General features: G+C 38.5%; 5 protein-coding genes across 5 annotated transcripts; 4 read left to right on the forward strand and 1 right to left on the reverse strand.

The window, feature by feature from the left end:
• Positions 1 to 16,792: 16,792 nt before the first annotated feature.
• LOC139143925 (trace amine-associated receptor 9-like) lies at positions 16,793 to 17,812 on the reverse strand. Its single transcript, XM_070714539.1, has one exon. The coding sequence runs from the start codon at positions 17,810 to 17,812 to the stop codon at positions 16,793 to 16,795; it is 1,020 nt and encodes a 339-aa protein (XP_070570640.1).
• A 12,319-nt stretch (positions 17,813 to 30,131) lies between these two features.
• On the forward strand, positions 30,132 to 65,073 carry LOC139143382 (DBH-like monooxygenase protein 1 homolog). The gene is made up of 12 exons (XM_070713657.1): positions 30,132 to 30,548; positions 40,731 to 40,877; positions 42,030 to 42,212; positions 51,407 to 51,493; positions 51,949 to 52,128; positions 53,157 to 53,265; positions 54,931 to 55,097; positions 55,680 to 55,862; positions 57,102 to 57,161; positions 58,709 to 58,854; positions 59,423 to 59,588; positions 62,613 to 65,073. The coding sequence occupies exons 1-12, from the start codon at positions 30,165 to 30,167 to the stop codon at positions 62,760 to 62,762; spliced, it is 1,962 nt and encodes a 653-aa protein (XP_070569758.1). The 5' UTR covers positions 30,132 to 30,164; the 3' UTR covers positions 62,763 to 65,073.
• Positions 65,074 to 83,865: 18,792 nt separating this feature from the next.
• LOC139143934 (melanopsin-like) lies at positions 83,866 to 84,885 on the forward strand. Its single transcript, XM_070714553.1, has one exon. It carries the CDS (start codon positions 83,866 to 83,868, stop codon positions 84,883 to 84,885), a length of 1,020 nt encoding a protein of 339 aa, XP_070570654.1.
• Positions 84,886 to 95,977: 11,092 nt separating this feature from the next.
• Positions 95,978 to 96,637, forward strand: LOC139143948 (melanopsin-B-like). Its single transcript, XM_070714569.1, has one exon. The coding sequence runs from the start codon at positions 95,978 to 95,980 to the stop codon at positions 96,635 to 96,637; it is 660 nt and encodes a 219-aa protein (XP_070570670.1).
• An 8,220-nt stretch (positions 96,638 to 104,857) lies between these two features.
• On the forward strand, positions 104,858 to 105,871 carry LOC139143966 (rhodopsin, GQ-coupled-like). The gene has a single exon (XM_070714594.1). The coding sequence runs from the start codon at positions 104,858 to 104,860 to the stop codon at positions 105,869 to 105,871; it is 1,014 nt and encodes a 337-aa protein (XP_070570695.1).
• The last annotated feature ends 5,480 nt before the right edge of the window (positions 105,872 to 111,351 follow it).

The raw sequence follows: 111,351 nt of genomic DNA on the forward strand, positions 1-111,351 counted from the left end.
CAGTTTCTTTACAATTGCGTATTTTACATCAGTAATTACACTATTGATATAAAATACGCAATTATAAAAAAAAATTACTACATATTTCATTTTGCATAGTCACCTACCTTAAATTAGTTTACTTTCTGTCTGGAGTAAATCGATTTACCCTAGGCAACGAATGACTCTTTGATCTGTTGACCTGTTCAGGTTATTCTGAATATGTTATCCGGCTACTGACACCATGTTGACGCAAAAGAAACTTCTGAAGAGGGAGCATACAGGAGCTGCCCCTGGGAAATATTATACAGACTATGATTGAATTTGAGCCAGAATATTCTAAACTCCCGCTCATATAGTTTTTGTTCTGGACATTTACTTAAGTCATTTATCATTAAAAGTTCGATTGAAAAAGCTAATAAATATATCACAACGTTTTAAGGGCTTATGTACTAAAGCAAGCGAATTTTGAGAAATCAACAAAAAGTGAATGAGCAAAATCCAAATTAGATAAAAGAGTGAGTTTAATGCATTTGCTTTACTTTTCAATACTGATCATAAAGGGGGACATCATCCTGGCAATCGAACCGAACCATGGAATTGCGAACCATTGATGGTTGAAATGTGTACAATAAATTTCTGAAATATGTTTGTTTGTTAGTTTAAAGGTTGTCAGAGGTTAAAAGTGCCGGTGACTGTATGCATGTAAAGTTTGATGATTGTTTCTCCACTAAAAAGTATTTGTTTTAATAATGTCAACTACAGCCTTTCGTTCTACTCCCCAGCATATCCAGCATGTTGAGATACACAGCATTCGGCTTGTAAACTCAGCCTGTACATATGCACAGACTGCATTGTTATTGTTGACAAGTGAATTCTGGTCCGGACTAGATTTCAAATGTAAACCGTCAGAATGTATTTAGACATACATGTCAGACGCCGTGTTGCCTAACGAAATAGTTTGTGTTTCAACACGCTTTGGTGACTAGAACAAGAACTTGCAAATTACATACAAACACGATTGGAACCAGTTTGGGATAATTGGATGATGAAGTAATTTCGATTTTATCTACAAAAGTTGTCTCATCTGCTTTTCTTTTTTTATTACTCACTTGTTTATATAATAAGTAATTTGCGATATTGCAACATTCGGCTATATGGAACCTAGCACTTTTGAGAAATTTGCAAAATATGAAAATCCAATTATCCCAAATTAGTTCCAATCGTGTTTACAAAAACAATAATAGTGAAGAAATCAAAATTACACCTATTAACCTGTAAACTGTCCACACTTTCTCGGAAGAAATAAAACACTTTCGGAATAAATTCAGAACGGTGATTGGGTTATCACGCATGCACAAGGTATTCTCGGCGTAGTTATGGCGTATAGCGCTCACAAGAACTAAACCACTTTCCCTGTAAATATAAAGATGATTTTCCTTTGTATGATTGTATTGTACGTATCCAATGCTCCTTAAAATCATTTGTTCTGTGTAAAAGGAGGATTTTGTTCTCTTTCGATGCATATTGTTTTTTTTACAAGTCATGAATTATTTGAAACGTCCAGAAAATTGTTGGAAAGCGAGGTTGATCATACCAACTTTCGTCCTCGCTCATCGATAGACCAGAGAAATCTGTGACATAATTTCTGGTGGCTATTTGTAAGGACTAATTAAGTCAAAATTAATCACATTATGTGTGATAGATTTTAAAGGAACAACCTATGTAACTTTTGATGGACATTTTCAGAGTTTTCGTTGAAGAAAACGAAAACATTCGCTTCTCATCCCCCTGAATCATACCGTGAGAAGAACCATTAGCCTTGCAATCAGAGCGCATCGTGTACAAAAATGCAAATGATTTGTTTTTTAATGAATTCTGGTCCGGACCAAAATTCAGCCGCCTATAATAATTGACATTACACACATAAGTGACTTCGTGAGAAAACATTTCGACAAGATCTTGAGAGTTGAACAAAAAAATGTAAGTTGCAAACAGTACCCAATGATAAAATACGTCGAATGTCATATCTGACAGAACTCTAAGATGGCGTTTCCATTTTATGATTATGAAAGGCTGGAATACAGCAGTATAAGATTCAGTCACAATCCCTGACACACCGTCAGCATATGAAACTTTATCGTAAGATTATGGCCCTCCTATAGGAACGCCTATTTTCTGATTTCTATGCGGGTTAAGGTGGAATGTGCCTGAAGAAAGATATTCGGAAATTCAAACTTTTACAATCTGGTCTACCCCTTTTAGGAGCTCATTCTGAGCACATGGGGAAAGTACTCATCGCCTTATTTGTGCAAGTATCGAAAATCTAATTGTTCCTATAGAGTTAGCACAGGTACGGCGGCCATTTTGAATTTCAAGTGTCGATAAATATTGGAAATTTGTTTCCCTGGTACCAAATTTTGCGAGCTGATCCCTGATTTTTATTACTGATATTCACAGGGAAGGGCTCGTTTCCTCATATAAGTTTGAGCAAAACTGTAGAGTGCACGCTACCTTAATCACTTATCCCTTACCTGGAGTGGAGTGATTGTGATGAGAAAGACGACCGTGATTGCCACCATCAGGCGAGAAAACTCGGCATGTATTCCCTTTATCATGTCCACCTGTTTGAGGTACTCTTCCTTACTCCTGGGGCACATGACGGTCATTCGCTTCCTCATCTTCTCCATGGAGCCCAGCACCGCGATGTTGCAAAAAATAAGGATCGAGACGAGAAGGCACTCCTCGGTGAAAGTCCAGTAGACGAACACTTCTATGAGAGCCTGTCTGTGCGTCGTATCGATGCTGCAGAAGAGTCCGGTGCCGTCGTTGAAAACGACTAGACTTTCCCGCACGCTGAATAACATCAGCGTAGAATGTATCAAGGAGTACACCACCAAGATCAGTATAGCTGTGACCGTCGACCGACACGTAACGTGCTTTTCGTAGTAGAATGGCCTCCTGATGGCGAGAAAGCGTTCGATGCCCATCAGCACTACGAGTGTCTGAGACAAAGTTGTCAGCGATGTCAAGACGAAAAACGAGTAGAGGCACGATCCCATCCGTCCGACCCAGGCTCCGATGAAATGGGAGAGAAGCCAGAGAGCATCTCCAAGGAGAGCGATGAGCAAGTCGGTAGTAGACAGAGCCAACACCAGCAGGACCGGAATGTTTGTCATTCGAGATTTCGTATTCATTGCCCGGCTCATGAGAACAAGCGTGCAGAGGTTGGTGAAAAATGTCACGAAAAACATGATTGGAGTCACTATGGCGTCGATACTTCCAAGGCACGGGTGTAGACAGTCACCTCGAACGGGAACAGATGAAAAATTCGAGGCATTGTTCATCTCCATTATTATTGAAACACTGGTTGCTCCTTCTCCAGCTTTGCTCTATCCAGGAACTGCGACCATTCACTATGGTTGTATGGTTCTCCCCTTGTTGTACTGAATTCACAGCTCTGGAATGACGGTTTACGGATAATCGTCGGCTTGTTGTCTGTCAGTGGAATCCGACGGCAGCGAGGCATGCGATTGGGATGCGGGCGCCGTTGCAATAGCAGCAAAAGAAACAGGGAAGAGATGTAATGGAATGTTTTGACGTCAAAGAAAATGCGCGGGTACGACGAATGAGGGCGCCCGTGCCACGCCATCAACCAGTTCGAAAGGTAATGGCAAAAATTCTCATCGAAAATGACAACTCCCTCTAATTTTTTAGATGTCCTTGGGTTGTAGTATGACATCAAATCAATCCCCGCAATCGTTATCATTCAAGGCAAGTAAATTACCAGGCCAAAGAAACAAACAAACAAAAAAACAACAACAAAACACTGACAAAATTGATAGTGCAATCTCGAACCACTAGTTAAGTGGTGATACCAGGTGTCCGGTCTTGGTAAGCATACCCTGCTAGCATGCTACACTCGTCCAGATTGAACTAAAGTGACAAAGTAGTTGTACTGTAATTCAGATAGTTGCCAAATTAGTGTTCTGAGTCAAAGCCAGGAACACTGTCTCTCATCATCTGAGTAACAGATTTTGTCATACTTTGATATAATATCTTCATATCTACCATAGAACTTCTTCTTGAACAAATTATTGAATGCAAAAGTGAGCGAATGACATTTTAACAAAGGGAGAAATAGCTTGCATCATTTTAAAGTTTAACCGTTTAATTTGTTGTTTTCCGTGTCGTATCCGGATTGATAAAACGACAGTCAACGTCTACACAAGGCTTACTCACAGCATTGAGATCAAATTACGCCTGGAAACTATATTAGTCTTTGATCAAGATAGAGAATTCTAAATCTGATTGAGGATCAATGACTGGTGACATATTATTTACAAGATCCATAAATTACAATCACTCGGTGAAACGAAAGTTAACAACTTATTGTCACAAGATGGCGTCTTGCTCGCACAATGTTATGTGATATGAATCTTCCCGAGGGCGTGAACATTACAAGCATGGAAATCATTCTATTTACGCAGCAATATGCTAAGTAAGACGAATCTCAGAAGCCATATATTCCATGTTATATGATATTCATCTTCCGCAGAAGTATATTCAGTGCGGCATTTATGGGTTTCTCTGGAACATTTGATCTTCATATAATCATCAAGCCGCACTGATTAAATTCTTTGTTTTGCCCCCCTCCCCCAGTAGGTTTTTGGTTTTGGAAGTTTTCATTAAAAAAACCAAAGTGTATTTGAATAGACCTTTACCCATTTACGTTTCTGTCAACAAATTTCTGTTTACAAATTGTACTCAGAGCGCCTGCATGCTTGCAGAATGCCACATATAGAGTGTGAATTATGAAGTGAAAAATATATTTCAGCTGTGATCCTTGATTGAGTACTTGGAAACGATCAAGTATATCTATAAACCACACATGTGTGAAATTTCCTGTGTTTAAATTTTTCAACCGCTAACCCTTCAAAAGGTTGAGTGGACGCACAACAAAGAATTTATTTATTCTGGCCTTGTATATTTTGGTGGAATTTTTCATCATGACTGGCAATCATACGACTAGAGAGCTCAGTAAGTCCTGTTTACCGAATCAAAACGAAAATCCTGCATAAAAATAATAAAATACAGGTAGCTTAACAAAACAACAGGTATAACAAAAGAAGTCAACCACGTACACAAAATGTTATAAGCAAAGTCAACAACGACAATAAAAACAACCAACAAACAATCAAACAAACAATCACAACAACAAAGACGTTAACCGAATACAGACCAGATATATCCACTCTGGAAAAATCATTCAGTTGTACTTCTGTCGGAATTGGAACTCGCAATGGTTAACACAGTTTCATAGGTATGGGGCTGAATCCAAAGGCTTGCGCCAACCTATTTGAACTGAATGCCAACAACCTATTTGAACTGAATGCAGCTTTGTTAATTCTCCACTCACATACCGTGTTCTTCTTCAGTTTTGCCCACTGTTTAATTTGTGATGTATATGGATTACCATTGGTCACTGGGTCTCTGGTTGTACAACGACATGTAGGTTGTTCAATGTAGAAGTGATTGTAACTTTTCACGGAACTTTCTCCTAATTTTTGGTGTTAATCTATTCGAATTGCATGATTACTACTGTTAGATGAACCTTGGTAACCTTGGTAACTGTAACTTTTGATAATTTTTTAAAAACAATTTTCTTTCATGTTCTACACCCCGTTGCATGTTGAAACATCAAATGATTTGCGTGTCGATACAGCGTCCACATGTGTTAACTGCACCAGTTTGCTATTGTTTATATTTTAATTCTGCTCCGGACCGGAATTCACTTGTAAAGCTGAGTATTGCGTATCTCAGCAGTCTTTGGGTAGTAGAACAAGAGAATGTAGTTGACATTAAAAACAAAAATAGTGAAAAAATAAAACGTTACAACCACTGGCCCTTGAATAGCACTGAACAACAGCAGTGGGAAGCATTAATACATTTTATTCTGATGTTGACCAATGTAGATGTAGAGGTAAGGGTGACGTCAACATAATTTCAGCTTGTTCCCCCTGAGTGACACCTGCACTTTTTTAATGCAGTTGAAGGAAGCACCGAGAACACTGCTTGGGTTGGTTTCAATTCAGGTGAATTTGCAACGTTATGTACCTAGCAATTGTAATGTTCTTTCTATTACATATCGTTTTTTAGTTTGGCAATAGACGATAGACAGACTCGATGATGAATATCATCACAGAGACACAGACACAGCCACGCAGACAGACACAGACAGACAGTCACGACCACAGACAGACATAAATAATATATAAGACATCAAATTTAGGAATGAAAAATGAACCTCGTCACTGTTGTTTTGCGTCTTGAGACAGAGTAAGAGGCCCATTAATATTGCATATATATGTATATAATTATATATATATATATATATATAATATATATATATATATATATATATATATATATATATAATATATATATATATATTATATATATAAGCCATTATGGTGATAACGGGAGGGCACATTGTATACATTTTGTATATATATATATATATATATAATATATATATATATATATATATATATATATATATATATATATATATATATATATATATATATATATATATATATATATATATATATATATATATATATCAAAGTGGAAATGATTTGTGATCCACATCTCTCTTGCTGTATGTTTCTCTCTTACCCTACCACTCTCTCATACGTGAAATTCGTGATCAGGGAGTTACTCTGTGTAGAGTATGTAAGACCACTTCAATGACGAGCTATACTTATCATATTGTTCTTGGTAGTCTGTGAAAGATTACATATTGTCCTTGACGAATAGTTTATCCAGATTATCCGCACAATGCCATCGTATTAACACACAGGCATCTGTTTGAGATATAACGTCGGAAAAGGCGGTTCCTTTTTAACTAAGCAGCTTTACTTGTTATGTAAGCCCCAGACCGACCTTGAGTGGTTATCTTTGAATCAGCTGAGAGGACCGCTTTCTTTTGTCAGTCTTTAGAGATCGGGGGAATTAAGCTTATCAAGGTTGAAATGCTATGAAATCATTTGTCCAATCGTAAGCATACTTGCTCTTAATGTCGAAAGGTTCAGTTGTATTGTTGTTGCTTTTCTTTTGATGGTACAATTGGGTTTGTTATCAACCACTGTAATTACGGTTTAGAGATGCTGTAGTCTTTTGAAGATATATATATATATATATATATATATATATATATATATATATATACATATATATATATATATATATATTATATATATATATATATATATATATATAATATATATATATATATATATATATATATATATATATATATATATATATATATATATCAGTCATTAAGGCCGGGGTCGGCAAAATCCAGGGGAGAGGAAGGATGACTACTTAAATTTTAAAACTACAAAGGGGATAATTTATTTTTCAAACAGCACAAAAAGGAAAGGGGGTCACTTGATTTTCATAAGTATCTATCCTGTCAGTAACAAAAACAAAAGCAAAAAAAAAATAACATGGAAATTCAGAGAAAGATCATAATCATTTGGATATTGTTCAAAATAGTGACAGTGACATGTCAGACTCAGAGCTTTTTGTACAGGAAGAGGATGATAATGTTGTAATCCACGAAATCGGCAGCAGCACAAGTGATGAAGAACTCTTTTAACCTTTCGAGACACTATACAGTGTATACAAGTCCTTGAAGAAGAGCAAGATCTTGGAAAAAAACCTCCTTCACACTGATGTTATATTGTATTTATGCACAGGTAATAGCTAGTGTTATCATTTAACAGTGAATCAATACTTAAGCAATATTGAGAGGTCATGAGATTTTTGTCATCTTAAAAAGGGGGCTGGGTGGGATGGTCATCAATTTTGGTGGCAATGGGTGGGAGCGGAGTTCACTTATTTTAACTTATGCACAAGAAGAATTTGCCGGCCCGTTCCCGGCTATAATAACTGAACTCTCACTAAAATGTCACGAATAGAACAGCGGTAGAGTTAAATAAAAGACATGAATAGGTAGGCAGCGATAATACTCGGGTTAAGTCAGGTTGTGATAATAATATTAATACATATTCAAGGATGTGGACAGCAGCAAGGTAGCACTTTACACACTGGGCTATTTTAGACAGCATTGATGTTACAATAACAGGTAATGATCCACGCCATGGTTCTAAATGCTTTCTGTCATATGATATGACACCCTTCAGCAGCGTCCATTAAAACAGCGTAAGCGTAGACGAATTTGTCCCGTGGATAAATATGCCATATCATTTGCAACTCGAATTGTACAATTCTTCTGCATAGCTTTGCACATGAGTATGATAAACACTGACTAGCGAAGGCACTTTCTGACGAAAGCAAGCAAAATATGCTTTATAGTCATCGTTTGGAGTTTCCGTGATTTGACCGCTGGACGAACCTACAAATTTCTCTTTTTTTCACAAACAGCACGGCATTAAGGGAGAACCTGGCAAATATTAGTAAATTTTTCAGAATTATCGAAAAAACGTCATTGGATCGGTTACATCGATATACCTAAATAAGAAAAATGTTCAAGAGTTTTATGGAAAATGATCTTTACTATAATCAGAACGAATGCATGTGGTAAGCTAACGTCACAGTTCCTCCATCGAGTCAAACGCGCACGCCATTTAAATGACGATTTGCGTATTCAGTTTTGAGTGACAGAGATTAAATCATCACAGACTGACTTACATAATTTATTTATTGATCTGCCAGTATACTTCCTTTCGTACACAATGTTTTGTTCTGTGATTTCCTCTAATTAACAGTACTCTTTATGAAAAATGACATTAAATTAAATTGCTGAAACTTCATGCCGATTATACAAAGACGAACTACTTTTCTTAAAATGAACATCCCCATAAGCGAGAGAAGTAAAATATGGTTTTATAATAAATAAATTCATCACAACGGCACTGTGTTACATGTATTGACGGAAACGTGCCCAATGAAATGTAAACAATTTTCTCTGGTACCTTGTGAAGCTAGTCTTCTACAAATATTTCTACCTTCGCATTGTTTGCGAAGAAACAATACATTTATATTGAATGGCCATGAGGGTAACAACATACGTTTGTTGCCCGCGGGCGTTAGAGCCACCAAAACACCCAGGGCTGTCTCACGAGGCCGTAGGCCGAGATGAATATGGCAAGTCAATACTTATTTATTGACACACGTCCAATTTTCTCATTGAACATATGATGTTGTCTGCAATCGCTCGTCTCGGTCGCAGACGACTCCGCCATCTTCTTTACGCCCTCTAAAATATGCGCAGAAGGCGCTTTCAAACTTACCGAGTCAAAAGTTGTTCGAAACTTTGGACCGATAAAGTTTTGCAAAGTGTCCACTTTTCAACCGGTAACTGACTCTTAGCATGTATCAGCACCAAAATGCTGCATGGCACCTGACCGTAGATTAACGAATCAAGATAAAGAGTTTGTACGAGGGGTGTTAGGCCTACAACGTAAAGCCAGAAGGGTCCACGGTTGCAAAAACAGGGTATTGCAGGCAATATTCGTCTAGAAAGTATGATCAATAAATGTCATGTACTAAACTTTTTTATTATACAAGCCTTACCTAACCTGTGTCGCGTATGTGCCTATTTCTTTACCTTCGCTATCTCTGTATAGTATTTCCAAGAAAACAGTCCATGTCTGTTAATAGTTAGCGGTTAAAAGCCTAAAAGCAATATAGCCTAAAAGCTGAAATACGGGGCCTTCTTTTACCTTGTGCCAGTTAGTAAAGAGGTATTTGATCAGGGCGATAATTCCCCCCCCCCGCGCTGGTGATCGTCAGAACAAATTAATGAAGGGGATTAGGGAGGGCAATTAACAGATATGGACTGTTTTCTTGAAATCCTATACAGATATAGCTAGGGTAAAGTAATAGGCACACACTAGAAACAGTTAAGGCGTGTATAAGAAAAAAAAATCGTAAAAACGTTAAATATATGACATTTATTGATCATAACTCCTCGACGAATATTGCCTGCAATAACCTGTTGTGCAAGAGGATTGGCAAACTTATGTTGCTTTATACTTGTCCGCCAATTATGTCAGAAATATTTGTTGACAAGCACCTCACGTCATTCAAAATGTTATTTTTACGTTTTTCTCGGTTTGAAAGTGTGAATGGTGTCCTGTTTTACACCCATGCTAGGGAACAGCGGAGATTGGTATAACAGATTTTGATCACACATATTGCGACCGGGCAATTAATGCAGCCTTTGTACTGGGAAGGGAAAACTCTCGATTGTCTAGGGTCTACGTTGTAGGCAGTGGTTTGATGAACAGCGAAGATAGCAAGATTTCCATAACAGCTTTTGATCACGCACATTTGAACAGGAAACACTGTTGTAATTGGAAGGGAAAAATTCCCATTATTTATTTAAGGTTAGGCCAAAGTAAGTAAATTCTTTGTTTTGCGTCCACTCAAAATCCGGAAAGGTACGCGGGTAAGCGGTTAAAAAACACACACAGAAAATTTAACACAAAATCTTTTTGCCTTTATTGGACAATTTTTCTCAAACAACATGAATACTCCTGTCACAGTGTGACACACTTTATGATCGCTGTATTCATTTTCATGACAAATGAATCAAAATAAACAGTCATTCTAAGACGTTTGCTTTTCTCTTAATAGTCGCGCCAGCGGCTTACTGACTACGCATGCGCTTATTCATAATATACTATGCGAGTAACCGGAAGTGTACCCTTCTTTCATGGGCGCCGCCATGTTTTTTTTTTTGAGTACTCGTAAATAAACAAATACGAAACAAATTACAATGATATAACATGCCTTTTATAAAACATACCTCTTTTATTAGCCAGTAAATGTTATTATACACCTTGTCGCTGATACAAAGTATCGTTGATATAGATAAACGGAGAAAACTGTCGTGCATATGAACGGGGGCATACGCAAAGAATGCTGGGATTGAATTATAGAAGAGCGCCCCTGTGTCAATAATTAGATTCAAAAATTGCAAGTTTTTAGACGGAACGCTATAGTTTTCAGCTTGCAAGTGGAAGGTGGGCAGTGCGGTTACCATTGCAATGACAATTATTGCATAATACGTCCCTTGTTTAACGCAATAGGCTGTTATCATTGTAAAATTGCCAATTTTGTCCAAAATTTTTACACGCTACAGAAAATCTATACCTGCTTGTTGCAGGGTTTGACGTCGTGTAAGTACGTGAACTGCTTTCATCAGAGGGAAACTGGGCATAGTGTCATATAAACGTTTATGAAGTAACATGCCCTATCATGAATCAATACAAATAGCATTGCCAATCTTAACCCCTGGCGCGACCACAAGGGCTGAGCCCTATATCTTATTAGTTTTAGATTGATTTCTTGTGCATTCAAAATGTCATTCTTTGACGTTTGCTTTTCTCTTTAATTTCTTTCTTGTGCGTTCAAAGTGTCCATATGTCAGGACCATTGCACAGCAACTTGACAGCCTCATCAAATTACTTAAATCTGGATAGTTTGAGAAATGGGTACACTCTAATAGTAGTAGTTTTTGTCCTCAAGTTCTTGTACGTTTCTTTCAAGTTTCTTGTAATGTTTATGCTCTGATGGAATGTCATAGTTTTGCTGAAAGGTGTCTGTTTTGAAAGAAAACACCAAACAGAAATGGTAACTTGTAGCCTCTGCATTCAATTTTAGAAAGGTGGGGCATCAGACAGAAGAAGACATTTGTGATATAATTGACAAAAGTATTCCCTGTAGCTTCCTCGGGACCATCCGTAAAACCAGCATCTTTCCTTTCCGTCAAATAAAAGAAATCATTTCGCAATTGTCAGTCTCCACACACAGACTCATCAGACCCAAATTTAGAAGGACGCTTCACATCTAGATTCCTTACACTTTCAAAGTACCACACCCCAGATTGATTGAAAAGATGAAGTATCATGGCATAAATGGAAATTTCTTCAGTAGGTCAAAGCTTGATTGACAAATACAAAACAGCAAGTAGTCATAAATGGAGCATCATCTGAATGGAGAATACGTCACAAGTGGGTCCCATAGGGTTCAGTTCTTGGACCAGTACTCTTTCTAATCTACATCAATCATACTGGCGGTGAAATTAGTTCTGAACTAAAAACATTTACTGACAATACCAAAACATATCACCCCTTGTGAAATTGTAGTGATCCTGAAATTCTACAAGCTGGTTTGGACAAGCTACAAAAATGAGTGAACACTGGCCGACGCATATTGGCTACAACAAGCCCTTCACAACTGAAGACCAGATATGAACTGAATATGCTCACGTGTTTTACAACAGGTTCATTAATAGTAGTGCGCTTCACAGAACAATGATCACAATATGTAGCAGGTTTTTTTCAACATCGCACAGTACTCTCAGAGTTTAATCACTAATTACAAAACTTTATTAATATGCAAATGAGCTGTTCATTGACTGGACACTGCTCAATGCTTTATTGGACAATTAGATATCCATCAGATCAACATTTGTAGCACGTTTTATTTAATTTAATGCAGTAATTTTAGAGTAATGTCACTAATTACAAAGTTCATTAAATATGCAAATAAACCCTAAATTAACTTGACACTGTTCAATGATTCATAGCACAATTAAATAGTTATCAAATCAATATCTGTAGAACGTTTTACAAAATTTTGGTGCCGAAATTTCAGAGTTATATACCTAATTACAAAGTTTATTAAATATGCAAATGAACCCTTAATTAACTTTACGCTACTAAATGCTTTACAACACAGTTAGATATCTGTCGTATCAGTATGTGCAGCAGTTTTCATCACATTTGATGCAGTTATTTCGGAGTTATATGACTAATTATAATACTTCATGAAATATGCAAATGAGCTAATTATTAACTTGACACTGCTCAATGCTTCTCAGTACAATTGGATATTTATGAGATCAACATCTGTAGCAAGTTTCATCAAATTTAACGCTGTAATTTTGGAGTAATATCACTAATTACAAAGTTCATTAAATATGCAAATGAACCCTTAATTAACTTCACACAACTAAATGCTCTACACCACAATTAGATATCTGTAGGATCAGCATCTGCAGCAGATTTCATCACATTTGGTGCAGTTATTTTAAAGATATATCACTAATTACAAAACTTCATAAAATATGCAAATGACCTATTTGTTAACTTGACACTGCCAAATGCTTCTCGGTACAAGTAGATATTTATCAAAACAATATCTGTACCCAATTTCACTAACTTGGGTGCCGCAATTTAAGAGTTATATACCTAATTACAAAGTTCATTAAATATGCAAATGAACTCTTCATTAATTTCACACTACTAAATGCTTTACACTACAGTTAGATATCAGTCGGATCAGTATCTGCAGCAGATTTCATCACATTTGGCGAAGTTATATCAGAGTTATATGACCAATGACAAACCTTCATAAAATATGCAAATGAGCTATTAATTAACTTGAAACTGTCTAATGCTTCTAAGTATAATTAGATATACATGCGATCAATATTTGTTGCAAGTATCATCAAGTTTGGTGCAGGAATTTCAGAGTTATCTCACTAATAACAAAAGTTCATTAAATATGCAAATGAGAAGATAATTGACATGACACTCACAGTATCATCATAATGTTCTTAGATTGTCATCTGTGAAAAGTTTCATGAAATTTGGTGCAGTATTTCTTGATATATGTCTACACTGTCATTACCGTCTCCATAGGGAAACCATTGTACGGAAAAAAACGATATTGCATAACTTCATTAATATGCAAGCCACACTAACCAAAATCTAATCAGTTCTTGCAAGTAGCATATGGTACCTGTGTACCAAATCTGACTTGAATCCGTTTAGGCATTTTCGAGTTATCGTGTAAACAGACAGACAGACAGACAGACAGACAGACACACACTAACACACATACATACACACACACGGGCAGACAGACAGACATCGCTATGACATTAGCCCACGTGTTTACACACGTGAGCTAAAAACGACTGGGGCATCCTACTTCATTCTACCTTAAAACCTTCAAGCAAATGTGATAAGTTTACAATAAAGCTAACAGAATGCTTGATCTCATCAAGCGATCATTGTCGATCAAATAAAAAAAATGTCATTCTTCGTCTTTACAAGCAACTTGTGAGACCACAGCTCGAACATGCAGTACAAGCCTGGTCACCATGGCTACAAAAGTACATAAAAATCTTAGCACGGCAAATAATACCTAAACTCAAACACTACAATTATCAAAATAGCTTGGTTTAATAATACTTTAACAAAAAAGAATTCGCGGCGACATGATTGAACTCTAGAAAGTTATCAAAGGCCATGACCACTGTAACCTTTTACTTGAGTTAGCAGCCTACTTGAGAACTCGCGGACATCGTGCCAAACTTCATAAACTAACCATTCGACTTAACACAAGGAAGTACTTTTTTCAGCAAGAGTTGTGGACACCTGAAATAATTCAAATAAATTACCAGCCGATGTCATTAATGCAGAAAGTGTGACCTCCTTCAAGAGCACACAGTACAAAAATTACCCACAATTCTCTTTGATTTGTATCCTTGAAGGTTACTTTTCTAAAAACTTTTTCAGTTCTGCAAGTAAGCACTAATGTGCACCATCAGAATAATTTTTAAATAATTTCTAATAAAAGTACGTTTATATATTTCAGTGAAAGTTTCAAAATAATCACTGAACAACCATCAAAGTCACATTCTTTAGGTACTACAAATGCCTTGCTTTATGGGCAGCAAGTTATGACGAACTGAAGGGGTCATTCTCTGACAAAAGTTAGCATGAAAATTTCTTTTGTCATTTCCATTGCAAAAAATCAATATCGTTTGTTTCATAAAACAGGTGCAACGAGTCTACTTACTTTCCATCACATTATTCTGTACGGCTGAGGACACAATCTGTGGCAAATTTTACAAAAATGCTATCTCCTCTCTCAATTATGCATGATTTCCCAAATTATTTAAAATGAGAATTGAGAAGAATAGTGCGCATAAAAGTACGTTTCCAAAATTTTGATAAATAGTCTGTGAATTTGTGTACACATGGGAGGCATGGTAGACCACTTAGGAATTTAAGAGGATACAAATCATAACGAATTATGGGAAATCTACTGTACTGTGGAGCAGCTACGACCGCCCCCTACAAGTTTGAACTTACACAGAGGGATTCTAATATACTTCCCCTTAACCAAACTGAACAAAAAAGTACATGGAGGCCTTTCGTTTATAGGACTGATCACTGGCTTGTTTTTGTTTCAAGTTAAAATCGACGAATGAACCGAATTTTTGGCAAATCTGAAAGACCGATAAACTTGGATAGGCTTCAACACTTTCCGATTTTTCCCTCTGCCATACTCTCTGAGTCGTGGTACCCAAGTCCAATCGGCCGACTGAATCTCTCTCTGTTCAAATCCCGATTGCTCGCAATGACCATGCCTTCAAGTTGCCGTGCAAAGGTTTCCTGTTTTGTAACTTCGATTATTTCCCTTTTTCATCCATTTTTTATCGTGAAGGCAAAGCCACAACAGGCAAAGCCACAACAGACAGCGAGAACGTGAGGCCCCGGCGTGAGGCAGAGAGTATCGACAGGGGTAATGTGTAGAGAGTACTGTTTTACGTCACCGCATGGTCCATTAGTGAAATCTGATTGTCGTAAAGGAGTGTTTCATCGCAAAGTTAAAAGCTACGACTTGCTTTTGCGACAAAATAGCGCAACCAACGGCGAAATTTTGAAAGGAAAGTTTGTATTTTTTTCCGAAAAATCTCCAAAAACCTAGGCGCGCGAGGACGCAAAACAAAGAATTTACTTACTTTGGCCTTATTCAAATTGACAACCACGTAAACAATAATTACAACTATGCCCTACAGGAATATATACACATGTCTATGGAGCAGGTAGACGTAGAGCGGAATTTTAGAAAACAGGCGACTGTGGTTAAAATAGCCAGTGGCAGTCATAATAGCCTTAAAACGCGTACGAAAAGCATGAACAGTATGCAAACACATGGAGTTATCCAAGCTCACCATTTTGAACTTTGAAAGGTCAGAGGTCATGTTCATCTCAGACATATATACACACGTCTATGGAGCACGTAGGCGCAGAGCGGAATTTTAGAAAAATAGAAAACAGGCGACTATGATTTTAACTATTGGAGACAACTTAATCATATTTTTACTGAGTGTACGGGCCGGAATCGGAACATTTGCGGTTCTCCATTGTATCATGGATGTACAACAAACTGTGTGTGAATCGGGCGACATGGTCTCGCTTGCGGAGCTAAACTAGGTGGGAAAATGTCATCTGACAGTACAATTGATGATAAGTACTGGATCGAAACTTCCAGTAAATGTAAACTTGACGGCCAAGCCATGACCTTAGTCCCTTAAAAGGTATATGATCAAACTTGGCGATCACTTGGGACCAAGGCCAGAGTGAACATCATTTCGGAAACCCTACTTGTTGATTCAAAATTAACGAAAAAAGTGTACTAAGTGATAAAGTTGTTTACTTTTCAGAGTAAGCCTATTTCGATGTCATGGCTTTTTTCAAACGCTTAAAGGCAAGCTCTCAGAGTCGTGCTTCAGTCAAATTTTGTAAGTGCCATTAATATTAACTGTAAAGAAGATATTTCTTGAATGTGCAAAAAGATATGATCTACTTGTGCAGAAATCACGTCATCAGAATTACAATGACAAATGGATCACTTGCTTTTAAACTTCCTATTCCTGAGGAATGTTCGTGGATGAAAACACAGTGACAGTCTAGGAGGAGTCTTCGTTCCGGAACAGCACCTTCCGGGCCTGTTTTGAAAAAACACGGGACCTGAACGCGTAGATTGCGGGATCGACAGCGCTGCCAGCCAGCCACACGCTGAGAAAAAGATGAGACTGAAAGGGCCGTCTGAACTCCAGCTTCAGTATGCCAGCCATGTTGAGGATGAAAAATAATATGTGGGGAATGTACATCAGGAGAAAGACGAGAACAATTGTCAAACAAATAGTAGTTGTTGCCATGTTGTTTTGATCCTTGTGCTGGCCGCTGGCGACGTTGCCGTGGCCGTGTGCGTGTACTGCGGCGGCAGCGAACTTAGCCTTAACATATATGCTACAGTAACAGAAGCCCACAACCACGAAGGCGACCAATACGCTGATCGGCAGAAATGACCGCTCGCTTTCGTCGCTGTTTCCTGCAGACACGGCATAATGCAAACACGAGCGATCGATCTGTCGGGTCCAGAAGACGTACAGGCCGCGAGCGACGCCGCAGATGAAACTGAGCGCGACGAATATGCCGATCATTGTCCGTTGTCGCCGCTTTGTCATTGTACTGCAAACGATGACAGCACGTGAAATGCTGACACTGGTGACTGACATCAGAGAGGTGAAGAATGAAGTGTGAAATGTCAGCAAATATGCGGAACAACTTGCTTTGCTCACTGCCGAACAGACGTCGTAGGATCCGTTCAAAACTCTTAAACTTCCATGCAAGTGAACCGGGGCTGTAATACCACAGACCATCAGATCAGCCACAGCTAAACTAGCCAGCTGGAAGTTTGTGGGCATCCACAGCGGCTTGGTAAACGCTATGAGACCGATGACAAATACGTTGCCAACAATGCCTACGACGATGGTCACAAACAGAATGGCTGAACTGAGACTCAGATAAATCTTCTCAGCAGCACTTGCACTGACCAGAATCATCTGGCCTCCGTCGTGAACTAGGAGGCTTGAGTTTTCGACAATAGTAAGGCCGTTGCAGTCGATTGGTGAGGAGTCGTTCATCGTATCGTTCATGATGAGTTCAGCATTCGAGTACACGACAGTATTACTCACAGAAATGAGCTCAACAAGCACTGTTACGGGATGTAACTTCCCTCCCCATCCTTCTCAGCACATGCGCAGTCAGCCAGCTTTGGTGCAATGAGGGTTAGACTATATGCAAGGCGTGGAGGGACTGTTGACCAGTAGAACTTTGGGCCTTTTAAGGAGGAAAATTGTCGACAGAATCACATCTCGCAATATTGCCCTCTCAAATATTTGACGTGTTTTGTCAAAGCCAGCAAGATATGCACGTTTTTCCGAGAATTCTACTCAGTTTCTTCAGTCGTAAATATTTCCCCACAAAAGCACAGTAAGGCGAGGTGTTTTAATAATTGTCGATTTTCACCATTTTCCCAGTTATAATCACACCATACCAAAATCAAACGGTCCAACCTTAAAAAGGGAAAATGGAATCCTTAAAAAGACGTAGTTCCAGTTGGGATGGGTTGACTTTCAGTGGTATGGGACAGTTTCCCGCCAGTTTTCACTATTAAAGACGTTGACTATCAGTAGGAACGCTTCGAAACAGCTGAGGGTTAGTTTCTATTACTCTAAAGTGTAATCTGTCTAATGGAGATGGCTTCAGAAAATAGCAGTATGTAGCGAAAGTCTGCCAGGAATGATAAAAAGGCGCTGCAGCCGAATAAAATATTTAGATATTATTCCCTAATATTTTTCTTCGTTTAGCGAATGAAAATACGTGTGACATAATGACCGTGTCACCACGAGTCGAAGACGAGTGGTGACTCGCGTGCGGTCATTACGTCACGAGTATTTTCTGAGCTGAACGAAGAAATATTAGAGAATAATAATACTTATAACATGTACAAGCCAAGAATTCATATTTTTGTGTAAAATAAATAATTTTTACTCAACAATTCTACTTTTTAACTTCTGGACTACTTTTTGATTAATATCAATACGCAGAGGGCGAGTTGTCAATCATTTCTGGTCGTCGGTCGCGTGAGCGAGGAACGCGGTGCTAACGTCTGTGCACGCAGCAAATGCCGTGAGCTCACAGAAACGTATCTTCAGCGAAGTTATACCCGATTTCAAAGATATAGGGCTAAACATTTAACTCAGACAAAGTAACGTTATTTTTCGGGAACAAACATCGACTGAATCACGCGACAATACGAACCGAGCTTCGAGTTCGTAGTTTCCGAAAATTATTCATATAGTTCCTGAGGAAAATACAAGCTCTTGTTTCCGTAGTTACGATGATTGTCTCGTCTATGAAAATATTGATTTCATTACACGACTTTTTGAGGTTCAGCGTGGGGTGTGGATAGCACCTGACTCTCCTTCATCCTTGTTGCAGTATTCTGTATGTGCATCGAAAGTTCAGACGGCATTGGAGTATATACGGAGAAAGACCCCCGCATTGACGACAGAACTGAAACAGAAGGACTCAAATTTTTCAAAGCGGATGTATTTTGTCAGATTCTAAAAATTATGACCGATTTTTATAAATCTCCACATCAGACACTTTTTGATCGCGGGAGAAATACGGGCCGCCATGTTGTTCGTTTACATTGATGACGAGCACATCGAAGATCGACGCAAAAAAGTTCCGAAGCACCAAAATTGATGACATAGGAAGCAGGTTGTCGTGACGTAGAACGACCAGAGCATAAATCTCGGTATTTTCTGCTCAGAGACGATAAACTTGGCTTGTGCATGATAAATACTAATACTCAACATACTCAAGCTATTTTATGATGTAACTTGTTTTCACGTATTTTAATGTACGCACTACTGCAACACACAGCTGTGAAAAGTTTATCGGACGAAATCTACACAGCGGTCATAGAAGTGACAGTTTCTTTACAAGAAAAGCAAGCAATGTTCTCAATTAGCATACACAATGGAGGCCTTGGATCTTTGCTTGCAATGAGTTCTTTGAGTTTTAAGTTTTTGTGCTGTTTTTAATAACTAATATTGCGGATGGGTTTTTTGTTAGAAGCTCATCGCAGCCACCCAACACAACATGATACACACAACATTTGATGCATACAGTAAATTGCCTCATGACATATCAATGAAAATATCTTTCCCAGAGCAGGCTGTCTTGCTAATTACTCTTGGATAACACGAAACATTGGCCTAATCTATCCTCATTTGGTATCATATATTCGAGCACGTTCCCTGAAATTCATTTGTAGAAAATAGACGTTAATCTCTGAGAAGAGGTAATTGTCTGTAATTGCAACATAAAGCACTTCTTACTCTCAGAACTTCAATCAAGGAAGGGCTGTGACTCACTGATTTCGACTCGGGCGATAATGTAACAACAAATCACATCTAGCGATTGGTACACTTCGAGAGAGCACAAAAAATTGTAAAGATTAAAACCCTTAAGTTCAGATCGTCGTTGGCGGATGTTCAGAGTAATTAGAAAAAGATAATGATATCCCCATAGTCATATCATTTTAAAATTAGTACTGCTAATTTTAGAAAAAAATTAGCTGGTTTATATGCCTTAATGATATGAAATATGAAAAAACAAACTTCGAAAATTCATGCGCGGAAGATAACAAGTTTTATTGAACCTTTCATCTTACTTACTTCATCCATTAGATAGTAATTTGAACACTAATAAATGTTTGTGAAATTTACGAAATAAAATCAACGCAACGTGTTTCTTGTTCAGAAAATGAATACAAAAGGAATACAAAGCCATACTCGAACCAAGTACGAATACAGTATGTATTTCATTCTGGAGACTCTAGGAAAAGTTATTTTGTCAATATTCCAAGGTCATGGGTGTTGTTTTAATGTGACCTGCTGTAATTTGGATAGTGTACTCTCGTCGTGCAAGATCATTCTGGACAATTGCACTCCACACAAACATTATCGTATACTTAGAACACTAGCGTCAAACATGCATCCTGTTTACGCCATCTGTGTTGGCGCTAACGAGTCATTAGGATGACAAGGAATATCACAACAAAGGGGTTGGATCACATTTCTATTTAACGAGTCATATCAATTTTTGATATATCCATCCAGACATGATTGCACAACAGGGCAGCCTTTCAACCGATTTCAAGATGCCATAATCAAGTGTGGTTTCACATAAAGATGAAACATTTTAGGGTATAAGTGATGAAGCCAAACTTCGGAGGGGAAGTTCAAGTTGTCGCTTCATTTGTAAATTTTGCCCCCGAACCCACTATTTTCCCTTTTCCCAGCTACCAGCCTCTGAACCTTGACCTGCCTCCCTCTCTATTTGCATAAGTTCCCCACTGTCTTCTCCCTGCTGTACTCCCTGGCGAGACGATTTGCCCCTGCTCCTTAGAAAAATCACCACACACGGCCTAAACTAATCCTTTGTCCGCATCCTCCGAAAAAAAATACAATTTTCCAACCTCTTTAATTATATAAAAATCGCCCGCTCACCCTTTCCCTGCCTGTCGGTACAAGAAAATCCCCTTGGGATCGATGGAGGAAACTCCATTTGTCGACTAACCGTGACGCAAGAATAGTCGAAACATCGAGGCTTCAATTCATATGACTGTTTATGTGACTATCCAGGTTTGACTGTTTAGCTCTAGCTCCCGTGTACACACCGGCGCATGTCATATACTAGTACCTGCACCTGTCTGCTGTACCAGTCTGATACGATTCTCAAGATACAAAAATGGAAATGCATTCAGCCTGTTTTTGTTGCAGTTTGTAGCAGTCTCTCGTACTTTCGTGTTATCAATACGAATGCGATGCAGAATGATCAATGAGTGCAAGAGAAATCGCAACTTGAGTTTGCTCTTTATTCATACTTTCTTACCTAACTCTAGGTTTCAATGCCGTCATCCTTATCGCCAAGCTTGAAGAAACTTATAACTTTTGTTGTTTGTTTGCTTTTTTGCAAAACTTGGGAACATCTGCTCAGGATTGCTAACTCACGACATTCTAGGCAATTGTTTACATGAAATTAATCTTATCTTATGATGGCTTGTATTGATATACAAAGTGATTTACTGATTGAGGCCTTTCCTACATACAACAACTGTTTAAGACTTGCTTCTTGCTAAACAGATGGTTTACAGAAAAAAAATTATTATAAGCTTACAGCAAGCTGTTAGTTACTGTGCTTGCTTGTACTTTAATTTCGTTCCGGTGATTGAACTGGCTGTTCCATGTTTTAGGGATGTGCTCATTCTTTTCGAAATTCGAAATATCTGACATTACTATTCTTTGTATGATTGGAATATATCTGTATATATCTTTCTATTTTGTCTTGTGTCTTGCACTTTGTCGTTGTTATGTTTCTGTGCGAATATGCAAATTGTGTTGTCGATTTAATTTTTTAAAAGGTCAGGTGGCAGGTCAGTATGTTTCTCATCTTGTTTTTTCAGTACTGTGTAGATTTCATATATCTAAAGCTCATATTCATATCCACAGGTGCCCGTAGCGTTGCCTGGATATACGATCAAAGGCCGGGGTCCTGGAGTGTGAGACCGAAGACCAAACCTCAGTAGTGGCTAAAAGAATGGAAGGCTTGTAAATATCGGCGAGATGTCAAAAACCAACAAAATGAAACATCCATCCTCAAATTTTACTCTGGTAACTACATTTGACTGATATAAGCCAAATATAGGTGAAAATTCACCTTTATGTAATTCTCCTCATTCACGTTGCAAGTCCGCCGTTGGAAATTAGTGGGTCAATCGTTTAAGTACAAAACATTATTACCATTTCAATAGGCCAGTCAACCGTTTCATACGAGGCCAAATTGCAGATGGTTTAACTCGGGTGACATGTAGACCTAAAAAGATAGGGTTTTCCAAATACTTTAGGCTATTTTACTATGACGAGCCTGGCCACTCATTATGCTTGACTGACACGAGAATAGCTTCCAGGAGACGTCAGCAAATGCAACTATCATCTGGTTTTGCCACGCAAATGCATACGCTGACGCATTGTATCGTCTGCCAGCTCCTCAACTGGCACTTATATTAATCTTGCAGTTGAAGGCCCTCGAATTTATTCACCTGCCACCTTTGAACTTTCACGAGATACATTCACCTTGACGAATACAGGCTGTAAAAATTGCACTATTATTGGCACTTCATTCAAATTTCATGATAGTCCTGATTCCTCATCCAAATGAACCAGCCCTTCTTTTAGTTTCGGCGGGTTTGTAAATACCCATTGCAAGGGTAGGTAGGTCGATCTGCCTTGATATTGCGGACAAGGGATTATTTAAGCACGCATGTGTCTATTTTGTATTCCTTTTTCACCCTTTTAGGTAAATATCTGATTGATATTTCCCGGCTCAAAAACACAAATTTACGAGCTAGGTAGTTGGCAAACAAACAAACAAACCAACAAATTAACAAACTAATTAATTAACATTCTACAAGCAAAATTATTATCTGACTGAGTAAGTCTCATTAAGGGAATAACCAACTGATTTACTGACCGAAAGTACGACTGACTGGCTGAGTTAGTGAGAAATTAAGTAAGCGGCTAACTAATTTACTAACTAACAATCTAAAAACTAAATTAAACCGACTGAGTAAGTGAATAAGTAAGTAAGCAAGTAAGTAAACGTCTGAATCATAAACCAACTCACTATCTAGCTTACTAAACTCGTCCACCAACTTAAGTCGTCGTCAAGCGGCGTATTGTACAAGGAACTAGTCAATTCTCAAAACATTATCAACATCATAGAAAGCTACGGTTAGGCCTAACAAGAAAATTTGTATTAGGGGGCAATTGATTTCAATGACATCATCACTTGATTGTCATCCGATACATAGACACTTCTGTGGCATTGCATGTGTTATCATCCTTAAGGGCACTTGTATAGTTTCGCCATCTGATCAAGAGCTGTTGAGACTATTTGGAGGAAAGCTTCGACGAGTTGGTGAGCTAGACGCACGGTGATGACTACTTCAACAATACGGCGGAGTCATCGACAGATATTCCTCGTCGGGAGGAGTTACCTGCGACAGTTTGATCTTACACGTTTTAAATCAAGAACAACACACTGAAACCAAGGCTAAGAGAATGAACTAGAAAAAATGCACGTTCTCTCTCAATACATTAAATAGACAATTTTTTCAAGCTGTTCTGTGAACCTACGGTCTACTTTCGTGATGATGTAACTCTCAATGCAAAATGCAATATATGGAAATGATTTGTCACATTTCACGATAAAGTTCGAGCGAAACATTATGTTATGTATGCAACATTTAAATTATCTCAATTCTATTTTTCCGAGTTGCGATTGAAGATTTTAAAAAAACCTTTGCAGTTAGCAAATCTGTTTTTCACATCGAACGAAACAAGTATACCCTGGAGAAAACCTGACAAATCTAATCTGATGTTTGATAGATTGAATTGAAGATAGACTTCAAGTTTTTTCATGCCTATATGTTAGCCAAATTACGTGAAAAGTCACGTTCTTCGGGATCTTTGTCGAAGAATTGTCATGGTCAAACTCAGACTACATAACGAGGGTCAACGCCATAGGCAAAAATTGAATGCATAGAACTTGTAGCTTACTGATTCGTGTTCTTTCACTCATTTTTTAAGGCGGTGAATAATCGACTCAATGTATATTGACGGTGCTTCTGATCAAAACTACTTCATGTATTAAAGTCATGAAATTATCGATCATATTCGAACTCTCAACGTACTGTATCGGCTTACCTACGTGTAGTGAAGGCATCACAGTCAAACACGCTCGGCTAAATCCCCACCCTACTGGTGCAACAGACTGTTCTGGATTACAATAAAGTTATTGTCTTCTAAATAAGTTTGACGTTGCGCTCGTTGATGCCTGGTTGGAACAAAATTTGTGGGCATGCTTTAGGCAATAAAAAGTGGTGTGAAGCCGCTCAACTGTCCGTGTTTAACAAAATAATGTATACGAACGTGCCGTAAAATGTTCCAAATGAGTCAAGCCGGCATCCCTGAATTTTAGCTAAAAACCTTGGTTCGGCGTTTTGCAAGTAGAGCTTTAAACGCTTGAGTGAAGTTGAGTATTTTCCATTTACCTGAGTCTGATGACCCTAGAAAAAAATATTTTTATTTTCTTGTTCCGACTTCATGCAAACTAAACACAATACATAATCTCACTATTTAGGCTAAAACATTGAAAAAATTAGCTCTAAACTTAAAGCTTCACGTACACACATTTGGTGTTTCCCCATCTCGTCCATTTTTCTCCGTTATAAGTTAACTATGTCTTTCCAGTGACTGAAATATATTAAGCTGTCAACTTCCAAACATAGCTTAGCTGAGATATCTGCATGGTATCTCGGAGATGGAGGAGTGTTGCTGAGTGTGCATTTGACATTGGGGGGGGGGGCCAGATATTCGGGCTTTCAAATTTTATCAATTCTCTTCTGATCTACCCTTTATGGGGGTTCATTTTAAAGCTCTTCTGAAAGAAAACTTTTCACTGTCTTGTTTTTTCGAAAATAGAAAATTTTATTTTTTTCCATAGAGTTAACACAACGATGGCGACCATTTTCAATTTCAAAAATTCGGAAATCTTTGTCCCTCTAGTACCAAATGTTGCACGTTGAACCCTGGGTTTTATTCTTGCTTTGGTAAGAGAATGGTCGAAAATTTCATTGAGTAAAGTTTGAGCAAAAGTTGAAGTCTTTCACTTTCAAGGCGCATACTACCTCAAGTAGAGTTAGTGGACATTTTCGACAGATGTGATCGAGTACAGCCCTGATCTTATTCTTCTCGCCGGGCGGGTGAATCTTCATTCTCCCAAAGCTTCATATGAAATCGATCTGGGCTATAACTCTGACAGTGACATGTGTGTTTTTTGTTGAAATAAACGAAAGTGTATTGTTGATGTGTTGAGCTTAATGTGGAGCTTATGAAGTAAATAAAGTTTTTATCGGCTAATTTAGCAAAAATTGTTGAATTTTATTTAGCCCCATAGAAGTAACACAGGTTTGGCGGCCATCTTAAATTTCAACTCTATGTAAATATTCAGTCATCCGTTTCTCTAGTATCAAAATTTGCACGGTGACTCCCTCTAGTTTATTCTTGATGTTGAAATAGATTTTTTGAAAAGTTTGCTTGAGAAATGTTGGCGCAAAAGTGTATTTCATTTTCAAAGCGCATACTATCTTACATATAAAAATATGACTTTCTTATCATCCTGGTTTTCTACGCAGCCTCTTATATGCATTGATGGGTCAAGAAGCAAGGTCCGAGCTCCAAAGCCTATGCGTTGTGAAACAAGGCGACGCCAGCGGGCCAAATCGTACAACCCTCTGAGATCGAAGCGTTGAGGGTAGGAAGGCACTACGAAAGTGTGACCATCGAAGGGTTGTTAGAGAGTAACATTCTGTTGTTCTCACATCCCCACAGCTGGGGTATGGTGCATATGGTGAAATCACACCTCTTAAGTCTATTGAGTAAAATAAGAAAAACAAAACGTAGTCAAATATAAAATTGAAATTACGGGAATCTGCAGTACATTGCCTAAAATCATAATGACTTATTTCGCATATTTTCAGAAGAGGAAAATCGAAAGTTCAAGAATATTGCATTTTTAGTTGTTTCGTCGTCTCTCAATCTGTTTATTCGTAAAATGCACTCTCTGAGTCGAAATCTGAGATTAACGGTTAATAACCTATAAAGACTATGGCCCTTCGTAACTTCTTTGGCATCATCACGTCATACGACAAACGCAATCGATGACGTCACTATACGCGTGGGTGTCTCTCTCCCGTATCTTGGGGAAGGCGGATCTCAACGTTGTACAGTTTCTTCGTAGACTGGAAAAAATTTTGTCTTGATGTAGATACATTTAAAGAGAGGAAAAAATAATTCTTTGCTTGTTCGAGCGAATTTTTATGCCTTTTCTAACAAGCGTTGCGAAGATAAAAAAGCATAAACCATTTTTGTTTTAATTTTGCAGATGATCCAGTAAAATATCAACCCGCTTAAAAGAAGGCAGACGACTACAATTTGATCTTAAAGTATGGACTTCGATCGAGTAAAACCTTTAAAAGGAAAATTACATGATAATTCTGATAGTAGGGAATAGAGACAAAATAGTGTGCGCGTCTACACCAAATAACGCGCTAAAGAAAACACGATAAGCAATATTTGATTCTCGTCTCAGAGAATATGTTGTCTGTCAAAGAACTTTGTACAAGTGTGTTTAACAAGCTAAAATATTTATGGTTGCAAAGTGTCGTTGCAACATTAGCATCGTCTGTCCGGTCAAGGCAATCAGAATATGACTACAATACCTTGCTGTGGTGTCTACTCAATACTGGTGCGCTGTAAATTCGCGTATGCAAGAGTTAAAAATCATCGGTGCTTTCTTGTCCATATATGTAACGATTGGACACTTTTGTGGATTTAAACCGAGCTTTCAATTACTGCAGCAAATGCCTTACTGTTAAAATCAGTTGTACCTATAAGCAATATGCGACGTTAGCGATTGATTAAAACGACTTATGTACCTCTGGGGTACACCAGCTCATAGCAACCCTGTATGAACAGTAGGCCCTATGTAGAGGGGTTACGACAATAAAAATTAGTAGAACATGAGAAATTGTTTTTTGTAGTAATGCTTGCTTTCTTCCATTATTGAAATGACTCTAGGAGATTACATGGCGATTTGTATGACTTCAGCGATAGAAAATTAAACGTATCATTGACGTTTAATTTTAATTACCCATCGTCGGACAAAAAGACGGACTTGCTCTCTCAGGCTATTTTCAATATCCGTATTCGAAAAAATTTGTTAATATATAATGAATCGTTGGAGTAAGAGCAGACTGTCTGCCTACAGAACGACGTAAGTGGGGCATGGCACACGGCGAGTTCTACGTGAGGTGATATACTTAGACCTATATATTTTTCAAGGCCAATAGTTTGAAAGCATACATATGAAGTTCTAGTAAGACAGCACACAATTCAACAAAGCCCTTTTAACAGAGCATACTAATATAATAGTAGTATTAAAGTACATTTATTAGTTAAAAATCAATATTAAATTATTATTTTGATGATTTATTTACACTTTTTGTTTCTAATGTTAAGTTAAGTTTCTTGTTCTATCCCCAAAGCATGTTGAGATACTCAGTAATCAGTTTGTCCACTCAACCTGTACATGCGTAAACTGCATTATCGTAATTGTTGACGAGTGAATTGTGGTCCGTTCTAGTATCCAGTGTAAACAGTAACATTGCATTCTATACGTATGGACGCTGTGTTGGCAAGATAAACAGTGTTTAACATACTTCGGGAGTACCCCAAGAACTCGAAATTGACATACTGAACAAAATATAATGAAAATATCCATTAAAAATCACAGCTAGTTATAGCCATTTGATCCATAATTACTCCGTAAAGATCATAAAGTCAGGAAAGATTATGTATGTTAAATATAAGAAGACATATATAGCGTAAACAAACTTTATGGCATATACGTGCAGCTGTGAAGCGAAGCTACGACACCCCTCTGCATGGGTTTACACATACAGAGAAAGTTTGTGCCTCAGGAGAAAAACATCATGATCGTGATGTCGACCGGAAGCGGATTTGATTGAGGAGGGAGTGGAGGGGGAGGTCTACTGTGTATACTGGCAGTCAAACGTTCTTACATTCATTGTGTTGCCGTTGATAACTACTATTTTTAACATGGCAATTAGCATGGACAACGGAACTATGCATTTCTCAAGACACCGCAATGTTTTTGCCATTTGTTGTTTGTCACAAATGTGGGCTATAGGGAATAGTAGTCTTAGAGATCTCCATCGGATCATCGTTTATTGATGTGTTTGTACGTTTCTGTATGTTTAATGCAATTTCGAAAAAAATCCTGTGCTCTGTTGAGGTTATTGGTTGAAGAATAAAAAGAATTGAGAAGAAAAAAAAATCCCATTTTTGCAGTATGTTTAGGACGAGAAACAATCTCCTTATCTTTCTTTGCCTCAAGCCAATACATCTTACCCAAAAACGAATGGTACGCGCTCTTACAAACAAATTTGAGCACACATAAATTCAGCGATTGTGAATGGTAGTAGCCTAAACTCGATTAATACGATGCTATTTTCCACTCCCCACCCAATTTACAAATTCGTCTGTATTTTTCTATTTTTTCCTGTTCATTATTGGGAAATAAATATCCTTGATATCATGGTTCTTTTCCCTTCTCCACCATCTAGAAAACTGTATTTGCGCCATCAGTCTGGTATGATACAATACCCAATATCGCCTGTCCTTGCATTGTATCAGCATTTCTGTCATTTGTGCTGCGTCAGGAATTCGATTTTTGCCTCGTGTCCGACGCAGCACAAATGACACTAATGCCGATGTGACAGAGCAACAGGCGATATTGGGTAATAACCTCCAAGTATCACACATGTACACGGTTTCGAGGGAGTAAACGTGGCATTTAGGTCAAGACGCAGTGCGAATCTATCCCACATAAATACTGCAGTGTTTGTTTGCATAGGGCTTACGTCACTGTAGCACGTGACTTAAATAACAAAGACGCATCAATATTTCCGAGTCATGTCATAATAAGATGCTTTGGTGTTAAAAATATCAAATCGATTTTGGGGTCAAAGGTTTCCCTGTTGTACCCAGTGTGATGACGCTGCAAATTACACATTTGAACTTTCCAGTAGCAATGTGTTTTGACCAAACTAAGGTGTGCAAGGTTCAAAGCGATTGTGATATCTGTTCTTAACACCCGGACTTTACTTTTCGTCAATTTGATAACGGCGATGGTTTTAAGACAAGCAATGCCGAGGTCAGCAGCCGAGGCTTTGTGACCCGGTTGTTTATTGGCCATGTTGAAAAATAGGTTAATCATTGCGACAACAGACAAATTATTTCAGGAAGAGAGTGAAATAAAATATCGACTAAAGTTACTGGTAACATTACTTGTTACTGAAAGTAAGTTATGTATTAAATGCTTTGCTTTAGCTTCGAGCGCTTTAATTTCTTGCGAAGACATCTGTCCACCTTTAGATCTAGCCATCTATCCGTCTTTGTATCTCTTCATAAGCTAAGGTATATGGACTCTCAGTCCAAAGATATGTTTCAAGTACTGGTGTGTTAACGGTTAGCGTAAATTTCTACACACACTGCCATAAAGGAACTTCAGTTGACCATTTAGTTGTAAAAATGCGTAATTGTAAAACAAATATGTGAGTGGACAGCAATCTGCATAACACTGAAAAAATTTCAATCTCAACGATACACTCTATCTTTTACTTGTCGATATTGACCTTTTCTGATATCATTTATGTGTAAGCTTATTTGTAAAGTTAAAAAATGCGAGTATTGTCCTTGTTACGTAAGCGACATAATGGTCCGACGTACAGTGCATTCTCTTGGCATTGTACTGTGGGTGGCCGGGGCAATCCAGCACAGCTCCCGTATTCCGGTTGTTAACAAGGGTGACAAAATGTCAGTCCGCGTCAAACTTTGCTGTAGTTTGCTCTGCATGGCCGCCGTAGTTTCTGTCTGTTTGGGTTCTCCACCAACACCTACCGACACGTACACCCACGACGCTCTGTTGGACGACGGGGGCAAGTATCACTTGTACTGGAAGCTGGCCAACGACTCGATAATCTTTGAGGTGCACGTAGAAACGCTCGGATACGTTGGTTTCGGCATCTCGCCCAACGGGGGCATGACGAATGCCGACATCGTCATCGGTTGGGTCAAAGACGGGGAGGCACAGATAACGGTAAGTCCGTAAGTTCGTAATAGCCGCCGACAACATCGATCGCGCGGTATGAATTTGTACGTTGACATTTACAGAACCTTTGTTTGCAAACTCGAGCGAAAGTTTCTAAAACATGAGTAAGCTTATCAGTAGGAGGCCGAAATGTGTCGGAAAAAAGCAGCAACTTTGGAAACATCGTGAAGAAATGTTGCTGTGACGTTATGATGAATCGTGTTGATTTCCTAGGGCGATCATTGAATGAAAACAACCGAATTTGAACAAAGGACGACCTCACTGTGCACGCATTTCTGTACGTGACAGTCCATTATCTGTGTTACGTGACATGACGTCATTCATTTAGATTGGCGATGTTACAACGTGATACGGCTTCATTAGATACGTTTGCTTTTACTTTGGCGGTAATATTATGTTCAACCACTGAGATACCCCTAGAGTCATAAAGCCAATAAAACTCTCTGTGTGCCACCATAGACCCTCGAGAAAAACGAGAGAGTCTATGGTGCCACCCGACTGATCATACTATGTTCGCTGGGGAGCATTTTTAACAGCTGACCGACTTCAGTCTCTCGAACACTTATTGGTAAAACCTCTTCCGTGAGTCCAGTCTGAATGCAGGTGTACACCACAGCTTAATTAATAAGACTGTTGAGACACGGGGCGATGCACTGTAATATCAAATGCGTATTTGCCGCTGAGAACAAAATTTGCTCACGGACAGTACGCAGGGGCCGCTTTTCCAAACCAGGAATCTTTTCCGATTGGCTGTATGCACAACTTATACAGATCATGAACCGCAAGGAACACAAAACAATACAAATCAAGCGTTCAGTGTGAGCATCATTTTCGCGCCTGCCAGGCCTGAAATATTTTGTCAGGTGGCCCTTACAACGAACCACCGCTCGAGAAATAGCGTCATAAGTGTCAAAATGATTCAAGTGTCAGAGAGAGAGAGAGAGAGAGAGAGAGAGAGAGAGAGAGAGAGAGAGAGAGAGAGAGAGAGAGAGAGAGAGAGAGAGAGAGAGAGAGAGGCAAACTGTTGTAAGGGATGGACCATTAGACCTTTGGCGGGGTGGTCACAATGAAATTGTGAAAATGTTTTTTGTACTCTTGTAAATTTCTAAAATTTTTTTTTCCAATTGAGATTAGCTGTGCAATTTTTTTTCAGAGTAAATTTTCAGATTTATAAATTTTTTTTAGTTCGTCGCTGTCTGAAGATAAAGAGGGCAAAGATGTGGTGCGAAACACCACAAGCGGCCGCGCAAGCGGTCATGGGGGAGGGGAGGTCAGGAGGGGGTGTCCCCCCTCCCGCTTTTGGAGCTTTTGAAAATAGATTAAAATGGTGTTATTTGGTGGTACTTGGGGAGTATTTTTGCGGGGGGAGGTCTGGAGGGTCAGGTCAGGAGGGAGGTGTCCCCCTCCTGCTGTTGGAACTTTTGAAAAATAGAGATTAAAATGGTGTTATTTGGTGGTGGCACTTGGGGAGCATTTTTTTCATATTACACATCTTCCTCTCAAACATGGTCTTCTTGCTCCTCAGTAGCTTCCTATAGTTTTGAAAATTGACTATTTTGGTTTCCTGGCTTCCCTTTCTACTGCGTGGTGAAATGCCTACATTCACCCCACCAAACATCATGCATATCTCATGATTTAGAGCAATTGTTGCCCTTTTTTGATCAAAACATCTATTTCTCTGGTAGCAGCATGTCCAAATTGATTGGATATGTATAGATGTGGTGAAATTTCAATATTTGTCTTTTTAGGGCAAATTTATGCCATTCATGGTCAAAAAATCTGTATTCTCTGAAAAGGCTTGTCCAATTTCTTTGAAATTTGCTACATAAGTCCCTTAAGATTTGTTTAAATCATGCTCTTTTTTGTGGTGGAAAAATTCTTCAGATAATTGTCATTCAGCATTTGCTACACACAAACGATTATTCATGCAGATTTATTCAGTATTTGCTATCGAGAAACTTTCAAAGTTCAACCCTTTTGTGTGTTTTTGTGTTGGGATTTGTTGGATAGATGGCATTCTACGTAGTGTATTGTTGAATGTTAAAAAATGTGTTGCTGTTGTTTTTTGAGGCTGTTTTTTGAGAAAAAAGAATTGAAAATGCCTTTTAAAAGCAAAATAATACATAATGACTTGATATGCTGTTTTATCATTATTGACGTGTTTCTACTTGTTCACCCATTCTTGCATTCATAATTGCAATAAAATGCTGTGAAAAGAATGAACCTGATGTGGCCTGCATCTGTTTACCTTGATCTTAAAAGGCAAATACAACTTTCTGTCTTGACAACTATACCATAGTTTCAATGTTTTACCCAGTGTACCTGCTTGGTTTGTACGCAGGAAACAAGTTGAAAACAGGCTCTATAATTTTATAATTTTCAAGTGATCAGAATACAAAAGTCCTGAAAAGATAAGATAATCACAACTTCCAGTATAAGGGATACAGTCACTCTAAATGTATAAATTAAAATTAAAAATGTGCCTGGAGGATGTACTAAAAATACAGAAAGTTGCTTCCTGTCGGTAAAATTTAAAAAAAATTCAAGATTTTACAGACTTTTGCATTTTTTTTCGCATTTGTCTTCTTATTTATTTTTTTTATTTTGCAAACTAGTTGGAAGATTTTTTTCCTAACTTTCTGCTCTGAAATTTTTTTTTTCTGTTTTTGACCACCCCCTCCCAAGATCTAATGGTCCGTCCCTAAGTATGAAAAGAATGTGAAAAAGGACAAAAAGAATGTCGACTAGAAAACGAATGTCCACAACCTAAGGCGACCACTCCTTTTTATGGTAATGCCGACGAAGTGTAAGTGAATACGACACGAGTTCAAAATATTTCAATTGCCTACGGGAAGCAAAATTTACAAAAGAATATTTAATGACGTTCGGGTAGCTCTAATTATCGACTATAATATACATTAAATGCAGCATTTCAAGCGTCTTGCAACACTGGCATGCGCATTTATTTCGACTTAAACTCAATCCTGCTAGACAGTACCACTTCTTAATCAGCCAAGTCAGTAAAAAGCGTACCGAGCCAAAAACATACGAGTTTTAAACCACTTAGTTTGATCTGCTTGCGGATGTAGTTCGTAAAAACCATGTTTTTCACATAGTTTGTATTTTCAGAGGCCTTCAAATGTTCGACATTTTGTTAATATGCACCATATGGGACATGTTGTGGTTCATTAGTTTTAAACAACTTGGCAGGATAATTGTGGCCGTTTCAGAGAGCTTCAGGTGTCATTTTTATGAAATGTTTGGTTATTATTAAAAGCTCGTTTGCGATGAATGGTAGCAGTGAGGTGTGGCACACGTTTCTAAAGAACAGTTTTAGCATTTTAAATTTTTCGGTAACGTATATACGTGACAGTGGAGTATTTAACACCCGCAGTGGAGTATGGTTTGGTGAATAACGGACAAAATGCACTCCTCTTTTCAGCTGCTGTTGCTGCAGTATGCTTTGTAGAGAAAGAAAGCCTTTGAAGAATGAAAAAAGTTTTTGATAGGCGAGTGCTATATGGAGCGAACTGTACCAAAATCGAGTGTATACGACTGCGGCGGGGGTTATTGCTATTATATTATATCAAGTTGTGTGTGTGTCGTCTAATTAGGGTATTCTGGTCACTCTAAGACTCAAATGCAGAAAAGGGGCGCTTGCAAGATCGCCGAATGTCGGAAATTCAGTGTCCGAGACTGAGCAATTTTATCAGTTTGGACTTACGTTGACATCTCAGACACACAGTGAGCAGACAATAAATGTGAGTGCAAGTATGGCAAAGTGCCAAAAGCACAGTGAGGCATTTTTGTAACGAGGATGAGAAAGCCTGCACATGTGTTTGCAAAACACTATATTTATTTTATCAATTTACCCCCAAATTTCCCTGCAAGGAAAATAACATTAACTTTATTGGTCTCCGCATTAACCTTTATACTGGTTTAGGGGCCCGTTCTTAGCATTGCTAAAACAGTAATTTAGCATCGATGGGGTGAGCTATCGTCCCATTAGAATTGCGCATGGTAACATGATAAAAATATAATTACGTATATAGATGTATATGTGTGTAACGTATGTCTTTGTATATAGAACATATCGATACGATGATATACGTAACTTATATATATATATATATATATATATATATATATATGTACTACAGTAGAACGAAATTATTTTGCAGACCAAGTGTACACTGTACTCGTGCTCTTTATTTGTATGTATTCAATGCGATTGGAACTAATTTGGGACAATTGGATGGTGAAGTAATGTCTGTTTAATCTACAAATCTAAGCTTATCTGCTTTTCTTTTTAAGTTATACACTTTTTAATGAGTAATTTGTAATATTGCAACACTCAGCTATATGGCACCTAACATTTTTGAGAAATTTGAAAAATATGAAGATCCAATCGTGTCATTTGTGTATTACTTAGTAACTATTTGACACAGGTACAAATTCTGTATATGTGTGTGTATTGTCGTATATCCAGCATTTTTAGTCTACCACTTGTAGGGGCTCATTTTAAAGGCAGGGACTCGATCTCAGGGATCGAGTTTGTTCTAGTTTGTTCTAAAGGATTATGAAGGTGTCATAGCCTTTTGTTTTCCATTGAAATTGTAATCTAGTAACTAAATTTTCTGGCAAGCCAATCTGACGCCTGATCCATGCCTTTAAGCTCATGGAGTATCTAGAGTTTCACCGGTGTCAGTGTAAAGCGACAGCTGTTCCCAACTGCCCGAGCCCAACTGTTTGAAATTTACCTCTTTCGTGCACGAGTTTCTTTCTTCCTATTACCCTCAGGACAAGTTCCCGATGACCCTGCCACCATTTCAAAAATCTGCTCTCCTACAAAGTTTTCCCACAATGTCCCCCTTGTCACATCCAATCAAACCGTCGGCTATAGATCTCTACACCATCCTTCAGAATTAGGGTTACTGTCTCGAAATTGAAAGACTTACACTTTTGCTGATTATTTCCATTAAATCGTTCATTTTGAACACCAGGAATAAAAATGGCGGTTACCAAGCAAAATCTAGTACTAGAGAAACAAATTGCCCAATAATTACTTACTCTTTATATTCAAAATGGCCGGCATCCCCGTGTTAACTCTCTTGGCAAAATTGTCTCTTTTCACAAAACTATGCCGATTCGCGGTCACTGCATCAGCTTCAAAATGAGCACCCATTTGTGGTATACCAAAATAATGCCCCTGGTGCATTTTATCTTTAAAAAGTCCCAATGACGCATTCTGTCTCACAGTATGGGGTCGTCGGAGCTGCGTCTGCGCATAGACAGTAGAGGGTGAAGACCCTGTAGTGTACTGTCTATGATCTTTGAGATTTTCTTGCTTACATGTCATGTATTTCACGCACTGTACTTGACACATCGTGTCAACATAGCTGCAATATTCAAATATTGAGAGTATTTCAACATATGCTATAACAGTCTGGTTTGGAAATATCACTATTGCAGAGTTTTATTCTCTAGTAAAAGTCGTCAGCACTGCAAAGAAGATCAATGGTTCAGATCTACCTTCATTGCCATCAATTTATCGATCCAGGACCATTCGGAAAACCACATCTATCATTAATGATGAATATCATCCAGCCCATAAATATTTTGAATTTTACCTTCTGAGCGACGCTATCGTTGCATCAGAACAAAATCTGAACGCTTTCGCAAGAGTATTTATCCATCAGCAGTTCGAATTTTAAATCAAATGAAATATATTTGTTTCACATTTCGTATTTTTAGTCTTTGTATTTTAACGTGTGTTCATTTTTAGTATTTTTATTCCAGTTTATGATATTTTTAATTCTTTCACTGATGCGCACGTGAAAAATCAATTTCCATTGTATTTTAATGCATATGGCAATAAATTATTATTATTATTATTAAATGTTACGATGTACATTATGAGAAACACGTTTTAATTTTTTTCGATGCCAACGTACCTTGTATACCATTTTTACGCGACCTCCTCTCTTTCATAAGGCCTCGTCTCGTTGACACGATGCTTCAATTAAGCCTGTACCTAATGATGCCATAATAGCTTTAACCATGTCACATTTCAATTAGATTCACTTTCGCTCATATAAATACTGCAATTACAAAAAGGCGCGTCGAAGGACATCGTAAAATAGCCAATTGCTTTTTCGAACTTTATCCCAGCCTGTGAGCACGCATTCGAGTTCGTGCCTGCTAGCCATTCGGGTCTTAAGTCACGTGCGAAAAGAGTCGCGTAATTGTAAATCTGGAAATATAAAGCCGATCCTATGGCTTGACGTTTATAAGCATAATATGAACTACACTTTAGCATTTAGGCACTCACGAGATGTTAAAATTTTCTTCTTTAAAATTTCAGTGGCCGTGACAGATCTTCAGCCACGATTTACACACAGGAAAGTCGGTTACTTACACCTTGGGATTACCTCACGTGATGTCGCATTAGCGCCAAAGTAGTCATAGAAATTTTCTCAATATTAATAATGCTTATACAACGACGTTAACATTAATAATTTTTTACCATGTCCTGTCCATTGCGTTTTAATTGGTCGAACTGAAACACGTGACTGCCCACAAATACACAGTAATGGTTTGTTTTCATGTCCGTGACTTTGAATAATATCGTAAAACACAGTAACTTTACGGCTAATACGAAAATTATGATTTGTAAAAAGATCATAATCAACCACAAATTAATAAAATGGAGCATTTGTGGGCCAAGTTTAGACGCTGTTTTTCAAAAAATCTCCGGATTTGCAAAATTTTTGCAGCGCGCGCACTACTCACTGACAGGTTCTGGGGCCCCGTTGTCGTTCGCACGGGAAATTTTTGTAAATTTTGACGGTTTTTTGAGGTTCGTTGATAATATAATTGAAAGAACAGACTCCACACTGACCATTAACGTTTATTTATGGGCGCGGGCGAGAGGAAAGCCAAGTTAACGGGCTCGGCTTAAATTTTGGCTTTCCTCTCGCCCTTGCCCATAAAGAAACATTAATGGTCAGCGCGTCGTCGGTTATTTCCATAATATAATATATGTCACGAAGACGACGATAATGGTAAGATAATGATGGTATTAATACTGCGTAATCACGATACGAATGTAACCGCGTGAGGGCGTAATCACGGAAACGGTAGCAGCAGTAAAGTAGTCTGGTCCCCCGACCCATTTCTACCGCTGGTTGCGCTGCTAAAGAAAATAGGATGAGGTATTGGCTATTGTAAGCATGGCTGTCATTGGTCAATAGTACAAGTGCAGTGATTGCATTGAACTTATTACCAACTTGGAGCTACTTTCAAATTTAGATTTCGTTTGCCCATGGAGCAATTTTACCTCCATCGGAGACATAAAAGTGAAGCCATCACTTCAACGTTCGATGTTACGTAGTCTAATTTCCAAGCTTGTCACTTTTATACTTTACTTTACTTTATTGCCAATTTAAATTGTTTACAAAACATGCAATAAATCCAATTACCGTAACACTGGCAATATTGGAAGCCAGAAGTAATAGCTTACAGCTAATCGAGTCTGGCCCCATCTCTCATTACATTGCATTATATAATCAGATGTGCTGATCACATGATTTTGTCAGATGACTGTGCTCATTTGCAGTCAAAATTCTGACTAAAACCAGGTGCAGCCAACGGAGCTATTCATCGAAAAGCTATTCCAGGAGCAATTTTAAGGGCAGGGGAAATTTTAATTTTGCTCGGGCAGGGGACATGTTTTTAGGTGGCAGGGGAGCAAATTTTAGTTTTTTTGTAGGGCAGGGCAGATACCGGTTGATTGTCCTGGGGAGAGGGCTTGGTGAAAAACTTTTTGAGGGGAATTGTTTCCAGGGCAGGAGAAATTTGCAAAAATTTTTGTGCCACAGGGCAGGGGAACTTCAAAAATTAGCAATGGGGAGGGGAAACAGGCAAATATAAGTAGGGAGTAGGTAAAAATGAAGTTTTAGTTGGGGAGCGTAGGTCGAAAAATTTTCTGTGGGAGGGCAAATTATGAACAGCTAATTTTTTACCCTCTTGACTTAAAATTAGTCTGTTCACAAAACTTGTCATGCACAATATATCTTATCATAGTGAGGAACTTTTTAAAAGTGCATCTTTCGTTGGCTGCACCTGTGAAACGGCTTCCCAAACCTGACCCTATTTTCGTTAGCAGCGCAGCCAGCGGCAGAAATGGGGCAGGGGACCAAACTAACGTTAACAGTAAAGCAGACGGCAATGGAAACAATTAGGATAATAGGTCGATATGGCGTCAAAACAACACGCACATCACCTTGCCTGTTTAAGCTCCGCAAAGACGCTAATCCCTGAACTTGGTTGTTACCCGTAGTTTTACGTCACCACTCGTCAAATTTTGGCTTCTTTGTCGAAAATGTGGTTTATAAATAGTTGTTTATTTAACCCTTCGTCCCTGTTACAAATGAAACAATCTCATTGGAGCTTTGTTTATTTTTTTCTATGAAATTATATTGATCTCTTCAGACTTAAACCATCTAATATAATCTTGATTCTTGATATGTTTCCGGAAAGTTAGACATGAAAGGTTTGATATGATTTTTTGTCAGACTAATTCATGCTGCTTTTGTTCTTAAAAATCGCTCGTCGGATAGCTCGTTTGTTCGCCTGTTGGCTCGTATGTTAATACTTGCGATTTTTCAAATTATTATGTGGGTGTCCGTTTTAGTCATATTCCCATAATGCCACCAACCGGATGAGCAGAGAGCTTTTTATGACTAGGCAATTAGGTTTTTGATCCTTGTGTCATTCACTGATATATGTTAAAAATCGTCATGTTACGGTCATAATTGCTTTTAGCCATAGGCTGCGTCTCTGCATATCCCTACCTGGCCGGTGTATGTCAAACACTATTAGCAACACTAGTCACTAGATTAACATTGTCATTGCATCAAATATGGAAGTGGGACTGCCACGGCCATTTATCAAAGAACTTAAACACATGTGACCTCAGTTGCCCATTTACATGGCCACAACCACATATATTCCGGATTCTGATGGTTTTAGTATTTGAAGTTCAATGCGTTGCTTTAGGAAAAAAAACGCCAAAGTTTTGCCTTAAACTCAGTTACAGTTGCAATTAATTCAGTTGAAAATTCACTTAACATAGTTTCAATTCACATGCAAAGGTGCGGCCATATAGGACCTGGTGTCTAAACATTGAAAATTTGACCAGAATCAATCCGTCCGGCGCGCCAGCAATTCAGGACAGTTTACAGTAACATCCTCGGTTGGGAAATAGGGCAAGTGAAAGAGACAATCCTCAGAGTTCACCACAGTCTCCAGGGAGTAATGGTCGCTCATTAGAATTCACAATCTTACTCATTAATATTCATTATCTTCTTCATACGTTACAGACCTGCTATATTTATACATCACATATGAAGCATATTTCATTCAGTAAGAAGGAAATACTAGGTTTAATACAAACAATGGCCATAGACTCAGATAAAATATTTTACGTCACAGGCTTTATTTCAAAAATAAAAGTACGTTTAGAAACTAATTTGATGGAATGTTGTGTTTTTTCTTCTGTAAAATATATTTTTAACACTTCCTAATGTAGTAAATAAGGTATGTATTGTACTCCCCTACAGTATCACTGACGTAAAATAAAGTAAATGCTGTGTCAATCAAAGTAGAAATAAGCAACATACTGATCATTGATTGTACTGACTCGAGGTTGAGAATGTGTACAGTACATATGTACATTTCAGAGTCAACACCGACGATAAAGAAATTGACATTTCGGAATGGATGTGCAATAATCACGTCGACATTGTTAAGGTAGAACGCGCCTAAGGGACAGATAGTCGGACTCTCGCATTTCTACAATTCTTTTCTGATCTACCACTTGTGGGGCTCATTTTAAAGCTGTCGGAGAAAGAATTACTTTTAATTTCTCCCCATAGAGTTAATACAGGAATGGCGGCCATCTTGAATTTCAAATATCGCCAAATGTTGGGTAATTTCTAAACTTTGCATGTTGACCGCCGATTTTTATTGTTGATTTGGTAAGAGAGTAGTTGAAGGTTTCATTGAGGAAAGTTTGAGTAAAAGTTTAAGTCTTTCACTTTCGAGGCGCACACTGCCTTAACTCTTCTCGAAATGCTCACATGTTATATCATTGTGCTTTCTGTACAGGATCGTTTCGCCACTGGAAACCGGGAACCCTACATTGATGCGAGCCAAGACATCGAGCTCATTGGAGGAATGGAAACAGACACACACACAGTGCTGACATTCTCAAGAAATCTGCAGACTTGTGACTCGGATGATATCGAAATCACAGTGAGTATACCATAGCAAGCACATGTGACAGACTTTCTCTACTTGATCTGTGTAATACTCATGACTAGCTTCCTGTAATTCAGTAATAAAATTGCCTCATCAAAATATTTCAGAAGTTTTCTAGGCAAAGAGTTTCATGGTGAACGTGGAAAATATATTTCATGTCACACGATATATCTAAGCCAAATCAGTAAGTGTATTCGAATAGAGAATAAGGAAATTTAAAACTTTTTAAAAACGAACACTAGTCGTGACGATATCTCCTTAAACAATCTCGATCTACTGTTTCCCCGACGATGAACAAAACTATAGCTGTGAGAAGCAGTACGTTTTCCTTTGTAAGGAGATGAAAAATATAACGCCTATAAGGACGTACGGCTGAAGGTAATTATCATGATACTTGCACGCGCTAGACTAATCCTTTGTGATCAGCAATCCGTCAAAATTATATGCGATTTATTTATAACACTACATCTTATATTTCCTAAAGCAACACTTTTTTAAAGAGTGACATATTACTTGAAATATCAATACTTATATTATAGCCATGTCGATACAAGTAGTTAATGGTGATAAGGGTTTTAAAGTTTAAAAAAATAAGATAAGAATGGTTTATGGGCTCAAAGTGACATTAGTAGCGACAAGGCTATATAAGTATTTATGTTTCAAGTAATATGTCACTCCTTAAAAGTGTTGCTTTAGGAAATATAAGGTGAAGTTGTATAAATAAATCTTATATAATTTTTTAATTATTGATTTACTGAAATAGTGATAGGGGTTTAAAGTGAAAAAATAAGACAAGAATGGTTTGTGCGCTCAAAGTGACATTTGATTAACCACTGACACCAGTGAAATTTCTGACGTAATCCCAATTACTGATAATGTATCCGATTATCCAACACTGTGGTCCCTGATGTTTTCTACATCCACATATTCCCTGGCATTGTCAGAATTATAAAATATGTACCCCTCCCAGTCCACAATGGACTCCAGCAAACTGTACACTCCATAATGTACTCGGCTTTGCCAAGTACACTATGTCGTGCAAAACTTGTCTTCGTCCATTATTGGCCTGAAAGGGGTACATTATTCTTAATCATTACCATTTGTCATTGATTTCCGTGTTCTGTCTCTCTGCTTCCATTCATCTAGTCTGGAACAATGCGTCTGATCTATTCCTACCACGCCGATGACCCCGAGTCAGAGACGGGCCTATCCTATCACGGTAGCCAGCAACGTGGCTCTCGCAGTATACATCTTCTGGCCGTCGACAAAGTGATTCCAGCAATGCCAACAGGAGACGACCTGCTCACTTACGAGTTTCTGAATCCAAATGTAAGCATACCGTCACATCAAGTGTAGTACATCATTTTCAGTTGAAATACGGGAACCCACAAACTTCCAACAAGAGTAGGAGTATTGTGTACCGCATCTTTTCATAACACACTGAAGTGCAGGAAGATACTTTTACGTTAAAAAGCTGTTTTGCCAGTTGTTTGCAGAGATATTGTCTCACATTTACATTTTTGTCATAGTATATATGTATAACTGCAATGAAGCCATGTATTGGGACTTAATCAGACTCCCCCTGATTAGATTCCCGCCTACCTTTGCTTCAACTAAAGAGGCAGATAATTTCACAACTGTTGAACAAGAGAAAGTTGGCGAATCCAAATCATCAAGTATAGGTGCAGATGTTTGCAGAATTCAGATGGTCATCAGAACCGACTCGTCTACCCGTATAATCTAAGCATAGATGACCCAGAAATGCTCGGTATATTGATTTAAACTATTTCTCCAATCAGTAAAAAGTACAGTATGAATGGAAGAAACTCTGTTTGATATCATTTTGTGAAATAAGACAGTGTGTGCAATTGACCACTTACGTGACAGAGTCTTACTTGAAGATGACACTGTCCGCTTTGGAGTATATGAAATGAACTGACAATAGTCTATTATCCTCGATTTGGCAATCATCGGGGAATCGCTTGAGGCATGTATATTCAATGACTCCGTCGCCAATCATGTTGAAAGGGTCGTGTCATGCAGGGCAGTGTGGTTTTCTCTTAGTTGTACCAAAATTATTATGGTCCTTGTCCAAGAAAACACGTATACAAAGTGAGATATCGCAAAGTTTCGAGCAGCACGGATCATTGAGTATTCTTGTTTGGTATGAAAGAGTGAGCAACGCAGGAGGATATGTGGAATATGCCCACAGACACAGACAGACACAGATACACATACACACTATATTATTAAGTATATAGTATTAAATATATAATATGAAATATATAGTAAACACCTATTGCCTGGTCATGAGGGCTATAGCGACCGTCTATTACCCCGAGGGGCCGTGTGTTACCAGAAACACATCGCTATTCCCCGAGGCCGTAGGCCGAGGGGTATAGCGATGTGTTTCTGGTAACACACGGCCACGAGGGGTAATAGACGAGCGCTATAGCCCGAATAAAGACCAGGCTATAGGTGTTTTATAACAAACCACATGCTCATGTTGTATTGTTATATAGTTTTTAATGTGTTTTGATATTTTGCACCGCAACAATCCATTGTGACAAGTTTACTGTCGGATGTTTCAACAGGCTGGCGCTTTCAGTTGTACGTGGTACCACTTTCTTTCAAAAAATATTCAAAGCATACCTAGCGACATCCTTAGTTGCACCTTAATCTTTTCCGTCGATGAGCTATTCAAGTTCCTACGCTGTGGAATGTTGGAAAATGTTGGAAAATCTGTTTTAGAGAATGTGTCTTCACCTATCCCGGACGCACATCACGTTCTACACTGTAAAAATAGCGGACGCTAGACGCGTCTTTACGCGTTCAAAATGTACGTGTCGGTGTTCAAATTTGAACGGCTAGTGTTCATATTGTTAACACTACTGTTCATATTATTAACAATGATGTTCTAAACCTGAACACTATGTGTTAACAGCCATCTCCTTCAAGTGTTCAAAAACTCAGCATCACAGAAATTTTACAATACTGTGAAACAATTAACAGTCTTTTGTGTTTTTTACTTTACAATGGCTATATTCAATTTACTACTGCCTCGCTGTCCGGCAAACGTACACGGATTTTGGTGTGACGAATTTCCCACTAAGTGAAAAATATTTCCGGTCTACAATGCTGAAAGCATGTTTTTTCTAAAAAAGAAAGTATACAAAATAATTGTACACGCTTATTATGTGTTGAAATTTTGTAAATTTGAAAATAAAATCAGAAAACCACCACGAACGTTTTGATTTTAACATCGGCATGCAAGAGGAGTTCTATTTCTAAACACTCGGTGTTCAAGTTTGGTGCTTTTTCCCATCCCATGATGCATCAAAACGGAAGTTGCGACATTTCTCTTCTAAGCGCACCCTGAAGTCGTGATCGTGCGGAAGCAAGACCAGAAAGGGTAAGTGTTCTCTCCAAAATAGTAAAAGGTATTAGATTTTGAAGCATCTGTATTAATATCCTTCGAAATTAATCGTATTGTACTTTGAAATAGCTTAACTACGTGAAGAAACCTTTTTTCTTTCAGTGGCTGGTATACCAACAACAAGCTGTGATACGCGATGGTACTTTTGGCCATGGCCTATCGATCGATCTCACTCGGGTCAAGGGTCATCGTGACACCAACTTAAGCGATAACCCTTGACCTGAGCGCGATCGATACGCCTTGCATAGTACCGCTGCGTAATCACAGCTAACACATGTCTTTTAGTAGAGACAATCGCATGTTAAAAATCAGTTAAACATCGTAGAGTATACAATGTATTGTTTCAGCATATGAGAGTTTGGCTTTTTTATTTTAATCAATTGATGACAAGAAGAAACCAATATTTTGTAACAGTATTGAAAGGAGGCACTGTATATGAAAGTCTCCCCTTTTCCTTAACCTAATCAGTCTCTTGTCTTTCATTTAAAGTCTCATCTCGCCATATTACCTATTGTTGCATTATTTTCAGTATGTAAAAAGTTGGATTTAACTGAAAATCGAAGAGTTGTTACAGAAGCTGGGGCACGTGGTACAGATAATGAAGAAGATGAGTGTACAGGTAGCTGTCTGGAAACAAGCTTGAGAACCTCAGTTCATCTCTAATGTAGATTTAAACTTCCAAGGGTCAGTAACTGAATTTTGATAAGTTTCTGTATTTTTTTTCTGAATTAATCTAAGCTTTAGTAGCATGGTATGATCAACTACATGTTGCCGGAGAATAAGCTTTCACAGACGTGTAGTCTCCTTTATCAGATGCAAGGATGGAATGAAAAATTAAAGCTGAAAGCGACGGAAAATTCAGAGTAAAAATGTCCACTCTTAATTACTGAATTTTCTGAAATTTTCACTCTGAATTTTCTGTCACTTTCTGCTTCAATTTTCCATTCCCCCCTTGCATCTGTTAAAGGAGACTTCAAGTCTTTGGAAGTTTATGCCCTTATAAAATTTAGTTGATCATAGCATGCTACCAAACCTTAGAGAATTTTGTATTGTACCTTAACACGTCTCTTGTTCTTAGCAACTGGTTTTTAGCTTTGCCGTCAGCTAAATAGGTGGATGTGTAGCATTGTCCTCAAATTTGTACATCCCAAGGTTTTTCTTTAAAATAGCATGTACAAATCCTTTAATATTTGGATTACAGGTCCCCAGGGATTACCCTAATCACATATGTTCAAATTATGATGAACTATGCGAATTTATATTTTTGAGGCTAATTTTGCTATTTTTGGCAAAAATCTTCTTCTCTTTTACTGACGTCTTCAATATTTGGTAAACATGTCCCTAAGAATGACCCTAGTCAAATTTGTGCTACTTCTGATGAAATATTCAATTTTTTATATTTCATGGCAATTTTCGTCATTTTTGGTCAAAAGTTCTTTAAAAATCTTTTTCAAAACTGCGAATTGAACAGCTTTGATATTTAGGACATAGATCTCTACTGATAGCCTTTTTCAGATTGTTCAAATAAAGCAGAAATTTGAAACTTTGTATTTTTAAGACATTAAAGACATTTCAGACATTTTAAGATATGAGGGATTACCAGAATGTGATATATTCACATTATGATGCAATCTACATTTTTTTATTTTAAGGGTGATTTTTATCACTTTAGGTAAACACATTGTATAAACAATTAATAGCAAGGTACACCAGAATCTGAAAGGTCTTAACGAATATGTTTTTAATTTCTGAGAAGTAGATTTTTGAAATGTCACCGATTTATGTCATTGTTTATTTAAAGATATTACAAACAAACAAAGCTTTTTGTTCATGAAGGACTTTGTTGGACAACGAAATAGGTTTTACCCTAACAAGGACCGATTTTCCCCACTTTCTGCATGTTGTGCCTTACTGTGACACTTTGACAACTTTACATGTTGTGTTTACTTCAATGTGGACAACTATGTATCATGTGCACTAGAGAAGCCTTGGCTAACTTTCTTTTTCTTCAAAATTTACAATTGTCTATATAGTCCAGTCAAAATAGGGTTAGACCCACCACAAATTGCAACAGAATTTTTTTCTTCAGAATGCATTTTAGTGAGGTACCCAGAACAACATATTAAAAGTTTACTCGAATCCACCTTGGGGAAATATGTCTAATTTGCATAAATCAAATATGGCGGCCAACCATCTGACAAAATAACATAATTGGCTATATATCACATATTAAACAAGCTATTTCAGTGATTTCAAAGTCTGACACTAGTTAGTAGGCTAAAGGAATCATTTTGGAGGTATAATGTTTCATATAGGCACTTCATTAATTTGCATAATTCCAATATGGCGGCCAACATTCCTACAAAAGACATTTTCGGTCATATACCACGTATTAAACAAGCTATTTCAGTGATTTTCAAGTTAAAAGTATATTTCTTTGGTATGGACAAATGATTTTCGAGATGCTATGATTTGCATAGGTAATTTGTTAATTTACATAAGTCCAAGATGGTGGCCAACATTCCTACAAAGACATTGTCGGTCATATACCACCCATTAAACAAGCTATTTCAGTGATCTTAAACTTTTAATATTTTTTGGGGTATGAAGAAACACTTTTAGTGGTTCAATTTTTACAAAGAACCTTTGATAATTTGCATAAATTAAATATGACTGCTATATTAATGCCCCATGGCTTAATAGCTTCTATTATAAATAAGGGTTTGGTATAGTGTTTAGCACTAGGAAACTATCAAGAAGAAATTGTTAAGTCCTTCGACATTCATTTTTAGCTCATATATGGTATTGATATGAATACCAAAAAGAGCTTATATGGTGAGTCTATGGCGTCTGCATGTCTGTATGTCTGTCTGTATGTATGTATATGCGGATGTATGTCCGTCACACGCAAAGGCTCCCATACCGCAAAAGCTACCATCTCAGTCTTTGGTGTACAGGTAGATGCAGGGGTCGAGATGTTACGTTGTTTAAGTGTCAAAAATATGCAAATGAGGTCAGAAAAAGGGAAAATCCTGCAAATGTGCAGGAGTGGTGGCAATAACTGAAACAGCGCACACATCTGAGTAAGAGGTTTTTGACCTTTAACCTATTTGTATGCAGGGTACCTATTATGTGCGAGAGTGGTGGCAGTAACTGAAACAGCTTATTATTCATTCCTGTGATTGTTTATGAACTGTGACATATTAACAGACCTGCTCAAACCATGGATGTCTATTTTTGTACATCCATGGTTGAAACATTCTCTGCTATGCATGTTGCTAAAGTTGACCTCCAGTACCTAAAGTTATTTACTTTTGTCATTCTTGTTTTTCTGGTTTAAATATTTCTTGTTGTTTTTCTGGTTGTGCAGAAATCATTGTCATAACATCAACGTAGAATTTTCCTGCACTGAACAGATAGAAACATCACTTATTGTTGATCTTTGGTATGTACCAATTCTGATCAAATTTGAGCGACACCGTATAATTGCGGTATTTTTAAAATTTTAATTTTTCTATATATGACGACTGTTAATGATTGTTAGTCTTCTGAATAATATATTCTCTTTCTGAATATAACATTGGATTCATCTGTGTACGGCATTTTCGTAATTTGTATTGGTGTTTAACACTGTACAGTGTCAAAACATGTAATCTGTAATGTTTACTGTTAAAAAAAGACGTGTTCAAAATCTTTAGTTTTTAATTTAGACTGAACCCCCTTCTTATGGATGGGTGCATCTTTATAAGATCCCCTAGATGACAGGCAAGAAGTCATCACACATAACAGCAAAAATACAATAAACACAACAAAGCTAAAAAACAGAAAAAATGATTTGACCAAAATAAAAAATGCCATAATACACACAAATTGAAACTTAGCACTATTGCAAACAATGTCAGATTCATAAAAACTTTATGGACACATAGACTCAAAAAAATCTGAAAACTGCATGCTTTAGCAAAGGCTTAAAATTAATCCAAAAACAGAATCCAACTATTACACAATACAAACAAGTACATCTTGAGTCATTTTTCCAAGTGTCATTTTTCCAGATGTACATGCTTGTATCGTGTAACAGTTGGATTCTGTTGGGCTGATGAGTTGTTTGAATTAATTTTAAGCCTTTCCTAAGCGTGCAATTTTCAATTTTTTGTGAGTTTATATGTTGATCAAGTTTTTAAGAGTCTGACATTTTTGCATCAGAATTTTATTGCAAAACAAAATAGTTGTTTTGTTATATAGCATTTAAAAAACAATGTGAAAATTTCAGAAAATTTGACCCAGCCAGACAAGAGTTAAATTCTTTGCAAATCTTGAAATTCGGATAAAAGGGAAGCAGAAAATCGGTGATTTGCATAAATTTGCATAAATTACCCCTTCTATATCATGAACTTACGACTGCTTGCCAAGCTAAAATTGAGCCTAACCAATTTTGATCTTGGGTTAACAAATTAATCAAATTGGATGAATATTTGCAAAAAAATTATTTTGAGCAAAATACGCTGCATTGGGTGCAGTGCCCTCTTAACAGTTTTTTCTTGATATTCCGGTTGCTAAAATCTCTACAGAACCTTATTTATATAAGAAGCTATTTGGTCATTAATTTGGCTGCCATATTTAATTTCTGAAACTTATCAAAATGTCTTTTAAAAACATTGAACCGCAAAAGGTGTTTCTCCATGCTCAAGAAATATATTTAAACTTCAAAATGGCTGAAATAGATTGTTCAATACATGATATATGACAGAAAATGTCTTTTGTAGGTATATTGGCCGCCCTATTGGATTTATGCAAATTAACGAAGTGCCAAGGCAAATCATTAATCATTTGTCCATGCCAAAGAAATATACTTTTAACATTGAAATCACAGAAATAGCTTGTTTAACCCTTTGACTGCTGTTATTTTTACACAAAAATTTTAATGCAATATTTTACCAATTTCTGTGAACTTTTCTGTACGTTTTTTCATAATTTTTGACCAAATGGATATCATTTTTCAGGAGCCACATTTTTTTTTCAAAATTTTGGCAAAAAGCAGAAAAATTGACTGTGATACATTTTATATAGTTGACAATAATAGACTTTGGCGCCAAAAGGGTTAATACGTGGTATATGACAGAAAATGTCTTTTGTATGTATGTTGGTAACCCTATTGGATTTATGCAAATTAACAAAATACCTAAGTATGCAAATCATTGCATCTCGAAAATTGTTTGTCCATGCCAAAGAAATATACTTTTAACTTTGATATCACAGAAATGGCTTGCTTAACCCTTTGACTGCTGTAATTCTTTACACAAAAATTTTTATGCAATATTTTACCAATTTCTGCGAACTTTTCTGTAGGTTTTTTCATAATTTTGACCAAATTGATATCATTTTTCATCAGCTACATTTTTTTATCAAAATTTTGGCAGAAGGCAGAAAAAATGACTGTGGTTCATTTATAAAGCTGACAAATATAGACCTTAGCGCCCAAAGGGTTAATACGTGGTATATGACAGAAAATGTCTTTTGTAGGTATGTTGGCCACCATATTGGATTTATGCAAATTAACAAATTACCTATGCAAATCATTGCATCTCGAAAATCATTTGTCCATGCCTAAGAAGTATACTTTTAACTTTAAAATTACTGAAAGAGCTTGTTTAATATGTGGTATATGACCGAAAATGTCTCTTGTAGGAATGTTGGCCGCCATATTGGAATTATGCAAATTAATGAAGTGCCTATATGAAACATTATACCTCCAAAATGATTCCCTGAGCCAAATAACTAGTGTCAGACTTTGAAATCACTGAAATAGCTTGTTTAATATGTGATATATGGCCAATTATGCTATTTTGTCGGATGGCTGGCAGCCATATTTGATTTATGCAAATTAGACATATTTCCCCAAGGTGGATTCGAGTAAACTTTTAATATGTTGTTCTGGGTACCTCACTAAAATGCATTCTGAAGAAAAAAATTCTGTTGCAATTTGTGGTGGGTTAGGTGCCAAAATCTCGTAGATTGACTGGACTAATATATATCAAGAGGAAATGTCTTTAAGAAACCATCGTAAAACAATGAAGTATGCATTCCATACATACACATGTTTTCAACACAGTAAGTAAGCCAAATTTTGAGCTTTTTCAGTTGATATTTTGTACATTTTAAACAAGTATGAACCTTAAAACGTAATCCCCAATATTTAAGAAAAACCTGTTGTGTTATTACTTTGTTCATATTTTTTAAAACGATCTACATTTTTATGGTGATTTTTAATGCTTATGTTTTTGATAGGAGGGTGTTAACACCGTTGGTATTTTCCTCTGACAAACTTTACATACAAATTGGCCAATGTTTATTTGCCCATTTTACAGTAATTGTATTTTACTCTAGAAATGCTTTGTGTATTTTTAGAATAAAATAATTTTATTGAATATCAGAGGTCTGTAATGTTATTCAAGGCTTGAACACCCCCTGAACGCCCAAAATTAAAGGTGTTCAACAAGCGCGCATCATGTGTTCTAGCCTTTAACACACTTATCGTTGAACGGCGTCCATGCGTTCAAAAAGTGTTACAGCCCTTTGAACGCGTAAATGCGTTCAATTTTTTGAACACATTTCATGTGCAACGTGTGTTCAGATATGGAACACCATGGTGTTCAATATAATATCTGATGAACACGTAGCGTTCAAAATCTGCACACGTGTGTTCAAAATTGAACGTTGGTTGAACACGTAGTGTTAAATTTCTGAACGTCTGGACGCGTTCAAAAAGTGTTACAAAAAGGCGTTTAATCGGTGTTCTATCCTTTAACACTTAACTTTACAGTGTAGTCACCCACCATTGTTGCAAAGCTGCAGACGACACTACGGTCACGTGACCGGGCACTTTTCCAAATTTGGTCACAACTATTTCCCTAGGGAAATAGCTTTCCAAAAAATACCCTCTGACGTCACTTTTGTCGATTTGATGGGGACTAGACGTATCTACTTTCTCGTCACGTGACGTATTCTGGCGAATCGCGACACAGAATGAGCATGTGGCGTGTTATAATATCAAATATATAATTTTTGCAGTTTTCTTCTTTTACAGATCAGCGTCCCTGGCGACCAGGACACTACTTACTGGTGCCAAGCTTTCAAAATGCCAACACTTGATAGGAAGCACCACATGATTAAGGTAGCGTACTACTTAATGTGAGGGTACCATATATAAAAAAGCTTCTCTCTCGTTCTAATCCTATGACTTTATGTAACGCTGGATGTATCACTAGTTGCATTCCGAGTTTTGTCGAAATAAATGAATTCGGAGGTAAAAAGTATTGACATTTATGGTGTAATTAATGTCATAATTGTCAGAATGAGCGAGTTGTGAATAAATACCCCCCGACCTGTTTGCCAGTTCATATTCTTCACAAATGCTTTAGATCGTGTTGCATCAACAATTATCCATGGCGGAGCTACGGTCATTGGATAGTCGTAATTGTTTTATCGTCTGCCCTCGCGACGCTCTAAGAGTTGTTCTTGTTCATGCAAATTACAAGCGACCTCGAACTGATTTCTGAGAAGCAATATCATTATCTCTCTCTCTCTCTCTCTCTCTCTCTCTCTCTCTCTCTCTCTCTCTCTCTTCAGTACGAGCCAGTGATACAGGAGGGTCACGAGGCATTGGTCCATCATATCATCATCTACCAGTGTCGCTATGATGTAGAGGACGGTTACCATGGTTTCGGACACGAGTGTTACTCGCCAAACATGCCAGAAAACCTGACGACGTGTACATCCGCCATTATTTCCTGGGCCATCGGAGGAGGAGTAAGATTTTTTGCTTCTTTACTGATGGCCATTACCTAATGATCTTTTAAGTACTAAGGATTATGGGCGTGAAAGTACACTTCACAGTGGCGGACTGGCAACGTGAATGCGGAAATTTGCCTGACTGTGGGAATTTTGCCTAGATTTGTCATGTAGCAGTCAAATGCAGTTAGGCTGCATTCACAAACACCTCTTGAGGGGGATTTCGAGGGGGGGGGGACTTGACAACATGCCAGGGGGTATCTGAAAAAAAAATGACATTGCAAAAGGGGGACTTTAAAATTCATTGAATATCAAATTTCTTTTTAAATACCTTTTGACACTTTCATTTCCTGCCATTTTTTCATTTTCAGCGCGCCTTCCGGGTGCAAGTTTAGGCTATATTAATATATTCAATTTTTTTGGTACACACATGCACTTTTTACCTGCTACTTCCAGCAAAGTACATTTATATGAATTATCACACGCATATAAATGTAGAGATTTTATGGCTTTTTTGGGGGAAAATATAAATAGTTTGCCCGATAGACTCCCATGTATTATGATTTGATATTTTTGGACGAAGCAATATCGGCTGCATTTTCCCTTTCTTTGAGGGGGGTTCGATGTTACGTTTTGAGGGCAGATGAGTTATATTGTTGGTTGTAGACTTCTAGCCGACTTGTAGTGTCACAAATTCCTTCTTTAGACCACTACCGAGTTTCGGCCTTCTGTCTCACCATCTGAGGCCTTGGGCCTTCGATCGACTATCCGTGCAACACCGGGAGCACCTTTGCTCAAATCTCCTCAATTATGGTGTTTTCTCAACATTTTTTTAAAACTTAGACATACATGTACTAAACACACATTGAAATTCAGATACAATAACGATAGACACGTAATGTATGCAAGATACATGACGCACACATTCATTTACGCCTGCATGCGCACATTCATAATTAGGTCGAGTAGTTACCTGCCTACAAACATACAACTTTGTGGCTTCAATTCTGAATATTCTGAATATTCTGTGGTATATTCTCCTGTAGGGTTTTTACTTGCCAGAAGAAGCCGGTTTTCCTCTAGGGGAAATCGAAAACGGCGACCCCAACTTTGTTTTGATGGAAACTCATTATGACAATCCAGATCAGTTAGACTGTAAGTTTCATTTCATTTATATTTCATTTATGTTTACAATACAAGTTGATGTTTACAATACAAATTGAGAGGGGTGCTGCTGTTTTGACTGACCACGTGTATGTTTAACAGCCTCAGAGGAATTAAATATCTGGAGACCCCTGTCAATATGTCGTCCACAACCGTGGTAACCGGGTCTCTGTATTACTGCCCCCCAAACTTCCCTCGCTTTCCCAACCTCTGTCTCCCCGTCCGGTCTCACAGTCCTGTTCTAAAGGACGGGCTTAGGGACTGGTCAGTTTCTTCGGCCTGGAGGGGGTGGTGGATTCATGGGGGGTCACCCTGTTTTTGACTTTGGTGATAGTGGGGGTCACCATGTTTTTGAAATGCCCAATGAGGGGGGGGGGGTCAGTGTGTTTTTGAATTTCGACACATGCTCATCATTGCCTAAAATGCATCGTGTCAGCCACAAATTTCATCATTCAGTTGCATTTTTCGGCGCGCCCTTCGGGCGCGTAACTTTAATAATCAGACATATTTTCAGCACGCCCAACTTTAACATATCAGGCATACATATATCAGAGATATCTGTATGTTCAATATTTTTCAGCGTGCTCTTCGAGCACATTACTTTAATATATCAGACATTTTTCAGCACGCCCTTCCTGTGCATGACTTTAATATACAAGAAATATCTATCAGAGGTATCAGGATGTTTCATATTTTTCACCGCGTCCTTAGGGATACTTTAATAAATCAGAGATATATGCCAGAGATATCTTGATGTTTGCTTAGTGAAAGTGAAAAGCATGACAAATTCCTGATACTTTTCTGTTCTCTGTATGAGAATTCAGTATGAGAAAGCAACATGCACAAATATTTCACAATATATATTTGATAAATTGACTTATTTTAGAGATAGAAAAATGACAATTGATGCAACTGTTTTCCTTTGTGTCTCAGGTTTTCTGTAGAATGATGCTTTTTTATGACCAAAATAACAGTTAAAAAGGCAGTTTTTGTCATTATTAGCTGTGCTTTTATGGTTTCAATGTTTCAAGAAAAGGTCATCTCAGACACTGCACACATCAGATTTAGCGAAAATGTCTCTCTATGGCTCCTCAGGAGATTTAATTGGATGGCTGGCAAGTCTTAACACCCGTCAAAATTTTTGATTTACTGCTCTTTCCTCTTTGATATTAATGATTGACATCCATTTCTGTTCAGGACATCTGGTTAAGCACAGAAAATGTGAAATACATTCACAACTCATTCAAAATGTACTGTATTCAAACTTCTGTTAAAATATAAATGTATGTAAAATATAATATATATATATATATATATATATATATATATATATATATATATATATATATATATATATATATATATATATATATATATATATATATAATGTCCACCTTTTGTTTTACAGTTGTCGCGTGCGCGGGGGGGGGGGGCGTCGCCCTGTTTTCGAAATTTGGGATGGGGGGTCACCCTGTTTTCAAAATTTGGAATAGGGGGGGGTCAGCCACTTTTTGACGTCGGCAAAAAATAATCCACCGCCCCCCCCAGGCCGAAGAAACTGACCAGTCCCTTAGAAGCGTCCGCGCTTCACCTTTCCGGTATGTTTCTTAATACTGCAATATACTAATTTTTTACTGTTATTGTTAAATAACGCAGCTTTCGTCGATTCTTCTGGTATCCGGATTTACTACACGCCCATTCTGCGTGAATACGACGCCTCTATCATTGAGTTGGGTAACACGGTTGATTACTTTCATGCCATTCCGCCTAGACTGACCAGTTTCACCACTGTTGGCTTCTGTTCAGGAGACTGCTTGGCAGAGGTAAGTTTAACGACTAACCCACTCATCCTAGCTCGCATATGATCATAACAAGAGACTCGCAAGTATTAATGATCTTACTGCTTAAGGTAGCAATCGCCCCGAAAATGGAAGGCTTACATTTTTTGCTCACCTTTCCTGAAGCAAATTTTCTACCACATCTCCTTCAAATTAAGAATAAAAATCGACGCAACGGTGCAATTTTTGTACTACAGAAACAATTTACCAAATATTTACCGATATTTGAAGTTCAAAATGGCCGCCATCCCTGTGCTACCTGTATGGAGTACAGTAAAATTCCTGATTTTCACAAAAAACTGGGACGGTTAAGTTGGAAATAGGATCACCTGCCGAATTCACTATGGATGTCATCAGTTTTGCGGATTCACAGAGAAATCCCACGTTTTCCATAGACTTGAATATCATGCAGTAGTTGTCCATGGTTGACAATACAATCGTCTTTTAGTCTTACAAGTAAGCGACGCTCTTTGCAAAACAGCTCCACTTCATGCGACAATGGAGGTACCAGAACCTCCATGATGCGACCTGTAATATGGCAAAACGCCCACTATCGTTCTATTTCAGGGCTTGAATGGCACCAGTATTACAATATTTGCCTCCTTGTTGCACGCTCATCTTGCCGGAAGAGGAGTGCGGACACGGCATATCCGGAATGGGGAAGAGCAGGCTGTAGTGGCCGCTGATGACACCTACGACTTCAACTTTCAAGAAATGCGTTACCTGCCCGACCCTGTCGTGGTTCAACCGGTGAGTTTGCGATTTCCCGCTAAAGTTCAATCATGTACCGTGGAGCGAGATACACACTCGCTCCTAAAATTCTTGTTCAACCACCTTCACTCTTTTGTAACATATTTTTATATTGTGGAAAAGGCCTGTCGTTTTGTGCAAAAATACAAAGCCAATCCGTTTCAATAACACCTTTGGATAAAGGTGAACGAAAAGCATGACACTCAGAAACGCCTATGCGTATTTCACTTGCATGTAAAAAAATCGTCGCCTCCAGCCAATATCGTCTTACATAATGCGGAACAACAAAAAACAACGTGGCTGATGACTATTTAGCAGTTCTCGGCAAAAAATCCCGGATCATTATAGATGATCTTACTCGACTTTCAAATCATACGATTCGTCTTGTTTATAATGAAAATTTGTTTTGTGATAGTGTGAAATGGTCGGCGGAACTGCGCCTGTGCATGCGACTTTCTTGTTTCATTATAAACAATGCTTTTCATACTTGATATCTAGATGCATCACATCAACATAGCTGTAACATTTAAAGTTTACGATGCACATTATTGCACACGGTTTATCTCTGCGATCACCATTGCGTATTGGATATAGTGTTTGCATTGGTCGTACGGGTCATACGACCTTTTGGGCGCAGTTCTGACGACCCCTCCCTTTAAGTTGAAGGTAGAACGCGCCACTGGGACAGATATTCAGACTATCAAACGTTTTCAAATCTTTTCTGCTGTATAACTTGTGGGGGTTCATTTTACATCTCTTGGGAGTCTTGATGTGAGAACTTGAAAACTTTTCAAAGGCTTAGTTTTTCGAAATTCGATATCTTTGTTGCACTTGAATCTTTGTCATGGATTTGCTGTTCAAGTTTCTACGCTGTGGGAATGGAAAATTGTGCTGTTTTAGAGAGACGCTCGACGCTCATCCCGGCGCCCATCACGTCCTAGTCACCGCCATTGTTTCAAAGGAGCAGACGACAGTACGCGTATGGTCACGTGACCGGGCACTTTTCCCAAATTTGGCCATAAAATATTTCCCTAGGGTAATATTATTCAAAACTACCCCCTGACATCACTTTTGTCGATTCAGTGGGGACTAGACGTATCTATTTTCTCGTCACGTGACGTATTCTGGCGAATTGCAAAATGAGCAATCCCATGTGGTGTGTGATAAACTCTTTTAATGTGAATCATGGACTTGATATCGACAGTCGACACACTAATAACCTCTGAACGTCACTTTCAGGGCGATGAACTTATAACCGAATGTTCGTACAATACAGAAGGCAGATCATCCATGACATACGTAAGTATCTTGAGTTGCTACATAATATATATGTATGTTCTGTCGATGAGAGGACAGACTTTTAAGGTAGAACACGCCTCGTGGACAGATATTCGGACGCTCAAACTTTTACAATTCTTTTCTGACATAGCACTGGTGGGGGTTCATTTTAAAGCTTTTGGAAAACTTTAAGAAAACTTTTCAAAAGGCGTAGTTTTTCGAAATTCGAAAATTATATTTTTCTCCATAGACTTAACAAAGGGATGGCGGCCTTTTTGAATTTCAAATATCGGTAAATCCTGGGTTGTTTATCTAGTACCAAAATTTGCACGGTGGCCCCCTATTTTTATTCTTGATTTGGAAAGAGAGTAGTGAAAAATTCAGTAAGGAAAGTTTGAGCAAAAGTTCAAGTCTTTCACTTTCGAGGCGCATGTTACCTTAACGATCATAAATTACATATCACCGGTAAGACATAAATTTCAGACCGCCACTAAAAACATCAGGTAGTTGGTCGAGAGTAAATGAGGTTTGCATGAAGGTTGGGCGTAAGACTAATTTGACACAATGGGGACGTATATGATTACTAACGTTAATTAACATGTTTAGAAACTTTTTTGGAATAATTACATAGCCACAACGAAAAGTATCATACAGTCTTTTGTATTTGGACGAAAATAGTGATTATAACTTTCACAATTTGAACAAACAAACACATGCAATACTTCCCACGCGATGCTAGTATTCCAAAAAAATTCTGATCGCGTTCGCTGCAAATAAGACAGTGGAATGAAATAGAATATCAATATTTGGTAACGCTAGAAAAATGTACATGTGAACATGGAGGTAATGTGTTGTCAACAAGCAGAAATGCACATTATATAACACTGATTGACCGTAGGGATCATAAACGAGTCATGTTCACAACAACAGGTAGGAACTATTTATGGTTGATCAGATATAATACAAATTTAGGGTAGTGCGCACCTTGAAATTCAAAAGAGTAAATAAGTTTTCGCTCAAGCTTTCGTTGAGAAACTTTAAATCATTTGTTTTCAAAACTAATAATAAAAACCAGGGGTCACCGTGCAAAAGTTTGTACTGGAGGGAAACAAATCATCCCATATGTACCTCAAAATGGCGGCCATCTCTGAGTTAACTCTTTGAGGAGCAATTAAATGACTTATTTCCACAAAAATAAGCCTGTAAAAATTTTCTGTGCATATACTAAAATCTGAAGGAACCTGGTCATTTGAGTTTGTTAGTGTTAACTTTTTCCCGTCCGCGGAAAACATTGGCCTCTGATAGAATATGCGGTGTTTTAAAACAGCACCATATTCTAGGTGGCAGTAAGTCTGGTATTGCAAGACTGGTAATATTTCTTGGCTCATATTTAGTCACATCACACCCAGTAGGTGTCATTTAGTCCTCGTGCACATTTTTAGTTGGAAAGCAGATTTCTGCAAGACGCAAGAAAGAAATACACAACAAGAGGAAACTTGCATGTCAAGATCATAACATTGAATATCACTTGAGGTTTAATTTCCATCTACTCTTTTTTCCGCTTACAGGGCGGTTTGTCAACATTAGAGGAGATGTGTCTTAACTTCGTCTACTACTATCCTCGTAGAAGTCTTGCCAAGTGTGAAAGCTTCCTTCCCTTCGAGATTTCGTTGATTGCTCTATGTGAATCGGATAACATTGTCATTAATTATGAGTATGTATATGATAAAAATATTCACAAAATTACATATATTATGAAATGACCCATCACTCAAAATCACTACAGTATATCATTGAAGCGCAATAAATTCTACTGTTCGACGGACCTTCCATCGGTTATTAATTTCTAGGACGTCTCATGAGCTCATTTTATTCTGTTATTGTTTTTAATGAACTTTGACGTTTGCGCGCACTGCAACAACACTAAAAACGGAGCACAAATGTCCTTAACATCGTTATCGAATGACGCGACATCGAATCTTTGTTGTCAACGAGCGCTTCCACTTCCTCTGCTGTTTACAGTTTAGGGATGGATATCTTACGTTGTTTGTCACAGGCTCGCATCGCGCTCTAAATACCCACCATTGTTTCAAAGCTGCAGACGACATCCCGCTCGCGGTCACTTTTTGCAAAAATACCATTTGACGTCACATTTTTGAGCCTGGGGCAAGAGACTTATAATGTGGCAGATAAAAAAATGTATAGCGTTCAATCTTATACACGGGGATATGCGCATTAAATTTGTGTGTTTGGCCCGTGGGCTGTCCTTTTTGTCTTTCTAGAGAGTTTCCACCGACCGTTGTGTTACCTGCGTCGTGTGCTGGCCGATCCGTATTTGACATCATGGCTACGCAAGATTGGAACAAGAACATCGTGAGAGAGTTTGAAAGTGCTTACAACATTGGCTACTTCAGCAGTTGTGAAAGGAATGACCCAGGAGGACTTGCGGTATGTAGAGAGTTAACACCACATCAACTGACGGAGTAGAACCCCTTCCCGCTACGTCGGGTACTCCCATAGAAATGTGTATGAGTATGTGCCGCCTGATAAGGTCATTTTTTCACGTAAAAATCCTCAAACATGCATCACTTTTCACAAAAGCTCAACTCGGCAACAAAGGAAATGTCGCCATACTTAAGCAAAACTTTCACACGCAGTAGAATTACGCAAAAAAATCCCTTCAATTTGTCACAAAAACCCCCAACAATGTGTCACACTTTCGGAATATTCATGCAGTGGATATATGTTCTCAACTGGGTTGCCACATCCCTCTTTGCAGATGTTGGAAGTACACCCCCGTTTGCGGGAGTAAAATGCAATATGCATCATAGCATTATCCGATTTCTGGTCGTTTAGCAGTTTAGGTAAAGATAAACATGGAACTCGTATTTCTAGGCATCATCATAAGGTACCGTTCAGTTTTTACGGCCGGGGGAGGGGGGCGGCAAAATCCAGGGGGGGTCATCATAATTTTGGAATCCGCAAAGGGGGGGGTCATCGCTTTTTCACTGGTAGGAAAGGGGGGGTCACCACATTTTCAAAAACATAATACCAACAATAAAGTTCACTTTATGCCATGGCCATGATCGACCCTCTTTACCGGCGGGCCGCCTTGGCGGCCCACTACAATTACCCATGTATTACCCATGACCCTCTTAACGGGCAGACGCCTTTGGTGGCCCACTCCAATTAGGTTTACTTCATGCAATGGCCATGATTGACCCTCTTTACAGGCGGGCCGCCTTCGGCGGCCCACTACAATAAATATACATTATGTATTACCCATGACCCTCTTAAGGGCAGACAACTTTGGCGTCCCACTCCAATTAGGTTACTTCATGCAATGGCCATGATTGACCCTCTTTACCAGCGAGCCGCCTCCGGCGGCCCACTACAATAAATTGACTTTATGTAATACCCCACGGCAATCTTACCGTAAAATTCCCAAGTGAAGCCGCGGCTTGTATTAGAAACATTTTGAGGGACCCCTGGGATCACGCACTGAATAATGGTAATGGCCGCGCGCCTTCAGCGGCCTGTCCAGTAAAGTCTACTTTATGCAATAGCCATGATCGACCCTCTTTACCGGCCTGCCACCTTTGGTGGCCCACTAGAATAAAGTTGACTTTACGTAATGGCCCATGACCCTCTTAACCGGAGGGCTGCCTTTGGCGAACTCTGATAAAGTTTACTTTATACAATGTCCATGGACATGAGTTGTCTATGGAAATGAAGTTAAAAATTGCCTTACAGTCGTCCTAATTAACAGACGTTTCAATGGATGTGGCTGAGAAGTTTGTGCACTGGCATCGAATAAAGTGCGCCGCGTACTGGAGTTCAAATCCAAACCATGCGGGTAAATTTGACATATGGGTTTTGGTTATTTTTAGGGGGGGGGGTCATCAATTTTTTCGTCTGACAAAGGGGGGTCATCATTTTTTCACAAAAAATGCAGGGGGGGTCTATATTTTTTGAACACCGGCGACAAGATTTGCCGGCCCCCCCAGGCCGTAAAAACTGAACGCTCCCTAATGGCTGTAGTAGAACATCGTCACAATTTAAAAATGTCGACCACTGCCAAATTAGGAGACCGTGATTATTTAGACGCGAATGGCAAACGAAGGTTCTCGCTTTTGATCATGGATCCTTTTCCCTCCACAGGGAGGGGTTGTCGGAACTGCGCGCCTGTGACACTTTCCTGTAAACAATGCATTACATGCACGATATGTAGATACATCACGTCAACATAGCTTGAACATGTAAATTGTACGATGAACCGTAGCGAGATGTCGCCTCTACTGTCTATGGATGTACATTATGACAAGCATTTTAAAATTTTCATCGAATGTACTTGGAATCCGGTGCTTTCAGAGGTCGTACGGGTCCCGTACAACCTCCTCTCTTTCTCGAAAATTTGGAAGTGCGGTAATCTGACGATCAAACTATCAATATTGTTACCAAAACCTGCATGTTGGAAATCTGCCGACGAGATTTGAACAACAAACATTTCAAAACAACTTATATTCCGACCCATGATAGAGAATCCTACAAGGTTTATATCGAACGCCGCACACTCCACAGGAATCAATGGCAACTCGTCGATGACGTCGCAGGCCGTATAGACATCATTTGACTGAAAATGTTTGGGCAATAAAATTAATATGGTTTTAATGTCGTGACCTCAGCACACACTGCAAAACTGTGCATGACAATAAAGTTAGAGGTGCCTACCTGCCAATAAATGTTTTGTTTTCTTCTTTCGTCATGTACGTGTTTTTAATATTGCAATTATTTGTGTGAATTGTTTTGCCATTTGCACTGAAAGGAAGACGATAAAGTCTCCTGTGGATGCGAAAAGGTCAACAATTTCGTAGTGAGACTGTTTTTACAAAAAATGCATCGCAGTGTCTGACGTCCACTTTAAATTTGTAAAAGCTAGTACATTACGGTGATTATCCACTCAATATACTCTTGACTATAAAGTTTTTAACACTTTGTGCCCGCACAGTTTAACGAAGAAACGACGATCACGCTCGCCGTGTAAACAAACAAGAAGTTCAAAGGTTTCATGCACCTTTAACAGTCGCATGCAATGGAATTTCGTATTAAGGTGCAACGTGCCTCAGGGACGTGTAGTCGGAATCTCAAATTTCTACAATTCTTTTCTTCTCCACTATTTGCGGGTGCTCATTTTAAGCTCTTGGAGCAAGAAAAAGCTCCAACGTTTTAGCTTTCGAAAATCCTTAATTGATAGAGTTAACACAGGAATGGCGGCCATTTTGGATTTCAAATATCGCAAAATGTTGATTAATTTGTTTTGCTAGTTCCAAACTTTGACCCCGATTTTTATTGTTGATTTGGTAAGAGAATGGTTGAAAGTTCCATCCAGGAATGTTTGAGCAAACATTAAGTCTTTCACTTTCAAGGCGTACTACCTTAACGTAAACTCTATCTCTTTTGTTGTGTTTGCAGGCCGATTCACAGTTAGTGTTTGCACCGGAGATCTCGTCAACACAGGTTACTACGGACAGCCGTTGCGACGCCAGTGCTAGTCAGTATAGCTTGGCAGTTGTTGCCATGGTAACACTGCCCGCGGTCATAATCACGGCCTTCTGGTCGTAAATAAGTGCACCAGACATGCTAGTTAATATGATTAACGATGGTTCTACTCCGGAATAAAAAAGACGCGATGTCTTACCAGGTGCAGTCAACTGGCAAATTCTGTCAAAATTACAAACTCATCACAAAACATGTTTGTGATGTTGATATACTGATTTTTCATATTTTTGACCTTTTAATTGTGAGGGGAAAGTGAAGCTCTTCATAACTGCCCGCCCACCAGCATATGCGAAAGACACCCCATTGGATTATAATGACCACAACCCTCAAGTATCTATGGTCTGCCTGCTCCCCGTTCCAAACAGCAGTTCAAGCTCTCCCCGCCCTCTCCTCACCACTTACAGTTCCCTTCTATATTCTACCCATCAGATGTACATACTGCCACATCATTTCAAAATTGGAAAATCCCCCCGCTCTACTTTAGGTGCTTAATCTTCCCTTAAATTCTATCAAACACAGCCTTAACCACTCTCTATCTGTTTCTGGTATACATTGCCAGAACGTTTTCTCTCCATCCGCTGTAAACACTGAAATATCTTCCACGCCCACATGACTTTTTCTCCCCGCCCACAGTAGAGTTGACTTTTCAGGTTCTCTGGTTTAGATTCACATTCAGATCTCAGAAACTTAACATACCTCACATTGAAAGTTGAAATCTACTCGAACTCACAAACTATATCAGCCAAAGAATCGTAGACAAAAAATAAAAAGTGAAACAAATTTTGATACAAAAAAGGCATTGCGTACATTCAAAATTAAGTTGGAACTTATAAACTTTGACCACTGTCCCTCCAGGGGAGGATCTGGCTTCGACCTTAGGACTTCACAGTTCACTTGAAAATCGCGCCGAACGAAAAGCAGTACTTTCTTGCTGGTTTCACCATTTCACTTCACAGCCTGGGCTACACCAGCCACGGTGTGTTGCCAGCGAGAGTATTCGCCCTCCGAGTCTATAGACTATCCATGGAGATGTATGGCAATGGACCCTGACCATTTATAGAGTAAATCTGATGAACTTGAAACGGTCTCTATTTCACACATTTCACATATCATGGCAGTTCACAACTGCTATAGATTGAATATAACTTATCGATGTTAGATCTGAGATCGGAGGTCTAAATCTGAGTCTGACGTTTGAGTCTGATAATCTGAGAAGTCGACTTTATTAAAGCCCACTGATTATTTCTAATTAAAATTTGCTTACCCGCCGGAGGAGGAGGAGGAAAATCAAAACAAAACAAAACAAAACAAAAAATCACTGTGCAGGAACCCCTTCTTGCACTTGTACGAACAGCTTAGTTGGCTGCACCTGTGTTCTACAGACAGTTTGTACGCTCACGCAATATACATACCTCTGGGCGTGGTTGTGCTCGTGTTGTTAGTATCGTAGTCCATCCGCATTTGTCCTTTTGCCAATTCATCCACGAACAGCTTCAATATAATACATATTTATCGGGTAAAGGGTGTAATCGTAATGGCCTGCATTTTGATATAATCTATATTTTATCATACCAGTATATTGATGGCGCGAATGCTGCGATCTGATTGGTCGAGACGCGAAAAGAACCGTGGTATATTGGCGATATACCACGGCTGGCATATGCGCGACATCTCAGCTTGAGAAAAAACCCATTCTTGACGTTCCATGCCAGAACTTCAATAATACTGTTATGATATAATAGCAAAATATCCCACCCAGCAACGGTATAGCACTAGATTTTGACCAGTTCACTTCATATATGCATTCGCTATCGCTCGTGCATATATGTCGTGAACTGGTCAAAATCTCATGGTATACCGTCGCTTGATGTGCTCTATTGCTTAATTTTGCAATGTTGAAAGGCTTCAAGGGGAACTAACAATATATGTATAAAATAATATCATGTGCCAGGGTCGAACAGTTATAGTTGCTCTTTTGCTCAACTGTTGAGTGAATCTATATTCGTTAAGTATATAAAAATATTGTCGAAAAGATGTGTATATTTATAGTCTTATATGATAGTACAGACAGCGACAAGACGCAGCACTGTCAGCGTGGTCTATGAGCACTTCTCAATATTAAACTAATTATGATTGCAATTGATAATCGAATGCTTGGGGAGGGACAAATTGTATGATGTCCGCCAATTTCTATTCATTGTCACCTGGTGACTCAGTCTTGCCAAGCACATCATCAGTGAAGGTACCAAGGCACTGACATAAAAGAAGTAACCAAATATTTTCCAGTGTCGCCACCTCACGCTACGCATTTTCACAATTTATTACTTTTTGTTATTAGTTTACAACTGTTATTTAATAAAATTATTACAATACACACCTCGCCTGCTACTCACATTCTTGTCAATCTTTTCTTGAAAATGTCAAATGCGGCAAGATACATTATTTTCAGGAGAAAATTATGTACACAATTGCTATCAAATCCAGAAACAGTTTTTACGACAAAGAAGGCGATGGAATCAGCGATGTTCTTTAAAATAAGTTTATTAAACCTAACAACTAAGCTTGGCCAGTTAGATATATAGGATGACCACCCCCTTCTTAAACGGCCATAAAGTGACCTCTGACATTTCTTCAATGAAGAATTATTTGGCCAAAACAACATTTAGTTTCCCGTTATCGCGCGTGTCATGTGAAAACATGCGCGTCATGACTTCTTAAGCCTTGGGTTTCAATTCTAGGATTACATTTGTCATGTGAATTGTGATTGATTCAGCTTTCGCTCATAAATTTAGTGAAGTAAGAATTTTTGAGACTTAACGTATGTTTTTCCACGTCAATTCGTAAAATTTACGAACAAAAATTTTCAGCATCCCATTTCGCCTGCGAGGTTGTCCAAGAAACCTGAGCGTGTAAGCTTTTCTGATGTCAAGGTGTCATATGAGACCCCCTAGCTTTAGCCAAGGTAAACATTTACATTGTTTCGTAACAATGAATATGATTGGTCTGCATGCCATTTAGGGACTTTTTTGGCCAATCGTAAATGCCCAAACAAAACTGCTATGCCTCTGTTGTCAATCGGTCAAGCACGCATATACCACCGCTTTGCCACCGTGTAAGGTCTGTGCGACTCACATTAGTTTACGACAGGTCTATAGGTTGTTTCAACCCTCAAACATGAAAATGTTGTCATTACCTTTCAGTGCGTGTTTCTAAAATATTACTTTACGGATGACTTTCACACCTATTGAGAAACAAAAAGGGTGCTAACCAAGCGATGACGATGCAAAATGATACAGTTGAAAGCGCAAACAACAGTTGCTGAGTTAGTTTTCGCTGGACCAGTTTTTCCGAAAATGAAGTCTAGTATCATGGAGACCCTACGTTTTGAATAAATTTTCCAAACCGGTTTCTTTCTATAGAAAGTTTCGAGAAGGTGACAATACAACAATGACATTATCTAGCATTTTATACACAGACAAGTCAACGAAGCTGCCATTGCAGCTAGCCAACCAATACCACCCACGGTACGGCTAGTGTTTCATCGTGAGTGGAACCTTCAAGCAGCGGCGACGACATCGACAATACTGAATCAGTTGATTATTGCTGTAGGCCCAAACAAAGTAAATGTTATTAAGAAGTTACAGCAACGTGACGAATTACATAAATTTTATCGACCTCAGTAGTCAGACTTGGGCAAGCTTGAGGTTGTCTATAAGTTACAGTGTAGGTTTGGATGGATACTGCGGCTTCTTCACTTGTCGCTCTGAGTGTCATTGCTGGCAAAATACCGATCAAATTTTCGATAGCCGAAAAAAGGGAACCCACTGCTTGCAAAGACCGTGCATATTTAGCGAAGGTGAAAGAAAGTGAGGGGAGAGGCAAAAGTGCGAGAAATTTGGCTTTAAAATGCACGGCAGAGGAGTGTGTTAGTAGTTGTACGGCGCTTAAATTGCGACAACGGTAAGCTTTTCACCACCCTGTTCTAGTGTCTCACCAGTTTACAGAATGTATTTGAATGGTAAAGTTGACAACAATCGATGGTTTCTTTTATTTATTCATCGGCAAACTCTTGAAAGTTTAGAATATATTGATAAAGTAGACGACAACGTCACAGTCGAAGTACAAACTGTCCACTTGCAAAGATGACCATGTGTGTGTGGTGGGGAGTAGTAACATCATGCACATATGTTCTTCGCTAGACTGCGTGAACTAGCGGAGTACAGCAAACTCTATCATAATTTACCATAACAACCAAGTAACGAGCCAGTTACATGACTCGGGTTCAACTACCACCTATGACGTCACGTCACGATCAACAATCAACGATGATCAAAGATCTGCCATAGTGAGCTGGAAAGATGTGCAGTTTACTTATCGAGTCAGAATTTTCATTGGTATAGATCATGGCTTCTTACAGCATTTGGTAGAAGATGCACATTTATCTTAGTTTTTGTTTGGGTTCCGGTTTATTTCCGTCATCGTCGATCTAGATCTGCTCCATGGAAACGGAAGAAGGTTGACGTGCTGACCAATCAAAACAATTTTAGGCCGTAGCATACAGTAATCAAATGCGACGATAATAGCACATTACTTACGAAAGTAGGGTAATCGGGTCGACTAATGAGCCCATGGTGTATTTATCACGATATGAATGACACCAAAAACAGCCTGAGAAGGTGGTAATTAACCGCGCCACCGGATATTAATCCTATATCTTTGTTCTCGTCGATGATATGAAAACAGAATTGCGTCTGGCTAGTCACTACAGAATTGGTAAAATCATGGTAGATGATGATAAAATCAGAACTAGCTCCATGGTAAAACAAACAAGCAATAATATTCACTGTACACCTAGACCTGATCAAAGGTATACGAACGGAGGTGGCCTGAAATCAGGGTTCTGGAAACGAGAACGACTGCATTACTTACGATGAATATAGTACGTGCATTAAAAACTCTTATAGTTTTCCTCATTCCTGCGTGCCTTTTCGTGGGTGTTCGGAGTTGTAAGTCTCTGAAAGCTCACTGTAAGTTGAATCGAACGTCTCCTAGACAACAATACCTCAGGCTGAAATGACATTGTACTTTTCCATCTGAGACAACAAAAAGCATAGCGTAACGTAATTCATATTAAATAATATCTGAATGACATTTTGTAAAGTATCAGTTTATGTTTTGAAAACAAAATGATTGAAACTTTAGTGCAATGTGCTACGATATAATGCACGCAATATTGAAATTTGGATTGGACTTTCACAATTTCGATGATGACAACGGTCAATGATTGATGTCTACAAGACAATGAAGAAACACAAATTCTCTACATGCAAACCAGTCACACGAAGTGCACCTGTGTGATGCACGCTTCCGTAAAGTTCGCCAACTGTACGGACTTAAAGTAGCAAACGATATCGGAGATCAGGTAGCTCCCGGTTAAGGCACAAGTCACGTTTTTTATATATTTTATGATTTTAGTTTGAAACGAGTAGCATTTATACTAACGTGCTTATGTACTGTACATGCCCCGATGTATAACGACCTACTGTTACCTTGTGCTAAAGAGATTAAATTTTTGAAGTTGAGCAAATATACATAAAAAAGAATACAGCAACAACAGAAAAACAACAAAAAATCGCAGAGCTTGTACCTTTAACAAAAAAGAGTGCAAACAACCCCTAAGTCATATCTTCCGGCAACCATTAGAGTGTGATGAATATTCTTTCAAGTATATGCTATGAACAGTAAAACTTCCTGTCTACCTATCTAAAACCCCAGAAAATATCACTAGCTTAGGATTGGCCTCGGCGACAGGTATTCGGACGCCCAAACTTTGACAATTCTTCTCTGATCTACGACTTGTGAGGGCTAATTTTGTAAATTCTTTGAGTGAGAAATATGTGTACCTTCATAGTTTTTCAAAATCGAAAATTTTATTTTCTCCATAAAGTTAACACAGGAATGAGGACATTTTGAATAGCACAGATCGGTAAATGTTATAGGTGACTTGTTTTTTCTAGTACCAAACTTTGCACGGTGAGCCCTGACTTATTTGGCAAGAGAATGGTTGAAAATGTCATTGACGAAAGTTAGAGCAAAAGGTTAAGTCTCTCCCTTTCGAGGAGCATACTGCCTTGATGTAATCAAGACAAAGAAACGTTCACCAAATGTCAAACTTTGCATTACAAAAACATTACGGTCCCCGTAACACAACTTATCCTTCAAAAATATCAGTTCGTCAAGTAACTTTGAACTTTGCAATGACACTTGCACGGGCTGAATGCTGAATTATTCAAATAATGATAATTATTCATCGTGAATAAAAAATAAATAAACGAATAAATAAAAGAACTCGCTTTCCACTTCAAAACTTTCAAGAATGTCGTTTGCTGTTGATTACAGAAACGAAAGTTCACCGTGGTCATCAACAGTACGCTACGCCTTGAAAGTGAAAATGAGTCAGGTCACCATTTGTTGTTGTAATTTAAAGAGTCAATTTTTCAGCGTCGTTGTGTGCCTCATTTTGTCGAGATGTATATACAGATCAGGAGACTGACGTATACATGGAGAAAACTTTTATTTTTTCGGCTATTATCTTCGAAGACGTCAAAATCACCAGGTAACAAGACCATTGTACAATCACAGTCCCTCCGCAATTAATGTGTTAGCGCTTCTTGCGGACTGGATCATCTCAACCCATTAGCACTTATACAAGTGGTAAAATTGCCATAACACACGCGGAGGCTGTCTCTTTAAACTTCTTAAAGTGGACCATAGCTTTTCAGTTCAACCACATTTACACAGACACTAACACGGACTAACAGATGTATCAGCGGCTGGGCCGTGAGGCCTATAGCCACGGTTCCATATTCAATAAACAAGTTCACCCAAGTTCTACGTCATCACTCGTTGTCAGTTCCAGCTTCTTTCCATACTAGTAAGTTACGACATGGTGGAGATACCAACCCGGTGCGAAGACTGATTTTGGGTCTTCAGTCACCTCTCGTCGCCAGAGATGCTCTCCGACAAAGTCCCTGAAGCACGGAAACCGTTGTTGCCACGCCGACCAATATGCCGACGACCGAGTTCACCGACGACAACGTATTTGAGTAAATCCTCTACGATCCGCTCTCAAACAAACTATCAACTTCAAGATTCACATCGAGCAATTCCCGATAAATAACATTTGCCGACGAACGAATTCCCCGAAAGCCACTCAACTTTCCGAATGTCAGGATGTCTACTCCGAAATTACCAAAATTCACATCGAGCAATTCCCCGACAAGGACATCTTGAAGACGCGGAATCTACTCTTCTAGTGACGAGGAAACAAAACCATTTACCATCAATGATGAACAATCTGCATGTAGTAATTCCATGATGCAATCAGTAAGTTTGAAATTTAGAGTGTTAGGTGTGTTTAACATGATTGTATTTTCGATAAATAGGAAAACAAGAATATGCGCCCTGATTTCTTTTAATTTTAAAAGGCTGGTTCATCGAATACCTACGAAAAAGCAACACATAGCAAATCTTCAAGTCTACTACACACGCGGGATGGGATACTTAAATACTGTAACTCAGACAAGTGGGTTAGGATTGAATGAAATTTCTGAGTACGATTCTTAACTTTCAATTTTACGATTATATTGTCATTTCGAAACTTGCACTCGTATGTAATCACTTTGAGAAATGTTGAAAATGTCGAGATCGCTGAATAAAATTACTGAAACGAAATAAACCAACCTGGTCACCCTAAAAACCAACCAATGCCGACAGGACTCATGCTTATCTGTAACAAACTTTACAAGCGCCAGAAAAGAAATTTAACTTAAGTTACCTCAAGAGGCAAAAGATTAACTTGCGGACGAAAACGTTAACACATTTTTGGTGAGCAAAGAACAATTAACCATGAGAAGAAAGTAACTGACTAAAGAAATAAGGACTCTAAATGAAAGAACAAAAAATACAAAACATTTTACTTTATTTTTTTTTTTAAAGAACGTGTGCATTACAAAAAAAAAATTACTCGTATTTTTGTTATAACTGTTGCTTTTCTTAAGTATTTGTATCAGCTGTTGAGTGGCACATTGACATTTGCTGTGATTTTATTATGCGAGATCTCGTAGTGTGCGGGGTAATGGCCGGCTCCATCATACTGCCTGATGTCACACCCTCAGAAGCAAAATACAATGTTCAACGATTCAGTATAATATCGAAAATGTGAATGTTAGCTATATTATGTTGTATTGCATGTTTTCTTCGATCGTTTAGTTACCTGTGTGTTCTAGTATTTCTAATGTTGCATCCCGTTGTTTACTTGTGCCCCCGGTTATGCAAATCAGCCTTTGTCATGAAATCCAATAGTTTTACTTTAGCTGAAAACCCATATCGGTACACATTCATTTTGTATTCTCTCGAAACCCTTTTAAACAGTGTTTAGTCCAAAAAAATATCGTTTCACGCACTTTAAATCACACGTTTTCCAACGAATGAGGATCTATTTGATAGCCATTTTTACGAATATTTTTGGACAGCCAATGCTTGGTCTCTATTTCCGTTCAACGCTAAGCCAGCGTGTTTTTCAAGTTAGTAAGATTTACAAACACGTTTTATTTATTATAATGCTGACGGCAAACCAAGAGATGGTCACAAGAAGACGCACAAAGTGCGCCATCCATACCTACACGCTCTTTACTATTATTTTTCGAGACCAAACGAGCCCATTCATTACCCGCCAAAGACGCGAGGATTATTTTTAGGTTGAAAGCGATCATACATTTTATGATTTTGAATCACACATGTTTCAGACTTTCTTTTAAAGAAGTGTACTTTGTCATATCATCAACTCAGAGGGAACGGACGTATTATTTCGAAAATGAGGTCATAAAATTGGCCCATGTCATGATCTTCCAAATTGGCGCAAACAAAATTAACATTTCACGCTCTCCATGGCCGTGATTAATCCCGCGCAATAGACCTTTTCCCGGTTATCCCATAATGCACTGCAGTGGCTATATCAAACACCGTATATACACCCAAAACAACGAAAACATACTGGTTTATGTTGTACAATGGATTGTTATAGAAGAATGGCACAAATTTGCAATGCCAAATAATGCCCCGTGTATATTCTGTAACCATGAGGAACGAAAATATAGGTCAGGGTGTAATCTGCCATAGAGTTCTATGAGTAACATATCCTGCGTATACCCTACGGCTAAAAAGTTCTATGCGTAACGTACGCTTTATATACCCTGGGGCGCACTGCATCATGGAACCGGTAAAAGAACTTTTCCTCTCGATTTGGACTCTAACAATGCTGGCGCCACGAAATGGCAGCACGGTATCGACAACATGGTCTTGCTCGTTTACACTTTTAAAAATTCACCCAGTAACTATGTTTCTCATTGAGGTATACTGCGTTGCACCCCCATTTTCTGCTGTATTTCAAGCACTTGTAATTTTGAGCAGTTATTATCACTTCAATTTATTCCAGGGCATGGGTTTGAAACAAAAGAATTGTAGAATGACACACACGGGCAAGTGATAAATTGTACTTCTGTATCTTCTCTACTGTCGAACACGATTGGAACTAATTTGGGATAATTGGATATTCATATTTTTCAGATTTCTCAAAAGTGTTAGGTGCCCTATGGATGAATGTTGCAATATTACAAATTACTCATACGAAACAAGTGTGTAACTTAAAAAGAAAATTGGATTAGGTTCCATGTACAGATAAAATCGATACTACTTCACCATCCAATTATCCTAAATTAGTTCCAATCGTGTTGTCGGTAGAAATCAAAGCATTGTCTTATTGTATTCTCTATGGCGTCGGTATCCGTCATGGCCAAGATGCTGTATAAATGGACTGACAAACTATACATTCACTCAGACACTCAGGACCAGCGCCACTCCCTTGTGGAGTGAACAAGAAGGGACATTCACTCAGATACATTCACTCAGAGGAACTCAGACACCAACACGTGGAGACAGGACTAACAGATATATCAGTGGCTGGACCGTAAGGCCTAGCCTCGGTTCCATATTCAATAAACAAGTTCAAGTTCTACGTCAACACTCGTCTTCAGTTCCAGCTTCTTTCCATAAGTTACGTCACCAGAGTCTTAGGGAGCATTCGTTATTTACGGGAAGGGGGTGGGGGCGTGGAATTTGGGCAACAAATGAAACGTAAAAAGCGACCCCCTTCAAATCAAATTTGTAAAATTTGACCCTCCTCAATTCATCAATTGTAAAATGTGACCCCCCATGAAAAAAAAATTCATCAGATTTGATTCATTAATCCTTCGCACCCCGTGGCCCCGGGCTGAAAAAGTTTCCTCACATACTAGAGAATCAACATTTTTCGTGAAATGCCAAAATCAAATTTTTGCACACACATGAACTTGTAATCGCTCTTGTCTAATCAAGTACACTAATATCAATAATCAAGAGTACATAAATACACAGATTTACCTAGTTTTATATTGGCAAAAAATAATTCATAGTTTCCATATAGACAAGATAGTGAATCAACATTTCGGTGACATTCCAAAATCAAATTTCTTGTACAAACATCCACTTGTTAGCACCTAGTCTTATCAAGTAACTTAATATCAATAATCAAGCGTACATAGATACACAGATTTAACTAGTTTTGTATTGGAAAAAAATTATTCATAGTTTCCTCTGACAAGATAGTGAATTAACAATTCGGTGAAATTCCAAAATCAAATTTCTTGCTCACACATGCACTGGTAACTACCCTAGTCTTATCAAGTACATTAATATCAATAATCAAGAGTCTATAAATACACAGATTTAGCTAGTTTTGTATTTAAAAGAAATTATTCATAGCTTCTCATAGATTATGTATGGAGGACCTGTGTATTTTCTATTTTGCCTGGGAGTTCTTGTGTGTTATCACTGTATACCTAGGGAATCCAAGACGGGAACTTTCCAGAGAGTGTTTTACGTTGCATGCTGCACTGGCACTGGAAGGTTTGAGTGTCAGTGTGTGCTTTTTAAGTCAGATATTTCTCTATTTTGAGTCTTACTCAAGTCAGCAGATATGTAAAGAAACCAGTCAGTGGCAGAGATCGAATTTTATGCGGATCGGACTGTTTACTTAAACCCTACGCCATCCTCTACTTTTGTCGATGGAACGAACATTGCTCACAAGTTGAAAGCTGATCTTTCTGCAGCAAATTTTGTGTTAACTGTGAACTTTATTCCGTTTATGAGTTCAGTCAGATGTCTGAGATTGTCATGAGAACATTATTTATGATTGTTCCACTGAACTTTTGTCGATGCGCGGAGTTAGCAGAGGAAGACTTCAGATTAGTTCGGCATGTCCCGACCGGAAGTAAACAAAGATCTAAGATGGCTGCTCCCGTGGTAGCTGAACTGGACGCTGCTTAGCAGTGAATTTCGTGTGTTGTCGCCGACTTTCATGGGCTAATGTGCAGCGTTGAATAAGCTGTTATCCAATTGGGTAGCTGAATCTTACCAATATAATTAAAACAATACAAATAGACTCCCTAAGTTGCTGTGAATAATGACAATGGACCAATCAGAGAAAGAGCTTATTCAACGCTGCACATCAGCAGACTTTCATGTGCAGACAATACACGGGACTTACAATTGTGCTCATCATCGAACATTAGTTAAAGTCGCGTGTGAACTATTTGTGTTCCCCAGCCGCGTGGTCAAGTCTGAGGTACCTCTGCGGTAACATTAAGTTTTCCATAGAAATTGTTAAGCACTACGTGTGTGCCGACGCCGTGAAAAGGAGGCGAGGGCTGACGGTCTGGCGGATTCATTGGAATCTCATGACCATAACATTTTCTGGAAGAAGGTCCGTTCGATTAATAGTCATAGCGTCCCTTTGTCCTCAAATGTAGAAGGTTTTTCAGGTCAACAAGATATCACGAATATGTGGAAAGATCATTTTTGCTCCCTTCTCTCATCTGTCACCAGCAATAATCATGAAGAATATGTAATCTCATGGTTGAATGCTGTTGACAATGGAAATGATATACCAAACATCTCTCCAACCGATATCGAGGAAACAATTTCAAAGTTGCCCGTTGGTAAAACATCTGGTCATGATCTTCTATCAGCTGAACATTTTAAATATGCCAACAAACGCCTGCATGTCATGCTTGCATTATCTTTTTCGGCGATGCTTACTCATGGCTACCTTCCAGCCAATCTTATGAGAAATATCCTTGTCCCCCTAGTTAAAGACAACACTCGAGATGTGTCTAGTAAAGACAATTATAGGCCTATTGCGATTGCTACAGTAACATCAAAGATCTTTGAGTTTATTATTTTAGAGCGTTGTAAAGATTACCTGTACACAACAGATTTTCAATTTGGTTTCAAACATGGTCATTCTACTGACTTCTGTATATATGCCATGAAAGAAATAATTTCTTACTACACCCATTTAAACAGTCCAGTCTATGTATGCTTTCTAGACGCCACCAAAGCTTTGATCGCGTCAATCACTGGTCCTTGTTTAAAAAACTTATAGACAGAAATGTGCCCTGGTATGTAATTCGAATAATAATGTTTTGGATCGAACACAGTCTTTTGTGTAAGATGGGGAAAATCCTTTTCCTCACTTTTTACTGTGAAAAATGGTGTCCGTCAAGGCAGTATTTTATCTCCATATTTATTTAATATTTATATGGATGATTTGAGTCTTCGTTTGAAAACTTTAAAAAAAGGTTGTAACATCGGCGGTCTTATTGTTAATCATCTCATGTATGCAGATGACATTGCTTTAATGTGCCCATCAGTCGGTGGGCTGCGTAATTTAGTGTATCTCTGTGAAACTTACGGTATATAAGGTCCCACCAATTTATTAAGGGGGTGAGATCTTAAATGTTGCATCCCAACACAAATATCTAGTTATGTGTTCTCAGAAAAATTGACAGACGACGCTGATATTACGAGACAAGTGCGTAAATTCTATGGCCAGGCAAATTCACGATTCGCAATTTTGCATATTGTAATAATCAGGTGAAGGTTTCGTTGTTTCGCTCGTATTGCACTAATATGTATTGTTCTCAGTTATGGTGGCAATATAGTGTAAAGAATATGCACAATATAAGAGTGGCTTTTAATAATGCCTTTCGTATTCTCCTGAGTCTACCACGGGATTGCAGTGCTAGAGGGATGCCTGTATCAAACAATGTTCCATCTTTCGACTCTCTCAGACGGAACCTATTGTATAAATTCTCCGTAAGCCTGTATTATTTATTTATTTATTTATTTATTTACACTTTTATTGAGCGGCCGAGTTACTTGTACAGTAATTTTCATCGGGGCTCAAGCAAAATTACAATAATTACATCTACAAAGGAACATTCATTTTCACATAATCTTTCAAGTCAGATTTAAAGGTGTACAGAACAGTAGTTTGTTTGATTTCAATTGGTAAAGCATTCCACAGTTTGGCAGCACGGTATTGAAAGCTACGTTGACCATATTTAGAGAAGCATCTAGGTACATAAGAATCCTGGCGAGAAGTAGACCGTGTATGATGACTATGTACATCACTCTGAGCGGTAAACAAATCAGATAAATACTGTGGACCATACCCTTTCAACATTTAAATGTTTCAATTGCGGTGAAGTAAAATATTCTTTGTCTGACAGACATGACATTAAGTAATGAAAATAAATCCACTGAAGGGAAATCAAACGGAAGTTCAAAAAGCGTGCGTAGAGCTCGTTTCTGAAGTATAAACACTTTATCAATATTCTTAACTGTTGTGTTCCCCCAAACTACACAGCAATAATCAAGAATACTCTGGAATAGACCATAGTACAGTACTAACCGCTGATCAAAAGGAATGTAAGTACGAAGTTTACGTAAAAATCCAATGCGCATACTCAATTTCTTGCATAAATTATCAATATGAACATCCCAGGATAAGGTTTCATCTAAAGATATACCTAAAATCTCCCCTGAAATAACTTTGGGGATCTTGGTATCAGCTATCTCTATAGACAATGAAACATCGGAATTATTCAAATGACCCAACATAAAAGGTGAAGTTATCAAAATGCACTTAGTTTTCCTTGCGTTTATACGCATATGATTATGGTTATCCAATTAGAAATTGGTAAAATATCACGATTTACAGCATCATTGACTTCACTAATACACTTTCCCTTTGTAAGTAGTGTCTGATCATCAGCATACATATGGAGGGTGGAGGAATCAACAGACAATGTCATATCATTAATAAATATCATGAAAAGTAAAGGTCCTAAAATAGACCCTTGCGGCACACCTGTGGTAACACGACAAATAGTCGATCTACTACCCATGTAATCTACAATCTGTTGACGATTTGAGAGATAACATCTAAACCAGTTAATCACTCCATCAGATAGCCCATAAACATGTAGTTTAGCAAGCAAAATTTCATGATCTATAAGATCAAATGCCTTTGATAGATCAAGCAGGAGTACACTATTCAAATAACCACTGTCAACATTACACAAAATTTCATCTGTTAAACGGATTAGGGCTGTTTGGCATGAGTAGTTCTTTCTAAAACCAGACTGAGTATCGAAAAGAAGATTAAACATAGATAAATATTCAAAAAAAGAGTTGTACACATGTCTTTCAATGATTTTCGAAAGAGCTGGTAAAATTGAAATAGGACGATAGTTAGACATATCACTGATGTTACCAGACCCTTTGTAAATGGGAACAACTCTAGCACATTTAAAGACTCTGGGGAAAATAGCATGATCCAAGCTCTTATTGAAAAGGTAAGTAAGAGTAGCTGAAATTACAGGTGCAGCAATTCTTAAGAGCTTACAGTTAACATTGTCAATTTAATACCCGTGCATTTGGCTTCTTGTAAAGATTTACAAACAAAATCATTCTTCAGTAAAGGAAAACTGAAAGACGGAACATCACATAACACCGTATTTATAAACTTACGTAATGACTCCAGATTAACAGGTTCTTTGGAATCATCAGTACAGTGACTGATACCTACAAAATGCTTATTGAAAGCGTCAGCAATCTCAGAGTGGTTTTCAAAGCAAACCCCATTCGATATAAATGTAGGATCCTTAAAGTTATTTACATTGATCAAATTGTTGTAAACACGCCAGATAGCAGTGGCATTATTGCTACTGCCTGCTATGGAATTTCTAAAATACTGCTTTTTTGCCATTGTAATAAGATGAACAACTCTGTTACGAAGAAGTTTAAAATGATTCCATAGAGTAATAGATGAACAGGATCTGGCATTTTTCAGAGCTACATCCCGCTCTTTCATAGCATTTAATATGTCAGCAGTCAGCCATTCCGGCTGCCTGAAACGTTTAACACGACGCTCAATAATTGGGCAATGCAAGTCACAAAGTCTATTGAAAATCGAAATCCAAGTATCAAATAAGACATTCACATTTTCAATACCATTAAGTAGATGCCATGGAGCGCACTTCAAATCGTCGATGAATTTCATTTCATTAAAACGTTTAAAAGACCTGTATTTGATATTTATTCGACCACCTCGATTTTTACCTTGTACATTCAATTTACGGTGTGTAATTACAGGCAAATGATCGGAAAGACCAAGTTCAATAACGCTGGTATCAGTAAAGTTTTCATCATTTGTCACATATATGTGGTCAAGGCAAGAGTGAGATACAGGACGAGTAATACTATTGACTAATTGTACCATGTTCAAAGATAACAAAGACTGGTGAACGTAATGATTCAAAGACAACTCTGTTAAAAGATCAATATTGAAATCACCACAGAGAATCATTTCTTTACCCTCACAACAACCCTGTTCAATATTCTGCACAATCGCAATATCAGTGTCACGAGTTGTATTGGGAGGGCGATAAATAATAGCAACCATGAAATGTCGACTTCTGTTAGGTGTTATTTCAATCCACATAATTTCAAGGTCGTCACATTCAAGATCAACACGCCGTTTGTACAAAATATGAGACTTTATAATAGTAACAATAGCATCTTGAGGAAAATAGTGAGCTCCGACGTATTTGTATTCTCAAAGTTTCATGAGTCTTACAGAAAGACCATGTATCTTTTACACCGGTAGTTGTATCTAGCTGGTCTTTTTTGACACAGAAGCTTTAACTCTGATTGCGCTTTGTACCTTTTACTTCCCTGTTTTTTAACCTCCTTTTTCTTTCTTTTTATAGTTCCAATGGTCTGTTTTTTTGTTCTGTTAGATAGGTGTCTACGTGATTTTTTAGTGTTATATGGGATGTAGTTTACAAATCCTGATTTAAAATAAATAATAATAATAAATAATAAGCATGTAGAAAGGGTTTGAACAGAGTTTTTGTTCTGAAAGTGTGTTCGACTCCTGCCGTCGGGAGGTCGATCAGTACGGTTTTACTATTGAATATGTAGACCGCGATATTTGACACAATATAGCAATATACAGAAGTTATTTGTTACATTATATGACTGTGTGTTGGTTCCTCATTTCATGCCCCATGCTGTGTATCCCTGCGTACAGGTGTGTGCACGTGTGTTCCCAGCATTATATGGCCTCTACCACAGCCCTGCAATGGTCTTTGAACAGACTTGAGGTCTCTGCGGCCTCGATCTGGACCACAATGAAGACTAAACGGTCTTTTTGGCCGAAATTCTGCTCTATTGGGGCAAACTCCTTTCCCTGCCTACCTTTACCTCCTAACCAATCCCAGAAAAGATGCGATTGACTTCTCCTAACGTCCAAAACCGCTCATTTTCTGAAACATAACATACTCGACAAGTTGTTTACCCATGGAGATCCCCATTTTGAATCTCGCTGCATAGACCCCAGTTATCTCCACAGACCGTTGCAGGGCTGTGGTACGGCGGAGGCCGTATACGTCAGGAACACACAGACCTGTACTCAGGGCTACATGCTCTGTTGCTGCTCTAGAGAGGTTAACGCCAGTCTCGGACTTGTTGGCCCTGCTAGAGAAATAAATTTGGCTGAGCTTCGGTCGGTTATTATTCTGCCGTCTCGAAACATCGGTTACACAAGCAACATTTCGGTGGAATTCCAAAGTCAATTTTGTTTTCCATAACTCAACACAAACCTTTGTAAAATTTGACCCCCCCTTCAATCATTGATTGTAAAATTTGCCCCCCCCCCTAAAAAGCGGTTTTGTAACTGTCAACCCCCCCTGATTTCCACCGGCCCCCTCCCCGTAAATAACGAATGCTCCCTTACGGAGGTAATTCATTCTGCAAGATTTCTTCAATGCTTTACACAGAGATTCATATATCAAGCGGTTATTTTGACACAAAAACATTATCAATTTTAACAGCAGAACCTTGATTATAAGTTGATTTGCAGAAACACGCCTTATTGGTGGCAATTTGTGGACAGACGCTGATTGTATTTTACGAGGCTACTTTAAAACGTTGACAAAAACAACATATGCTTGCTGTATATAAAAAATAGTTTCCTCTATGAATGGACATGAGATTTTTACTGGATAGTTTTGTAACGAGTCAGTCAAGAATATTAGTTGTGACATGTAAATTGTAGAATGATAAAGATTTCTATTGGTGTTTATGATTGCATTAGTTCTTTTATCTTTAATTAATCTTAAATATATCGTATTATTGAAGCCAGGCTTTTAAAGTATACTGTTTTAAAAAGCTATGCTTATAGAATATCAATATTTGTAATTCGTGTTCCGACTTCATGTCCACTTACAAGTACATCTTGACATGAAAGAATGTATCTTTGGTGATGGCAGCTATATATCAACCTTGTCGACAGAGAAATAAAATCTTACGTAGTTAAAACAAACTTTCACGTCTTCTTACAATCAATACTTTTGAGCGAATGAGTCAAGATTCCAAGTACCTCCCAGCAAGCAAATTACCTACCATTACCATAACTTATATTTGAAATTCTAAATGGCCTCCATCCCCGTGTTGACTGTATGTAGAAAAACAAAATGTTTCAATTTCCAAAAAAACTAAGACAGTGAAAAGGTTTCTTACTCCAAGAGCTTCAAAATGAGCCCCAACAAGCCACGGCTCAGAGCAGTATTGGAATAGTTTGAGCGTCCGAATATATGTCCCCTTAACGTTGAAGTACATGAAGCATCCCGTCAAGGTAATGCGTTACGTAACAGAAATTTCACCTTTTTCTGAATCATCAAACTTACTCCAAGGCCATTTTAAACAATTCTATGACAATCAAGATTGCAAATCAACGGTCAACACACAGTTTGGAAACAGCGATACACGTTACCTGTACTTTATGAATATTTCGTATTCGAAAGGGCCGCTACACTACCTTGTGCTAAGTGTGGAGGGACGTCGACCGCGGTTATGTTTTCAGAAGAAGTTCAAGTTTGGCATGTATGCATCACTGTACGACTTGTCTACAGACTGAGGAAAATTGAATATTTGTTAAACTTCATTGGCTTAAGAATGAATCTAAAGAAACAGCAGACCAGTGAAATGTATTGAAAATTTAGAATCCGAATATCAGTCTACCTTAACATTTGAACTGACAAATATCACTTGTACATGTGTTAGTTATGTAAGATACTCCTTGTATCTTGGACATTGGTTCTTTGAAGGTGTCAGTGAGTGGAATCCTTTGTTATCGCCCACTGCACCGTGCCGCTTCAAGGCTGACGTGTAGTCGTACAGTGATTCCAAACTTCATCTTCTTTCAAGTTATTGCTAATATGCGAAAGAAAACCTGTACTCTTCAGGATATAAACGTCTCTTAAAAAGTCACAAATTTAAAATCAAATGGATCGGATTGTCGGAACTGTACTCTAAAGTCGTATAGGCCCCATACGACCAATGTAAATATTGTATCCGAGATACAGAGATACATTTGCCATTGCTTAAGGTTGAAAGATGTTTGCCATAATGAACGTTGTGAAATTTAAATGTTGCAGCCGTAATGCATCCAGCTTATGCATTCATTGTTTGTAGAAAGTCGCGCAGGCGCAGTTCCAACGACCCCTCCCTTTGAGGAAGGAGACTATCTGTTTCAGCAAATATTATACTTATTCGTTTATCCATTTTGTGTAGGAACACTGCTACATCAGTCTCGAAGTAACTTTCAAGAGGTATTCAAATCTCTGCTGGCTTTCTCTCCGTCGCTGTTTTTCGAAGACTAGCAGGCAAACAGAATCCAATCTTTTTCCATAAACGTCGACAATTGTTCTTGTAACACCGTTTGTCAATGTCTTTTCTGAAAAGAACTTCCATCAAACACAACGAGAAAAAAGTTATACTCAACACAATAATAGAAAAACTGTTTTATTTGGGAGTATAACTGTTACAACGATACGAAAGTGAAAATCGAAAATATATTGAAAAGTATCGAAAATATTTTGAAAAGTATCAGCTTTTATTTTGAAAACAAAAAATGGTTGAAACTTTACTGCAATGTGCAATGAGAAAATGCACGCAATATTGAAATTTGTATTGTACTTTCACAATTTCGATTATGACAACGGTCAATAATTGTTGTTATGTACTGTACGTGCCTCGATGTATAACGACCTGTTATCTTGTGGTAAATAGATAATATTTTTGAAGGTGACCAAATATATATAAAAAAGAAAACAAAAACAATGACAACAAAACAACAAAACAACAATAAACCGCAGAGCTTGTACCTTTAACAAAAAGAGTGCAAACTATCCCAAAAGTCATGTCTTCCGGCAATCATTAAAGTCTGTTGAATATTTGTCGCGTGTATGGTATGAACAGGATAGCTTCCTGTCTACCCATCTAAAACCAAAGAAAATATCACCAGTTTAGAATGGGCCTCGGCAAGAGATATTCTGAGGCTCAAACTTTTACAATTCTTCTCTGATCTACGACTTGTGAGGGATAATTTTAAAACTCTTCTAGTGATAAATATTTTTACCTTCGTAGTTTTTTCAAAGTAGAAAGTTTTGTTTTCGCCATAGAGTTAACACAGTGATGAGACCGTTTTGAAATACAGAGATCAGTTAATGTTAGGTGACTGTTTCTGTTGTACCAAACTTTGTGCACGGTGAGCCCTGAATTACTTGGCAAGGGAATGGTTGAAAATTTCATTGACAAAAGTTTGAGCAAAAGTTTAAGTCTCTCCCTTTCGAGGAGCATACTACCTTGATGAAAGCAAGGCAAAATACGTGTACAAAACGTTCACAGTGAGGTTGAAACTTGGACAGTGCTAGTAAAAAATGGTGTGGCTTTCGGCCTCTATGATAAGACGTTTCCTGGAGAAATTCAAATGCGGAGGTTTGTCTGATGATCGCCATAGACAGTTGCATGAAAATTAAATTGTAAAATGTCACTTACAGTCAGTATGGGTAGACAGATTGCCTCGTAGAAATTTCATAAATGATGATAAAATTTTAGCTGTAGAGTCTTTGGGCCAATTTTCACATGCTTGGTCAAAACATCATTTCCTGGCGCCACTTTATCAGCATCATTCGATTCGATTGGAGTAGCAAGTATCTAGGCATGGTTTTCTTTACATTTTGAGGAAATGTTACGGTCCCCATAACACAAGTTATCCTTCAAAAGTATTGGTTCGTCAAATAACTTTGAACTTTGTAATGACACTTTCAAGGGATTTTCAATACTGAATTATTTAAATAATGATAAGTATTCATCTTGAATAAAAAATAAATAAACGAATAAATAAAAGAACCCGCTAGCGCGCTTTCCACTTCAAAACTTTCAAGAATGTCGTTTGCTGTTGGTTACACAATCGAAAGTTCACCGCGGTCATCAACAGTACGCCACGCCTTAAAAGTGAAAATGAGTCAGGTTACCTCGTCAATTTTACAGCGTAGATGTGTAAGGTACACATCTACATTTTGCGGAGAAGTAAATACTGGGTAGCAGACAGACGTATGCAAAGTAAAAACATTCACTGTTTCAGCTATTATCGTCGAAGACGTCAAAATCACCAGGCAACAAGACCATTGTGCAATCAAAATCCCTCCCCAATGAATGTGTGAGCGCTTTTTGCGGACTGGATCATCGCAACGAATTAGCACTTATACATGTTGTAAAATTGCCATTTTAAATGATAACTCATGCGGAGGCTGTCTCTTGAAACCTCTTAAAGTGGACCATAGCTTTTCAGTTCAACCACAGCCGAGCACCGAAGATGAATAATTCCTCGTCAAGTGAGTGCAACGGCTTTACCCTTCTGGAAAACATCAGTTATCTCAGTGATAGCGGCGGACAGCCCATCATGGTAGGTCGAAATCTAGAAGATAAGATTTATCTCAGTCTGAGTTCAGCCATTCTGTTTGCAACCATCATCGTCGGTATTCTGGGCAACGTGTTTGTCATCGGTCTCATAGCGTTAAAGAAGCCGCTGAGGAGATCTCCAAACTTCCAGCTGGCGAGCTTAGCTGTAGCTGATCTGATGGTCTGTGGTATTACAGCTCCGGTTCACTTGCAAGGAAGTTTTAGAGTGTTGAACGGATCTTACTACGTTTGCTCAGAAGTAAGCAAGGCAGCTTGTTCCGTATATTTACTGACTTTCCACACTTCATTCTTCACCTCTTTGATGTCACTGGTCGGCGTCAGTTTCACTCGTGCTATCATCGTGGGCAGACCATTGGCAAGACGGGAGCATAAGATTCTGATCGGCATATGCGTGACGCTGAGCTATGTTTGCGGTATTGCTCGAGGTCTACACGTCTTTTTGACACGGGAGATGGACAGAACATGCTTGCTTCATGTCGTTTCTGTCGAGGGGAGGAGCCAGACAGAGGTAAAGGCCTTTCTGACGACCAGCGTACTGATCTCCTTTCTGGTAGTGAGTATTTGCTACGGTTTCATCTACCTTGAGGTCCGTCGCGTCGCCGCTGCAGTACACGTGGATGGTGCCGCAATTAACTCAGTTAACAAGGACAAAAACAACATTGCAACAACAAAGATTTGTTTAACGATAGTGTTAACCTTTCTTCTGTTTAACATGCCGCATGTCCTCATCTTTTTTATGAAATTGGGTGGTTGGAGTAAAACTGGTAACATTGCACCGTTTGCTGGGCACCTGTTCCTGAGCGTGTGGCTCGCAAGTAGCGCCGTGAATCCAATCTCATACGCTCTTCGGTCATCGGCGTTCAGGCGACAAGTACGTTCACTCTTTCAGCGAAACTTGCCTTCAGCAGGTTGATCTTGTTAAGGTTGCACGCGCTACGAAAATGAAAGACGTACGTCCTTGTTGCTCAAACTCTACCGTAATGACACTTGAAATCGTTCCATTTTGAAATCAAGATTAAAATTCCGGGTCTCTCTGCATAGGTGATACTAGTGTCATGATCTTCCAAATTGGCGCAAAGAAAGTTAATATTTCACGCTCTCCATACATTTGCGTCCATCGACGTGATAAATCCTGCGCAATTCCTCTCGATTTGGACTCTAACAATGCTAGCGCCGCGAAATGGCAGCACGGTATCGACAACATGGTCTTGCTCGTTTACACTTTTAAAAATTCACCCAGTAACTATGTTTCTCATTGAGGTATACTGCGTTCTACCCCCATTTTCTACTGTATTTCAAGCACTTGTAATTTTGATCAGTTATTATCATTTCAATTTATTCCATGGCATGGGTTTGAAACAAAAGAATTGCAGAATGACACACATGGGCAAGTGATAAGTTGTACTTCTGTATCTTCTCTACTGTCGAACACGATTGGAACCAATTTGGGATAATTGGATATTCACATTTTTCAGATTCATCAAAAGTGTTAGGTGCCCTATGGATGAATGTTGCAATATTACAAATTACACATAAAAAACAAGTGTGTAACTTAAAAGAAAAGTGGATGAGGTTAAATGTGCAGATTAAATCGACACTACTTCACTATCCTATTATCCTAAATTATTTCAAATCGTGTTGTCGGTAGAAATCAAAGCATTGTCTTATTGTATTATTTATGGCGTCGGTATCCGACATGGCCAAGATGCTGTATAAATGGACTGACTAACTATACATTCACTCAGAGACTCAGGACCACGGCCACTCCCTTGTGGAGTGAACAAGAAGGGACATTCACGCAGACACATTCACTCAGAGAAAACTCAGACAATACCACGGACTAACAGATGTATCAGTGGCTGGGCCGTGAGACTTAGCCTCGATTCCATATTCAATAAACAAGTTCAAGTTCTACGTCAACACTCGTCGTCAGTTCCAGCTTCTTTCCATAAGTTACGACACCAGAGTCTCATGGAGGTAATTCATTCAGCAAGATTTCCTCAATACTTTACACAGAGACTCATATATCAAGCGGTTATTTTGACACACAAACATTATCAATTTTAACAGCAGAACCTTAATTATAAGTTGATTTGCAGAAACACACCTTATTGGTGGCAATTTGTGGACAGACGCTGATTGTGTTTTACGAGGCTGCTTTAAAACGTTGACAAAAACAACATATGTTTGCAGTATATTAAAAAAAATTAAGGTAGTTTCCTCTATGAATGGACATGAGATTTTCACATGATAGTTTTGTAACGAGTCACTCAAGAATATTAGTTGTGACATATAAATTGTAGAATGATAAAGATTTGTATTGATGTTTATGATTGGATTAGTTCTTGTGTCTTTAATTAATCTTGAATATATCGTATGATTAAAGCCACGCTTCTAAAGTATACTGTTTTAAAAAGCTACGCTTATAGAATATCAATATTTGTAGTTCATGTTCGGACTTCATGTCTACATACAAGTACATCTTGACATGAAAGAATGTATCTGTGGTGATGGCAGCTATATATCAACCTTGTCGACAGAGAAATAAAATCTTACGTAGTTAAAACAAACTTTCACGTCTTCTTACAATCAATACTTGGAACAAATGAATCAAGATCCCAAGTACCTCCCAGCAAGCAAATTACCTACCATTACCATAACTTATATTTGAAATTCTAAATGGCCGCCATCCCCTTGTTGACTGTATGTAGAAAAACAAAATTTTTCAATTTCCCAAAAAAACTAAGTTAGTGAAAAGTTTTACTCCAAGAGCATCAAAATGAGCCCCAACAAGCCACAGCTTAGAGCAGTATTGGAATAGTTTGAACGTCCGAATATTTGTCCCCTTAGCGTTGAAGTACATGAAGCATCCCAGAGACTGTCAAGGTAATGCGTTACATAACAGAAATTTCACCTTTTTCTGTATCATCAAACTTACTCCAAGGCAATTTTAAACAATTTTATGACAATCAAGATTGCAAATCAACGGTCAACACAAAGTTTGGGAGCAGCGATAGACGTTACCTGTACTTTATGAATACTTTGTATTCTAAAGGGCCGCTACACTACCTTTTGCTAAGTGTGGAGGGACCGTGGTTATGTTTTCAGAAGAAGTTCAAGTTTTGCATGTAAACATCACTGTACGACTTGTCTACAGACTGAGGAAAATTGAATATTAGTTTAACTTCATTGGCTTAAGAATGAATCTAAAGAAACAGCAGACCAGTGAAATGTATTGAAAATTTAGAATCCGAATATCAGTCTACCTTAACATTTGAACTGACAAATATCACTTGTACATGTGTTAGTTATGTAAGATACTCCTTGTATCTTGGACATTGGTTCTTTGAAGGTGTCAGTGAGTGGAATCCTTTGTTATCGCCCACTGCACCGTGCCGCTTCAAGGCTGACGTGTAGTCGTACAGTGATTCCAAACTTCATCTTCTTTCAAGTTATTGCTAATATGCGAAAGAAAACCTGTACTCTTCAGGATATAAAGTCCCTTAAAAAAGTCACAAATTTAAAATCAAATGGATCGGATTGTCGGAACTGTACTCTAAAGTCGTATAGGTCCCATACGACCAATGTAAACATTGTATCCGAAATACAGAGATACATTTGGCATTGATTAAGGTTTGAAGATGTGTGCCATAATGAGCGTTGTGAAATTTAAATGTTGCAGCCGTAATGCATCTAGATAATATATACTTTGTTTATAGAAAGTCGCGCAGGCGCAGTTCCGACGACCCCTCCCTTTGAGGAAGGAGACTATCTGTTTCAGCAAATATTATACTTATTCGTTTATCCATTTTGTGTAGGAACACTGCTACATCAGTCTCGAAGTAACTTTCAAGAGGTATTCAAATCTCTGCTGGCTTTCTCTCCGTCGCTGTTTTTCGAAGACTAGCAGGCAAACAGAATCCAATCTTTTTCCATAAACGTCGACAATTGTTCTTGTAACATGTTTAACACCGTTTGTCAATGTCTTTTCTGAAAAGAACTTCCATCAAACACAACGAGAAAAAGTTATACTCAACACAATAATAGAAAAACTGTTTTATTGGGAATATAATTGTTACAAGGATACGAAAGTGAAAATCGAAAATATATTGAAAAGTATCGAAAATATTTTAAAAGTATCAGCTTTTATTTTGAAAACAAATGGTTGAAACTTTACTGCAATGTGCAATGAGAAAATGCACGCAATATTGAAATTTGAATTGTTCTTTCACAATTTCGATTATGACAACGGTCAATAATTGTTGTTATGTACTGTACGTGCCCGATGTATAACGACCTGTTATCTTGTGGTAAATAGATAATATTTTTGAAGTTGACCAAATATACATAAAGAAGAAAACAACAACAACAACAACATCAAAACAACAATAAACCGCAGAGCTTGTACCTTTAACAAAAAGAGTGCAAACAATCCCAAAAGTCATGTCTTCCGGCAATCATTAAAGTCTGTTGAATATTTGTCGCGTGTATGGTATGAACAGGATAGCTTCCTGTCTACCCATCTAAAACCCAAGAAAATATCACCAGTTTAGAATGGGCCTCGGCGACAGATATTCTGAGGCTCAAACTTTTACAATTCTTCTCTGATCTACGGCTTGTGAGGGATAACTTTAAAACTCTTCTAGTGAGAAATATTTTTACCTTCGTAGTTTTTTCAAAGTAGAAATTTTGTTTTCGCCATAGAGTTAACACAGGGTTGAGACCGTTTTGAAATACAGAGATCAGTAAATGTTAGGTGACTGTTTCTGTTGTACCAAACTTTGTGCACGGTGAGCCCTGAATTACTTGGCAAGGGAATGGTTGAAAATTTCATTGACAAAAGTTTGAGCAAAAGTTTAAGTCTTTCCCTTTCGAGGAGCATACTACCTTTGTTACGTGCAGAGAAGACGAACAAAAGGGTGAACTCAGCAGTTAACGTTTAAACAAAATTTATTACGAAAATAAAACTAATTGCTAAGTCAGGGATAGAGTACAAGCTTTAAAAGTGTACAGACTACTTATCTCAGCTGGGACGGCAAAGCTCCAGTCTCAGAGTTGTAACAGTCAGTCGGATGAATGAACAGTCCTTTGGCTTGCAGGCTTGAAGCTGCACAAAGTCCACAGTATAAATCCAGCGTTGACAGTGAAGGTCTTGAAAAGTCTTGAGAATGACTACTGCTGGAGTTTAGTAACACACAAGAGACACGATCCCAAAAGTCTGACTGGAAGCAGTGCACGTCCCTTTTATAAAGGCTATAAGAACAATCTAGAACTTTTATTGACATGCTAATTACTGTTCTAAAATTATCTCTCTTACACAACTAATCAACTTTCCAGAACATTCCAAACATGACTAATTGAATTCAAGGTTGTGAGGTCATTAAGGGCAGTGACCTTGAGAATGTTCTAGACTAATTGAACTCAGGTCATGATGAGTGTGGGGGAAATGACCTACATAACACACCCCCTCTTCAAAAAAGAAAATTTTTCAAAGAAAAATCTTTCTTTTACAAATGTAATCTTGAAAAGGATTTAAGTACTCAAATTTTGTTTTACTCTAAAGTAAAATTTCTTGAAAGTGAACAACAATAAACTCTAAATACGAGAGAGACAGTCTGCAATTAAATTGTCTCTGCCTTTGATATGTCTAATGTCAAGATTAAACTCCTGTAACATTAAACTCCATCTTAGCAATCTCTGATTTTTGCCTTTAAATTTCTGCAGAAAAACAAGAGGGTTGTGATCAATATAAACCACTATTGGCTGATTTGAAGAAGTAACATAAACTTCAAAATGCTGTAAAGCTAATATCAAAGATAAACACTCTTTTTCAATTGTAGAGTAGTTTCTCTGGGATTTGTTAAATTTGCGTGAAAAATAGCAAAAGGATGATCTACACCATGACTATCCTCTTGCAATAAAACAGCACCAGCAGCCGTATCACTAGCATCTACAGCTAATTTGAATGGCAAAGTGAAATCTGGTGCAGACAACACTGGGGCACTTTGCAGTATGGCTTTAAGTGTATCAAATGCCTGTTGGCATTGCTCTGACCAAACAAACTTTACTTTCTTTTTAAGTAAGTTAGTCAAAGGCTCAGTAATTGTGGAGAAATTTGGACAGAATTTTCTGTAGTAACCAGCCATACCGAGAAAGCGCATCAGTTGTCGTTTGCAGTTTGGTATGGGAAAACTTGAAATGGCACTGATTTTGGCATCAACAGGTTTTACCTCACCCTGTCCTACAGTATGTCCGAGGTAAGTTACCCTAGCCCAACCAAACTCAGATTTGGCAAGGTTGACAGTCAACATTGCTTTGCTCAGTCTCTCAAAGAACTTCCGCATGAGCTTGATGTGTTCCTCCCAGGTGTCACTATACAGGACGACGTCGTCAACGTAGGCTGCACACCCGTCTAGCCCGGATATGACGTCGTTGATCATCCGTTGGAACGTTGCCGGAGAGTTCTTCATCCGAATGGCATCACCTTGTACTGGAACAATCCGTCTGGTGTAACAAGGCGGATATTTCACGAGCACGATCCGTCAGAGGGACTTGCCAAAATCCCTTCAGTAGGTCAAATTTTGTCACATACTTGGCTTTTCCCACTCGGTCGATGCAGTCATCAATCCTCGGGATTGGGAAAGTGTCTGTCTTTGTTAAAGTGTTGACCTTCCTAAAGTCCGTGCACATACGATAACTGTGGTCTGATTTGGGAACAAGTATGCACGGCGAACTCCAGTTACTTTTACTGGGTTCAATAAAGTCATTGTCCAGCAGGTATTTGACTTCTTCCTGGAGATATTTCGCTTTTGTTGGATTCAGTCTGTATGGATGTTGTTTTAACAGGCTTACTGTCCCCAACATCAACGTCGTGATAGATGACGTTCGTCCTCGTTGGAACATCTTGAAACAGGTGTTTATATTCATGGAGCAGTTCTTTCACCTGTTGTTGTTGTTCTGGCTGGAGGTGTGCCAACTTTGTAGACTCCAGCTTCTCCAGGATTTCTGAGTTCTGAAGCTTGACCGAGCCCAGCTTTGAGTTTAGAGTATTTTCACTCAAGTCAGTTTCAGTATCACTATCTTCATAATGGCTTGAACTGACTGCACTGACAGGCTGAGTTATAGTAGGATTATCCCTATCCAAATATGGCTTAAGCATATTTATGTGACATAGCTGTTTTTGTTTTCGCCTGTCAGGTGTTATTATGATGTAATTTAAATCACTCAATTTCTTATCGATTAGATATGGCCCAAGTAACGAGCATGGAGTGGTTTGCCAGGAATTGGAAGTAGAACAAGAACTTTTTGACCTGGTTCAAACTTCCGTTTTGAGGTGCTTTTATCATATTTGGTTTTCATTGACTGCTGAGATGACTCAAGATTTTCTCTGGCTAATTCACATGCTTTAGAGAGTTTCGTACGAAAATCTGACACATATTGCAAAATATTCAGACAATCATCATCGTCTGATAGGAATTTCTCTTTAACTAGCTTAAGTGGGCCACGGACTGTATGTCCAAATACAAGCTCAAATGAGCTAAAACCAAGAGACTCTTGAATTGACTCTCTAACAGCAAAGAGCAGAAAATGAATTCCTTCATCCCACTGCTTCTCTGTGTCAAAACAGTAGGTCCTAATCATGTTTTTCAAAGTTTGATGAAATCGCTCGAGGGCACCCTGACTTTCTGGGTGATAGGCGGATGACCTATACTGTTTAATGCCTAGCTGATCCATGACTTGTTGAAAAATTCCAGACATAAAGTTGGAGCCTTGATCGGACTGGACACATTTAGGAAGGCCAAATAAAGTGAAAAATTTGACTAAAGCTTTCACTATAGTCTTTGTCTTTATGTTTCTCAGTGGTATGGCTTCTGGGAACCGAGTTGATGTACACATAATTGTCAGCATGTACTCATTTCCTGATCTTGTTTTGGTAGGGGCCCAACACAGTCTATTAGTATCCTACTAATGGTTCTTGAAATGCAGGAATTGGCTGTAAAGGGGCCTTTGGAATGGTCTGATTTGTCTTTCCTACCATTTGACATGTGTGACAAGTTTTACAGAAATGTGCTACATCCTGCCTGAGATTAGGCCAATAAAAGTGACTGAGAATTTTATGATAACTTTTCCTGACTCCTAAGTGACCAGCCCAGGGGGTTTCATGGGCCAGGCGCAATATTTCAGCACGGTAGGGCTTTGGAACCACAATTTGATGTTTTATAGCCCAATCGTCATCAACCAAAACATCTGGAGGTCTCCATTTACGCATGAGAATACCAGATTTTGTATAATAGGAAACAGAGCTATCTGAAGTTTTATCTTCATCATCTACCCTGTCAAACAAAGACAAAATATCTGGGTCTTTGTGTTGTTTGTGTTCTGCAATGAGATTTGATCTAGAAAATGTCTGACTTTGGTCAACAGAAGTTTTATTGGAAGTTTCAAATCCACGAGGGATAACGGAATGATCCGTGTCAAACACCTGACTGAGAAAGGTGTCATTTAAGTCAACATCTGTGACATTATTTTTGAGAGTATTTGATTCTCGGAAGTTTTCTTTGACATGGCTCGAGTAATGGCACATGAAGGAAATAAATCGGTATCTCTTGTTCAATTGGCTCTGGATCCTGATCTAAAGTAGGATTATCAGTCACAAGTGGATTAGTAATGACCTTGTCCCCAGCAAGGTCGTTTCCAAGAAGAAGGTGAATCCCTTCAAAAGGCAAAAAAGGCCTTATACCTAAAGCCACAGGTCCAGAAACAAAGTCCGAAGACAAATAGACATTATGGAGAGGAACAGGAATGTAGTCATTACAATCTACCCCCTTAATAAGAACTTTAGAACCTGAAAATGACTTTCAGAAAACGGCAGGGTATCTGCCAACAAAAGAGACTGGGAAGCCCCGGTATCTCTTAAAATTTTGACAGGGGTAGCGGAAGAGAAATCACTAGAAAGTGATATAAAACCATCATAAATAAATGGTTCGAAAATACCCATAATGCTATCTTGAGAAGAATTGACCTTGACCTCATTAATTGGGGATGAGAGGGGTTTAACCTCAGAAAATGTGTTGCACACATTATTAGACTCTAATTGAGTTAATGAGAAATAAAGCCGGTGGGCTTAGATCCACTTTGACCACTTTGACCTTCACGTTTTCTTTTCAATTTGAAACAATCTGACATTAAATGGCCGTCTTTCTTGCAATAGTTACAAGAAGTGTACCGAACTGTTTGTCAGAAGGAGATTGAGACTTGGGATCTGATGATGTGGGAGTGTTACTTGAACTCTGTGAACTGCTGTCATTTGATTTCCTACTCTCCTTTGAGAAATTCTTGGATGAAAAGGAGGAGTTAAATTTACCTGCATTGTTTCTGTAGGAAAAGGACTGGGATGGTTTGCTGAGAAATGAAGATTTGTGAGTCAATGAGTAATCATCGGCCAAACGTGCAGCAACCTCCAATGTATCTGCCTTTTGTTCATTGATAAACGTCTTGATGTCACTCCGGATGCACCTTTTAAATTCCTCAATCAAACGAGCTGTCGTAATTTGTCATAATTCTGACTGACCTTTTCAGAAGAACACCAACGATCAAACAGTTGTTCTTTTGTTCGAGCAAATTCAACATAAGTTTGATCTTTCGCCTTCTCACAATCCCTAAATTTCTGACGGTAAGCTTCAGGCACCAACTCATAGCCCTTGAGAATTAATTCCTTCACAGAATCATAATCTGAAGCCTGCTCTACTGACAATTGAATGTAAATTTCTCTGGCTTTACCCACCAAAGCACTCTGCAAAAGCATAGACCAGGACTCCTTAGGCCAATCCAGACTCTGAGCAATTTTCTCAAAATGAAGGAAATATTTATCAACATCCTTTTCTTGGAAAGGGGGGACTAACCTGAAATGCTTAGTGATGTCAAAACCGTGTGAAGGGAAGGATTTTCCTGACTGTCCAAGCTCTAAACGTTTCATTTCTAATCTTTCCTGCCTATCTTTCTCTCTCTGTCTTTCTTCCATTTCTAACTGCATTTGTATTTTTTCTTTTTCTATTTGTAATTCTAGTTTCTTGATCTCCAAATTTGTCTGCATTTCTAATTCTAATTTTCTGAGTTCAGAGGTAGACTCGGGCTCATAATCTTTCAGGGTGGATTCCTCAAATTGGCCTAAATCAACTAGATGTTTGGCAATACGGTACTGTATTTCCCTCTTGCGCATAGATCTTTTGACTTCTACTTTAAGGAAATTGGCCAGTGTTATGAGGTCGTCTTTTCTGAGGGAATCAAATGTGTCCTGATCAAGGTCATCCATTTCCTCTGGTTTAAATTCCGCCATGATTAAATTTCGCTGAGTTCACAGTATACAGTAGTTTTAAAAAGGCAGACAAAATGTTGTCAAACGGCTCAAAATATTCGTATCCCGGACGAGCCCCCAATTTGTTACGTGCAGAGAAAACGAACAAAAGGGTGAACTCAGCAGTTAATGTTTAAACAAAATTTATTACAAAAATAAAACTAATTGCTAAGTCAGGATAGAGTACAAGCTTTAAAAGTGTACAGACTACTTATCTCAGCTGGGACGGCAAAGCTCCAGTCTCAGAGTTGTAACAGTCAGTCGGATGAATGAACAGTCCTTTGGCTTGCAGGCTTGAAGCTGCACAAAGTCCACAGTATAAATCCAGCGTTGACAGTGAAGGTCTTGAAAAGTCTTGAGAATGACTACTGCTGGAGTTTAGTAACACACAAGAGACACGATCCCAAAAGTCTGACTGGAAGCAGTGCACGTCCCTTTATAAAGGCATATAAGAACAATCTAGAACTTTTATTGACATGCTAATTACTGTTCTAAAATTATCTCTCTTACACAACTAATCAACTTTCCAGAACATTCCAAACATGACTAATTGAATTCAAGGTTGTGAGGTCATTAAGGGCAGTGACCTTGAGAATGTTCTAGACTAATTGAACTCAGGTCATGATGAGTGTGGGGGAAATGACCTACATAACACCTTGATGAAAGCAAGGCAAAATACGTGTACAAAACGTTCACAGTGAGGTTGAAACTTGGACAGTGCTAGTAAAAAATGGTGTGGCTTTCGGCCTCTATGATAAGACGTTTCCTGGAGAAATTCAAATGCGGAGGTTTGTCTGATGATCGCCATAGACAGTTGCATGAAAATTAAATTGTAAAATGTCACTTACAGTATGGGTAGACAGATTGCCTCGTAGAAATTTCATAAATGATGATAAAATTTGTAGCTGTAGAGTCTTTGGGCCAATTTTCACATGCTTGGTCAAAACATCTTTTCCTAGCGCCACTTTATCAGCATCATTCGATTGGAGTAGCAAGTATCTAGGCATGGTTTTCTTTACATTTTGAGGAAATGTTACGGTCCCCATAACACAAGTTATCCTTCAAAAGTATTGGTTCGTCAAATAACTTTGAACTTTGTAATGACACTTTCAAGGGATTTTCAATACTGAATTATTTAAATAATGATAAGTATTCATCTTGAATAAAAAATAAATAAACGAATAAATAAAAGAACCCGCTAGCGCGCTTTCCACTTCAAAACTTTCAAGAATGTCGTTTGCTGTTGGTTACACAATCGAAAGTTCACCGCGGTCATCAACAGTACGCCACGCCTTAAAAGTGAAAATGAGTCAGGTCACCTCGTCAACTTTACAGCGTAGTTGTGTGCCTTCATTTCGCCGAGATGTAAATGCTGGTTAGCAGACTGACGTATGCAAAGGAAAAACATTCACTGTTTCAGCTATTATCGTCGAAGACGTCAAAAATCACCAGGCAACAAGACCATTGTGCAATCACAGTCCCTCCGCAATGAATGTGTGAGCGCTTCTTGCGGACTGGATCATCGCAACGAATTAGCATTTATACATGTTGTAAAATTGCCATTTTAAATGATAACTCATGTGGAGGCTGTCTCTTGAAACCTCTTAAAGTGGACCAGAGCTTTTCAGTTCAACACAGCCGAGCACCGAAGATGAATAATTCCTCGTCAAGTGAGTGCAACGGCTTTACCCTTCTGGAAAACACCAGTTTTCTCAGTAATAGCGGTGGACAGCCCATCATGGTAGGTCGAAATCTAGAAGATAAGATTTATCTGAGTCTAAGTTCAGCCATTCTGTTTGCAACCATCGTCGTCGGTATTCTGGGCAACGTGTTTGTCATCGGTCTCATAGCGTTAAAGAAGCCGCTGAGGAGATCTCCAAACTTCCAGCTGGCAAGTTTAGCTGTAGCTGATCTGATGGTCTGTGGTATTACAGCTCCGGTTCACTTGCATGGAAGTTTAAGAGTGTTGAACGGATCTTACTACGTTTGCTCAGAAGTAAGCAAGGCAGCTTGTTCCGTATATTTGCTGACTTTCCACACTTCATTCTTCACCTCTTTGATGTCACTGGTCTCTATCAGTTTCACTCGTGCTATCATCGTCGGCAGACCATTGGCAAGACGGGAGCAGAAGATTCTGATCGGCATATGCGTGACGCTGAGCTATGTTTCCGGTATTGCTCGAGGTCTTCAAGTCTTTTTGACACGGGAGATGGACAGAACATGCTTGCTTCATGTCGTTTCTGTCGAGGGGAGGAGCCAGACAGAGGTAAAGGCCTTTCTGACGACCAGCGTACTGATCTCCTTTCTGTAGTGAGTATTTGCTACGGCTTCATCTACCTTGAGGTCCGTCGTGTCGCCGCTGCAGTACACGTGGATGGCGCCGCAATTAACTCAGTTAACAAGGACAAAAACAACATTGCAACAACAAAGATTTGTTTAACGATAGTGTTGATCTTTCTTCTGTTTAACATGCCACATGTCTTCATCTTTTTTATGAAATTGGGTGGTTGGAGAAAAACCGGTAACATTTCGCCGTTTGTTGGGCACCTGTTCCTGAGCGTGTGGCTTGCAAGTAGCGCAGTGAATCCAATCTCATACGCTCTTCGGTCATCGGCGTTCAGGCGACAAGTACGTTCACTCTTTCAGCGAAACTTGCCTTCAGGTTGATCTTGTTAAGGTTGCACGCGCTTCGAAAATGAAAGACGTAAGTCCTTGTTGCTCAAACTCTACTGTAATGACACTTGAAATCGATTCCTTTTGAAATCAAAAGAACGATCAAAATCGGGGTCTCTCTGCATAGGTGATACTAGTGTCATGATCTTCCAAATTGGCGCAAAGAAAATTAATATTTCACGCTCTCCATATATTAGCGTCCATGGACGCGATAAATCCCGTGCAATTCCCTCGATTTGGACTCTAACAATGCTGGCGCCACGAAATGACAGCACGGTATCGACAACATGGTCTTGCTCGTTAACACTTTTAAAAATTCACCCAGTAACCGTTTCTCATTGAGGTATTCTGTGTACTACCCCCACGTTCTACTGTATATCAACCACTTGTAATTTTGAGCTGTTATTATCATTTTAATTTACTCCATGGCATGGGTTTGAAAAAAAAATGTCTTATTGTATTCTTTACGGCGTCGGTATCCAACATAGCGAAGACGCTGTATAAATGGACTGACTAACCTATAGGTAGATACATTCACTCAGACACTCAGGACCACGGCCACTCCCTTGTGGAGGGACCGAGAAGGGACATTCACTCAGACACTAACACGGACTAACAGATGTATCAGCGGCTGGGCCGTGAGGCTTAGCCTCGGTTCCATGGTCAATAAACAAGTTCATCCAAGTTCTACGTCAACACTTGTCGTCAGTTCCAGCTTCTTTCCATATTAGCAAGTTACGACATGGTGGAGATACCAAACCCGGTGCGAAGACTGGTTTTAGGTCGTCAGTCACCTCTAGTCGCCAAGTTAGATGGTCTCCGACAAATTCCCTGAAGCACGAAAGCTGTTGTTGCCAAGCCGACCAATATGCCGACGAGCGTGTTAACTGAAGTCAACGTATGTGAGTAAATCAAATACGACCCGCTCTTAAAGAAACTATCAAGTTGAAGATTCTCATCGAGCAATTGCCGATAAATAACACTTGCCGACGAACGGATACCCCGAAGTCCACTCAACTTTCCGAATGTCGGGATGTCTACTCCGAAATTACCGAAATTCAAATCGAGCAATTCCCCAACAAACGACATCTTGAAGGTGCGGAATCTACTCTTCTAGTGACGAGGAAACAAAACCATTTACCATCAATTATGAACAATCTGCATGTAGTAATTCCATAATGCAATCAGTAAGTTTGAAATTTAGAGTGTTAGGTGTGTTTAACATGATTGTATTTTCGATAAAAAACAAAACAAAACAAGAATATGCGCTCTGATTTCTTTTTAATTTTAAAAGGCTCGTTAATCGCATACCTACGACAAAGAAACACATAGCAAATCTTCTAGCCTACTACACACGCGGAATGGGATACTTAAATACTGTAACGCAAAGACAAGCGGGTTGGGAAAGAATGAAATTTCTGAGTACGATTCTTAACTTTCAATTTTTCGATTTATATTGTCATTTCGAAACTTACGCTCGTATGTAATCAGTGTGAGAAAATTTTGAAAATGTCGAGATCGTTGAATAGAATTACTGAAAGGAAATCAAACAAGCTAGTCTCCCCAAAAACCAACCAATGCCGACAGGCACATGCCTATCTGTAACAAACTTTACAAGCGCCAGAAAATAAATTTAACTCAAGTTACCTAAAGAAGCAAAAGATTATCTTACGGATGAAAACGTAAAGACATTTTCGTGATGCGCTAAGAACAATTAACCATGAGAAGAAAATAACTGACTAAAGAAATAAGGACTGTACTCAAGTTCTAAATGTAAAAACAAAAAATACAAAAACACTTTATTTTATTGTGTTTTTTGAATGAACTTACATTACAAAAAAAAACAGTTTTACTAGTATTTTTGTTATGACTGTTACTTTTCTTAAGTGTTTGTATCAGCTGTTGAGTGATACATTGTCGACATTTGCTATGATTTTATTATGCGAGATCTCGTAGTGTGTCGGGGTAACGGCCGGCTCCATCATACTGCCTGATGTCACACCCTCAGAAGCAAAATACAATGTTCAACGATTCAGTATGATATCGAAATATGAATGTTAGCTACTTTACGTTGTATTATTGCATGTTTCTTCGATCTTTTAGTTACCGTTGTGTACTAGTATTTCTAATGTTGCATCCCGTTGTTTACTTGTGCCCTCAGTTATGCAAATCAGCCTTTGTATGAAATCTATAATAGTTTTTACTTTAGCTTAAAACCCATATCGGTAACATTCATTTTGTATTCTCTCAAAACCCTTTTAAACAGTATTTAGTCCAACAAAAATATCGTTTCACACACTTTAAATCACACGTTTTCCTACGAATGAGGATCTATTTGATAGCCATTTTTGCGAATATTTTGGAACACCAATGCTTGGTCTCTATTTCCGTTAAACGATAAGCCAGCGGTTTTTCTTATTAGTAAGATTTACGAACACGCTTTATTTATTATAATGCTGACGGCAAACCAAGAGTGGTCACAAGAAGACGCCCAAAGTCCGCCATCCATACCTACAAGCTCTTTACCATTATTCTTCGAGGCCAAACGAGCCCATCCGCCAAAGACGCGAGGATTATCTTTAGGTTAAAAGCGATCATGCATTTTATCATTTGAATCATATGTATTTCAGACTTTCTTTCAAAGAAATGTACTTTGTCATATCCTCAACTCAGAGGGAACGCACGTATTGTTTTGAAAATGAGGTCATATACTATTTCGAAATTGGCCCATGTCATAATCTTCCAAATTGGCGCAAAGAAAATTAATATTTCACGCTCTCGATACATTAGCGTCCATGGACGCGATAAATCCCGCGCAATTCCTCTCGATTTGGACTCTAACAATGCTGGCGCCACGAAATGCCAGCACGGTATCGACAACATGGTCTTGCTCGTTTACACATTTAAAAATTCACCCAGTAACTGTTTCTCATCGAGGTATTCTGTGTACTACCCCCACGTTCTACTGTATATCAACCACTTGTAATTTTGAGCTGTTATTATCATTTTAATTTACTCCATGGCATGGGTTTGAAACAAAAGAATTGTAGAATGACACACATGGGCAAGTGATAAGTTGTACTTCTGTATCTTCTCTACTGTCGAACACGATTGGAACCAATTTGGCATAATTGGATATTCACATTTTTCAGATTTATCAAAAGTGTTAGGTGCCCTATGGATGAATGTTGCAATATTACAAATTACACATAAAAAACAAGTGTGTAACTTAAAAAGAAAAGTGGATGAGGTTAAATGTGCAGATTAAATCGACACTACTTCACTATCCTATTATCCTAAATTATTTCAAATCGTGTTGTCGGTAGAAATCAAAGCATTGTCTTATTGTATTATTTATGGCGTCGGTATCCGACATGGCCAAGATGCTGTATAAATGGACTAACTATACATTCACCCAGACACTCAGGACCACGACCACTCCCTTGTTGAGTGACCAAGAAGGGGCATTCACTCAGATACATTCACTCAGAGGAACTCAGACAATAACACGGACTAACAGATGTATCAGTGGCTGGGCCGTGAGGCTGACCTCGGTTCCATATTCAATAAACAAGTTCAAGTTCTACGTCAACACTCGACGTCAGTTCCAGCTTCTTTCCATAAGTTACGACACCAGAGTCTTACGGAGTTAATTCTTTCAGCAAGATTTCCTCAATACTTTACACGCCGGCAGTGCTCGAAATTAGCGGTAGTCCCGCGTCCACAGACTACCAACTTTTCCCTTGGGCTACCAAAACTCATGAAATGGTAGCCCACACGGACTACCAAAGCCCGGGACATGAAATTACTTAGTGGGCGACATGTTGATCGCTCTGGGATGACCGACGCTGATACAGTCAACCCAGCTGGACATAAAAAGGCCATATTATGACTTTGTTATGCAAATTAAGAGGCGACAGTGCAGTCGAGTTTGTTGCGACAAACTTTCAATAAAATATCATTATCTGAACTGATTTACCAGGATGACAGGCTCGGGAAATGATGGCCAATGAAAATTCATTTTCATAGTTATTTAATCACAATGCAAAAATCACAATTAAACACAAAATTATTCAAACTGCAAAGAAAAAGCTGTCGGGTGTATGAGATCATCCCATGATAGTGTACTATCGTGGAGAAATATATACAAAATTGCCAAAATTGCCACGAAAGTATTTGTAACATGACTGTACCAAGTTGTCATCCTGAAATTCATAGCCAATCTGTTTTTAGCCATGTTATGTTTACACGTGCTGAGTGAAAAGTCATTGTCATGGAGAACATCAAAATTTGCATATAAGCTCTGCCTATGTGTGAATAGGTCGTCAAACATTGAGGCGTCACTGTTGTCCTCTACACATGCTATACTGTTCTCCTAGGGCTATGATCTGCAGGTATCGATGTCAAATGACTAGAAAATTCACTTCCTGGAGAGAGTCATTCAAAATAAATTTTTCATTGTCTTTTAGATATAAATAAAAATATCCTTTACAGAAAACCTCTTCATTCATGCATGGGCTACCAGACCTTGTCACTGGGCTACCAACTTCAGAAAATGGTAGCCCAATGGGACTACCAGGCAAAAAACTTAATTTCGAGCCCTATGAGACTCATATATCAAGCGATTATTTTGACACACAAACATTATCAATTTTAACAGCAGAACCTAATTATAAGTTGCATTGCAGAAACACGCCTTATTGTGGCAATTTGTGGACAGACGCTGATTGTGTTTTACGAGGCTGCTTTAAAACGTTGACGAAAACAACATATGTTTGCAGTATATTAAAAAAAATTAAGGTAGTTTCCTCTATGAAAGGACATGAGATTTTCTCATGATAGTTTTGTAACGAGTCAGTCAAGAATATTAGTTGTGACATGTAAATTGTAGATAAAGATTTGTGATAATGTTAATGATTGGACGAATTCTTTTATCTTTTATTGATCTTGCATTTATTGTATGATTTGAAGCCACGCTTCTAAAGTACACTGTTCTAAAAAGCCTATGCTTAGAGAATATATATATCTGTAGTTCGTGTCTCGGCTCCATGTCTTCATACAAGACACATCTGAACATGAAAGAAAGTATCCCTGGCGAAGGAGGGACCGTGGTTATGTTTTCAAGTTTGGCATGTAAACATCACTGTACGACTTGTCTACAGACTGAGGAAAATAGAATTTTAATTGAACTTCATTGGCTTGGGAATGAATCTATAGAAACAGCAGACAAGTGAAATGTATTGAAAATTTAGAATCCGAATATCAGTCTACCTTAACATTTGAACTGACAACTATCACTTGTACATGTGTTAGTTATGTAAGATACTCCTTATACTCCACCATGCCGCTTCAAGGCTGACGTGTAGTCGTACAGTGATTCCAAACTTCATCTTCTTTCAAGTTATTGCTAATATGCGAAAGAAATCCTCTACTCTTCAGGATATAAACGTCTCTTAAACAGTCACAAAGTTAAAATCAAAGGGATCGGATTGTCGGAACTGTACTGTAAAGTCATATAGGCCCCATACGACCAATGTAAACATTGTTATCCGAGATACAGAGATACATTTGCCATTGCTTAAGGTTGGAAGATGTTTGCCATAATGAACGTTGTGAAATTTAAATGTTGCAGCCGTAATGCATCCAGCTTATGCATTCATTGTTTGTAGAAAGTCGCGCAGGCGCAGTTCCAACGACCCCTCCCTTTGAGGAAGGAGACTATCTGTTTCAGCAAATATTATACTTATTCGTTTATCCATTTTGTGTAGGAACACTGCTACATCAGTCTCGAAGCTACTTTCAAGAGATATTCAAATCTCTGCGGGCTTTCTCTCCGTCGCTGTTTTTCGAAGACTAGCAGGCAAACAGAACCCAATCTTTTTCCATAAACGTCGACACTTGTTCTTGTAACACCGTTTGTCAATGTCTTTTCTGAAAAGAACTTCCATCAAACACAACGAGAAAAAAGTTATACTCAACACAATAATATAAAAACTGTTTTATTTGGGAATATAATTGTTACAAGGATACGAAAGTGAAAATCGAAAATATATTGAAAAGTATCGAAAATATTTTGAAAAGTATCAGCTTTTATTTTGAAAACAAATGGTTGAAACTTTACTGCAATGTGCAATGAGAAAATGCACGCAATATTGAAATTAGGATTGTACTTTCACAATTTCGATTATGACAACGGTCAATAATTGTTGTTATGTACTGTACGTGCCCCGATGTATAACGACCTGTTATCTTGTGGTAAATAGATAATATTTTGAAGTTGACCAAATATACATAAAAAAGAAAACAAAAACAATGACAACAAAACAACAAAACAACAATAAACCGCAGAGCTTGTACCTTTAACAAAAAGAGTGCAAACAATCCCAAAAGTCATGTCTTCCGGCAATCATTAAAGTCTGTTGAATATTTGTCGCGTGTATGGTATGAACAGGATAGCTTCCTGTCTACCCATCTAAAACCCAAGAAAATATCACCAGTTTAGAATGGGCCTCGGCGACAGATATTCTGAGGCTCAAACTTTTACAATTCTTCTCTGATCTACGGCTTGTGAGGGATAACTTTAAAACTCTTCTAGTGAGAAATATTTTTACCTTCGTAGTTTTTTCAAAGTAGAAAATTTTGTTTTCGCCATAGAGTTAACACAGGGATGAGACCGTTTTGAAATACAGAGATCAGTAAATGTTAGGTGACTGTTTCTGTTGTACCAAACTTTGTGCACGGTGAGCCCTGAATTACTTGGCAAGGGAATGGTTGAAAATTTCATTGACAAAAGTTTGAGCAAAAGTTTAAGTCTCTCCCTTTCGAGGAGCATACTACCTTGATGAAAGCAAGGCAAAATACGTGTACGAAACGTTCACAGTGAGGTTAAAACATGGACAGTGCTAGTAAAAAATGGTGTGGCTTTCGGCCTCTATGATAAGACGTTTCCTGGAGAAATTCAAATGCGGAGGTTTGTCTGATGATCGCCATAGACAGTGGCATGAAAATTAAATTGTAAAATGCAATTACAGTCAGTATTGGCAGACAGATTGCCACGTAGAAATTTCAAAAATGATGATAAAAGTTGTAGCTGTAGTCTTTGGGCCAATTTCACATGGTTGGTCAAAACATCTTTTCCTAGCGCCACTTTATCAGTATCATTCGATTGGAGTAGCAAGTATCTAGGCATGGCTTTCTTTACATTTTGAGAAAATGTTAAACTTTGTATTATAAATACATTACGGTCCCCGTAACACAACTTATCCTTCAAAAGTATTGGTTCGTCAAATAACTTTGAACTTTGTAATGACACTTTCAAGGGATTTTCAATGCTGAATTATTTAAATAATGATAAGTATTCATCTTGAATAAAAAATAAATAAACGAATAAATAAAAGAACCCACTAGCGCGCTTTCCACTTCAAAACTTTCAAGAATGTCGTTTGCTGTTGGTTACACAATCGAAAGTTCACCGTGGTCATCAACAGTACGCCACGCCTTGAAAGTGAAAATGAGTCAGGTCACCTCGTCAACTTTACAGCGTAGTTGTGTGCCTTCATTTCGCCGAGATGTAAATGCTGGTTAGCAGACTGACGTATGCAAAGGAAAAACATTCACTGTTTCAGCTATTATCGTCGAAGACGTCAAAAATCACCAGGCAACAAGACCATTGTGCAATCACAGTCACTCCGCAATGAATGTGTGAGCGCTTCTTGCGGACTGAATCATCGCAACCAATTAGCACTTATACAATGTTGTAAAATTGCCATTTTAAATGATAACTCATGCGGAGGCTGTCTCTTGAAACCTCTTAAAGTGGACCATAGCTTTTCAGTTCAACCACAGCCGCGCACCGAAGATGAATAATTCCTCGTCAAGTGAGTGCAACGGCTTTACCCTTCTGGAAAACACCAGTTTTCTCAGTAATAGCGGTGGACAGCCCATCATGGTAGGTCGAAATCTAGAAGATAAGATTTATCTGAGTCTAAGTTCAGCCATTCTGTTTGCAACCATCGTCGTCGGTATTCTGGGCAACGTGTTTGTCATCGGTCTCATAGCGTTAAAGAAGCCGCTGAGGAGATCTCCAAACTTCCAGCTGGCAAGTTTAGCTGTAGCTGATCTGATGGTCTGTGGTATTACAGCTCCGGTTCACTTGCATGGAAGTTTAAGAGTGTTGAACGGATCTTACTACGTTTGCTCGGAAGTAAGCAAGGCAGCTTGTTCCGTATATTTGCTGACTTTCCACACTTCATTCTTCACCTCTTTGATGTCACTGGTCTGCATCAGTCTCACTCGTGCTATCATCGTGGGCAGACCATTGGCAAGACGGGAGCAGAAGATTCTGATCGGCATATGCGTGGCGCTGAGCTATGTTTCCGGTATTGCTCGAGGTCTACATGTCTTTTTCACACGGGAGATGGACAGAACATGCTTGCTTCATGTCGTTTCTGTCGAGGGGAGGAGCCAGACAAAGGTACAGGCCTTTCTGCCGACCAGCGTACTGATCTCCTTTCTGGTAGTGAGTATTTGCTACGGCTTCATCTACCTTGAGGTCCGTCGCGTCGCCGCTGCAGTACACGTGGATGGCGCCGCAACCAACGTTAACAAGGACAAAAACAACATTGCAACAACAAAGATTTGTTTAACGATAGTGTTGATCTTTCTTCTGTTTAACATGCCACATGTCTTCATCTTTTTTATGAAATTGGGTGGTTGGAGAAAAACCGGTAACATTTCGCCGTTTGTTGGGCACCTGTTCCTGAGCGTGTGGCTTGCAAGTAGCGCAGTGAATCCAATCTCATACGCTCTTCGGTCATCGGCGTTCAGGCGACAAGTACGTTCACTCTTTCAGCGAAACTTGCCTTCAGGTTGATCTTGTTAAGGTTGCACGCGCTTCGAAATTGAAAGAAGCCGGAAGCCCTTGCTCAAACTAGGAAACTTGAAATCGATTCCTTTTGAAATCAAGATCAAAATTCGGGGTCTCTCTGCATAGGTGATACTAGTGTCATGATCTTCCAAATTGGCGCAAAGAAAATTAATATTTCACGCTCTCCATATATTAGCGTCCATGGACGCGATAAATCCCGTGCGATTCCTCTCGATTTGGACTCTAACAATGCTGGCGCCACGAAATGACAGCACGGTATCGACAACATGGTCTTGCTCGTTAACACTTTTAAAAATTCACCCAGTAACCGTTTCTCATCGAGGTATTCTGTGTACTACCCCCACGTTCTACTGTATATCAACCATTTCTAATTTTGAGCAGTTGTTATCATTTCAATTTACTCCATGGCATGGGTTTGAAACAAAAAATGTCTTATTGTATTCTTTATGGCGTCGGTATCCTACATAGCAAAGACGCTGTATTAATGGACTGACTAACTTATAGGTAGATACGTTCGCTCAGACACTCAGAACCACGGCCACTCCCTTTTGGAGTGACATAAAAGGGACATTTACACAGACACTAACACGGACTTACAGATGTATCAGCGGCTGGGCCGTGAGACTTAGCCTCGGTTCCATGGTCAATAAACAAGTTCATCCAAGTTCTACGTCAACACTCGTCGTCAGTTCCAGCTTCTTTCCATATTAGCAAGTTACGACATGGTGGAGATACCAAACCCGGTGCGAAGACTGGTTTTAGGTCGTCAGTCACCTCTAGTCGCCAAGTTAGATGGTCTCCGACAAATTCCCTGAAGCACGAAAGCTGTTGTTGCCAAGCCGACCAATATGCCGACGAGCGTGTTCACTGAAGTCAACGTATGTGAGTAAATCAAATACGACCCGCTCTTAAAGAAACTATCAAGTTGAAGATTCTCATCGAGCAATTGCCGATAAATAACACTTGCCGACGAACGGATACCCCGAAGTCCACTCAACTTTCCGAATGTCGGGATGTCTACTCTGAAATTACCAAGATTCACCTCGAGCAATTCCCCGACAAAGGACATCTTGAAGACCCGCAATCTACTCTTCTAGTGACGAGGAAAAAACCCATTTACCATCAATGATGAACAATCTGCATGTAGTAATTCTATGATGCAATCAGTAAGTTTGAATTTAGAGTGTTAGTTGTGTTTAACATGATTTTATTTACTATAAAAACACAAAGAAAACAAGAATATGCGCTCTGATTTCTTTTTAATTTTAAAAGGCTCGTCAATCGCATACCTACGACAAAGCAACACATAGCAAATCTTCGAGCCTACTACACACGCGGAACGGGATACTTATTAATAAATACTGTAACTCAAAGACAAGCGGGTTAGGAATGAATGAAATTTCTGAGTACGATTCTTAACTCTCAATTTTTCGATTATATTGTCATTTCGAAACTTGCTCTCGTATTTAATCACTTTGAGAAAATTTGAAAATGTCGAGATCGCTAAAATAGAATTACTGAAAGAAAATTAACCAACATGGTCACCCTTAAACCAACCAATGCCGACAGGACACATGCCTATATGTATAACAAACTTTACAAGCGCCGGAAAATAAATTTAACTCAAGTTACCTCAATAAGCAAAAGATTACCTTACGGACGAAAACGTTAAGACATTTTTTTTGGTGCGCTAAGAAAAATTAACCACGAGAAGAAAATAACTGACTAAAGAAATAAGGACTGTACTCAAGTTCTAAATGTAAAACAAAAATACAAAACACTTTATTTTATTGTGTTTTTTGAATGAACTTACATTACAAAAAAAAAAAAACAGTTTTACTAGTATTTTTGTTATGACTGTTACTTTTCTTAAGTGTTTGTATCAGCTGTTGAGTGATACATTGTCGACATTTGCTATGATTTTATTATGCGAGATCTCGTAGTGTTCGGGGCAACGGCCGATTCCATCATACTGCCCGATGTCACACCCTCAGAAGCAAAAACAATGTTTAACGATTCAGTATGATATCGAAATATGAATGTTAGCTACTTTACGTTGTATTATTGCATGTTTCTTCGATCTTTTAGTTACCGTTGTGTACTAGTATTTCTAATGTTGCATCCCGTTGTTTACTTGTGCCCTCAGTTATGCAAATCAGCCTTTGTATGAAATCCAATAGTTTTACTTTGGCTGAAAACCCATATCGGTAAACATTCATTTTTTTTCTCTCAAAACCCTTTTAAACAGTGTTTAGTCCAACAAAAATATCGTTTCTCGCATTTTAAATCACACGTTTTCCTATGAATGAGGATCTATTTGATAGCCATTTTTGCGAAGAATATTTTTGGAACACCAATGCTTGGTCTCTATTTCCATTTTACGCTTAGCCAACGTGTTATTCTTGTTAGTAAGATTTACGAACAGGCTTTATAATGCTGGCGGCAAACCAAGAGATGGTCACAAGAAGACGCCCAAAGTCCGCCATCCATACCTACAAGCTCTTTACCATTATTCTTCGAGGCCAAACGAGCCCATCCGCCAAAGACGCGAGGATTATTTTTAGGTTAAAAGCGATCATGCATTTTATCATTTTGAATCATATGTATTTTAGACTTTCTTTCAAAGAAATGTACTTTGTCATATCCTCAACTCAGAGGGAACGCACGTATTGTTTTGAAAATGAGGTCATATACTATTTCGAATTGGCCCATGTCATAATCTTCCAAATTGGCGCAAAGAAAATTAATATTTCACGCTCTCGATACATTAGCGTCCATGGACGCGATAAATCCCGTGCAATTCCTCGATTTGGACTCTAACAATGCTGGCGCCACGAAATGACAGCACGGTATCGACAACATGGTCTTGCTCGTTAACACTTTTAAAAATTCACCCAGTAACTATGTTTCTCATTGAGGTTTCTCTGTACTATCTCCACGTTCTACTGTATATCAACCACTTGTAATTTTGAGCTGTTATTATCATTTTAATTTACTCCATGGCATGGGTTTGAAACAAAAGAATTGTAGAATGACACACATGGGCAAGTGATAAATTGTACTTCTGTATCTTCTCTTCTGTCGAACACGATTGGAACCAATTTGGGATAATTGGATATTCACATTTTTCAGATTTATCAAAAGTGTTAGGTGCCCTATGGATGAATGTTGCAATATTACAAATTACACTTAAAAAACAAGTGTGTAACTTAAAAAGAAAGTGGATGAGGTTACATGTGCAGATTAAATCGACACTACTTCACCAACCTTCTCTTCTAAATTAGTTGCAATCGTGTTGTCGGTAGAAATCAAAGTATTGCCTTATTGTATTCTCTATGGCGTCGGTATCCGACATGGCCAAGATGCTGTATAAATGGACTGACTAACTATACATTCACTCAGACACTCAGGAGACCACGGCCACTACCTTCTTGAGTGACCAAGAAGGGACATTCACTCAGATACATTCACTCAGAGGAACTCAGACACTAACACGGACTAACAGATGTATCAGTGGCTGGGCCGTGAGGCTGAGCCTCGGTTCCATATTCAATAAACAAGTTCAAGTTCTACGTCAACACTCGACGTCAGTTCCAGCTTCTTTGCATAAGTTACGACACCAGAGTCTTACGGAGGTAATTCATTCTTCAAGATTTCCTCAATGCTTTACGCAGCCGCAGGGCTCGAAATTAGCGGTAGTCCCGCGTCCACAGACTACCAACTTTTCCCTGGGGCTACCAAAACCCATGAAATGGTAGCCCACACGGACTACCAAAGCCCGGGACATAAAATTACTCAGTGGGCGACATGTTGATCGCTCTGGGATGACCGACGCTGATACAGTCAACCCAGCTGGACATAAAAAGGCCATATTATGACTTTGTTATGCAATTTAAGAGGCGACAGTGCAGTCGAGTTTGTTGCGACAAACTTTCAATAAAATAACATTATCTGAACTGATGTACCAGGATGACAGGCTCGGGAAATGATGGCCAATGAAATTTCATTTTCATAGTTATTTAATCACAATGCAAAAATCACAATTGAACACAAAATTATTCAAACTGCAAAGAAAAAGCTGTCCGGCCATCCACAAATTACGCTTTCCGAAGTGTATGAGATCATCCCATGATAGTGTACTATCGTGGAGAAATATATACAAAATTGCCAAAATTGCCACGAAAGTATTTGTAACATGACTGTACCAAGTTGTCATCCTGAAATTCATAGCCAATCTGTTTTTAGCCATGTTATGTTTACACGTGCTGAGTGAAAAGTCATTGTCATGGAGAACATCAAAATTTGCATATAAGCTCTGCCTATGTGTGAATAGGTCGTCAAACATTGAGGCGTCACTGTTGTCCTCTACACATGCTATACTGTTCTCCTAGGGCTATGATCTGCAGGTATCGATGTCAAATGACTAGAAAATTCACTTCCTGGAGAGAATCATGCAAAATAATTTTTCATTGTCCAGATATAAATAAAGATATCCTTTACAGAAAACCTCTTCATTCATGCATGGGCCATCAGACCTTGTCACTGGGCTACCAACTTCAGAAAATGGTAGCCCAATGGGACTACCAGGCAAAAAAACTTAATTTCGAGCCCTATGAGACTCATATATCAAGCGGTTATTTTGACACACAAACATTATCAATTTTAACAGCAGAACCTTAATTATAAGTTGATTTGCAGAAACACACCTTATTGGTGGCAATTTGTGGACAGACGCTGATTGTGTTTTACGAGGCTGCTTTAAAACGTTGACGAAAACAACATATGTTTGCAGTATATTAAAAAAAATTAAGGTAGTTTCCTCTATGAAAGGACATGAGATTTTCTCATGATAGTTTTGTAACGAGTCAGTCAAGAATATTAGTTGTGACATGTAAATTGTAGATAAAGATTTGTGATAATGTTAATGATTGGACGAATTCTTTTATCTTTTATTGATCTTGCATTTATTGTATGATTTGAAGCCACGCTTCTAAAGTACACTGTTCTAAAAAGCCTATGCATATCTGCAGTTCATGTCTTGGCCTCAAGTTTTCATACAAGACACATCTGAACATGAAAGAAAGTATCCCTGGCGAAGGAGGACCGTGGTTATGTTTTCAGAAGTAGTTCAAGTTGGCATGTAAGCATCAGTGTACGACTCGTCTACAGACTGAGGAAAATTGAATTTTAATTGAACTTCATTGGCTGGGAATGAATCTATAGAAACAGCAGACAAGTGAAATGTATTGAAAATTTAGAATCCGAATATCAGTCTACCTTAACATTTGAACTGACAACTATCACTTGTACATGTGTTAGTTATGTAAGATACTCCTTATACTCCTTGTATCTTGGACATTGGTTCTTTGAGGATGTCCGTGTGTGGAATCCTTTGTTATCGCCCACTGCACCGTGCCGCTTCAAGGCTGACATGTAGTCGTACAGTGATGCATACATGCCAAACT

The sequence above is a fragment of the Ptychodera flava genome, chromosome 11 (assembly GCF_041260155.1).
Source record: "Ptychodera flava strain L36383 chromosome 11, AS_Pfla_20210202, whole genome shotgun sequence".
NCBI lineage: Eukaryota > Metazoa > Hemichordata > Enteropneusta > Ptychoderidae > Ptychodera > Ptychodera flava.

Coding starts and splice junctions, on each gene's coding strand:
- LOC139143925 (XM_070714539.1), bottom strand. CDS start 17,812: ATGAACGACTCCTCACCAATCGACTGCAACGGCCTTACTATTGTCGAA.
- LOC139143934 (XM_070714553.1), top strand. CDS start 83,866: ATGAATAATTCCTCGTCAAGTGAGTGCAACGGCTTTACCCTTCTGGAA.
- LOC139143948 (XM_070714569.1), top strand. CDS start 95,978: ATGAATAATTCCTCGTCAAGTGAGTGCAACGGCTTTACCCTTCTGGAA.
- LOC139143966 (XM_070714594.1), top strand. CDS start 104,858: ATGAATAATTCCTCGTCAAGTGAGTGCAACGGCTTTACCCTTCTGGAA.
- LOC139143382 (XM_070713657.1), top strand. CDS start 30,165: ATGGTCCGACGTACAGTGCATTCTCTTGGCATTGTACTGTGGGTGGCC. Junction 51,494..51,948: donor GGAAGCACCACATGATTAAG/GTAGCGTACTAC, acceptor CTCTCTCTTCAG/TACGAGCCAGTGATACAGGA. Junction 59,589..62,612: donor ATGACCCAGGAGGACTTGCG/GTATGTAGAGAG, acceptor TTGTGTTTGCAG/GCCGATTCACAGTTAGTGTT.